The following is a 144,179-nucleotide window of genomic DNA, read 5'->3' on the forward strand; positions in this document are numbered from 1 at the left end:
AGTCTCATCTTGTAAGTATGTATGTTCCCGAAATACAGCCAAAACGGTACACGATAGCGCCACAATTGTCGGGGCGCCTTACTCACCATTCGCCTGAGGTGTGCCATAGAAAGATTTGTTCGATTTTACAAAGCATTTCCCTTTATAAAGTTTAGTTTATAGCATGAACGGCACTGCGCTCCCACTCGCCGGGCCCATCAGCCGCACCTGCGCAGTTGGGGGAGGGTTGCCGGGCCTGCCACCATTTTCACTGGCGTTACAACGGGGACCCAACAGGTCCATGGGTCGTCTAGTATATATATATATATATGCATGGACCCCACTACCAACATCATCCAGAACGGTGAGACTAAGCGGAGGTTGGGCGATCGTTTCGCCGAACACCTCCGCTCGGTCCGCAAGAACCTAACTGACCTCCCGGTGGCTCAGCACTTCAACTCCCCCTCCCATTCCCCGTCCGACCTCTCTGTCCTGGGTCTCTTCCATGGCCAGAGTGAGCAACACCGGAAATTGGAGGAACAGCACCTCGTATTCCGCTTGGGGAGTCTGCATCCTGCGGGCATGAACATTGAATTCTCCCAATTTTGTTAGCCCTTGCTGTCTCCTCCCCTCCCCTTCCTCCACTCCTCCTCCTCCTTTTTCCTTTCTTCTCCCCGCCACCCCCCATCAGTCTGAAGAAGGGTTTCGGCCCGAAACATTGCCTGTTTCCTTCGCTCCATAGATGCTGCTGCACCCGCTACGTTTCTCCAGCATTTTGGTGTACCTTCATCCAGAACAATCACAGGCAGTTGGCTACAACTGACAGGCAACACTGACCATCTGCCATCATCATAAGAGTTAATTACAAAGGCATTGCTTTAGGCAAATTAGATTTGGACCGCGATAGATTGTTCAATAAGCATTGCACCTTTGTAAGCTGCTACATTTGTTGATATAATAATAATAAAGTAGGTTTCTCTCCACACTATATACAGGACCATATACGATTAATTGGCCAGGTTGTGCAGATGAATCCTCCTTAATGAATGTGCGTGATTCACTTGGACTAAATGAGTTTGACATTTAAACTGGAATAAAACATGCTGTGACCATCTGAATGGGCAAACATCTCTGAGCCTTGACTTGGAGAGCTAGACTGGTGAATGTTCCAAGTTTTAGACGAGTTTAGTTTATTGTCACGCGTACCGATGTACAGTGAAAAGTTTTCGTTGCGTGCTAGCCAGACAGCGGAAAGACTACACATGATTACAATCCAGCCATTTTGCGGTGTGTAGATGCAGACACAAAAAGCTGGAGTAACTCAGCGGGACGGGCAACATCTCTGGAGAGAAGGATGGGCGACGTTTCGGGTCGAGACCCTTCTTCAGACTGGAAGTCACGGGACAAGGGAAACGAGAGATATAGATGATGATGTAGTGAGATAAAGAACAACGAATGAAAGATATGCAAAAAAAGTGACGAAGATAAAGCCATTGTTAGTTTTTGTTTGTTGCAAACGAGAAGCTGGTGTGACTTGGGTGGGGGAGGGATGGAGAGAGAGGGAATGCTTGAAGTTAGAAAAATATGTATTCATACCACTGGGCTGTAAGCTGCCCAAGCGAAATAAAGTTTAGTGCAAGGAAAAGCCAGTAAAATCCGATCAAAGAGAGTGCGAGAGTGACCAAAGAGGTAGATAGTAGATAGTAGTTCTGCACTGCTCTCTGGTTGTGGTAGGATGGGTCAGTTGCCTGATATCAGCCGGGAAGAAACTGTCCGTGAATCTTCACCACTCAATCAGAGTCCTCATCAAAGGTGCAGCCATGTGTTTCAATGTGATAAACTGTTGTTACTATCTACATACTAACTGTCACTGTATGTCATGTTGTTACTTGTGGGTGGAGCACCAAGGCAAATTCCTTGTATGTGAATACTTGGCCAATAAACTTACTTACTTTATTTTTGCAGATCTTTCAGTGAAAACCACCTTATAATCACGGTGGCGCAGCGGTAGAGTTGCTGCCTCACAGCGCCAGAGACCCGGGTTTGATCCTGACTACGGGTGCTGTCTAAACAGAGTTTGTATGTTCTCCCTGTGACCACGTGGGTTTTCCCCGGGTGCTCCAGTTTCCTCCCACTTTCCGAAATCGTACAGGTTTGTAGATTAATTTGGCTTCGGTTAAAATTAAATTGTAAATTGTAAATTGTAAATTACCATTCATCCCTGAAAGTGGGCAAAAGCTAAAATGTCACCTTTATGTTGAGGAGACTGTACCTGAAATGCCAATGCTACATGGAGTGTTTAGTTTAGTTTTAGTTTAGAGATACAGCGCGGAAACAGGCCCTTCAGCCCACCTAGCCCGCGCCGACCAGCGATCCCCGCACATTAACACTATCCCACACACACACACACACTAGGGACAATTTACAATTTTACCAAGCCAGTTAGCCCACAGACCCGCTCATCTTTAGAGTGTGGGAGGAAACCAGAGCACCCGGAGAAACCCTACGCGGTGATGGGGAGAACGTGCAAACTCCAGACAGAAAGTAACGGTAGTAAGGATCGAACCCGGATCTCTGGCACTGTAGGGCAACAACTCTACTGCTGTGCCCGATGACAATGAATGAAGCCATATGAAACATAGAAACATAGAAATTAGGTACAGGAGGAGGCCATTCGGCCCTTCGAGCCTGCACCGCCATTCAATATGATCATGGCTGATCATCCAACTCAGTATCCCGTACCTGCCTTCTCTCCATACCCCCTGATCCCTTTAGCCACAAGGGCCACATCTAACTCCCTCTTAAATATAGCCAATGAACTGGGGACAATAAACTACCTAATACAGTTACTATGTTATATTATTACCTTATTTATTGCTTTTTTTATGTAACCATATAACCGTATAACAATTACAGCACGGAAACAGGCCATCTCGGCCCTACAAGTCCGTGCCGAACAACTTTTTTCCCTGAGTCCCACCTGCCTGCACTCATACCATAACCCTCCATTCCCTTCTCATCCATATGCCTATCCAATTTATTTTTAAATGATACCAACGAACCTGCCTCCACCACTTCCACTGGAAGCTCATTCCACACAGCTACCACTCTCTGAGTAAAGAAGTTCCCCCTCATGTTACCCCTAAACTTCTGTCCCTTAATTCTGAAGTCATGTCCTCTTGTTTGAATCTTCCCTTTTCTCAAAGGGAAAAGCTTGATCACATCAACTCTGTCTATCCCTCTCATCATTTTAAAGACCTCTATCATGTCCCCCCTTAACCTTCTGCGCTCCAGAGAATAAAGACCTAACTTATTCAACCTTTCTCGTTTATTGTGAAAATGACATACTGTTTTAAAATATCAATAATAGAAAAAAATAGAAAAAAAAATTGTTCATATTTGAATTTGGCAAACACACGCATAATTGGGAATTCTGTCTACAGGGGAATTCTAAAATGAAAGCAGATACTAAATACACCGCTTCCATGGAAGGGGCAAAGAGTTGATACTTTAGATTGTGTAGGAAGGAACGCCAGATGCTGGTTTATACTGAAGATAGACATAAAATGTTGGAGTAGCTCAGCGGGTGAGGCAGCATCTGTGGAGAAAAGGAATAGGTGGCGTTTCGGGTTGGAATCGTTCTTCAGACTGAAGTTAGAGGCTGAAGAATGGTTCTGACCTGAAACGTCACCTATTTCTTTTATCCACAGATGCTGCCTGGCCCAGCCGAGTTACTCCTGCATTTTGTGTCTGTCTTAATATTCTAGATTGATGGCTCTTCATCAGAAAGTCCTGCTCACAACACCAGAGACCCTGGATTGTTTCTGACCTCGGGTGCTGAATGTGTGGAGTTTGCACGTTCTTCCTGTGACACTGTAGGAGGTGTATGAGAATATGAGATATCATAGAACTAGTGTGAATGGGTAATCGATTGTCAGTGTGTTCGTTAGTTAGAAGATTGAGGGGGGATCTTATAGAAACTTACAAAATTCTTAAGGGGTTGGACAGGCTAGATGCAGGAAGATTGTTCCCGATGTTGGGGAAGTCCAGGACAAGGGGTCACAGTTTAAGGATAAGGGGGAAATCTTTTAGGACCGAGATGAGAAAAACATTTTTCACACAGAGAGTGGTGAATCTCTGGAATTCTCTGCCACAGAAGGTAGTTGAGGCCAGTTCATTGGCTATATTTAAGAGGGAGTGGCCCTTGTGGAGAGAAGGCAGGTACAGGATACTGAGTTGATCAGCCATGATCATATTGAATGGCGGTGCAGGCTCGAAGGGCCGAATGGCCTACTCCTGCACTTATTTTCTATGTTTCTATGTTTCTATGTGTTCATAAGTTAATAAGATTTAGGAGCAGAATTAGACCATTCGGCCAATCGAGGCTTCTCAACCATTCATTCATGGCTGATCTATCTTTCCCTCTCAACCCCATTTTCCTGCCTTCTCCCCATAACCCCTGACACGGTGGCGCAGCGGTTGAGTTGTTGCCTTACAGCGCCAGAGACCCGGGTTCGATCCCGACCACGGGTGCTGTCTGTATGGAGTTTGCACGTTCTCCCTGCGTGGGTTTCCTCCGAGATCTTCGGTTTCCTCCCACACTCCAAAGACGTACAGGTTTGTAGGTTAACTGGCTTGGTATATATGTAAATCGGCCTTCATGTGTGTAGGGTAGTGTTAATGTGTGGGGATTGCTGGTCCGAGTGGACTCGGTGGGCTGAAGGGCCTGTTTCCGTGCTGTATCTCTAAACAAAAACTAAACTCAACTAAAAATGCTAAAATTTAACCGCATAAGCATTTCTAACAGAAAAATGTGTGCAAGCAAATTTTTGTCTCTGAAAAATGCATTAGCAGTCAATATATCCAAAATAATAATCAGTCTTCCCCATCGGGAGATGTGCGGGCTCAGTATTTTTACTCGGAGGGTGGTGAGTGTCTGGAACATGCTGCCAGGGTGGTGGCTGAGGCAGATACAATAGTGGCATTCAAGAGGTTTTGGACAGTCACAAAGATACGCAGGGAATGGAGGGATATGGATTATCTACAGGTAGATAAGAGTTGGTCTTGGCATCATGTTTAGAACAGACATTGTTCAGTTTATTGTCACGTGTAACGAGGTACAGTGAAAAACTATTTTTGCAGCCCTTTGCCCTGCCTCTCCTCACTCCCAGTTTTCTTCCTCCCTCCCCCACAATAACCATATAACCATATAAAAATTACAGCACGGAAACAGGCCATCTCGGCCCTACAAGTCCGTGCCGAACAACTTTTTTCCCTTAGTCCCACCTGCCTGCACTCATACCATAACCCTCCATTCCCTTCTCATCCATATGCCTATCCAATTTATTTTTAAATGATACCAACGAACCTGCCGCCACCACTTCCACTGGAAGCTCATTCCACACCGCTACCACTCTCTGAGTAAAGAAGTTCCCCCTCATGTTACCCCTAAACTTCTGTCCCTTAATTCTGAAGTCATGTCCTCTTGTTTGAATCTTCCCTATTCTCAAAGGGAAAAGCTTGATCACGTCAACTCTGTCTATCCCTCTCATCATTTTAAAGACCTCTATCAAGTCCCCCCTTAACCTTCTGCGCTCCAGAGAATAAAGACCTAACTTATTCAACCTATCTCTGTAACTCTGTAACAATCAGTCTGAAGAAAGGGTCCTGACCTGAAAAGTCGCCTTCTCCAAGATGCTGGCTGACCCACTGAGTTAGGCATTTTGTGTCTATCTTTGGAGATTAGTATAGCTTTGACATCAGGTTTGGCACAAACATTGTGGGCCAAAGGGTCTGTTCCTGTTCTGTACTGTTCGATGTTCTATGGATGAGCTAAACAAACCTGCTTGGGTTGTGTTTGATCTCTAATCCTTTGTAATATTTAGTTAATTATCTCTATAAATGTGTACCATTGTATCACCACACAGATAATCCTGTATGTATTGATGGCATCCTAGCTCCTTATTATCTGGTTTAGCAACAGAAACATGCTTTACCTACTTCACAGACATAAATAGGACTATGAACGGGAATGACTCAGTGCCCATAATTGTCAGAGATTTTATATTTTGTCTTAAACATTAAAAATGAACGTCATTGCAATTAAGGACAAGGAGAATTGTCATGAGAGGGAATAGATGGGTGGATGCACAGAGTCTCTTGCCTAGAGTAGGTGAATCGAGTGCCAGAGAACATGGGTTTAAGATGAAGGGGAAAAGATTTAATAGGAATCTGAGGGGTAACGTCTTCACACAAAGGGTGGCGGGTGTATGGAACCAGCTGCCAGAGGAGGCAGTCGAGGCTGGGACTATCCCACCATTTAAGAAACTGTTAGACAGGTACATGGATAGGACAGGTTTGGAGGGATATGGGCCAAACACTGGCAGGTGGGATTAGTGTAGCTGGGACATGTTGGCTGGTGGGGGCATGTTGGGCCGAAGTCCACATTGTATCACTCTATGACTCTATAAGTCCAAGGGAAGGAGACGTCGTGCTGCATCTATTCTGTGAGGGCGTCAGACATGGGGAGTACAAAGAGATTAAGGTGCCCAGAGAGTAATTCAGGTCAAAGTTCAGATTCTTGCTTGAGGGGAGGTTTTGAAGACTTTGAACCTTGGACACAAGCGAGGTGGGGGGTTGATCAGCAGATGTTTGGAACAAGGGCCAGAGGTTATAACAGAAGGTGTGAGACAAAAGGATGGTATGCTCTGGTGCTTTATTTGTCACCTGTACCGAGGTACAGTGGAATTCAGCTTTTGTATATATTTCAGTACAAGTACCACTATACATACGCAAGTCAAGTCAAGTTTATTTGTCACATACACATACGAGATGTGCAGTGAAATGAAAAGTGGCAATGCTCGCGGACTTTGTGCAAAAAGACAAACCAAACAAACAAACAGAATGCAACAGAATCACATATTCACATATTAGTATCTAGTTAAATGTAGTTGTTTGTGTTTTTTAATAGTGTTTTTAACTGTGTATATGTGGGGGGCAGGGGGGAAGGGGGAAGCTTTTTAAAATCTCTTCCCTGTACGGGAGACCCGACCTTTTCCTTGTCGGGTCTCCGTTGTCATTGGGGCCTAGCACCGTGGAGCGGCCTCCAGCCTGAACGACCCGGGGGCTCCAGTCACGGAGCCTGTGGAGCTGCGGACTTACCATCGTGGGGCTGGCCGGCCTCGGAGCGTGGGGAGCGGAGGTGACTCGCTGCTGCGGCCCGACCACGTAGCTCGGAGGCTCCAGCTGCAGCCGCGGGTCCGGTGGACTGGGACATCGGAAGCTCGCGGGTGGAGAGACCGTTTTCCGGAGCTCCTGCAACACGACTTCTCCAGCCCGTGTCGCGGGGTTGGAACGACCCGGAGCGGGGCCGTACATCGCCCGGCGCGGCTTCATGGCCGTGGGACATTACAGTGCCCGCCGGGGGCTCCAACTTTGTGACATTTAGACCGGGAGCGGGGCCGTAAATCGTCCCGCGCGGCCTAAAATGGCCGTGGGACTTATCATCGCCCGCCTGGGGCTTGGACATCGGGAGAGAAGTGGAAAACAGGGGAGAGAAAAGACTTTGCCTTCCATCACAGTGGGTTCACTGTGATGGATGTTTTTGTAAATGGAATTGTGTGTATGTCTGTAGGATATTGTCTTTGTTTGTATGGCCGTGGAAACGGAGTTTCGTTTGAGCCTCATTGACGTTCAAATGACATGTAATAAATATTGAATGACATAATTGTGGGAGGGAGGGAGAGAAGAAAAGAAAAAAACCCAGCAATTTTAAAAAGACACCACACAACAGTAAAGCACATAGATACATCTTAGATAAGCATCTCAGATACATTACATGTGTACAGCAGTAGTACACTGAGACTGTATACAGGGTCGCCAGTTTGGTGCCATATTCAAGTCCCAGTCGTTGTAAGTGCAGGGATCTTGACCTGACCATGAAGGCCCGTTGTCATGGCGATGTTGCAGGGTCGGCCTGGCCAAGCGTTGCCGCGGTGCCCCCCGCCGCTGCTCCACCGCTGTAGGCCGCGCGCGGTCCATGTGATTGAAGTTGTGAATTTTAAGCCAGAGCAAGGAATGAGTGCGGGCGGGAAGAGGGAGGGAAGAAATTGGTGCTGATCCATGTGGGGCAGAGGAGGGGGGGGAGGGGGGGGTGATGTGGGGAAAAACGTGGAGGGGGGATGTAGAGGGTATCTAAAATTGGAGGATTGAAAATTGAATGTCCATACCGCTGGGATGTAGGTTCACAAGTGGAATATGAGGAGCAGCTCCCTTAGTTTGCGTGTGGCCGCACTCTGGCAATGAAGGAAGCTCAGGACAGAGGGGCTAGTATGAGAATGGGATGGGGAATGGGAATGGGAATGGATATGAGTATAGGTATGGGACTGGCAGTGGGAGTGAGTGGATCTGGATGTGAATATGGATATTTATATGGAGGGTAGACACAAAATGCTGGAGTAATTCAGCGGGACAGGCAGCATCTCTGGAGAGAAGGAATGGGTGATGTTTCAGACTTCAGGAGTCTGAAGAATGGTCACGATCTGAAACGTTACCTTCTCTCTAGAGATGCTGCCTGTCCCGTTTCAGGTCGAGACTATGGATTTGGATCTGGATATGGATATGGATATGGGTATTTATATGGATATGCGGATGGGTCTGATATTAGTACGGATCTTGGAATGGGAATGGGTCTGTGTCTGGGAATGGATCTGGGGGTTGTTCTGGATCAATAGACAATAGGTGCAGGAGTAGGCCATTCGGCCCTTCGAGCCAGCACCGCTATTCAATGTGATCATGGCTGATCATCCCCAATCAGTACCCCGTTCCTGCCTTCTCCCCATATCCCCTGACTCCGCTATTTTTAAGAGTCCTATCTAGCTCTCTCTTAGAAACATAGAAACATAGAAAATAGGTGCAGGAGTAGGAGTCGGCCATTCGGCCTTTCGAGCCTGCACCGCCATTCGATATGATCATGGCTGATCATCCAACTCAGTATCCTGTACCTGCCTTCTCTCCATACCCCCTGATCCCTTTAGCCACAAGGGCCACATCTAACTCCCTCTTAAATATAGCCAATGAACTGGCCTCAACTACCTTCTGTGGCAGAGAATTCCACAGACTCACCACTCTCTGTGTGAAAAAGTGTTTCCTCGTCTCCGTTCTAAATGGCTTACTCCTTATTCTTAAACTGTGTGGCCCCTGGTTCTGGACTCCCCCCAACATCAGGACCATGTTTCCTGCCTCTAGTGTGTCCAAGCCCTTAACAATCTTATATGTTTCAATGAGGATGCCCTCTCATCCTTCTAAACTCCAGAGTGTACAAGCCCAGCTGCTCCATTCTCCCATCGTGTGGGAGTGGTCCATGGCCCATGGCCCATAACACAAGACCCCCACATCACATCACACAACACAACATGACCCTGTTAGACCCCGTCCCCTTTGCTCAGCCGCGGCCAATGGGAGCCGGGGGTGGGCGGGGCAGGGGGTGTTGCCACTGGCGATGTAACAAAGTAGCGGCGTGGAAAGATACAGTGGTCGCCGCTCCCTGCACAGCACCGCAGCGCTCTACGCTACAGTACGGTACAGCCCAGCATAGCCCAGCCCAGCATAGCATAGCATCCACAACCCGACCATGACCGAGAACAACGAGACAGAAGGCGAGCCGCCGAACACAGAGCTGCAGAGGTCGCCCGGGTCTGTGTGCAGTCAGCAAGAGACCAAGGTGAGACCGATAGCAAGGGTTTGCGAAATCCAGATTCCTTCTAAATAATGGGTGCAGGCTCTTCGGGCCGAATGGCCCTCCCGCTGCTGGAGTTTGAGGATATGTGTTTAACGGCGTGTCGGTGTGTAACATGACTTGTCTATCAGTCTGCATTGATTTTTCTTTAAAACTTTTTTTTTTTGCAACGAAGATGACCTGAAGCTGCGAGGTGACGCGGAGACCCTCTTCCTCAAATCCGAGCTCCTCTCGCTCTCATTCCGGGTCGGGGTGGGGGAGGGAGACTAGTAAGTAGTGTACAAGACACAGGCGTCAGTTTCATCTCCTCACTTATCTGGCATAGAAACCCAGCTGCAGAAATGAAATGCTCGCTCACACGTGAGATGAGCTCGTAACTCATGTACGAATTGTGGAAGTGGTGATGATATCAGGGCAAGTCGGACTTGCAACGGGCGCTACTGTTTATTTCCTTGATGTGCGGAAATATCCAACTCCAGCCCCTCGCCTTCACCTTTATGCGCCGCGAACTATGTCTGTGCCAGCCTTTCTCAGTGAAAGGCTTGCTGATATTTAAGGCAAGCCACAAAATGCTGGAGTAACTCAGCGGGACGGGCAGCATCTCTGGAGAGAAGGGACGGGTGGCGTTTTGGGTCGAGACCCTTCATCCAGACAGTCTGAAGAAGGGTTTCGGCCCGAAACGTCGCCTATTTCCTTCGCTCCATAGATGCTGCTGCACCCGCTGAGTTCCTCCAGCAATTTTGTGTACCTTCATCCAGATACGTTACTTGCAGAGTGTACCGTGTCCATTCCAGCCGTGTTAATGCACCCAGTTCTAAGTACTGCACACACTACGTTTCTTCCAGAGCCTTTACTCGCGCTTTGTGAGTGCGCAGCTCGAGGGGGTTGGCATCAGATGTACGGTTGGTTGGGCGACGGAATGAAAACGCTGCCTTCTCTGTGGGGCGACGGCTTCTGGATGATTCACGAGGATCGTATATTTAGACTAGTTGTTAACTCGAAGCCGACGATGATGCAAGCGCGCACACTTGCCTACTGAGACTTGAAATGTTTGCAGCTGAGCGTGGCTCCTGGAATGGAATCTAGAGCATTGGATGACAAGAAGAAGATTTAGGTGAAGGTTACGGGATGATTCAGGAGAATGGCAGTGTGTGCTTGGCTGGGGAACTAGGGGTTGGCATCTAACTAACTCTCCCAGAGCTATAGCTCTCAAGCCCGCCATAGTTGTTGTTGAACTGGGGTTTGAGCAAAGGTTCAGGTTTGGAAGTGTGGGGTTGTTGTAAAAGCTCTATTTGGTCCACTATGGTCCTTCGGGAATGAGATCAGCTATCCTTAGACTTTAGATACAGCGTGGAAACAAGCCCTTCGGCCCATCGAGTCACGAATTCATGTGATAGGATGCAGAATTAGGCCATTCGACCCATCATGTCTCTTCTGCCATTCAATCATGGCTGATCTGTCTCCCCCCCCCCCCCTTAACCCCATTCTCCTGCCTTCTCCCCATAGCCCCTGATACCTGGACTTTTCAAGAATCTATCTATCTCTGCCTTTAAAAAATATCCATTGACTTGGCCTCCACAGTCTTTTGTGGCAATGAATTCCACAGATTCAGCTCCACAGAGTCTGTGCTGGCCAGCAATCACCTGCCTATACTAGCACTATCTTCCACACTAGTGACAATTTACACGTTTTATCAAACGCAAGTAACCTGTGTAGAGAGGAACTGCAGATGCTGGTTTAAACCGAAGACAGGCACAAAAAGCTGGCAGCATCTCTGGAGAAAAGGAATAGGTGACGTTTCGGGTCAAGACCCTTCTTCAGACCATTCAACTAACAAATCTGTACACCTTTGGAATGTGGGCGGAAACCGGAGCACCCGGAGAAAATGTACACGGACACTGGGAGAACGTACAAACTCTGTACAGACAGCACCCGTAGGCAGGATCGAACCCGGGACTCTGGCGCTGTAAGGCAGCAACTCTACACCTGCGCCACCGTGCCGGCCCTTTTACACCAACTTGTCCTTGCCTCCTCTGGTCCATGTGACTCCTGTCCCATGATTCTGACCAACTCTCTCCCACCTTCTCGATTTGGGGGAAAATGTGGATGGACAGTAAATGCATAGTTTTCCAGCAAAGTGGATATCCCATGAATATCGACCGAGACACAAGGAACTGCAGATGCAAGAATCCTGAGCAAAAACGCAAAGCGCTGGACAAACTCGTCTGGCCAGGCAGCATCTGTGGAGGGAACGGTCGGATGACTTTTTGGATTGGGACATATCGGCCCTTATCATGTATCTGTGTACTATGAATGGCCCGAGTGTTGTCTTTCTGTTGATTGCTTAGCACGCAACAAAGACTCTTCACTGTACCTCGATACATGCGACAATAAACTTGACTGGGACCCTTCAGATGCTGCCAGATCTGCTGCGTTCTTCCAGCACTTTATGGTTTTTATCCAACGTTTGAATAAATAAATCAACTCACTTGAACTTGAACTTGAACTTGAAATAGTTACGTTGCCATTCAAATTGGTCATATCGGGTCGGTTTCAGTGTATCACATTCAGCAAATTATTTGATGCCCCTCTTGAAGATTTGCATCCGACCCCCACGTGTGCTCTACTTTATGAAGCTTTTTTGGCTTCTCTTAGTTTGTGATTGAAATCAGACTTTTAAAATACATACAGTGGTTTTCAAAATGCCATCAGCAAATCCATTAGCAGATACCGAGCCACCGTTGGTCTGATTTATGTGTAAAACAATTGCATATTTTAATTAAATAAGGAGATGGTGAGCTTTTAGTTAATAGATTCAGACCTACTTGAGATGTCCTGCAAGAATTAGTGTTCCCAAAGCTCTGCGACTGGCCTGTAGTCATCATGACTTGAACCATCTCCAAACTTCTTATTGCCAGCTAAGTGAAAGGGGAAAACCAATCGCAAGGCCATTCGATAATTGCTTCTTCTTCATCTTTGAGTGTTCTTTGCTTATTGATTGAGACTTGTTATGTTTGGCAGGGGAAACAAGATTACTCATCCAGCGTGTTAATGCCCATTATCACTGAAGGATCCCATCACTGAATCATCTCCTGTCCATTTCCCACCCACAGGCGCTACCTGAGCCGCTGAGTTTCTCCCAACATGTATCGTGTAAAATTGAATGTATTTACATTAACTGTTCTCCTTCAGTGAGCTTCGAAAACCATCAGATTTCCTCTCAAGTTCAGTTTAGTTCATCGTCACGTTGACAAGCTTATGTTGCGCGCTAACCAGTCAGCGGAAAGACAATATGTGATTCCGTCCACAGTGTGCAGATGCATGATAAAGGGAATAGCATTTGATGCAAGAAACAGCCGGTGCAGTCTGATCAATGATAGTTTGAGCTTCTCCACTGAGGTAGATAGTAGTTCAGGACTGCTCTCTAGTTGTGGCAGGATGGTCTGCCAAATGTGCATGGTCCATTTCCATTTCGGTCGAGATTTTCACACATTAGTTTAGGCATCAAGAGGGTAGCATGCAATTCAACTATCAGGAACTGTCATTATACGAGAGCCAAACTAGATCAGAATTTGATCAGAAATGATTTTTGTTTTACTTTTTCGACCTGGGATGCACTGAAGTCACTTGGAGAACCTAAAACAAAGTGATTGAGTGTGTCCTGGTGAGTTTTGTTGTCTGTAACTCATTTCCACTTAGCCCACGGCTAACAATGACCTGTTTCCTTTGTCAGCGTTAGTTTTTTTGCATATCTTTCAATCATTTGTTCGATGACTCTCCAAATCACCATCTCGTTTCCCTCTCTCCTGACTCGCGGCCTGAAGAAGGGTCTCGACCCGGAAACGTCACCTATTCCTTTTCTCCAGAGGTGCTGTCCGACCCGCTGAGTTACTCCAGCTGTTTGTGTCTGTCATCGGTTCAAACCAGCGTCTGCAGTTCCTTCCGACAGTAGATTCAGTGCTTGTTTACCAAGCCTTTGTGCTATTTTTAAATTGCAGTTTTACCATCTCGAGTGTTATCGTATCTTATCCCGTCTCAAGCATTGTCCTATCTGATCGTGTATCAGTGATTATGGAATTGCAACAGTTCCCCATTATCCTAAACAGGCGAAGGATAGATGCGAGTCAGCACCTCTGCTTTTCATTCTTAATTCCTTTCCGGGACAACTTTAGTGTCGACAGGCAATATTGTATAATCATACAGTGGGTACAGTTTACACCCAGAATTCTTTCATGGTACAATTGAGGGGGGGGGGAATGGATCGGAAGCATCTCTTTAATAGATGGCATTAAACACACAACACCTAAGGTCGTAGATGTTTGGGGGAGTTTAACTGGAGGGGAGTTAAAGGAAAAAAACAGTTTAAAAGTTTGACATCAGTAGAAGCTGTCAGTGTATTTAATAAATAGTGTTTACATAAGCCATAACGTCATACAGCGTGGAAACAGGCCCTTCAGCCCAACTTGTCCCATCTACACCAATCCCACCTGCCTGCATTTGGCCCATATGCCTCCAAACCTTTCCTATCCATGTACCGTGCAAATGTTTATTAAACATTGTGATAGTACCTGTCTCAGACACCTCCTCCGATAGCCCATTCCATATACCCGCTACCCATAGCAGTGTGTAAAAAAAAAAGATACCCTTCAGGTTCCTATTAAATCTTTCTCCCCTCACCTTGCAAAAAGCCTTGAGGAGATGCAAACCAACAAGGTTATGAATTGTGTAGGAAGGAACTGCAGATGATGGTTTACACTGAAGATGGGCGCACGATGCTGGAGTAACTCAGCGGGACAGGCAGCATCTCTGGAGAGAAGGAATGGGTGACGCTTCAGGTCGAGGCCGTTCTTTAAAGATTGACGGCTGGCGAATGGGTTTAAGGTAGATGAAAATGCTGCGGAAACTCAGCGGGTGAGGCAGCATCTATGGAGCGAAGGAAATGGGCAACGTTTCGGGTCGAGACACTTCTTCAAGGGTTTAAGGTGGATATCTCTGGTCTGGCATGGGCTGGTCTAGCGATGTGCAATTTTTACATGTGTTTTGTCTTGCTTCCTTTCTGCTTCAAACTGTGTGTAGTTCTGTGTTCAAAGTGAGAATATTCCAATCAGCACAAATTTGCATGTTTTTCTGCCTAATTTCTAATGGTGAAAGGCTTGGATAGAGTGGATGTGGAGAGGATGTTTCCACTAGAGGGAGAGTCTAGGACCAGAGGTCACAGCGTCAGAATAATAGGACGTTCCTTTAGAGAGGAGATAAGTAGGAATTTCTTTAGTCAGAGGGTGGTGAATCTGTGGAATTCATTGCCGCAGAAGGCTGTGGAGGCCAAGTCAACTGGTATTTTTAAGGCAGAGATGGACAGATTTGTGATTAGTACAGATGTCAGGGGCTATGGAGAGAAGGCAGGAGAATGGGGTTACATAGAAACATAGAAAACAGGTGCAGGAGTAGGCCATTCGGCCCTTCGAGCCTGCACCGCCATTCAATATGATCATGGCTGATCATCCAACTCAGTATCCTGTACCTGCCTTCTCTCCCATACCCCCTGATCCCTTTAGCCACATGGGCCACATCTAACTCCCTCTTAAATATAGCCAATGAACTGGCCTCAACTACCTTCTGTGGCAGAGAATTCCAGAGATTCACCACTCACTGTGTGAAAAATGTTTTTCTCATCTCAGTCCTAAAAGATTTCCCCTTTACCCTTAAACTGTGACCCCTAGTTCTGGACTTCCCCAACATCGGGAACAATCTTCCTGCATCTAGCCTGTCCAACCCCTTAAGAATTTTGTAAGTTTCTATAAGATCCCCCCCTCAATCTTCTAAATTCCAGCGAGTACAAGCCAAGTCTATCCAGTCTTTCTTCATATGAAAGTCCTGTCATCCCAGGAATCAGTCTGGTGAACCTTCTCTGTACTCCCTCTATGGCAAGAATGTCTTTCCTCAGATTAGGAGACCAAAACTGTACACAATACTCCAGGTGTGGTGTCACCAAGACCCTGTACAACTGCAGTAGAACCTCCCTGCTCATATATAGGTTGATAGGGAGAGTTAGATCAGCCATGATTGAATGACGGAGTTCACTTGATGGGCCGAATGGCCTAATTCTGCTGCTATCACTTACAAACATATAAAACTTATGCAAACTTCTCAGTGAAATAGTTACATGGTCTCTGTCAAATGGGACAGCTTTATTTCTTGAGCAATGTACCAGAATTTCGATGATTTATTTTCTCATTGTAACAATGCCTCCTAATCCCATTCTCTGCCTCCTAATCACATTCTCCTGCCTTCTCCCCAAAACCCTTGACATCCGTGCTAATCAAGAATTTGTCTCTCTCTGCCTTAAAAATGTCCACTGACTTGGCCTCCACAGCCCTCTGTGGCAATGAGTTCCACAGATTAACTACCCTCTGACTAAAGACGTTCCTTCTCACCTCCTTTCTAAAAGAGCGCCCTTTAATTCTGAGGCTGTGACCTCTGGCCCTGGACTCTCCCACCAGTGGAAACATCCTTCCCACGTCCACTCTGTCTATGCCTTTCATTATTATGCTGTACGTTTCAATGAGGTCCCCCCTCAACCTTCTAAACTCCAGCGAGTACAGGCCCAGTTCTGTCAAATGCTCATCATATGCTAACCCACTCATTCCTGGAATCATTCTTGTAAACCTCCTCTGGACCCTCTCCAGAGCCAGCACATCCTTCCTCAGACATGGTGCCCAAATTTGCTCACAATATTCCAAATGCGGCCTGACCAGCACCCTATAGAGTTCAGCATTACACATCTCTGTTTTTGTATTCCAGTCCTCTTAATATAAATGCTAGCATTGAACTTGCCTTCCTTACTACTGATTCGACCCGCAAATTAATGTTTTGGGAGTCCTGCAACAGCACTCCCAAGTCCCTTTGCACTTTTCATTTATTCGAAGTAACCATTTCTTGGTGCTACATAATGCTCCCTAAACTAGTGGCATTATGAAATTCTCATCCCAAGTCAAGAGTGCTTTATTGTTGTATGTCTCAAACAGATCAATGAAATTCTTACTTGTAGCGGCACGACATAATATGTAAACTTAAACCCCTGTCTCACGGTGCGAGTTGACCCACGAGGTACCCCTGAGTTTAAAACAAATTTAACTCGTAACTACGTACAATTAACGTAGCGGGAACGCCGGAACTCGTGGACGCAACTTAAGGAGTAAAATGTACTGCTAAAGTTAAAAATTGAAACATTTAAACTCGTTTTAAGAACGCAGTGGCCCGTGAGTCTACTACCGTGGGAACTCTTTAACTCAGCGGGCAGGCAGCATAATATATATTCTGCACGTTTATTGACCTTTTTAATTTCTCGGATGGTTTTCACAAGGTGTATTTAGTGGGGAGGAGATTGTTGCTATACCTGCTCTATCCCCCTCCCCATACACACACACACACACACACACACATCAACTTCAAATTAACACGAGCAGCTTTCCGCCGCTAAATTTAAACAGGCCGTGAGATGGCTCACTCTAACAGCAACGAAAACACCAAGAACAAACACATATTGCGAAGTCTGTACAGAAAGGGGACCGTTGTTTGCAGTTCGTGTCTCTTCCACTCTTCCCCCGAGGGGGTTGGGAGGATGGGATAGGGAGGAGGCGGGGGACAGGCTTGATTTAAGGAGGACGGGTCTGGAGTTTGTCAGCGGAGTCGCTTATCAGATTGCTGGCTATTTTTTTCGGCGTTCGAATAAGATCCCTTACTTCAAAAAGCGGAGCAGGGATTGTGTCAAAGGCTGAGAATTTAAAATCTCATGGTGGGATGCCTCCAGTAACAGCAAGCTCAGTCTGCAATGTTTCGACTCCAGTACTGATGCTGCACATTTATACTGCATTCATGCGGTGCCTGCCTTCCATCTACTGCTGAAGCTGATCACCTCGATTGAGGACTTGCTGAAATGCCACAAGGTCTCTTCGTGAGCCACCCTGTTGTTGCAATGTTGTATGGAGAGCAAAAGCCGTTTAAAATGCCACATGCCAAGCCTCGAAGAAGTGCTGGCTTTGTTTTAGACTCTAATAAAGCAGAGTGCTTGATGTTGACGCCTGGGTCTGTAGCGTCTACTGCCTTCTATCCTTGGTGTGTGTACAGGATGAGTTTGAAGTCTTAAAGCTCTGGTTGTCAAGAGTTTTTTATTGTCAAATGTGTAGGGAGGAACTGCAAAATCTGGAGATAGACACAAAATGCTGGAGTAACTCAGCGGAACAGGCAGCATCTCTGGAGAGGAATGGGTGACGTTTCGGATTGAGACCCTGCCTCAGCCCTTAATGTCATATGTCCCAAACAGAATAACAACATTCTTCTATATACATATATATACATACACACATACTAGTCCGGTACCAGGTCGTAGAGTGTAGAGAATTAAAGGAGTTTTATTGTAAAACAGCAGCCTGGAAGCAAGAGCCATTCTATAACATCTAGCGTCGCTGGACCAACGGGTGTTTTAAATTAGCGCTCCATTACATATTGAATTCACTATTCTTTCTTTAAATGTTGCACAGAAGAATAACACATTTTGTGGTTAGAAGGAGCGTCGGACACAGATGCGGGAGAGTTTAGCTGAGCGGGAGGTTCACTCCTCGGCTTCATGGAGCCCAGGTTCGGCTGCAGAGAGCAGGAATCTCGGCTGACCCAAATGGCAAAAGACAGACTCAAGTCTGCAGTTCCTTCCATCAGTAGTTTCCCAATTTGACGAGAAAGCAGAAGAGCCGAAACCCTGACTATTCCTCGTTCCCCATACGCTGCCTGACCTTCTGAATTCACCCCGTATGTCCTAGTTCGTAATACAATTATTAATACTTGTTCTACAATTCCGCTAATATGGGAGGAAGGCCGTACGAAACAATGAGTTTGGGTCCAAAGTGGGAACTTATTTGAAACAACTCGGGAGAGGAACTTGGTAACTCGGGAGTGGAACTTGACACATTGCGGAAATGAGAAGTAAACGAAAAACGTATACACACACACACGTGGGTACTCGGTTAAAATCTTGATCATACACTTGGAATCTCGTACACAACCACAAGTCTTTCACTCGGGGTACCTCGTGGGTCAGCTCGCACCGTGAGACGGGGCTCTTAGTACTCGGTAAACAGTACAATAAATGGAAAAAAGTTCAGTATACACATACGCACATGCACATACGCAAGCGCACACGTACTTATGCACACACAAACACACACAAATATATATATATACATATGCACCCATCAAACAAACAATAATAGTGCAAAAAGACAAAACAAATGTCTCCAAGTCTATGCAGTTCAGAGATTATTTGGAGGTTGCAGTGTTGAATAGCCTGATGTCTGGAGGGAAGAAGCTGTTCCTGAACCTGGACGTTACAGTTTTCAGGCTCCTGTATCTTCTTCCCGATGGCAGGAGTGAAATGAGAGCGTGGCCGGGGGTGGTGTGGGTCTCTGATGATGCTGGCTGCCTTTCCCTGCGATGGCCCAGATACCTGCCAATAAGGGTGTCCAGTTAGGCAACTATTCTGGAGCTCTTGTTTCATCTCCCCATGGAAGGTGAACGAAAGAAGTGCAAAAAAGTACTGATGATAAAGGAACCAGGCCATTGTTAGCTTTGTGCTAGGTGAGAATGAGTTACCGACAATGAGACTCAACACGATGACTTTGAAGCTGGTATGACTTGGGTGGGGGGTTCTAATCACCTGTTTTATTTCAATGTCCCTGTAATACCTTTCCCAAGCTAACCTTGATCAGATGCTACCTGAAATGATTCAGTTATCTCAGTTTTCACACTTTTGTTTCCCAGAGAACTTCAGAGGTTTCCATCTTTCATGTCGTAAAAAGTGCTTTGCAAATTGATGATGTGTCCAGTTTCTTCCTAGATACGAGTTGAATAGATTGTTAATGGAAAGAACTGGGTCGACGAGTTAAATGACCGTATTTTACGTCTTCTTGGCTTGTTGCTACACAGCAGCTGGAGGAGTGCCATCAATTTGTAGAAATCTCTGGAGATAATTCTAGCAAGTCTTTATAGTTATGCATCACTGTTCAGAATTTGTCAAACATTTCAGAGGAATTAAAATGGAATTAGAAGGAACTCAAAATGCTAAATCGCAAGCAAGGAAATCAGATTAGACGGAGCTCTAGTGTGGAACGACTGTTGACGGCTGCGTGATGAGCAGCGAATCTTCGCTGAAACTCTTATGATTCTGTGGAGAGAAATGAAGTTAAAAAATATTTGTATTTTGGACTCCAGTGTGAGAGAGCATATTTAATCAATCCGAAAGGCATCATTGTGCTAATCACAACCAAAGATTATAGAGCAGAGCAAGATGCGCCACTCTGTGAAAAAAGCGTAGTATGACATGGGTATGACATGACGCCATTTTACTGAGCATAATTTTACAATAATATTAACTAAATATGTGAAGTGATGGATGCTTCTATAAAACACTGTTCCCGATCAACACTGATTACACCAAAGATGATTGTGCGGATCAATCTTTGGAACGCAGACTTGGTTGGTAGTCTTTCTGCGGAGTTTAATGTTATAATAGAGCGATTGTCCTTACTTTCTTTTTCTTTCTTTTCTAGGGTCTACTTTCTTACTTTACTTCCTTCTCTAACTTCTTTTCTAAGGGGCTTTCTTTTCCCAACACTCTCTTGCACTTCACGACTCTTGCGCACCTTCTTTACTTTCCTTACTTCTATCTTTTTCTTAAAGCTTAAAAAAAAAATGAAGCGGTACAAAAAATGTATTAAGATATATGTGTTGTGTGTTATTGTAATTTACCGTACTTCTAATAAAAATAATTTAAAAAAAAAAAAAAAAAAAAAAAAAAAAAATCTTTGGAACGGATTACACCAAAGATACTAGAGGAGCATTGCCCGCTGCCTGGGGAGCACCGACCACGGGCAGACGCTTGAGGCTCTCCCGCCGGCCGCCTTCATCTGGTATCGGGGGGGCCGAGAATCAGTCCTGGATCAACTCAGGAGTGGAGGAAACGTTCTCTTCCCCAAAAGATACTAGAGGAGCCTCTAGTATCTTAGCTCTTCCCTGCAACCTGATGTAAGAGCAGATTGTATAACTGTGGAGTCCGTCCCTGTCCCCGCTACCAAAGATGTGGCGTTTGGCATAAACAAATGGCGGCCATGACGTTCCGTCACGTACTACACGTCAGCCCATTGGATTTGGGAGGAGTGGTCTATCTTGCTCTCTCTATAATCTTTGGTCGCAACCATGTAGTCCAGTCCAGGGTTTGTAAGTTTGTGTTGAATTGTAACCGAGTGCTGTAGGTGGTGATATGTGCTAACCCAAATGTTCAATGGGGTTCCACTACTGATTGTCCGGCACCCTTGGTTCCAGAGCCTTCCTGGATGATCAGAGGTCACAGCCCGAGATATACAGGAGCACAGCGTGGGCTGTGGGAACGGATCTGCCGGCCCCGTCCAGCCCAGTGTTCCAGAGCCCTGGCTCCAGGGGGGCAAATTCCACCCCTCGATTGGTCACGGAAGTCCCAATGAGGTTGAGATTGGTCACCTCGCCCGAGCTAGGTGGCACATATTCCGGGGGATTTCTGGGGTGGGGATTTTGTCTGGGGGAGGGGGGAGGAGAGGGGTGGGACCACTAGTTGCTGGAAAAGCCGTGGTAGATCTATATCTCTAAACCCAAGGGGGGTTGTTTTGCCCCAATAGAAGGGGCAGAAGGTGGAATCTCTTCTTCTTCATCTTGCGTATGGCATGCACAGCCTAAAGTTGTGGGACAACTTGTTCTACTTGATCTTATTTGATTGTGCACGCCAGGTTGATTGCATTCGTCGAAACAGGGCGGACCACGTGAAGGTTGCAAGGGGGGAGTCTCAATCAGAGAGCAATGCTGATCCTCGGACTATATCTTGCCCGGACTTTGCTGGCTTTACCATGCACTAAACAAACATGCAGCATCCCTTATCATGTATCTATACTCTGTAAACGGGTTGATTGTAATCATGTATTGTCTTTCCGCTGACTGGTTAGCACGCAACAAAAGCTTTTCACTGTACCCCAGTACACGTGACAATAAACTAGACTGATCTTTCAAGAACTACACCCGAACATCCTGAAACAAATTCCTCTGAGGCTCTACTGCAATCTGCTTTGGCTATGCTAATGTTGCATGCAATATATTTGTCACAATTCAAGCATAACGGAAGTAAATGTCACATTTTCATCATTTTAATGTGTGTACTTGCAGTGACAGGATTAGTGTGTTGGTCACATCGTAATCAGTCGTGTGTTACTTTGGGACACTGTTCCTTGTAAGATTCCAGGGTGGCATTTCTTCCTGTTTAATGAGTGTGATTTTCACAGTACTTTGTGTTTTAGAAGTAAAAGTGCTGGACTTTTATTTTTCAAAAAGTCTCTTTTTATTCTGGAACCAAGGGTGATTTTTTTTTTTAAGTGCTCAGTGGAATTAAGAAATAATATTTATCCAATTTTGGGCTCAGTGCATAGACATAATGTGTAGGGAGGAACTATTTATGCTGGTTTAAACCAAAGACCGTTACAAAAAGCCAGAGTAATTCAGCGTGCCAGGCAGCATCTCGACCCAAAACGTCACCTGTTCATTTCCTCCAGAGATGATGTCTGACCCACTGAGTTGCTCCAGCTTTTGGTGCATGGGCATAATATACTTTCAGATCATAGATTCCATCCTTTAAGAATCAGGAGTAAGCCATTTAGAACGGAGACGAGGAAACACTTTTTCTCACAGAGAATGGTGAGTCTGTGGAATACTCTGCCTCAGAGGGCGGTGGAGGCAGGTTCTCTGGATGCTTTCAAGAGAGAGCTAGATAGGGCTCTTGAAAATAGCGGAGTCGGGGATATGGGGAGAAGGCAGGAACGGGGTACTGATTGGGGATGATCAGCCATGATCACATTGAATGGCGCTGCTGGCTCGAAGGGCTGAATGGCCTACTCCTGCACCTGTTGTCTATTGTCATCCGGTCTATTCCACCCAAGCAACCCAAAATGACATCCTTTCCCATCTCCTATGATTGTTGTATTCTTGGTCTTGAGTCAGATTCCACAATAAAAATAAAAATTATATTACTGGCTTGGATTATGGAAGTGCCTATCAAAGCTCATTTCGTGGAAACCAGGCAATCAGTAAGAGACGTTTCGGGCCGAAATCCTTCTTCAGACGTTGCCTATTTCCTTCGCTCCATAGATGCTGCTGCACCCGCTGAGTTTCTCCAGCATTTTTGTGTACCTTCGATTTTCCAGCATCTGCAGTTCCTTGTTAAACAGTCAGTAAGAGACGTTCCACATGCATGGCAATCTGAGCTCCAGAGATCAAGAAGTCAGCTTCAAACTTATGAAGAAGGGTTTCGGCCCGAAACGTCGCCTATTTCCTTCGCTCCATAGATGCTGCTGCACCCGCTGAGTTTCCCCAGCAATTTTGTGTACCCAGCTTCAAACTTAGTTTGGTTTAGAGATCCAGAGCGGAAACAAGCCCTTCGGCCCACCGGGTCCACGTCGAACAGTGTAGCACTGTCCTACACACTAGGGACAACTTACAGTTTTTGTACCAGCAAACCTGTACTTCTTTGGAATGTGGAAGGAAACCAGAGCACCCGGGGAAAACCCACACAGTCGCAGGGAGAACGTGCAGACAACAGCCGTAGTCGGAATTGAACCCAGGTCTCTGGCGTTGTAAGGCAGCAACTCTACCGCTGTGCAGGCGTGCCACCCCCTCATATAGTCAAACGTATTTGACTATAACACTTAAGGTAATCACTTTTCTTGTCATGGCCACTTTCAGTACAGTTGCCAACAGCATAGGCTGATGTAACAGTCAAGATGTGAAAGCCAAGAAATATCCTTTCATCATTTTCCTGCCCCTTGCCTTCCCATCACTGAACTCTTTCAGATCCCAAGGAAAGTAGAATGAAGTGAAGTGCTTCTACTTTACCTTCCCCAGTGAATATTTTTACCTTGTATTTTTAATTTTCCATTTGGCCCATTGAGTCCACGGCAACCATCGATCGCCGGGGCTCAAGTTCTCCGTTATCGCGCTTTCATAACCACTCTCTACGCACCAACAAGACCCGGGAACAGTCTCTTCCCCTCTGTCATTGGACTATTGGACAGTCATTCCATCAGCAGGATCCATGCTATCCTGCGTTCCCATCTTACACACTCGGACCAATTTACAGAAGCCAATTAAACTACAAACCCGCACGTCTCTGGACGGTGGGAGGGAACTGGAGCACCCGGAGAAAACCCACGCGGTCGCAGGGAGAGCGTGCAGACTCTGCGCAGACGGCACCCGAGGTCAGGATCGAACCAGGTCTCGGGTGCTGTTAGGCAGCAGCCCAACCACTTTGCCACCGTGCTGCCCAGTAGCCACGAAATGGTCCGACACAAGGCATGGAGCTTGGTAGGTTAATTGAATAGTGGTTGAATCTGGGGAAAGTTGATGGGAATGTGGGGAGAATAAGATGGGCTTAAAGTAGATATGTCTTCGATTGCTGTAGACCTGATGTACCAAAGGGCCGGTTTCTCTGTGTTTCAGAGTGCTTTCAATAAGTTGAGGATAAGGTGCAGGAAGATGCAGGAAGATTGTTCCCGATGTTGGGGAAATCTAGAACAAGGGGTCACAGTTTAAGGATAAGGGGGAAATCTTTTAGGACCGAGATGAGGAAAACATTTTTCACACAGAGAGTGGTGAATCTCTGGAACTCTCTGCTACAGAAGGTAGTTGAGGCCACAGTTCATTGGCTATATTTAAGAGGGAGTTAGATGTGGCCCTTGTGGCTAAAGGGATCAGGGGGTATGGAGAGAAGACAGGTACGGGATACTGAGTTGGATGGTCAGCCATGAATGGCGGTGCAGGCTCGAAGGGCCGAATGGCCTACTCCTGCACCTAATTTCTATGTTTCTATGTTTCTATGAATCTGGGGAAAGTTGATGGGAATGTGGGGAGAATAAGATGGGCTTAAAGTAGATATGTCTTCGATTGCTGTGGACCTGATGTACCAAAGGGCCTGTTTCTCAGTGTTTCAGAGTGCTTTCAATAAGTTGCAGATAACCAATATGAATATGTAATTCCAACATTTGCCCTGGCAGATTCATCAGAGTTCCTTTAATCGTGGTTTGATGCTTTGTTCCCAGTATTTATTTGATACTGATGCAGCCTAATTATTAGTAAACAAACGTCAGACTCTGCAGGGAAGGCCCCACCCGCACACCCACAGCCTTCCGCGTAACATCTCCAAACATATGTGCTTCTTTTAATCATTTGAGGCAAATTGCTTCTCAAACCAAGCATCTTTGTTAGAAGTAAAAGCACACAGTGCTGGAGCAATTCCGAGTGTGTAGGAAGAAACTGCAGATGCTAGTTTACACCAAAGATGGAGACAAAATGCTGGAGTAACTCGGCGGGTCAGGCAGCATCTCTGGAGAAAAGGAATGGGTGACGTTTCGGGTTGAGGCCCTTCTTCGGGGGAGAGGGAGCCTAGAGGTATGGAAAGTTACACGTCAAATCAGAGCCGGCACACGACCACTCGAGAAAGGTTGAGCCCACAATGCTTCCTTGTTGGCAGTGGAAGAAATGATAATGGAGGGACACAAACAGTGAAAGGAGCAAGACGACGAGGGTGGGGGAGGGAGGGAGGGACGAACGCAGAGGCAGGGAATGCAAGGACTACTTAAAATTAGGGAAATCAATATTCATACCACTGGGTTGTCAGCTGCAACATTTGCGAGGGTCAGACAGCATCTGTGGATGGAACGTATTTGGCCGAGACCTTTCTTCAGATATTTTGTTATGGACACCTTTGCTGAAGGTTAAGATGAGGTACAATAAACTTCCTCACCACACAACAAAATCCCAAACCAGCCAATGGTTAGTTTAGAGGTACAGCATGGAAACAGGCCCTTCAGCCCACCATGCCCGTGCCAACCAGCGATCCCTGCGCACTGACACTACCCTACACACACTAGGGACAATTTACACTTATACCAAGCCAATTAACCTGCAAACCTGTGTGAGAAAGAACTGCAGATGCTGGATACACAAAATGCTGGAGTAACTCAGCGGGTGAGGCAGCATCCATGGAGAGAAGGAATGGGCGACGTGTCGGGTTCGAGACCCTTCTTCGGACAAACTTACAAACCTGCACGTCTTTGGAGTGTGGGAGGAAACTGGAGTCCTGTAGAAAACCCACGCAGGTCACGGGGAGAACGTACAAACTCCGTACAGACAGCGCCCGTAGTCAGGATGGAACCGGGGTCTCTGGCGCTGTGAGGCAGCAACTCTACCAATGTGTCACCGTGCCGCCCCTGTTTCATAGCTGCAGGCAATGAACACCTGTGACTTGCTCATATCAACACAACGTGTGATTAAACTCCGCAACATCAGAGCAAGAATGTGATGAACTATTTATTTGGAGATGAAACCAAGCCAGGGCAATTATATAGCTAATAATTTAAAAATAGCTACTTTTGCATATGTTTCCTGTTTGTCTTGTCACATTTTTCTGGCACGTTTAATAATAGACACATTTCTTGCAGCCGATTTGATTTGTATATTTCTACAGCTTTTAAAAGGAACTAGTCATTAATTGCCCACGTACAGATAAATGTACAGACTCCACATCGACACTTGATGCTGACTGGGAAAGGCAGCCAGAATAGTCATGAACCAGTCACTTCATCTTCTCCCCTCTCCCATCAGGTAAGTCAAGTCAAGTCAAGTTTATTTGTCACATACACATACGAGATGTGCAGTGAAATGAAAAGTGGCAATGCTCCCGGACTTTGTGCAAAAAGACAAACAAACAAACAACCAAACAAACTACAACAGAATGGAACAGAATCACATTTTCTTTTTCATATTAAATATTGTGGGCGGAAGGAAAAAGGGAAAAAAACATCAATTAAAAAAAAAAAAGCAGTAGAATGGTTCAGTAAAGTTAGTCCCTGGTGAGATAGGAGTTTACAGTCCGAATGGCCTCTGGGAAGAAACTCCTTCTCATCCTCTCCGTTCTCACCGCATGGCAACGGAGGCGTTTGCCTGACCGTAGCAGCTGGAACAGTCCGTTGCAGGGGTGGAAGGGGTCCCCCATGATCTTGTTGGCTCTGGAGTTGCACCTCCTGATGTATAGTTCCTGCAGGGGGGCGAGTGAAGTTCCCATAGTGCGTTCGGCCGAACGCACTACTCTCTGCAGAGCCTTCTTGTCCTGGGCAGAGAAATTCCCAAACCAGATTGTAATATTTCCGGTCAAGATGCTTTCCACCGCCGCTGAGTAGAAGCACTGGAGGATCCTCGGAGACACTCTGAATTTCCTCAATTGCCTGAGGTGGTAAAGGCGCTGCCTTGCCTTGCCTTACTCACGAGTGCTGCGGCGTGTGATGTCCATGTCATATCCACAGAGATGTGGACTCCCAGGTATTTAAAGCAGCTCACCTTCAAGTTCAAGTGAGTTTATTGTCATGTGTCCCTGATAGGACAATGAAATTCTTGCTTTGCTTCAGCACACAGAACATAGTAGGCATTGACTACAGAACAGATCAGTGTGTCCATATACCGTAATATAAATATATACACACATGAATAAATAAACTGATGAAGTGCAAATACCAGTTAATGGGTTATTAATAATCAGAGTTTTGTCCGAGCCAGGTTTAATAGCCTGATGGCTGTGGGGAAGTAGCTATTCCTGAACCTGGTTGTTGCAGTCTTCAGGCTCCTGTACCTTCTACCTGAAGGTAGCAGGGAGATGAGTGTGTGGCCAGGATGGTGTGGGTCTTGGATGATACTGCCAGCCTTTTTGAGGCAGCGACTGCGATAAATCCCCTAGATGGAAGGAAGGTCAGAGCCGATGATGGACTGGGCAGTGTTTACTATTTTTTGTAGTCTTTTCCTCTCCAGGGCGCTCAAGTTGTCGAACCAAGCCACGATGCAACCGGTCAGCATGCTCTCGACTGTGCACCTGTAGAAGTTAGAGAGCGTCTTCCTTGACAATCCGACTCTCCGTAATCTTCTCAGGAAGTAGAGGCGCTGATGTGCTTTTTTGATGATTGCGTTAGTGTTCTCGGACCAGGAAAGATCTTCAGAGATGTGCACGCCCAGGAATTTGAAGCTCTTGACCCTTTCAACCATCGATCCGTTGATATAAATGGGGCTGTGGGTCCCCCTCCTACTCCTTCCAAAGTCCACAATCAGTTCCTTGGTTTTGCTGGTGTTGAGGGCCAGGTTATTGCGCTGGCACCATATGGACAGTTGCTCGATCTCTCTTCTATACTCTGACTGATCCCCATCAGTGATACGTCCCACAACAGTGGTGTCATCAGCGAACTTGATGATGGAGTTTGCACTGTGACCGGCTACGCAGTCATGAGTATGGAGTGAGTACAGCAGGGGGCTGAGCACGTAGCCTTGAGGTGCTCCCGTGCTGATTGTTATCGAGGCTGACACATTTCCACCAATACGAACAGACTGTGGTCTGTGAATGAGGAAGTCGAGGATCCAATTGCAGAGGGATGAGCAGAGACCCAGTTCTGCGAGTTTGGTAACCAGTTTGGAGGGGATGATTGTGTTGAATGCCGAGCTGTAATCGATGAATAACAGCCTGACATGAGTTTTTGTTGTCCAAGTGGTCCAGAGTGGAGTGGAGGGCCAGCGAGATCGCATCCACCGTTGATCTGTTGTGGCGGTAAGCGAACTGCAGTGGGTCCAGGTTTTTGTCGAGGTAGGAGTTAATTTGCTCCATGATCACAGGATCCCCATTTATCCTCAATGGAGTGTACGTCCTCGGATGATGTGCCCTCCTAAAGTCCATGATCAACTCCTTATTTATTTTTTTGATGTTCAAGAGGAGGCTGTTGTCCTGACACCAGAGTGCTAGACCAGCCACCTCCTCCCGGTAGGCCTTCTCATCGTTGTCTTAGATCAGGCCCACCACCACAGTGTCATCAGCAAACTTGATTATTGAGTTGGTGCTGAACCTAGCCACACAGTCATGTGTGTACAGGGAGTACAGTAGGGGGCTGAGGACGCAACCCTGGGGCGATCCTGTGCTTAGGGTGAGGGACTTCGATGTACTGTATTCCCTCCCATCTTGACTACCTGGGGCCTGGAGGTGAGAAAGTCCAGGGCCCAGGCACACAGGGGGGTAAGAGGTACAAAGTTTGAAATCGCACACTTCCAGATTCAATCTGAAGAAGGGTCTCGACCCAAATTGTCATCCAATCCTCTCTCCAGAGATGCTGCCTGTCCCGCTGAGTTACTCCAGCTTTTTGTGTCTATCTCTAGATTCAGGGACAGTTTCTTCCCAGCTGTTAATGAATTATCCTCTCATCAGCTAGAGTGCGGTCCTGACCTCCCATCGACCTCATTGGAGTCCTTTGAACTATCTTTAATCCAATTTCATTGGACTTCAGAATTAAATCTTTGCACTAAATGTCACACTCTTTATTCTTTATCTGTGTACTGTGGACGGCTTGATTGTATTTATGTAGTCTTTTCTTTAACTGGTCAGCAGCAAACAAAAGCCTTTCACTGTACCCTGGTACATGTGACTATAATGCACTAAAGAATCTTCTCGTCGATGGACAAATAGCTTGAAACGGGCACAATATTTCTGATTATTTAAGAAGGAACTGCAGATGCTGGAAAATCGAAGGTAGACAAAAGTGCTGGAGAAACTCAGCGGGTGCAGCAGCATCTATGGAGCGAAGGAAATAGGCAACGTTTCGGGGCCCGAAACGTTGCCTATTTCCTTCGCTCCATAGATGCTGCTGCACCCGCTGAGTTTCTCCAGCACTTTTGTCTACCTACAATATTTCTGATTCCTGATTTAAAATTATTTTTAAATATCCATTGGAATTAAGTTTACAATTGTACCCTTAGGTGCAAATAAATTCTGATTATCCAACGTCTGTTGTGCTCACACTAAACAATTAAACTCGTGATGGATTCAATGTTGTCTGTAAATCAAAGGTTGTCTAAACGGAAGAATAGACATGTTCAACAAAGCCCCATCTGACCGCAGTTTCAGTGTGGGATAATGTGCAGGAAGGAACTGCAGATGCTGGTTTACCGAAGAGAGACGCAAAAATGCTGGAGCAACCAAGACCTCAACGGTGGAACAAGCGGAGGACGATGGCTGACCTTAGTGGAGCGTCACAACGGCTGGGAAGGCGGATGAAGGCCGCAACAGAAAAGGGTCTCCGGTCGTCTTGGACTCCATGCCACCAGATCCTGACCCAGATCTGTCGAGGACCGTGGGGTGGCTGTCTGTGGAGGCACCAGTCTCCCCACGTTAAACAAAGTCACGCACAGGCGTCCTCCAACCCTGGGGACACCCATGGTCAGCCATGACCGAAGGGGGCCTCAGAAGAACTCAGCGGGACAGGCAGCATCTCTGTAAGAAGAAGGGTCTCGACCCGAAACGTCACCCATTCCTTCTCTCCAGAGATGCTGACTGTCCCACTGAGTTACTCCAGCGTTTTGTGCCTATCTACAATGTAGGGACCATCCTTTGCATGGTATGTTGACCTTGTCTGTGGTGGGTGGCAATACCATGGGCAGCAAGAATGGAAATGATGAACGCAATCAGACACCACGGCCTCACTGGTATAAGTGGCTGAGATTGGTACTGAGAGAGGCAAAGTTTAAAAGAGATGTGCAGGTCAACTTTATTTTTACACAAAGTGGTAGCTGTCAAGAATGTTGGTGGAGGCAGGTACAATTAAAAGGGTTTTGGATCATAGAAACATAGAAACATAGACAATAGGTGCAGGAGTAGGCCATTCGGCCCTTCGAGCCTGCACCGCCATTCAATATGATCATGGCTGATCATCCAACTCAGTATCCTGTACCTGCCTTCTCTCCATACCCTCTGATCCCTTTAGCCACAAGGGCCACATCTAACTCCCTCTTAAATATAGCCAATGAACTGGCCTCAACTACCTTCTGTGGCAGAGAATTCCAGAGATTCACCACTCACTGTGTAAAAAATGATTTTCTCATCTCGGTCCTAAAAGATTTCCCTCTTATCCTTAAACTGTGACCCCTTGTTCTGGACTTCCCCAACATCGGGAACATTCTTCCTGCATCTAGCCTGTCCAACCCCTTAAGAATTTTGTAAGTTTCTATAAGATCCCCCCTCAATCTTCTAAATTCTAGCGAGTACAAGCTGAGTCTATCCAGTCTTTCTTCATATGAAAGTCCTGACATCCCAGGAATCAGTCTGGTGAACCTTCTCTGTACTCCCTCTATGGCAAGAATGTCTTTCCTCAGATCGGTGTGAGGACGTGCGGGGAATGGAGGGATATGGACCACGTGCAGGCAGAGGAGATTAGTTTAATTTAGCATCATGTCTGGTGCAGCATTGGGGGCTAAAGGGGGTGATCCTGTGTATGATTGAGTCACAGATTCGTACAGCACAGAAAGGCCATTCAGCCCATCTTGTCCATGCCGACCAAGATGCCCGTCAACACTAGGGTCAGCTGCCCACATCTTTCCTATCCATTTACCCGTCCTAACGTCATTCAAACATTATTTTATCAAGTCAAGTCAAGAGAGTTTATTGTCATGTGTCCCAGATATGACATTGAAATTCTTGCTTGCTGCAGCACAATAGAATATTGTAGGCATAAATACAGAACAGTTCTGTGTGTCTATATAGCATAGACAACACATATACACATAAACACACATACACAAAGAACAAATGTATCATAAATCATAGGACAAATAGTCTATTTGTTTTAATGCAAAATTTGCAGTACTCTCCTCCCTTTCCTGCATTCGTTTGGATAAATGGTTAACAATAGAAATTGAGGAAGTGGAGAAACTATTCAGGAGACAGAAATTGAATTGAATCGAATTGAATCCTTTATTTGTCATTCAGACCTTTTGGTCTGAACGAAATGTCGTTGCCTGCAGCCATACATGTAATAATAAACAACACACAATAAACACAAATTAACATCCACCACAGTGAGTTCACCAGGCACCTCCTCACTGTGATGGAGGCAAAAGTCTTAGAGTTACTGTCTCTTCCCTCCTCTTCTCCCTCTGCACTGAGGCGATATGTTGTTCCCCCACCGGGCGATGGTAAGTCAGTCCCGCGGTTCGAGCCCCGCGGCCCGGGGGTGGTCGAAGCTGCCGCCCTCCAGTCCAGCGGACGCAGCTGTTGCCACGGGAGCTCCGGAAAACAGGCATCAACCTGTGACCTGCGAGCTCCCGACGATGTCGTCCACTGGCCCGCGGCCGAGCCCCGGATTCAGGTCGCCGCCGCCATAACGCCGCCTCAGCCACCGGAGCACCGTCTCCGCCCCGCACCGGGCCGCCCACACGGGAGCACCTTCCAGCCGGTAGCCGGGCCGCCCACACAGGAGTGTCTCAGCCCCGCGCCGCCCGCCCTCACCGGAGCGCCGAGTCGTGCCGCTGCCCGAACGTTGCCGCAGCTCGAAGACGGCCAGCCTCGCGTTGGTAAGTCCTGGCTGGCTCTACCTCCGGAGCCTCGAGGTCGGTCGCAGGTTGGAGGCCGCCAGCTCCGCCATTAGGCCTCAGCTCAGGCGGGGGAAGAGAAGGGGGATACGACAAGAAAGTCGCATTCCCCCGAAGGGAGAGACAGAAAGCCCTGTTTCAGCCCCCCCACACACATAACACCACCTAATAACCAAACGTTTAACTGAACTAGACAAAAAAAACAACACAAAAAAAGTAAAAACAGACAGACTGCAGGCGAGCCGCAGCCGTTTCACAGCGCCGCCACTTCCGGAAATGACCGGAGTGTGGACAATGTTTCCCCCTCTACCCTCAAGCTCTGTGCCGAACAACTGGCACTGGCCTACGCAGACATTTTCAACCAGTCCCTGCAAACCTGCACTGTCCCTACCTGCTTCAAAGTCTCCACTATTGTCCCAGTACCCAAAAAGCCAAGGATTACTGGTCTTAATGACAACAGGTCTGTCGCACTGACCTCTGTAGTCATGAAGACCCTCTGCAGTTTACATATCGGGCCAATAGATCTGTGGATGACGCAGTCAACCTAGGCCTGCACTTCATCCTCCAGCACCTAGACCACCAGGGGACCTATTCAAGGATTTTGTTTGTGGATTTTAACTCTGCATTCAACACCAATGTGCCAGAACTACTACATTCCAAACACTCCCAGTTGATTGTGCCTGAACCCCTCTGTCAGTGGATCACCAACTTCCTGACAGACAGGAAGCAGCATGTGAGGCTGGGAAAGCACATCTCGGACCCACAAACGCTCAGCATATGAGCACCGCAAGGCTGCGTCCTCTCTCCTCTCCTCTACCCTCTCTACACCAACGACTGCACCTCCACTGACTCCTCTGTCAAGCTTCTCAAATTTGCGGACGACACAACCCTGATTGGACTGATCCAGGACGCTGAGGAATCTGCCTACAGACAGGAAGTGACACAGCTGGCGTCCTGGTGTCATCGCAACAACCTGGAGGTCAATGCTTTTAAGACAGTGGAATTGATTGTAGACTTTTAAGAGAGCTCCCCCTCCCCTCCCCCTACTCACCATCAACAATACCACAGTCACATCTGTGGAATCATTTAAGTCCCTTGGAACCATCATCTCCAGGGACCTTAAATGGGAGGTCACCATCGACTCCACAGTCAAAAAGACCCAACAGAGGATGTACCTCCTGCGGCAGCTGAGGAAACACAATCTGCCACAGGCAATGATGGTCCAATTCTACACGGCCATCGTAGAGTCTGTCCTCACCTTCTCCATCATGGTCTGGTTTGGCTCGGCCACCAAGCACGACACCTGGAATCTGCAGCGCATCGTTCGATCAGCAGAGAAGGTTATTGGCTGCAACCATCCCCCCCATCGATGAACTGTACACTGCAAGGGCCAGGAAGAGAGCGGGTAAGAACATCTCTGACCCCTCTCGCCCTGGCCACAAACTCTTTGAATCACTTCCCTCTGGAAGGCGACTCCGGACTGTCAAAGCCACCACAGCCAGACATAAAAACAGATTTTTTTCCACGAGCAGTAGCTCTACTCAACAGCCAAAAGTCTGTAGCCTCCTTTTGTTCTGGAATTTTATTTAATTCTTCACATGTTTAAATTATAATGTTTTATTCTTAATTGTCTACTGTATATCATGTTGTTACTTGCGAGCAAAGCACCAAGGCAAATTCCTTGTATGTATACATAACATTTATTCAATTCAATTCATTTTTTCTGAGAAAAGTAGGTGTCCTTTGGTTCCTCTGCTCTTTAAATTGTTCTGAAGAAGGGTCTCGACCTGAAACGTCACCCATTCCTTCTCTCCAGAGATGCTGCCCGTCCCACTGAGTTACTCCAGCTTTTTGTGTCTGTCTTCCCGCGTAGATTGGCTTTGCTTCTTGGTGGTTCCTCTTGGCATTAATTGGCTTGTCTTGCATATATTGGAGGCTAACACAGTGTTACTCATGGGTGCTCTCTCTAAACTTCATGCAGTTCACCAAAGACTGTGTGGTCAATGCATCCGAAGTAATGCATCCAGCAATAAAGATCTCAAGATCTTTCATTTAGATCTTTAATCAAGATTTTTTCGATAAAAAGATCTTTGGCCCACCGAGTCTACACTGATCCTCAACTAGCCATTTATACTAATTCTACACTAGTTCAGTTTAGAGATACAGCGCGGAAACAGGCCCTTTGGCCCACCGAGTCGGCACCGACCAGCGATCCCTGCACACTAACACTACCCTACACACACTAGGGACAATTTTACATTTTATACCAAGCCAATAAATCTATAAACCCCTACGCCTTTGGAGTGTGGGAGGAAACAGAAGATCTCGGAGAAAATCTATGCAGGTCACGGGGGGAAAGTACTAACCCCTTATGGACAAGCACCCGTAGTCGGGATTGAACCCTGGTCTCTGGCGCTGTGAGGCAGCAGCTCTACCACTGCGCCACCGTTGAAGGCCGGAATGGAATTTTTAAAGAAAGAATGAAACTGACTTTCAATTGAGGTTTTGAGCATGGCGGATGCGGACATGTGGTGGGGAAAGACCTGGACTGATGGACGTGGACTGCTGCGCGAATGAGCTGATGTTTGCGGGCAAGGGAGGCATTGAACAGCCCGGGCCTGATGGTGGCAAAGATGCGAGCGGAACTTTTAATGAAAGAGCGGATGAGGTAATGGAGGGTGATGTTAGTGATGGAAACCAGAGTACACGGGATGTGAAGCTGAACGCTCCGGTTTGCACCTGAGGTGTGAATGAGCTGGAGGTTATGCAACAAGTCTAATAATTTTGCAATAATTATAGTTTTAGCTCTTGGTGAGAAACACATTTAAACATAATGTCCCTTCTCAAAGAGCAAAATGATTTTGCACAAAGTGCTGAAGTAACTCAGCCGGTCAGGCAACATAAGTTCATAAGTGATAGGAGCAGAATTAGGCCATTCGGTCCATCAAGTCTATTCTGCCATTCAATCATGGCCCTTCTTTAAGGATAAGGGGGAAATCTTTTAGGACCGAGATGAGAAAAACATTTTTCACACAGAGAGTAGTGAATCTCTGGAATTCTCTGCCACAAAAGTTAGTTGAGGCCAGTTCATTGGCTATATTTAAGAGGGAGTTAGATGTGGCCCTTGTGGCTAAAGGGATCAGGGGGTATGGAGAGAAGGCAGGTACAGGATACTGAGTTGGATGATCAGCCATGATCATATTGAATGGCGGTGCAGGCTCGAAGGGCCGAATGGCCTACTCCTGCACCTATTTTCTATGTTTCTATGTTTCTTCTTGCATATGGCGTGCACAGCCTAAAGTTGCAGGACAACTTGTTCTATTTGATTGTGCACGCCAGGTTGATTGTATTCGTTGAAACAGGGCGGACCACGTGAAGGTTGCAATCTCCCACCCCAATCATGGGTGACCTATCTTTTCTTCTCAATCCCATTCTCCTGCCTTCTCCCCATAAACCCTGACACCCAATCAAGAATCTGTCTATCTCTGCCTTAAAAATATCCATTGACTTGGCCTCCACAGCCATTTGTGGCAATGAATTCCACAGATTCACCACCAACGTCTCTGGGAGATATACAAGGTCGAAGGGTCCCAACCTGAAACATAGCCCCCGTATTTTTTTTTTCTCCTGAGATGCTGCCAGACTCGCTGAGTTACCCCAGCACTTTGTAGCTATCCCTGGAGAACAGGGACAGGTGACGTTTTCGGGTCGGGACCCTTCTTCAGACTGATTGGCTTCCTCACTCGAAACGCCCACCTATCCATGTTCTCCAGGGAGGTTGCTTGACCCGCTGAGTTACTCCAGCACTTTATGTCTTTTTTTTCGGTAAACTGTGAAATCTGTGAAATAATATTACAAACATCTTGATCATCTGCGTCAGAGCTGCAGCAACAGCAATGCCAAGAAAAGCACGCTCGGAACGGGACGTTGGAATAGTTTTTGTCCAAATATTTGGATGCATATTGAGTTAATGTTTTCAGTCGCTGAATATGATCCAACCAGACAGCCCTGGTCTAATTATTCCCTGTTTCCAATCACAAATGTATGCTTTGATGTGCAGTTATTTGCTGCTGTCCCAGATCCAATTTAAAAGGTCCTTTTCTCCCCCAAAAATGAATGAACAGGTCCCAGTGTTTGCAAATCCATGGTGCATTGGCTCACGATAGCAGTAATTGGCATTTAATGTTTAATTACTGATCTCAAATAATCAGAGCTCAGCCCAACGCAAATTGGAGGAACAGCACCTCATATTTCACTTGGGCAGCTTACACCCCAGCGGTATGAACATTGACTTCTCTAATGTCGAGTAACCCTTGTTTTCCCTCTCTCTCCGTCATTCCCCCACCCTAGTCGTCGTACTAGTCTGCACCTCTTAAGGATCTGGTGGCTTCAATGTAACATCGTAAATGTGATACTACACATAGACGTGGATCCGTAGGAAATGCTGAGAAAACCAACTTGCATCCTGTGACTCCAGGTCTACTCTGTTTGAGCAAATCATAGACATAGAATGTAATGGCATCTGCTGCTATTTTCATCCTGTCTATTTGTAGTTTCTGCAATGTCTGCACTCTCTGTGCTGAAACCAGTGCCACGAGCATGACTACCTTCATGGTAACTTTGGCCAAGGACAGAGCTGCAATGGGAGTCCATTGACGAAGGAGCATCAGCACATCTCTTACATTCCAGATTACTGTATACCTGGGTCTAGGAGGCTTGGAATTAAAAATTCCCTTCATAAACCTACTGACCAAAGGGTGTGACCCTACTGGATTTTGTTCTGATTCCCTCCATAGATATGCAGTATTGATCGCACTATAGCTTAACTGCAAATCAAAATAAAGAGTTGACAGAAACTCTAACACGTCTGGGATGTCTGCAGTGTGATATGTAATATTCTGCTTTAAACAAAACACCTCCCATTTCCTTATGTAAGAAATGTACTGCTTCTGGGTACTATCCCTCCAGGCTGCCGCAATAACATCCACTGTACAATCTGATAGTCCTCTTCCGAGATATGGCCTCCTTAGAATCTGCAAATCAACAAACCAATACGATCATGTAAAGGATGCGAATCACCAGTTACAGGGTGTACAAGTAGGTTTTCCTGTTTAGGAATAATCATAAGGGGCTTTGTGATCATTTTTAACACCAGAGGGTACCATGGTTGTGTAGGCTAGTCTGATACCACCAATACTCCTGAAGTGGAGTCCTGTTTGATCTTCTGTATACACCAACTAATGAGGCAAAATGGAGGAAATGCATACAAAAACATTCTACCCCAATGCAGCGAGAAAGCATCCACCGCTACTGCCCCAGGATCAGGTTCCCACAACACATATTTAGGTAATTGGTGGTTAAGTCTGAATGCAAACAAGTCAATCTCTGGCATCCCGAACCGTGCAACAATTTTATTAAATTTGTCACGATCCAACATCCATTCTATATTGTCATTGAATTTACGTAACCTTGTGTCTGCACCTATGTTGAATCTACCTGGTAGGTAGATTGCCGAAAGCCAAATGTTTCTGATAATACACCAGCTCCAGATCAGGTTTGCCAATCTATCACAAGATTCTGACTTGATGCCACCCATATGATTACCATACGCTACTGCAGTAGTGTTGTCAATCTGTACCTGAACATGCAAGCTATGCATATTAGAGCAATAAGCTTTAAGCACATAAAATGTTCCTAAAAGCTCAGGCTCGAAGGGCCGAATAGCCTACTCCTGCACCTATTTTCTATGTAATTGATCCCTTGTTCTTGGAGCAAAGGTACTTCCTCCACATTCCATCTACCTCCACAGCTGGAGCACTTACATCAGTCTGTAGAATAATGGATGGTGTTTCAACCAGAATTTCTCTGGAAGCATTTGAGACACTCCTGATCCACCATTGTATTTCAGTAATAGCTGCAACTGGCAATTGCATGGGCCTGTCAAAATGCCCTGAATGTATCCTCAATGCTTGTACCTTTGCTCGCTGTAATTGCTGATAATGCAGTGGTCCAAACTGTACAGCCGGAAATGAAGCATTTAGTTTTCTAAGCAAGCTTGCCACCTGCCTAATTAAGGGTTGGTGCTGTGTAATGAGCTTGATACAACCTTCAATTAACTGCAGCCTTTTATCCTTGGGCAGAGTCACTGTAATGTGTTCTGAATTAATAGTGAAACCCAAGTAATCAATTACTGTGCTTGGTAATAATTTGGACTTATCTGGATGGATAATAAATCCCAGCCTCTCGAAAGTGAGCTTGATTCTTGACACTGATGCTTCTGCTGTAGCCCGATTGTCTCCCAGAATCAGAATATCATCCAAATAGGCCATTACCAAATGGCCCTGAGCTCTTAGTATTGCTAAGATTGGCTTTAACAATTTGGTAAATAGTCTAGGAGCTAAGGTTAAACCATTAGGCAATGCTTTAAATTGCCATTATTGACTCATCCAGCTAAATTTTAAGTATATTCGATCATCACCATGCACAGCCACAGAGTAATATGCATCTTGAAGATCTATGCTAGCCATATAGCATTTTCTTGAAATTAGCTGTATAGCATTGGCAAATGTCTCCATTTTAAAATGTTTATACTGTACAAAAGGGTTAAGACTCGTCAGGTCTAGAATAATTCTGCATCCACCATCATTTTTTGCTCTAGGAAAAATACTTGACACAAATTGGTGGTGTTGGTGAACTGACTTCTCAATTACCCCTTTTTTACACAATATTTCAAGTTCTGCCTGAATCTCCATATTCTCTTCTATTGAGAAAATACGTGTCCGGCTTGAAAAATGCTGAGTAGGAGGATCAAAATATGGGTAGAATTCAATTCTAAACCCCACAATACTGCACAGTATAAATGCATCAGATGTTATTTCTTGCCATTCTTTTAGGAAGAACTGTAATCTTCCTCCAACTTTTAAGTGTCAAACACTTAATATGTATTTTACAGGACCAGACCCACCTACCTCGGGGTTTGCCGATGGTAATTGTTGTCCCCTGCTCTTAGTGGGAACATTGTAACCTCCACGTGCCCCAGGAGCAGTGCGCCAATAACGCGTATATGTGAACGACCGACACGTTCCTTCACCGGCCCCAGTCACCGCACGTCGGAAGGGAAACTGCCTTCGAACTGATCTGCCGAGCACCGGTGGTTTCATCATCCCCATGGTTTTTGCTTCTTCATCAGGTCTCTTACCCTTTTGGCTAGATTCTCTCCAAAAATCAGATTAGGCAATTGAATATTAGATGGTTTACAGAGCCCCGCAAACTTAGGGTGTATGTTAGGTCTTATAGGTTATTCTTGACCACCCTTCACCCGATCCTGAAACAGTTAATTTCTACGGTTACAGTATGTTGCATCATATGCTTGTAAGAAGTCGATAAATGGAGACCAAATCATTAAGAATTGGTTTGCTTTGTCTGTTGGGAGGATTCGCATTTCTTCAAGATGTGAGGTTTCCGACATGTTTGAAATCCACATTTTCAACGTTGGTATGGATGTATTTTTCCAAAATTTAAGTATACGTTTTTTTGCCGTCATTAAACCATAATTAAGGAAAGATTTTTCAAACATATTCAGTTTATTCCCATCTTCCATTGATCCGAATATAATCATTTCAAGTTAGGGTCAATTTTTATCTTAAATAATTTTGAAAAAATTTCAAAGATTTCGCTTCCAAATTTATGAAGTTTTATGCATGACAAAAGAGTGTGTTATAGTGGCGTTTTGAGATAAGCATTTGTCACAGATGGGGGAAGTATTTGGATAGAATTTATTCAATCTAGTTTTCGAGTAATATAATCTATGTAGAATTTTAAATTGAATTAAGTTAGGTCTTGCGTTAATCGAACATTTATGTATATATATCAAATGTTTTTCCCATATTCTCTCGGGATTTTTATCAGTAGTTCTCGTTCCCAATCTTCTCTAAGTGCCTCTGTCGATGGTAATTCTATATTTTAAAATGCTTTTATATAAATATGATATTAATTTCCTTGAGTCAGCCTTAATGTTGATTGCTTCTTCCAATGAATCTAGAGTTAAAGTTTGGTATCCTTGTATATATTTTTTCAGGAAGTCACGGATCTGAAGGTATTTAAAATATTGGTTATTCTTCAGCTTGTATTTTAATTGTAATTGTTGAAATGATAACAGATTTCCCATTTCATACATATCTCCGATCCTTTTAATTCCCATTCTTTCCCAATGGCTGTATGTTTTGTCAGTGGTAGATGGTTTAAATGAGGGGTTATTAACTATCGGAGTTAAAAGTGATAGGTTTCTTAATTTTAAAGTTAATTTTATTTGTTTCCAAATTCGTATTGTATTATGGATAATTGGATTCTTCTTATATTGTGTTGTTCAATTTTATCGGGGAGAAGAGGATCGCTCCTATATCACACGGAGAACAGTCCTCTTTCTCCATTCTTATCCATTCTGTCTGTTGGGCAGAACTGTCGAACCAGTAGATTATATTTTTAATATGCACGGCCCAGTAGTAGATGCTGGTTTAAACCGAAGATAGACACAAAATGCTGGAGTAACTCAGCGGGACAGGCAGCATCTCTGGAGAGAAGGAATTGGTGACGTTTTGGGTCGAGACCCTTCTTCAGACTGAGTGTCAGGGGAGATGGAGACACAGAGATATGGGAGGGTAAAGTGTGAAAACAAGACATCAAAAGGGAAGAAGGCCAAGGAAAATGACATTTCATTTCTCGTTTTCACACTTTACAGTTCCATATCTCCGGGAGCTTCTTTCTGTGACCTGCGTGGGTTTCCTACCACACTCCAAAGGTTTGTAGGTTAATTGGCTTTGGTAAAATAACGTTTAGTGCAAGAAAGAATCCCGTAAAGTTTGATTAAAGATGGTCCAAGTGGCAAACGGTGCAGCCTTTAAATACTGAAGCAAATATTAATTTACACTAGTCCCACCAGCCTGTGTTTGGCCCACATCCCTCTAAACTTGTCCTACCCATGCACCTGTCCAAATGTTGGGATAGTCCCTGCCTCAACTACCTCCTCCGGCAGCTCGTTCCATACACCCGCCGCCCTTTGTGTGGGAAAAGTGATAGGTGGATACAGGTGAGCCGGGGTTGATTGGCAGATGGGTGGAGTGACAAAGGCTAGGGTCGGAAAGGAGACAAAAGTCTGTCGGATAAGGAGAGTAGAGGAGTGAAATGTAAGCCATCGTTCCTCCCTGCCTTCATTAGATTCTGGCTCTCTAGCAAGTACTTGTTTAACAAGCAGTCATCTCCAAGTGCTGGCATGCATCAACGGTGTTACGCTGGAAAGAGTGCAGAGAAGATTTACGAGGGCGTTGCCAGGACTCGAGGCTCTGAGCAGCAGGGAGAGGTTGAGCAGGCTAGGACTTAATTCCTTGGATCACATGAGGCCCGAGGGGTGATCTTATCGAGCTGTATAAAAGCAGGAGGGGAATAGATAAGTTCAAAGCACAGAGTCTTTTACCAAGAGTAGGCCAATCGAGCACCAGAGGACATAGGTTTAAGGTCTTCATCTTTCGTGTCCATCTTCCATGTTTCAAATGTTGACCTCGCTGTCATGGTCCGCCCTGAACAGGACACAAGCTTCCGGTGACAATCAGTGGGAGCCATTACTTGTTGCAATAGATGATGGTGGTAGCAGAATTAGCTCAGGATACTTCCAGTTCCCAGCCCCTGCCACGTGGACGCTTCTGCTATGGGGCCGGGTTTAAGGTGAAGGGGGGAGGGAAGATTTAACAGGAACCTGAAGGGCAACATTTTTGGACACAAAGGGTGGTGGATGTATGGAACGAGCTGGTAGAGGAGGTAGTTGAGGCAGGGACTATCACAATGTTTCATAATATTTGAGCAAGTACATGGATAGGATAGGATTAGAAAGATATGGGCCAAACACAGGCAAGTGGGCCTCGTGTAGATGGGGCATGTTGGTAGGCATGGGTACGCTGGGCCGAAGGGTCTGTTTCGATGCTGTATGACATAGCTGGGTGGACTGATTGGTATTTTGTGTCATCATACTATAAACATATTTGAAAAATTGATTGCTGGAAGTGTTCAATACTCTGCTAAGATTAAATAAAGAGTCAAAGATCCATATTGACACATTGATAGAGTTATAGTCATGGAGAATGAGAGGTCAGTGTAGAATTAGGCCATTCGGCCCATCAAGTCTACTCCGCCATTCAATCATGGCTGATCTATCTCTCCCTCCTGACCCCATTCTCCTGCCTTCTCCACATAACCTCTGACACCCGTACTAATCATAGATGGGTATAGAAACATAGAAAATAGGTGCAGGAGAAGGCCATTCGGCCCTTCGAGCCTGCACCGCCATTCAATATGATCACGGCTGATCATCCAACTCAGTATCCTGTACCTGCCTTCTCTCCATAACCCCTGATCCCTCTAGCCACAAGGGCCACATCTAACTCCCTCTTAAATATAGCCAATGAACTGGCCTCAACTACCTTCTGTGGCAGAGAGTTCCACAGATTCACCACTCTCTGTGTGAAAAAAGTTGGTGGTATAATAGGTATGGATTGATATAGTTGGTACAGTAATGGTGAATGTTCCTGCATCCAGAAACTTGATTTGTTGATGTGTCTCCTGTATGTGTGCTTGACATTGAGAGGCCAGGCCTCAACCTGGATATTTGCAGGCGCTTGAAGTGAACTGCAGCGATGAGCATGAAGGGTGGGTTGTGGCGGATTAGCTTTCTGCTTTTTAAGCACTTGTATTTAAACGCAGAGAGGAATTACGAGATGGAGACACAGTGTTCCGCTGGTGTGCAGATTCCTTCCTTCACTGCATTAATCAGCAGAGCATGATAACATTTATTGTTTCGTAGAGGATTCTATTAAATCGCTGTGTGGGCTTCCATAGAGGGGGTTTAGCAGGCAAGAGAAATGGTGCAGTTCCTCGGGAGCAGGCAGTTTACTTGGTGTTAACGGTACTGTTGGGGTTATGACTTGGATCAAATTATTACTGCAATAAAAACAAAATGCTGGAAAGATGCAGCAGTTTTTTAGTTTAGAAATACAATAGACAATAGGTGCAGGAGTAGGCCATTCAGCCCTTCGAGCCAGCATCGCCATTCAATGTGATCATGGCTGATCATCCCCAATCAGTACCCCGTTCCTGCCTTCTCCCCATATCCCCTGACTCCACTATCTTTAAGAGCCCTATCTAGCTCTCTCTTTAAAGTATCCAGAGAACCGGCCTCCACCGCCCACTGAGGCAGAGAATTCCAGAGACTCACAAATCTCTGTGTGAAAAAGTATTTCCTCATCTCCATTCTTATTCTTAATCTGTGGCCCCTGGTTCTGGACTCCCCCAACATCGGGAACATGTTTCCTGCCTCTAGCGTGTCCAAACCCTTAATAATCTTATATGTTTCAATAAGATAGCCTCTCATCCTTCTAAATTCCAGAGTGCACAAGCCCAGCCGCTCCATTCTATTTCCAGTGTGGGAGGAAACCGGAGCACCCGGAGAAAACCCATACGGTCCCGGGGAGAAGGTACAAACTCTGTACAGGCAGCACCAGCAGTCAGAGTTGGACCCGGGTTGTTAAGGCAGCAACTCTACCGCTGCACCACCGTGCTGCTTTGGTGGATTGAAGGTCCCTGATTTTGTTCTTTCTGTCATTTGTATCTTTATTCCAAAGCCCAAATCGTTCTGGAATTGTTCGATTCAGGTCGGAGGGGATGCACCTTCAGAGGCTGAGGAAGGGTCCAGACCCGAAACGTCCCCTATCCATTCCTTCCACACAGATGCTGCCTGACTTGCTGAGTTACTCCAGTACTTTGTGCTTTGCCCAAGATTCCAGCACCTGCGGTTCCCTGTGCCTCTGGAATTCCTTCCCCGTATCTTTATCTGTCCTCGGTTCCCGTTCCATGCTTTAAAGAGCTCATTAAAGCAAAACAAAAGGTGGAATTCCTGGTCACCTTTTCCACAGATGCAGAATTTGGTATGTGTTCTTCCAGCTACTGCAGCATAAACCTTGGTCAGTTCAGTTTAGTTTATTGTCACGTGTACCGAGGTACAGTGGAAAGCTTTTGTTGCGTGCTAACCAGTCGGCAGAAAGACAATCCGTGATTACAATCGAGCCATTTACAGTGTATAGATATATGAGGGAATAACGTTTAGTGCAAGGTAAAGCCAGCAAAGTCCAATCAAGGATACTGTATATATCTGCATAGAATCCTCAAAATCCTTCTGTTCAACGTTTGCATTCCCCTGGTCTGTATTCCTCCTTATGTAAACATTTATTTTAATTTTAGTTTATAGATACAGCATGGAAACAGGCCCTTCGGCCCACCGGGTCCGTACCGTCCAACGATCACCCCGTACACTTATCTCTTATAGAAACTTACAAAATGCTCAAGGGGTTGGACAGGCTAGATGCAGGAAGATTGTTCCCGATGTTGGGGAAGTCCAGGACAAGGGGTCACAGTTTAAGGATAAGGGGGGAAATCTTTTAGGACCGAGATGAGAATTTTTTTTTCACACAGTGAGTGGTGAATCTCTGGAATTCTCTGCCACAGAAGGTAGTTGAGGCCACAGTTCATTGGCTATATTTAAGAGGGAGTTAGATGTAGCCCTTGTGGCTAAAGGGATCAGGGGGTATGGAGAGAAGGCAGGTACAGGATACTGAGTTGGATGATCAGCCATGATCATATCGAATGGTGGTGCAGGCTCGAAGGGCCGAATGGCCTACTCCTGCATCTATGTTTCTATGTTACACTACTTCTATGTCATCCCAGTTTTGCATCCAACACACTAGGGGCAATTTACAAGCCAATCGATCCTCAAACCTGCATATTTTTGGAATGTGGGAGGAAACTGGAGCACCCGGAGAAAACCCGCGCGTTCTCAGGGAGAACGTGCAAACTCCGGTAATCAAGATCGAACCCGGGTCTCTGGCGCTGTAGGTCAGGAAACTTACCGTTCTAGACTCCCCTGCTCCAGGATAAAGATTCCATCCGATCCATCCCCCACTGAAGATCGATAAAATCAAGCCACAACCTCTCGTGAGGGTAAACACAGCCTATCCAATCTAATTTGTGATGATCTGCCATGGAGCCATTTCTAAGAAAGCAACTACAGTCTCCAAACGCTGGTAAATTACTATTTCTCTGGAGAATTCCACACCCTGTGGGGTTGAGTTTAGTCTGAAGATGCAGCATGCAAACAGCCATTCGGCCCACTGTGCCCATGCTGGCCATCAATCATCGTTCACATTAGTTCCATGTTATTCCACTTTCTCATCCATTCCCTACACACTAGGAGCAATTTACAGAGATCAATTAACCAACTCCAAGGTTGTATCGCAACCTTGTCATGGTCGGGGAGCGTGTGTGTCTCAGTCACCCCTAGAGCTACGCCAGCGGGAGATTCGTCTCCTGTTAGGGTCTCCCATGCTGGACAGGTGGCAGGGTAGAGGCGAGACGAAGAGCGATCAGCTGGTCCTCCAGGTTGGGGGTTGAGCACAGGGCTAACAACCCAGTCTCGTAAAACACATATGTTACGGAAACAGCAACTGAAGGAATTGCTGCCCTACATGCCAGGAAGCATAATAGGCAGTAAGTAAGTAAGTTATGCCCCTGTCCCACTTAGGAAACCTGAACGGAAACCTCTGGAGACTTTGCGTTCCACCCAAGGGTGCGGTTCCTGGAGGTTTTTATCAGTCTCCCTACCTGCTTCCACTACCTGCAACCTCCAGCAACCACCTGCAACCTCCGGGAACTGCACGGAAACCTTGGGTGGGGCGCAAAGTCTCCAGAGGTTTCCGTTCAGGTTTCCTAAGTGGGACAGGGGCATAAGTCAGTAACCTCCAAACCCACAGGTCTATATTCTAACATGTAGAGACAAAACATCTGATATGCAATTCATTTGGAAAACAAAAGCAGTGCTGGAGTAACTGAGTGAGCCGGGCAACACCTCTGGAGAGCATGGATAGATGACATTTCAGAACGGGACCCATCTTTGTTTGTCTAGTCCTATACCCCTCAATCAGTAAAGTTCTTTCTGTGATTCATTGCCAGATCATTCAATACTTTTTGAGAATCGTGCGTGGTACTTAAATCTCTGTGTCTGACTATTTTTGGATTGTTATAGGTTTATTATTGTCACCGATGCTGATATACTGTGAAAAGATTTGTTTGCTTCCTATCCAAACAAATAGTACCAGACAAAAGATAATGAGCCAGGGCTGTGCATGCAAGAAAAAGTAACAGAATGCATAGAAACATAGCAAATAGGTGCAGGAGTAGGCCATTCAGCCCTTCGAGCCTGCACTGCCATTTGATATGATCATGGCTGATCATCCAAAATCAGTATCTTGTTCCTGCATTCTCCCCATATCCCTTGATTCCATTAGCCCTAAGAGCTAAATCTAACTCTTTCTTGAAAACATCCAGTGAATTGGCCTCCGCTGCCTTCTGTGGCAGAGAATTCCACAGATTCACAACTCTGAAAAGGTTTTTCCTCATCTCAGTCCTAAATGGCCCCTATTCTGTAATTGTGACCCTGGTTCTGGCCTCCCCCAACATGGGGAACATTTTTGGCATCTAGCCTGTCCAATGTAGAATCTGGTGTTTACAGCTACTGAGAAAATGTAGGGGCTACAATGAGATATAATGGGGAAAATTGGAATCAAATAACCCTGTGTAGCATTTGCAGATTGCAGACAATTTTTTTGCAAGCTTTGCTTGGAAAAGGAAGCATCTGATGCTCATGCTAAGGCAATATCTCCCTTGTGTAACATAAAGATCATCTTCGATATTCCAGCATCTGCAGTTCCCTTTTGAACATAAAGATCATCTTAGCCAGCCCTTAGCTACAGCTAACACTCAATTTCCATGTCATGCCACCATTCATATACCAGTGGATGGTGATTATCTTAAGTGAAGCTTTTATGCCAAGCTGGTCGCTAGCTCTGGAGAATCCAAAGTTAGTTTTGATAAACTGTGACAAAATGCAGTAAAATAAAGTCGAATGAGCTGTAGATGCTGGAAATCCCAAAGAATTGAAGATTCAATTCAATTCAATTCTATTAAGAATTGAAAAGACCACAGATATGCTGCCTTGCTGCGCCGGAGACCCGGGTTCCATCCTGACTATGGATGCGGTCCAAATGGAGTTTGTACATTCTCCCCGTGATCGTGTGGGTTGGTCGGCGTGGACTCGGAATGGTCTGTTTCCACGCTGTATCTCTAAAATCTAAAGTGTGAAACATATTTAAATAACATCAGTTTGAAGAAGGATCCAGAACTGTGACGTCACCTATCCATGTCCTCCACAGATGCTGCCCGACTTGCTGAGTTACTCCAGCACATTGCGTTTTTTTTATTCTGTAAACCAGCATCTACTGTTCCAAAGACGTGCATGTTTGAGGGTTAATTGTCTCCCCATAACTTGCCCCTAGTGTATATAATGCAAAACTGGCAATGCATAGAGCTAGTAACTGGGCGATCGTTGGTTGGCGCGGACCAGGTGGATCGAAGGGCCCGTTTCCACACTGTGTCTCCAAATAAACTAAAGGGAACCAATGCTCATCGTGTGATGACCCAACATTGACCCGAATGGAATGGAGTGTGGGAGGAAATCGGAGATCCCGGAGAAAACCCACGGGGCGAACATACAAACTCTGTACGAACAGCACCCGTTGTCAGCATCGAACCCGGGTCTCTGGCGCTGTAAGGCAGTAACTCTACCGCTGCTCCACCGTGGCGCCGAAGAACTGAAACGAAACCATCTGTTGACTACTCAAAACACGATGAAAGCAGATCGACATGAATCTACCTCATTGGGGTCCCTCGGGCTATTGTTGACCGGACTTTGCTGGCTTTGCCTTGCACTAAACGTTATCCACTTGTGAATCTACGCGCTGTAAATGGCTTGGTTGTAATAATGTATTGTCTTCCCGCTGAATGGTTCAAACGCAACAAAAGCTTTTCACTGCACCTCGCTACGGGTGACAATAAACTAAACTGCACATGGACTCTCTCTCTCTCTGCATGAATGCTACCTGACCTCCAGAGTCATAGAGTGATACAGTGTGGAAACAGGCCTTTCGGCCCAACTTGCCCACACTGGCCAACATGGGCAGCTACACTAGTCCCACTTGCCTGCGCTTGGTCCATATCCCTCCAAACCTGTCTTATCCACGTACCTGCTGGGAGACCGCTTTTCGGGGCTTCCGCAATGGTGACTTCTCCCGCCCGAGTTGCGGGGTTGAAAAGTACCTGGAGCGGGGCCTACATCATCGCCCGGCGCGGCTTTAAAGGCCGTGGGACTTGCTAGCGCCCGCCGGGGGCTCCAACACCAAGACCCGGAGCGCGGCCTTGCATCACCCGGCGCGGTTTTAATGGCCGCGGGACACTTCCCATCGCCCGCCGGGAGCTTTGACTCTGACATCGGGAGGAGAATGGGGAGAGCAGGGGAGAGATAAGACTTTGCCTTCCATCACAGTGAGGAGGAGATTCACTGTGATGGATGTTCGTGTAAATTGGGTTGTGTCTTGGTTCTTCTTCTTGTTGTATGTCTGCAGAAACCAAATGAGGTTCAAATGACAACAAATAAATGGTATTATATTGTATTGTATTGTATTGTACCTATCTAACTGTTTTTTAAACGTTGGGATAGTCCCAGCCTCAACTACCTCCTTTGGCATCTCGTTCCATACACCCACCAACCTTGGTGTGAAAATGTTACCCCTCAGATTCCTATTAGATCTTTTCCCCCTTCACCTTGAACCTATGTCCTCTGGTCCTCGATCCCCCTACTCTGAGATCGAGACTCTGTGCATCTACCCGATCTATTCCTCTCATGATTTTATACAACTCAATAAGATCACCCCTCATTTTCTGGCGCTCCAAGGAATAGAGTCCCAGCCTGTTCAACCTCTGCTTACAGCTCGAATCCTCTAGACCTGGCAAGAGTTGTTCCAACATTTTTGTTTTGTCCTCTGAAATGTTACTGCTGTTCTATTTTTTCTATATATAAAAATGAAGTAACGATGCACTTGCAATTTTTAAAATAATTTGCCTCATAATTTTAGTGTTGCTGACGTGTGGAAATTGGAATAAGCGTATTGTGCTTACAATATACTGACAAGTAAGTGCTTCATTAATGCTGTACCTGCATTTCCTTGTCGCATTCCTGGAAAAACTGAGGATGAAAGAACAATTCTGAACAATGCTTGCACAGCGTGCGTCAGTGGTTCAACTTTCCCCGTGATATTTTTGGCACTTGTCGGGAGATTTTTGTTGCTGAGAAATGGAATAGTAATTTCAGCCTCTGACGCTGAGTGCTAGCGAGCTGGGTATGCGGAAGGCCAGACGCCACTCTCTGTGTGGGAGAGGGCACGGCACGGTGTAGTGGTCAGGTTGCTGGACTTGCAGGTCTGCCAGAGATCCAGACTGGTGTCTCAGAGATGCCAGTTCAAATCCCACCCTGGGAGCTTCAAGTAAAACATAGAAAATACTGGCGTAACTCAGTATCTCTGGAGTGTAAGGTGACGTTTCGGGTGGAGACCATTCTTCAGACTCCTGATGTCTGAAACGTCACCCATTCCTTTTCCCCAGAGATGCTGCCTGTCCCGCTGAGTTACTCCAGCATTTTGTGACTATCTTCGATTTAAACCAGCATCTGCAGTTCTTTCCTACACATGGAAAATTGGTGCAGGAGTAGGCCATTCGGCCCTTTGAGCCAGCACCGCCATTCAATGTGATCATGGCTGATCATCTAAAATCAATATGCCAATCCAGCTTTTTCCCCCATATCCCTTGATTCCTTTAGCCCTGAGACAGATCAGCCATGATTGAATGGCAGATTGAATAGACTTGATGGGCTGAATGGCCTAATTCTACTCCTATCCCTTATGACCCAGAGAATAATTACACAGACAATAAAGTACGACAGTGGGGATGAATACTTCGTAGTCGGCTGGTGAATGCATTCAGATGACAACACCTTAATATAGTCATGGAAAGATCTCTTTAAGAATCAGCACCGTTGCCAAGTAAAACCTACTGTGTAAACATGGATCTTGATTTTAAATGGTGTTGGCTAAACATCCGAACCTTCGAATCCTCATCCCCGTTGGCTTTGAGTGTGTCTTCAATGAGTGACCTGACAATTGGTGGCACGGTACGAGGCGCAGCGGTAGAGTTGCTGCTTCACAGCGCCGGAGACCCTGGTTCGATCCTGACTACGGGTGCTGTCTGTATCGGGTTTGTTACCTTCTCCCCGTGACCGCGTGGGCTTCCTCCGGGTTTCCAATGCGTACAGGTTTGTAGGTTGATTGGCTTTGGTAAAATGGTCAATTGTCCCTGGTGTGTGGGATAGTGCCAGTGTGTGGGGATAGCAGGTCAGCGCAGACTAGGTGGGCCGAAGGGCCTGTTTCCATGCCGGTATCCCTGAAGTCTAAAATGGTGGCTATTTTATGCAAAGAAACCAACTGCTGCAGGGAGTAAAATATAGAAACAAAGAACTGCAGATGCTGTTTTACACAAAAAAGACAAAATGCTGGAGTAACTCAACAGGTCGAGCAGCATCTCTGGAGGACATGGACAGGGTGATGTTTTGGGTCAGGACCCTTCTAGTCAGGAGTCTGAAGAAAGGTCCCAACTCACAATGTCACCTATCACATGTCCCTCAGAGATGCTATCTGACCTACTTAGTTACTCCAGCACTTTGGATCAGTTTAGCTTAAAGCTACAGTGCCCTTCGGATCAACGGGTCTGCGCTGACCAGCGATCCCCGCACGCGAGCACAATTCTACACACTAGGGTCATGTTTTTTTTCCCAATGATACCACGCAAATTAACATACAAACCCGCACGTCTTTGGAGTGTGAGAGAAAACTGGAGCACCCGGAGAAAACCCACGTGGTCATGGGGAGAACGTAGAAACTCCTTACAGACAGCACCCGCAGTCAGGATCGAACCCGTGACTCTGGCATTCTGTGGCAGCGGTATCTTTAAAGCCAGAAGAACCTGGTCGTCAAGCAGCATCTAATTGCTGCCAAAATGGGGTATTTCACATATTCTGTGGCAGACGGTCTATTTCATGTTGCTTGCCAAAGTGTTGGCCTCGGAGATGTAATGTTCGGGCTCCCTGTAATAAACCGCATCGGGTCACTTTATACACAGGCCAAGAGTCTCTGCTTCAAACACAGTAAGCTGTGTGATGTGCGTTCTCTAGCTCTGCACTATGCTTGGTCGACTGTACATGTGGGAGTTTGTTATGACAGCTCTGGCTTTCATGATGAAATTGGAGCTTTCTGTGAAATACACAAAGAATGGTGGCAGATATTAGCTTTTTGTCCTATGGGCTGGTTTAGAATTTATTAAATGTAATTGTTGTGCATTGTGAATTCTTCCTGTAACAAAGGATGGTACAATATTTACTTTGCTGTTGATGTGAGCATGTGTATTCTGCCTCGGGAATCTGAATGACAGCAGCATTTTATCCCCTTTTATTTTCTCCTTATTTTCATCTAATTGATTGAAAGATCCAGCATGGAAACAGGCCCATTGGCCCACCGAGTCCATGCCAGTGATCGACCACCCATTCACTAGTTCTATGTTGGAATGCTTTATCACCCAACACACCAGGGGCAATTTAGTGAGGCCAATTAATCTACAAACCCACCTGTCTGTGGCATGTGGGGGGCAACTGGAGCAAACCCATATGGTCACAGGGAGAACGAGCAAACTTCACACAGACAGACGGACACAGATAAACACACAGATACGTACACACACAAATACGCACACACAGATACGCACGCGCACACACACACAAATACGCACACACAGATACGCACACACACACACACACATATACACACGTACAGAGACCGAGACACACATACAGAGAGACACACGCACACACACACACACACACACACAGATACACACACGTACAGAGACTGAGACACACACACACACACACACACACACACACACACATATACACACACATACAGAGACGGAGACACACATACAGAGAGACACATGTACACACACACACACACACACACACACACACACACACACACACACACACACACACACACACACACACACACACACACTGTACTACCAGGATAGAACCCTGCCCATACCTCTGCTGTCCAACCCCTTACTAGTTCCAGGCATCTTCCAGGTTAATTTATCAATGTGTTGACAATGTGTTAAACGTCAGCCCTAGTCTTTGCCGTTAACTCATTGATCTTTGTTATGTGGATAATCTAACACTGTGGCAATTTACACTGTGCACATGTTCATTACAATAACATTTAACGCCAGGCAAATGCTTACTGTCAGCCCAATATTTCATGCAGATATTTTATTTCATAAAGGCTTTGGAGTTTGAAGTGCCGATGACTTTATGTCCTTCACCGTGTACGTACTTTATCACCAGAAGGCTGGTAGTGAGTGTCGGAAGGACTGCAGCTGCTGGTTTATAGTGAAGACAGGCACAACATGCCGGAGTAACTCAGTGGGGCAGGCAGCATCTCTGGAGAGAAGGAATGGGTGACGTTTTGGGTTTAGATCCTTCTTCAGACTGAGAGACCAGGGAGAGGGAAACACAGAAATATGGAATGGTAAGGTGTGAAAACAAGACATCACACAGACACGCATGCACGCAGATGAACGCACGCAGATAGGCACACGCGCGCGCACATACATACACACACACACACTCACACTGGCACACGCACACACTGACAGACACACACGCACACACACACACCTACACACACACACACACTGATGCACACAGACACACACACACACACACACACACACACACACACACACTGATGCACACACGCACACACACACACACACTGATGCACACAGACACACACACACACACACTGGCACACACACACACACACTGATGCACACACGCACACACACACACACTGATGCACACACACACACACATACACAGACACACACACACACACACTGGCACACACACACACACACACACTGGCACACACACACACACACACACACACACACACACACACACACACACACACTGGCACACACACACACACACACACACACACACTGATGCACACACGCACACACACACACACACACACACACACACACACACACACACACACACACACACACACACACACACACACACACCCACATCCCTGCTTTCCAACCCCTTAATATTCCCACGCATCTTCCAAGTTATTCTGTCAATGTGTTGACTGTGTAGTTCACAAGGAGAAACGGGGAAATCAAATTTCATTCTCCTTGATGTCTCCCTCTCCCGACTCTCAGCCTGAAGAAGGGTCTCGACCCGAAAGGTCGCCCATTCCTTCTCTCCAGAGACGCTGCCTGTCCCGCTGGGCTACTGGAAGGGAGTGCATGATTACACTGTCGGCAACGTAAGCTGTGCTAAAGGAACGTAGTGTGCCGCCGATTCCTCTTGCCTTTGGCACCAGGGCGCTTGAGACTCTGCGCTTTCACTTGAAGGCTTGCTGTCTCCTTGTATCATGTTAAAGGTCATGTGGTTTGACAACTGGGCCATCAGAAACAACAGTGCTGAGGGAGCTCTCGACTGCATTCGAGTGTGTTCAAATCTAGCCCAGCAGATTCATAGATACATAGACAATAGGTGCAGGAGGAGGCCATTCGGCCCTTCGAGCCAGCATCGCCATTCAATGTGATCATGGCTGATCATCCCCAATCAGTATCCCGTTCCTGCCTTCTCCCCGTATCCCTTGATACTGTTAGGCCTAAGAGCTCTATCTAACTCTCTTTTGAATGCATCCAGTGAATTGGCCTCCACTGCCTTCTGTGGCAGAGAATTCCACAGACTCACAACTCTCTGGGTGAAAAAGTTGTTCCTCATCTCAGTTCTAAATGGTCTGCCCCTTATTCTTAAACTTAAACTGGCCCCTGGTTCTGGACTCCCCCAACATCGGGGACACGTTTCCTGCATCTAGCGTGTCCAATCCCTTAATAATTGAAGTGTTCAAAAGGGAACTGCAGATGCTGGAATATCGAAGGTACACAAAATTGCTGGGGAAACTCAGCGGGTGCAGCAGCATCTATGGAGCGAAGAAGGGTTTCGGCCCGAAACGTCGCCTATTTCCTTCGCTCCATAGATGCTGCTGCACCCGCTGAGTTTCCCCAGCAATTTTGTGTACCTTAATAATTGAATATGTTTCTATAACCTATCATCCTTCTAAATTCCAGTGAATACAAGCCCAGTCGCTCCATTCTTTCATCAAATGATTCAGCCGAGCTTCAGCATGGAGTGACAATGCTCTCTGGAATTTATAAATCCATCTCAATCCGATGCATGTCGTAAACGTGGCCAACACACTATTTTGCTGGTGATAGCAACAAAAAAGCTGGAGTAACTCAGCAGGAGAGACAGCATCTCTGGAGAAAAGGAATAGGTGACGTTTTGGGTCGAGACCCTTCTTCAGACCCGAAACGTCTGTCCCGCTGAGTTACTCCAGCTTCTTGTGTCACTCTTTGGTTTAAACCAGCATCTGCACTTCCTTACAACACAGTGTTTTGCTTATATGCACAACTATAACATCTGCAGGTTCTTACTTAAGCATCCACAGCCAGTGTAAAAAAAAGTATGTTAGGGATAGGATAACGGTAGAGTTGCTGCCTTACAGCACCAGAGACCCGGGTTCGATCCCGACTACGGGTGCTGCCTGTACGGAGTTTGTACGTTCTCCCCGTGACCTGCGTGGGTTTTCTCTGGGAGCTCCGGTTTCCGCCCACACACTCCAAAGACGTACATGTTTGTAGGTTAATTGGCTTCGGTAACATTGTAAATTCTCCCCAGTGTGTACGATAGCATTGGTGTACGGTGATCGCTGGCCGGCGTGGACTAGGTGGGCCAAAGGGCCCTGTTTCTGCGCTGTATCTCTAAACTAAGCTAAATACATACAAAGTGCTGGAATAACTCAGTGGGGTCAGGCAGCATCTCCAGAGGCGAAGAATTATTGGTCAAGCCTTTAAGGGGCCTGTCACACTTGGCCGATTTATTTCGGCGACACTTGCGTCAATACGTCTTCACGCCGCGACTTTTTTCGGTGGCCTCATTCATCAGCCAATTATGCCGACAGTCACCGAAAAAATCGCCAGGTGGGACAGGCCCTCTCGAATAATTAACCTACTAGTGTGATTGTGCGAGTGGTTGACAGAATGCTGCTTGGATTAGTTGGGGATTGGCTAACAAGGGAAGGTCGGACAAATTCTGAATGTTTTCTCCAGAGCGCTGAAGATTGGGGAGGGTGGTGGGGGGGGGGCAGGCCTGATTGAAGTGTTCGGAATTGCGGGGCTGAGAAAGAGTTGCTGGCAGAAGCTTTCTCCCAGAGTGGCCACGGCAAGGATTAGTGGTTATAGCTTGAAGGTAAAAATGGCGATTTCTTTCCCTCAGAGGGTGGCAGGTGCCTCGAGTGGGCTTCCAGCGGTGGTCGTGAAGGCCGATACAATGGTGGCGTTTGAGAAAATTTGCGATAGGCATAAACAGATGATGGGCCTGTTCATGCGCTGTCATTTTCTGTGTTTTTTCTGTTCTCCATTAAATTCCTTGTCACATATTGTGTTGAGATGAATTTCTGGAATGTATCCTGGTTAGGAATAGACAATAGGTGCAGGAGTAGGCCATTCGGCCCTTCGAGCCTGCACCGCCATTCAATGTGATCATGGCCGATCATCCCCAATCAGTACCCCGTTCCTGCCTTCTCCCCATATCCCCTGACTCCGCTGTTTTTAAGAGCCCTATCTAGCTCTCTCTTGAAAGTATCCAGAGAACCGGCCTCCACTGCCCTCGGCAGAGAATTCCACAGACTCACAACTCTCTGTGTGGAAAAAGTGTTTCCTCGTCTCCGTTCTAAATGGCTTACCCCTTATTCTTAATCTGTGCCCCCCGGTTCTGGACTCCCCCAACATCGGGAACATGTTTCCTGCCTCTAGCGTGTCCAAACCCTTAATAATCTGAAATAATCTATGTACAAGTACATTGTAAGATTACAGGGCATTAATGGTTAAAAGATTATCTTGATTTGATCACAATGATATCCAGGAGTCATGGATTTACGAACCTCTTTGCCTAATAATTAACGATACCACTAATTCTTTCTGTCACTAAATATTTGAGAGCAAACCTAAACATCTCATAAATATTCTAGCACAGTCATCCGTATTCGCAGTAAATGGTTATTACAAATGCACCATTAGAACTGTGGTCGCATATCTTGTGATCGAGCTGTGTTCTGCTCATTCTCTCATTATCTCGCATGACATCAGATTTCCTCCTTTAAGTTGCTTTCCATAATTTAAGAAAATGAGTTGGAAATAAAGAACACACAGGGATTCAGAAGGATGAGAGGGCATCTTATAAAAACATACAAAATTCTTAAGGAATTGGACATGCCAGATGCAGGGAAAATGTTCCTCTTGTTGGGGGAGTCCAGAACCAGGGGTCACAGCTTAAGAATAAGGGGTCGGCCAATTAGGACTGGGATGAGGAAAAACTTTTTCAGCCAGAGAGTTGTGAATCTGGGGAATTCTCTGCCACAGAAGGCAGTGGAGGCCAATTCCCTGGATGTTTTCAAGAGAGAGTTAGATACAGCTCTTCTGGCTAATGGAATCAAGGGATTTGGGGAGAAAGCAGGAACAGGGTACTGATTCTGGATGATCAGCCATAGAGAACTGGCTGGCAGACAGGAAGCAAAGAGTAGGAGTAAACAGGTCCTTTTCACATTGGCAGGCAGTAACTAATGGGGCACCGCAAGGCTCAGTGCTGGGACCCCAGCTATTTACAATATACTGTATATTAATGATTTGGACGAGGGAATTGAATGCAACATCTCCAAGTTTGCGGATGACACGAAGCTGGGGGGCAGTGTTAGCTGTGAGGAGGATGCTAGGAGGCTGCAAGGTGACTTGGATAGGCTGGGTGAGTGGGCAAATGCATGGCAGGTGCAGTATAATGTGGATAAATGTGAGGTTATCCACTTTGGTGGCAAAAACAGGAAAGTAGATTATTATCTGAATGGTGGCCGATTAGGAAAAGGGGAGATGCAACGAGGCCTGGGTGTCATGGTACACCAGTCATTGAAAGTAGGCATGCAGGTGCAGCAGGCAGTGAAGAAAGCGAATGGTATGTTAGCATTCATAGCAAAAGGATTTGAGTATAGGAGCAGGGAGGTCCTACTGCAGTTGTACAGGGTCTTGGTGAGACCACACCTGGAGTATTGCGTACAGTTTTGGTCTCCTAATCAGAGGAAAGACATTCTTGCCATAGAGGGAGTACAGAGAAGGTTCACCAGACTGATTCCTGGGATGGCAGGACTTTCATATGAAGAAAGACTGGATAGACTTGGCTTGTACACGCTAGAATTTAGAAGATTGAGGGGGGAAGGGGTTGGACAGGCTAGATGCAGGAAGATTATTCCCGATGTTGGGGAAGTCCAGAACAAGGGGTCACAGTTTAAGGATAAGAGGGAAGTCTTTTAGGACCAAGATGAGAAAAACATTTTTCACACAGAGAGTGGTGAATCTCTGGAACTCTCTGCCACAGAAGGTAGTTGAGGCCAGTTCATTGGCTATATTTAAGAGGGAGTTAGATGTGGCCCTTGTGGCTAAAGGGATCAGGGGGTATGGAGAGAAGGCAGGGATGGGATACTGAGTTGGATGATCAGCCATGATCATATTGAATGGCGGTGCAGGCCCGAAGGACCGAATGGCCTACTCCTGCACCTATTTTCTATGTTTCTATGAGATGAGGAAAAACTTTTTCAGCCCGAGAGTTGTGAATCTGGGGAATTCTCTGCCACAGGCCAATTCACTGGATGTATTCAAGAGAGAGTTACATAGAGCTCCTCGGGCTAATGGAATCAAGGGATTTGGGGAGAAAGCAGGAACAAGGTACTGATTCTGGATGATCAGCCATGTTCATATTGCATGGTGGTGCTGGCTTGAAGGGCTGAATGGCCTACTCCACCTATTTTCATAAATTCCAAACTTTTTTCTCCACAAGGATGTCTCCACTAGTGGGAGAGTCTCGGACCAGAGGTCAAAGCCTCAGAATTAAAGGACGTTCCTTTAGGAAGGAGATGAGGAGGAATTTCTTTAGTCAGAGGGTGGTGAATCAGTGGAAATCATTGCCACAGAAAGCCCTGGAGGCCAGGTCAATGGATATTTTTAAGGCTGAGATAGATAGATAGATAGATTCTAGTTTTGTACAGGTGTCAGGGGTTATGGGGAGAAGGCAGGAGAATGGGGTTCGGAGGGAGAGATAGATCGGCCTTGATTGAATGGTGGAGTAGACTTGATGGGCCAAACGGCCTAAGTTTGCTCCTATCACTTGTGAATTTATGAACTAATCGACAGTTTTATCCTAAGCTTTGATTTTATTTTTTAAAAGAAAAAGTCTCATCATAAATGGTGCAAGTACTCTGTGCTTGGAATATCACCTCTAGTGCAATCAAGTAATCCAGCTAGCCTGGAGTTTGATCTTTGTAACTTGAAGTGACATCTCCCGGGAATGTGTGCAGCTTCCTGAGGGCAGTTTACAATCCTCGTGCTTCCTTCTCTTTGGGGATTGGGTCCAGAAGGGCACCCATGATTTCTCGGGGGAAGAATTTCACATCGTTTCATTCTCGCCCTTTAATTTTTTTGGCCTACGCGCCTCTTTCTGATCTGCCCGCCACAGCTCCTGGCTGCCCGGGTCATCGGGCTTCAGAGTCACTGCTTTACCTTCACCTCGGGGAACACAGAAAGCCATCGAAGGACACAAAGAGCTGGAATAACTCAGCAGGGCAGGCAGCATCTCTGGATCGGAATAGGAACACTTTATGTCCAAATGTGACAAGGCACAGTGAAATACTTACCTTGGAACTGGCAGTGCTGGCTCGAAGGGTTGAATGGCCTAACTCCTGCACCTATGTTTAAGAAAGAACTGCAGATGCTGGAAAAATCGAAGATAGACAAAAATGCTGGAGAAACTCAGCGGGTGAGGCAGCATCTATGGAGCGAAGGAATAGGTGACGTTTCGGGTCGAGACCCTTCTTCAGACTGATGCAGGGCCTCGACCCGAACGTCATCTATTCCTTCGCTCCATAGATGCTGCCTCACCCCTGCGCCTATTGTCTATAGTCTATTGCATATCCAAGGTATCTGGAGGTGTGCGCTTTCACACATCTATACCGTTTGCCTGATGGGAGAGGGGAGAAGAGGGAGTGGCCACGGTCTCAGACTCTACAGAAGGGTCCCAACCCTAAATGTGCATCTGAAGAGGGAAATAGCGTTCTTAAGCAGGGTCACCAAAGGTGAACTCACTACTCCATGAGTAGTAAGGAACTGCAGATCCTGGTTTATACCGAAGATATCTGAAGAAAGGTCTCGACCCGAAATGTCACCTATTCCTTTTCTCCAGAGATGCTGCCTGACCCGCTGAGTTAGTCCAACTTTTTGCGTGTATCTATGGTTTAAACCAGCATCTGCAGTTCCTCCCTACACATGGATACAAAGTGCTGGAGTAACTCAGCGGGACGAGCAGTATCTCTGAAGAAAAAGGATGGGTGACATCTGAACCTTTCTTCAGACACTCCATGTGCAGGCTTGCCCACGTCTTATGCCATGCCAGTGTAACATCCCGACTCTAATAACCTTAATGAAGACGGTCAGCATGGCAAAGACAGCCTTCGCCACCCCCCCCCCCCACCTGTGATGCCACATTCAGGGACCTACTACTAGGACCCTCTGTTAGAAACATAGAAACATAGACAATAGGTGCAGGAGTAGGCCATTCGGCCCTTCGAGCCTGCACCGCCATTCAATATGATCATGGCTGATCATCCAACTCAGTATCCCGTACCTGCCTTCTCTCCATACCCCCTGATCCCTTTAGCCACAAGGGCCACATCTAACTCCCTCTTAAATATAGCCAATGAACTGGCCTCAACTACCTTCTGCGGCAGAGAATTCCACAGATTCACCACTCTCTGTATGAAAAAAGTTTTCCTCATCTCGGTCCTAAAAGATTTCCCCCCTTATCCTTAAACTGTGACCCCTTGTCCTGGACTTCCCCAACATCGGGAACAATCTTCCTGCATCTAGCCTGTCCAACCCCTTAAGAATGTTCTACAATACTCCCCAGAGCTCTGCTCAATGCTGTAAAAATCCTTCCTTGGTTTGACTTGCAAAATGTAACCCTTTACACTTATCTGAATTAAACTGCATCTGCAATTCCTCGGCACACGTACACAGCTGACCATTCCTATCAAGGACGTGGAGGACATTATTTAAACCATGTTAGGGGCGGCACTCCATTGCACACACCATGACAATACCATGTTCTAGTAGTTTGGTTTGGAGATACAGCTTGGAAACAGGCCCTTCAGCCCACCTAGACTGTGCCGACCAGCGATCCCCGCACGCTACGCTACGCTACCCTACGCACACGAGGGACAACTTACAATTTTACCAAAGCCAATTAACGGTGGCGCAGCAGTAGATTCGCTGCCTTACAGCGCCAGAGGCCCGGGTTTGATCCTGGCTACGGGTGCTGTCTGTACACAGTTTGTACGTTCTCCCCGTGACCCGCGTGGGTTTTCTCCGAGAACTCTGGTTTCTTCCCACACTCCAAAGACGTGCAGGTTTGTAGGATCATTGGCTTGGTACCAATGGAAGAAATTGTCCCCTGCGCAGGATAGTGTTAACGTGCGGGGATCGCTGGTCGGTGCGGACTCGGTGTTCCCGCACTGCATCTCCAAACTGAACTACAAACCTGTACATCTTTGCAGTGAATGAGGAAACTGGAGGTCGTACAAACTCCATAAAGACAGCACCCGTAGTCAGGATCGAACCTGGGTCTCTGGGGCTGTAAGGCAGCAACTGTACTGCTGTGCCACCATTGGTGTTTCAGATTGAGTCTCTCAACCTCGGATTATCCAACTCTGCTATGCACATTTTTGGTTAAAACCTGCTGTAATTTACAAAGGTTCCAGTGAGCTGGATTTATTACTGGAACTAACAACGCTATAATCTGAGCTTAAATACCTGTTTGTCCACTTGAACTTGGTTTAATGAATTTTGGAGATAAAAACCTGCTCATGTTTAAAATTAAATGAACCTGTCGAATTCCCAAAAGCTCAAATATTTCACACAAGTCCCTATTTGTAATTCCAGAAAACTCACCACCCTTAACTGAGTCTGGGCCATATGTGAATCTGATAGGTTGTAGGTGCCGAATTAGGCCATTTGGCCCATCAAGTCTACTCCACGATTCAATCATGGATGATCTATCTTCCTCTCTCAACCCCATCATCCTCCCTTCCCATCACCCCTGCCACCTGCACTAATTAAGAATCTATCTATCTCCATCTTAGAATTATCCAATGACTTGGACTCAGACGTCTGTGGCAATGAATTCCACAGATTCACCACTCTCTGACTAAAGAAATTCCTCCCCATCTCCTTCCTAAAAAATTCCTCTTCAACTCCTTTTTAAATATACGTCCTTTTATTTTGAGGCTATTTTGAGGCTGGTCCTAGACTCTCCCACTAGTGGAAACATCCTCTCCACATCCACTCTATCCAAGCCTTCACTGTTCGGTACGTTTCAATGGGATGCCCCCTCATTCTTCTAAACTCCAGCGAGTACAGGCCCAGTGCCGTCAAACGCTCATAATATGTTAACCCACTCATTCCTGGGATCATTCTCGTCAGTGCGAAGTTAATAGATTATGAGAGTTTAGGGATAACGCCCGGAAACAGGCCCTTCGGCCCATCTAGACGGCGCCGACCAGCAACCGCCTTAAACTAGCACTATCCTACACACTAGGGACAATTTACCATCTTTATCAAAGCCAATTAACCAACTAACCTGCACGTCTTTGGAGTGAGGGAGGAAACTGGAACTCCCGGAAAAATCCCACGCAGGTCACGGGGAGAACGCACAAACTCCGTACAGACAGCACCCGTAGTCAGGATCGAACCTGGGACTCTGGCTCTGTGAGGCAGCAACTCTACCGCTGCGCCACCGTGCCGCCCGAGAGCTCCCGGGTGACTGAGGCACGGAAAGAAAAGTTTGTCAGAACATTTTTTTCCTCAACCTTTTAAACAGAATTCACTTTGAAAATAAAGCAAGGCTGTCAGACTCCCATCTTAATAATTCATTCCCGCAGCCAACAAAGTCAACCAAGAACATAAAGGGAATATCATCAATGTTTGAAACTAAAATATATATTTTTTTAAATGACTGCAGATGCTGGATTTCAAAACTAGAAATAGAAAATTGCTGCAAATGCTCAACAGGCCAGGCCACATCTGGAGAGGTGAATCTGAGTCAGCATTTTGGAACAGAACGCTCATGTCTGTACTCTAGAGACTGAAGAGTAAAGAAGCTATAGGTAGAGATTACAGTTGACAAAAATGCTGGAGAATCTCAGCGGGTGAGGCAGCGATTTTTCCAGCATCTGCAGTTCCTTCTTAAACATCGGAGGAGTTTAGTTTAGTTTATTGTCACGTGTACCGAGGTACAGCGAAAGGCTTTTGTTGCCTGCTATCCAGTCAGCCGAAAGACAATACATGTTAACAAATGAGTCATATAGTGTACAGATAATTGTTGAAGGAATTAAGGCTTAGTGCAAGGTAAAGCCAGTAAAGTCTGAGCCTGGGTCTCCAGTGAGGTCGATAGTAGTTCAGTTCTGCTCTCTAGTTATTGTTATGCCCCTGTCCCACTTAGGAAACTTGAACGGAAACCTCTGGAGACTTTGCGCCCCACCCAAGGTTTCCGTGCGGTTCCCGGAGGTTGCAGGTGGTTGCCGGAGGTTGCAGGTGGTTGCCGGAGGTTGCAGGTGGTTGCCGGAGGTTGCAGGTAGTGGAAGCAGGTAGGGAGACTGACAAAAACCTCCGGGGACCGCACGGAAACCTTGGGCAGGGCTCAAAGTCTCCAGAGGATTCCGTTCAGGTTTCCTAAGTGGGACAGGGGGCATAATTAGGATGGTTCAGTTGCCTGATAGCAGCTGGGAAGAAACTGTCTCTGAATCTGAAGGCATGTCACACTTTTTTACCCTTTGCTCGATGGGAGAGGGGAGAAGAGGGAGTGTCCAGGGTGCGACTCGTCCTTGACTATGCTGTTGGCCTTGCCGAGGCAGCGTGAGGTATAAATGGAGTCGACGGACGTCCTTTTTAACAAGTTTGTGTTCACAAAATGAATTTTGGTTGTCGGGTGGCTGCAGCCCAATTGTTTGCCTTGGCTTGGCTTTTAATATTGTTGCAACAGTTGGATGCCTGCCCAAGCATCCATACGGCCCACAATGTCTATACTAGCCGTCTGGAAACCAGTACCTTCAGCCCGCAACACCCATACTAGCGCAGCAGACAGCCCCCCCCCACTGGAGAGCAGTATTGGAATTGGTGGAGAGGTGGAATATTGCGTTGGTGACCAGCCCTCCCGTGTGATGCGGGGACCCAACGGGTCCTACTTAGTCTAGTAGTAAATAATAATTGTAACAAAGTAATGACAAAGGGCGGCACGGTAGAGTCGCAGCGGTAGAGTTGCTGCCTCACAGCGCCAGAGACCCGGGGTTCGATCCCGACTGAGGGCGCTGTCTGTACGGAGTTTATACGTTCTCCCCGTGACCCACATGGGTTTTCGCCAGGTGCTCTGGTTTCCTCCCCACACTCCAAAGAAGGGCAGGTTTGTTGGTTAATTGGCTTTGGTATAAATTGTGAAATTGTCACTCGTGTGTGTGTGTGTTCGCGTGTATGGACCGCTGGTCGGCTGGCACGGGCTCGGTGTGGGGCCGAAGGGCCTGTTCCCGCGCCGTATCCCTGAACAAAATCTAAAATGCAAGTAAGAGAAAATTAGCATTTTTGGCATTTTTCCACATTCTTTTCAAAACAAACCGTTGTGCTTTATTGCCAGTGAAGCAATTTTGAACTCTGCCCACTGCTGAGATCCAAGAGGTAGCAGGGGGCAAACCTGGAGCCAGTGGACCCCAACATGCAACACTGCAATAATGGCTGGGTTGGCAACTTTCATGGTGTTGATTGAAGAGCACATATTGGCCGGGGAGGGGGCAAGCGGCTGCAGAGGGGGCAAGCGGCTGCAGTTTAGTTTAGTTTATTGTCACATGCACCGAGGTACACTGAAAGAATAAGGGGTAAGCCATTTAGAACGGAGACGAAGAAACACTTTTTCTCGCAGAGTTGTGAGTCTGTGGAATTCTCTGCCTCAGAGGGCGGTGGGAGGCCGGTTCTCTGGTTACTTTCAAGAGAGAGCTAGATAGGGCTCTTAAATTCAATTCAATTCAATTTTATTGTCATTGCACAGATACAAGTATGGGTACAAGGAAATGCAGTTTAGCGTCTGTCCGTAGTAATAGTGCAATATAGAAATAAAAATACAGAATAAGCAAACAATGTGGACGGAGAGACTGGAGAAATCTATCGGCGGGATTCCGAGTTCAGCAATGTGATAGTGTTGTTGAAGAAGCTGTTCCTCATCCTACTAGTACGAGACCTGAGGCTCCTGTACCGCCTCCCTGATGGGAGGAGGGCAAACAGTCCTTGGTTGGGGTGGGAGGGGTCTTAAATATAGCGGAGTCAGGAGATATGGGGAGAAGGCAGGAACGGGGTACTGATTGGGGATAATCAGCCATGATAATATTGAATGGCTGTGCAGGCTCGAAGGGCAGAAAGGGCTACTCCTGCACCTATTTTCTATGTTTCTATGGTCACGGCATCTTGGTGCTCCGAAATGACTGAGACACTTCCTCCCAAAACAAGTTCAACTTTCGGTTGAGATTTGGGTATGTCGACGAATACTCTCTTGAACTACTTCTGCTTGTGTGTGGTAGAGGGCGGACTGGCTTGTTGCACCCCAGCCTGGTTCGGTAACTCAACTGTCCAGGAACGAAGGAGGATGCAAAAAGTGGTGGTCATTGCCCAGCCCATCATGGGTGCCGACCCCCTCCCCCCCCCCCCACCACCATCGAAGGGATCTACAGGAGTCGCTGCCTCAAAAAGGCAGCCAGCATGGTCCGAGACCCACACCACCCTGGCCACACACTCAGATTCAGTAACAGCATCCTCCCAATGACAACCAAGCTACTGGTCACCACAAACATCAATGAAACTACTAAATGTCTGGCTGCACTCGGGACTTTGAGCTTTTATTTTGTTTTGCATGAATATTTGATTATTTATTGAATGTTCACACTACCTCGGCAAGGTCACTAGTACACTCAAGGACCTGTCTCACCCCAGACATCCCTCTTCTCCCCTGTTCCATTTTGAAAACGCACACCTCCAGATTCAGAGCCAATTTCTTCCCCGCTGTTTTCAGACAACTGAACTGCCCCCTCACCAACTTGAGAGTGGTCCCGACTTCCCATCTACCTCAGTGGAGACCTTCGGACTCTCATTAATTTAGTTTAGTTTCGAGTGAAACAGGCCCTTTGGCCCACCAGTGATCCCCGCACACTAACACTATCCCACACACACACACACACACACACACTAGGGACAATTTTTACAAAACCAATTAACTGTCGTCTTTGGAGTGTGGGAGGCAACCAGAGATCTCAAAGAAAACCCACGCAGGTCACGGGGAGAACGTACAAACTCCATACAGACAAGCACCCGTAGTCAGGATCGAACCTGGGTCTCTGGTGCTGTAAGGCAGCAACTCTGCCGTTGCCCCATCGTGCCGCCCTTTAATTTGACCTTGTAGGACTTTATCTTGCTCTAAACATTATATCCTCTATCTGTACACTGGATGGCTTGATTGTAACCATGTGTTGTCTTTCCATTGACTGGACCGACTGCAACAAAAGGCTTTTCCCTGTATCTGGCTACACGTGACAAAAATAAACTAATCTAAACTACATAGACCAATGATACACTCTTGGGTAGACACAAAATGCTGAAGTAACTCAGCGGGGCAGGCAGCATCTCTGGAGAGAAGGAATGGGTGACGTTTCGGGTCGAGACCCTTCTTCAGACTGACGTCAGGGAGATACATATCCAGTTGATCATTCATTCTGTAATCCAATTGAATGGTGCAAAAGGGTATAGGATCTGTATGATGTGTTTTTGGTAGTGATGTTTACATTGGGTAATGCGTGGCAAACTCCCAGGGACTTGGACGGTGTTCTCTGAGTTTGGGCACTTCCCCAGTTCCAACTCAGCTGCAGCATTCCCTAACAAAGGCACAAAACGCTGGAGTAACTCAGCGGGACAGGCAGCATCTCTGGAGAGAAGGAATGGGTGTCTTTACAGGTCGAGACCCTTCTTCAGTCTGAACACTTCTTAACAAACTACTGCACTAGATTGGAATCCTTTTTGGGTCATTGTAAAAGGGAGAGGGCAAATCCTTACGAGTCTTTATAGACGTGATAACTCTAGCAGTAGAATGGTCTGGGCTGTCCCCTCTGCAGAGGTGAATACTCCAGCTTGGGGAAATGGGTTGCACGTGGATGGGAAGAGAGAGTAACTTTAACTGTAAATTAACCATGTATAATTACAGCTCGAAGGCATCTATTTATAATTTAACAGAATGCAATCTCCATTTTATTTTCCATTCCACAATTTTAGTTTTTGACAGCACACAGGGAGATATTTAAAGCAACAGCATCATCTTGGTGAAATATTAATCATATTGAAGCTTGTACTATTTTCTTCGAGTGAATATTTAAAGCAAGCAAGTTTAGCATCCAGAGGATTAAAAGGTGTCTTTGAATAACACTAAGATCGACACAAAATGCTGGAGTAACTCAGCGGGACAGGCAGCATCGCTGGAGAGAAGGAATGGGTGACGTTTCGGGTCGAGACCCCGCTTCAGACTGAGATGTCAGGGGAGTGGGCGGCACATAGATAAGGAAGTGTATAGATAAGGATCGTAAGGTGTGAAAACAGGACCAAGGGGATGGGGATCAGGGGAAATGTAGAATGGATCATTGTTAGTTGGGAGAAGGTTACAACAAAGCAAACAGAGATAAAATGTAGTCGGAGACACAGTGTAAAATCGAATTTGAATAACACATATTCAGAATGTCAGAATGTACCAATGTGAAGAATGTCATCGATCCTTGTTCTCATAAGCTGCCATCTGGCCCGCTGAGTTACTCCAGCAATCTGTGTCTTCTCTTTTAAACCAGCATCTGCAGTTCCTTGTTTCTATGATCCAGATTGTTTTGCAGCTACTGAAGTGTATTCAGTCACTGAAGGGACTGAGGCCAGCAATATCTCCACCACGTCAACCCACAAGTCAAGAGTTAAGAGTGTTTTATTGTCACATGTCCCAGACCGAACAATACAATTCTTACTTGCAGCAGCACAACACAATATGTAAACATAGTACACTGTAAACAATATAATAAACAAGAAAAAAAGTTCAGTGTGTATATATATGCACCCATACACACATGTGTATATATATATATGTGTGTATGCGTATATATACACACGCACATGTGGGTATGTGTGCATGTATGTACACACGCTCACGCACACCCACATCAACGCTTCCTAAAATGGATTACCTGAGCAAATCAAATCAAACCAAAACACAGTCTGAAGAAGGGTCTCAACCCGAAACGTCATCCATTCCTTCTCTCCAAAGATGCTGCCTGTCCCGCTGAGTTACTCCAGTATTTTGTGTCAGCAATGAAATTCTGTTTTGAGTGCAATGAATTACAGCAGCACAACAGGACTGCAAACGTAAAACACATTGATAATATATAATAAAGTAAAAAAATCAATGAATTAATAGCCACAACGAGGGAAAAATAAAAACGAAGCCTTTCGTGCAACACAGGCAGGAAAATGTTTCCCATGTTGGGGGAGTCCAGAACCAGGGGTCACAGTTTAAGAATAAGGGGTCGGCCATTTAGGACTGAGATGAGGAAAAACCTTTTCACCCAGAGAGTTGTGAATCTGTGGAATTCTCTGCCACAGAAGGCAGTGGAGGCCAATTCACTGGATGTTTTCGAGAGAGAGTTAGATTTTTCTCTGAGGGCTAACGGAATCAAGGGATATGGGGAGAAAGCAGGAACGGGGTACTGATTCTGGATGATCAGCCATGATCATATTGAATGGCGGTGCTGGCTCGAAGGGCAGAATGGCCTACTCCTGCACCTATTTTCTATGTTTCTATGTTTCTAACAAAGACGGTCTATATGCAACGGTTCCTAAAACTAATTAGGCTGTCCCGTCTGTTGGTGAATCAGACAATTTGGCATTTAACCCAATTTGGAATTATCAAAGGAGAATACATAATAATTTCTCTAATGAAGCTGTAGCATTCTGTGTCTAAGTATTTAAGTATTTCTGTGTGTGCAGAGTCATTAATCTCTCATGAAAACATCTTGCCTTTTGTACATCCCTGTCATTCCCGTCTCTCTTGGCCCATGGGGATAGCAGATGGAGCAACCTGATAGTGATACATCATAGAAACAGCCTCTTCAACCCAACTGAATTGAACTCAACTGAAAGAGTCTGAAGAAGGGTCTCGTCCTGAAAAGTCACCCATCCCTTCTCTCCAGAGATGCTGCCTGTCCCGCTGAGTTAAGCCCCTGTCCCACTTAGGAAACCTGAACGGAAACCTCTGGAGACTTTGCGCCCCACCGAAGGTTTCCGTGCGGTTCCCGGAGGTTTTTGTCAGTCTCCCTACCTGCTTCCACTACCTGCAACCTCCGGCAACCACCTGCAACCTCCGGGAACCGCACGGAAACCTTGGGTGGGGCGCAAAGTCTCCAGAGGTTTCCGTTCAGGTTTCCTAAGTGGACAGGGGCATTACTCCAGCTTTTTGTGTCTTTCTTCAACCCAACTCATCCATTCTGACCGAGATGCTGGATCTAAACTTGTCCCATTTGCCCATATCCCTCTAAACCTTTCCTATCCATGTACCTGTCCAGGTGTCTTTTAATTGTTGTCATTGTACCCGCCTCAACTACCACTCCCCTAGTTGCCCCTCGGGTTCGCTTCTTACCTTGAAGCTATGTCCTCTGGTTCTTGATTCTCCAAACCTTTGTAAAAACCTCTGTGCATTCTCCCTATCAATTCTCCTCGTGATTCTACAAGATCAGCCCTCAGCCTTCTGCTCTCCAAGGAATGAAGTCCGAACTTCCCCAGTCTCTTGCTCCAGCTCAAGTCCTGGCAGCACAAATCGTCTCTGTACGATTTATCCAGCTTGGCAACATCCATTCTATGTAAAGAGGAACTGCAGATGCTAATTTAAACCGAAGGTAGACTCAAAAAGCTGGAGTAACTCAGCGGGACAGGCAGCATCTCTGGAGAGAAGGAATGGGTGATGTTTCGGGTCGAGACCCAGTCCGAAGAAGGGTCTCGACCCGAAACGTCACCCATTCCTTCTCCCCATAGATGCTGCCTGTCCCGCTGAGTTACTCCAGCATTTTGAGTCCAACATCCATTCTATACCAGGTTACCAAGACTGAACACAACACTCCAAATGTGGCCTCACCGATGCCTTGTACAACTGTTACATAACATCTCAACTTATATACTCCATACCTTGACCGATGAAGATCAACATTCCTCTTTACCACCATATCTATGATTCGCACCATTTTCAGTAAACAGTGCCTGTGTTCCTAGATCCATCTGCTCTCCGACACTCCCCGGAGACCTGCCATTCACTGTGAAGGTCCTACCCTGGTTTGACTTCAACATCTTACACTTATCTGGATTAAACTCCATTAGTCGTTCCTCACTCACTTGCCCAGGGTCACTAGAAGAGTCCCAACCTGAAACATCACCTGTCACTTTTCTCCAGAGATAATAATAATAATGGATGGGATTTATATAGCGCCTTTCTAATACTCAAGGCGCTTTACATCGCATTATTCATTCACTCCTCAGTCACACTCGGTGGTGGTAAGCTACTTCTGTAGCCACAGCTGCCCTGGGGCAGACTGACGGAAGCGTGGCTGCCAATCTGCGCCTACGGCCCCTCCGACCACCACCAACCACTCACACACATTCACACACATTCACACACAGGCAAAGGTGGGTGAAGTGTCTTGCCCAAGGACACAATGACAGTATGCACTACAAGCGGGATTCGAACCGGCTACCTTCCGGTTGCCAGCCGAACACTTAGCCCATTGTGCCATCTGTCGTCCCAGGCAGAGATGCTGCCTGACCCGCAGAGTTACACCAGCACTTTGTGTCAGTCTATGGAACAATAGATAGACACATGCATAACAGGCCAGTAAACACAATGCACACAGATAATATGTAATACAAATAATTCTACTGCAAAAAACACTGACGCCTTAAAGGGCCTGTCCCACTTACGTGCTTTTTTCGGCAACTTGCCGGCACCCGTCATAGTCGCAGCAGGTCTACGAAAATGTTCAACATGTTGAAAATCCAGCGGTGACCAGAAAAAAGGTACGACTTTTGGGCGACTACTCACGACCATACAGGCGTCACCCGTGACATGTTGTTGATAGAAACATAGAAATATAGAAAATAGGTGCAGGAGTAGGCCATTCGGCCCTTCGAGCCTGCACCGCCATTCAATATGATCATGGCTGATCATCCAACTCAGTATCCTGTACCTGCCTTCTCTCCATACCCCCTGATCCCTTTAGCCACAAGGGCCACATCTAACTCCCTCTTAAATATAGCCAATGAACTGTGGCCTCAACTACCTTCTGTGGCAGAGAATTCCACAGATTCACCACTCTCTGTGTGAAGAATGTTTTTCTCATCTCGGTCCTAAAAGACTTCCCCCTTATCCTTAAACTGTGATAGGATGGTTCAGTTGTCGGATAACAACTGGGAAGAAACTGCCCCTGAATCTGGGCGTGCATTTTGCACTCCTGTACCTCTTGCCCGATGGGAGAGGTGAGAGGAAAGAGTCGTCCTTGATTACGCGGCTGGCCTTTGCCGAGGCAGCGTGACGTGTCAATGGGAGGGAGGTGGGGTTTTGGGTGGATGGTCGGGACTGCGCCCACAATTTCCTGCCGTCTTGGACGGAGCTGTTTGCAAACCATGTTGTGATGCATCCACTGGACAATCCATGGACGACCTGGATGCCACCTGGAGGGACAGTCGCTAGCTTGGGGCACCTCTTGTGCTCATCCTTATTAATGATCGCTGCTGTGCCACTGAATTGTGTGGGGTCGATGTACACTGCGACATGGTGACTGAAGTACAAGCTCAGCGAGCCTTGAAGCAAAGTACTAACTTTTTATTCCAGCACTTTCCTCAGAGCTGATACATTGCAGCATCAGATGCACTTAAGCCGTAAGAAGCCTTGCTGGTTTTGGATTGAGTCCATCTCTCCGACAGGGTTCTGCTCAGAAGCAGGCTCGTGGTATGAGCGCGCGCTGGCTTCCATCTGTGTTGCTTCAGGTTGTGGTGTTCTGCTCTGCCATCCCCACCCCCACCCCCACCCCCACCCCCACCCCCACCCCCACCCCCACCCCCACCCCCACCCCCACCCCCACTCCCACCATCCGTCCCTTCCGTCCAACCGAAGATCTGACTTTGCTCAAAGCACACGTTGTCTCGGGGAAGGCAGGTGTTTAAGGTCACATCTAAGAGCATGCCTTTCATTGCGACCTGTATCGCCATTGGGTGGCACGGTGGCGCAGAGGTGGACTTGTGGCCCTGCAACGCCAGAGACCCGGGTTCGATCCTGACTACGGGCGCTGTCTGTACGGAGTTTGCACGATCTCCCCGTGACCGCATCGGTTTTCTCCGGGATCTTCGGTTTCCTCCCACACTTCACGTACAGGTTATGTAGGTTAATTGGCTTGGTGTAAATGTAAATTGTCCCTAGTGTGTGTAGGGTAGTGTTAGGGTGCGGGGATCACTTGGTCGGTGGGCTGAAGGGCCATCTCCACTGTATCTCTAATGTCTAAAGTAGAGTCTAAAGTTTCTTCCTAACAACCATCACAATAGGGCGCAGCGTTAGAGTTGCTGCTTCACAGCGCCAGAGACCTGGGTTTGATCCTGTCTACGGGTGCTGTCTGTACGGAGTTTGTATGTGGTCCTTGGGTTTACTCTGGGTGCTCTGGTTTCCTCCCGCACTCCAAAGACGTGCGGGTTTGTATGAGTTACCCCAGGCATTTTGTGTCTTTCCTTAGTAAACCAGTATCTGCGTTGTGTTTAGGAAGGAACTGCAGATGCTGGAAAAATCGAAGGTAGACAAAAATGCTGGAGAAACTCAGCGGGTGAGGAGGCAGCATCTGTGGAGCGAAGGAAATAGATGGCGTTCGGGGTCGAGAGCTGTTACTGTATGATGCATTTGTGCGGATTCTCAAGAACGCCATCAACCAGTCTCCAGGCCTTTGAGAATTTGTGGGTTGGTCTGCACTCAACACTTGTAGTAATTCATTTAGTGAAGTACTGCAAGACTTTCAGCTAGATGGAATATGATATGATTGCGTATGAGGTGTTATTTTAGTGCTTTGATTCTATTCCCATATAGTGCGTGCTGTTTGGAGCGCCAGGGGCAAGGGATATTGGTTTACGATCCTTCCATCTTCTCTGCGCAACCCGTCTGAAACCTCTGCTCTCTTTCTCTCTCTGGGGTTTCCAGCAGTCTATTGATAACGTTTGCAAACTCTAAGTTTAGACTTTTAGAGAAACAGCGCAGAAACTGGCCCTTCGGCCCAACCAGTCTACGCCAGCCAGCGATCACCCCTTACACCAACACTATCCCACACACACTAGGGACGATGTTACCCATGCCAATTATTCTACAAACGTCTCTGGAGTGTGGGAGACAATAGACAATTGTCTAGCAGGAGTAGGCCATTCGGCCCTTCCAGCCAGCACCACCATTCAATGTGATCATGACTGATCATCCCCCATCAGTGCCCCGTTCCTGCCTTCTCCCCATATCCCCTGACTCCGCTACAGACAGGAGACCAGAGCCCACGCGATCACAGGGAGAACTTACAGATGGGCAGCCGTAGTTAAGATCGAGCCCTGGTCTCTGGCGCTGCAAGGCAGCTACTCTACCGCTGCGCCATCATGCTATGCTTGAGGGTTTTGAATCTCCTAACATCTCATTCACCAATCCCAGTCTATTAAACAACGGCACGGTGGGGCAGTGGTACGCTTGCCGCCTTACAGCGCTTGTAGCGCCAGAGACCCGAGTTCGATCCCGACTACGGGCGCTGTCTGTACGGAGTTTGTACGTTCTCCCCGTGACCTGCGTGGGTTTTCTCCGAGATCTTCAGTTTCCTCCCACACTCCAAAGACGTGCAAGTACAGGTTTGTAGGTTAATTGGCTTGGTGTAAATGTAAGAATTGTCCCTAATGGGTGTAGGATCGCTGGTCGGCACAGACTCTGTGGGCCGAAGGGCCTGTTTCCGTGCTGTATCTGTAAACTAAACTAAACTGAAAAAATGTACAGGTTTGTAGGTTAATTGGCTTGATATAGGTGTAAAATTGTCTGTAATGTGTGTAGGATAGTGTTAATGTGCAGGGATCGCTGGTCGGCACAGACTCAGTGGGCCGAAGGGCCTGTTTTCGCGCTGTATCTCTAAACTAAACTAAACTGAACAAGTGTGTGACTGGGTAAGGGGACTTATTCTCTCTCTCTCCCTCTCCCTCTCCCCCTCCCCCTCCCTCTCTCTCTCTTCCCTCTGAATAGGTTAATTCTTTCTAGTGGCAGGAGGGTGGCTAATCAGAGGATGTGGGTTTAAGGAATCTGGTGAAGGAACTAGAGAAGAGGCAAGGCCTTTCTGTTTCACATTGCAGCCTTTCAATCATTTATACAGTTCAGTTCTCACTTTCAAACACAAAAGAGGTGGAAGTCACGTGTAGGAAAGAACTGCAGATGCCGGTAAAATCGAAGGTAGACACAAAATGCTGGAGTAACTCAGCGGGTGAGGCAGCATCTATGGAGAGAAGGCGAGGTGGAAGTCAAGTACAAGACCATACAGCTGGGAAAGGGGTTAATGGGGACTAATGACCCCCCTCCCCTGATGAGTTAGCATGTTTTAAATTATATATAATACAATATACAATACAATACAATAACACAATACAAGACCATTTATTTGTCATTTGAACCTCACATGAGGTTCAAACGAAATTTGGTTTCTGCAGCCGTACAAGAAAAGAACCAAGACACACACCAGCACAATCCACACAAACATCCATCACAGTGAATCCCCACCTCACTGTGATGGAAGGCAAAGTCTTGTCTCTCCTCTGCTCTCCATTCTTCTCCCGATGTCAAAGTCAAAATTATCGAGATGCATAAAATCGTGAGGGGTGTAGATTAGTGTGGTCTTCTCCCCAGAGATGGGGAATCAGGACCTGTAGGGCACAGACTGATGATGAGAGCAGAAATATTTAATTGGACCCTGGGGAGCGATTCTTTCGCACAGAGGGTGTACGTATGTGGAATGAGCTGAGAGAGGAAGTGGTTGGGGCAGATGTAATAACAACATTGAAAAGACATTAGGGCAACAAGATGGATAGGAACGTTTCAGAGGGCTATGGGGCCAACGTGGGCAAATGGAACGTTGGGTTGGGCATCTTGTAGAGACATCTTGTCGGGGCATCTTGAAGGGCATAGATGAATTGGGTGTTGAAGGGCATGTTTCTGGGTTGTCTCTCTGACTCCTGCTCTCTGACCCCTGCTCTCTGACCCCTGCTCTCTGACCCCCTCTCTCTCTCTGACCCCCCTCTCTCTGACCCCCTCTCTCTGCTCCCTCTCTCTCTGACCCACCTCTCTCTGACCCCTGCTCTCTGACCCCTCTCTCTGACCCCCCCCCCCTCCCCCCTTTGCTCTGACATTTTTAGGCGACTGCCGGTGTCTAGGCTGTTGCCACATGGTCACCGGGGTGCCGCCTGTACGGTCATGAGTCGCCTCCTCAGTCCCCCAAAGAATCTTAGCGTTTTTCTGTTCGCCGCTGGATTTTGAAATGTCCAATACATTTCAGCGACCGTGGGCTTGTCGTGTGTTCTCCTGGCGTAGGTGCTGTCGTAGGTTGTCGCCAGAATGGTGTAGGTAGTCACCGGTGCTGTCTTCGGTGAATTCCATTGTCGGCAACCGCCTAAAAACATCGCCCAAGTGGAACAGGCCCTTAACTCAGATTGGGAAGAAAGGTTCCGACCCGAAACGTGGCCTATCCATTCCCTCCAGAGACGCTAGCTGACCTCGGTGGCACGGCGGTGCCGCGGTAGAGTTGCTGCGTTACAGCGCTTACAGCGTCGGAGACCCAGGTTCAATCCCGACTACGGGGGAGTGCTGTAGGGGCATGGAATTTTACCTTCTCCCTGCCACCACTTGGGATTTCTCCGGGCGCTGCAGTTCCCTCCCACATTCCAAAGACATACAGGTTTGTAGGTTAACTGGCTTGGTGTAAAAATGTAAATCATCACTAATGTGTAAATCATCAAAATTGTAAATCATCACTAGACTGGATAGACTCGGCTTGTACTCGCTAGAATTTAGAAGATTGAGGGGGGATCTTATAGAAATTTACAACATTCTTAAGGGGTTGGACAGGCTAGATGCAGGAAGATTGTTCCCGATGTTGGGGAAGTCCAGGACAAGGGGTCACAGTTCAAGGATAGAGGGGAAATCCTTTAGGACCGAGATGAGAAAATCATTTTTCACACAGAGAGTGGTGAATCTGTGGAATTCTCTGCCACAGAAGGTAGTTGAGGCCACAGTTCATTGGCTATATTTAAGAGGGAGTTAAATGTGGCCCTTGTGGCTAAAGGGATCAGGGGGTATGGAGAGAAGGCAGGTACAGGATACTGAGTTGGATGATCAGCCATGATCATATTGAATGGCGGTGCAGGCTCGAAGGGCCGAATGGCCTACTTCTGCACCTATTTTCTATGTTTCTATGTGAGGATCGTGTTAATGTGTGGGGATCTCTGGTCAGTGTGGACTTGGTGGGCCGAAGGGCCTGTGTCCGCTCTCTATCTCTCAAACTAAAACTACTGAGTTACTCCAGCACTTTGCTTTAATACGGTCCCTTGATACAGAGGGAAGCCATCTCAATAATGGCACTTTGTTCTCGAGTGTGTCGGTGGTCTTCATGGTTCTTCCTTTTCTCTCTCCGTAGCTTCAACGGCTGAAGAGATCCTTGTCCTTCAAGACCATCCTCAGGAGCAAGAGCGTCGAAAACTTTTTCCAGCGGACCAACAGCGATGCGAAATTCCCTCTAGAGATCCTGCCTCCCCCGCCCACACCCCCACCGACCCCCCCTAGTGCAGTCCTGCCCGTGGACCCGACAGCCAACGAGCAGCCAGCAAGGAAATCCCACCCGGTGGCCATCCCCCTCAAACCAGTAAGGACACACAGCTTTCAAGAATTTGTCTTCAAAAAGCCCACATTTTGTGACATCTGCCATCACATGATTGTAGGTATGTTTCATGTTACAGACTCAACCATCAGCACCATTGGTGCGGCACTAAGCAATAGCCAGGCATTCCTGGTTGCATGGTACACAAAATTGCTGGGGAAACTCAGCGGGTGCAGCAGCATCTATGGAGCGAAGGAAATAGGCAACGTTTCGGGCCGAAACCCTTCTTCAGACTGATGGGGGGTGGGGAAAGAAAGAAGGAAAAGGGGAGGAGGAGGAGGAGCCCGAGGGCGGGCGGATGGGAGGGTGGGAGGAGACAGCTAGAGGGTTAAGGAAGGGGAGGAGACAGCACGGGCTAGCCAAATTGGGAGAATTCAATGTTAATGCCATAAGGACGCAAGGTCCCCAGACGGAATATGAGGTGCTGTTCCTCCAATTTCCGCTGTTGCTCACTCTGGCAATGGAGGAGACCCAGGACAGAGAGGTCGGATTGGGAATGGGAGGGGGAATTGAAGTGCTGAGCCACCGGGAGGTCAGGTAGGTTATTGCGAACTGAGCGGAGGTGTTCGGCGAAACGATCGCCCAACCTACGCTTGGTCTCACCGATGTAAATCAGCTGACATCTAGAGCAGCGGATGCAGTAGATGAGGTTGGAGGAGATACAGGTGAACCTTTGTCGCACCTGGAACGACTGCTTGGGACCTTGAATGGAGTCGAGGGGGGAGGTGAAGGGACAGGTGTTGCATTTCTTGCGGTTGCAACGGAAAGTGCCCGGGGAGGGGGTGGTGCGGGAGGGAAGGGAAGAATTGACGAGGGAGTTGCGGAGGGAGCGGTCTTTGCGGAAGGCAGACATGAGGGGAGATGGGAAGATGTGGCGAGTGGTGGGGTCACGTTGGAGGTGGCGGAAATGGCGGAGGATTATGTGTTGTATTTGCCGGCTGGTGGGGTGAAAGGTGAGGACCAGAGGGACTCTGCCCTTGTTGCGTGTGCGGGGATGGGGAGAGAGAGCAGTGTTACAGGGTATGGATGAGACCCTGGTGTGAGCCTCATCTATGGTGGCGGAGGGGAATCCCCGTTCCCTGAAGAACGAGGACATTTCCGATGCCCTGGTATGAAATGTCTCATCCTGGGAACAGATGCGGCGTAGGCGGAGGAATTGGGAGTAGAGGATGGAGTCTTTACAGGGGGCAGGGTGGGAAGACGTGTAGTCCAGATAGCCATGTGAGTCAGTGGGTTTGTAATGTATGTCGGTCAGGAGTCTGTCCCCTGCGATGGAGATGGTGAGGTCAAGGAATGGTAGGGAAGTGTCGGAAATCGTCCAGGTGTATTGGAGTGCCGGATGGAAGTTGGTGGTGAAGTGGATGAAGTCAGTCAGTTGTGTGTGGGTGCAGGAGGTGGCACCAAAGCAGTCGTCAATGTAACAGAGGTAGAGGTCGTCACAAAATTGCTGGGGAAACTCAGCGGGTGCAGCAGCTTCTATGGAGCGAAGGAAATAGGCGACGTTTTGGGCCGAAATCACAAAATTGCTGGGGAAACTCAGCGGGTGCAGCAGCAATGCAACTTTGTTAGTCTGCATAGAATGCATCTGCAGTTCATCATTAATCTCAGTGGCTAACCAACAATTATTTACTAGTTAGACCATATTGGACTCTTCTACACTAGTCGTTATCACAAACTTTCATTCACCCTCGACTAAATTTTCTTATGTTTTTTGGTAATTTTCGCCTCATTCTCCCTTGTGTATAAATTTATATATAATTTACTAGAATGTTGCCTGGGTTTCAGCAACTAAGTTACAGAGAAAGGTTGAACAAGTTAGGTCTTTATTCTTTGGAGTGCAGAAGGTTAAGGGGGGACTTGATAGAGGTCTTTAAAATGATGAGAGGGATAGACAGAGTTGACGTGGATAAGCTTTTCCCATTGAGAGTAGGGAAGATTCAAACAAGAGGACATGACTTGAGAATTAAGGGACAGAAGTTTAGGGGTAACATGAGGGGAAACTTCTTTACTCAGAGAGTGGTGGCTGTGTGGAATGAGCTTCCAGGGAAGGTGGTGGAGGCAGGTTCGTTTTTATCATTTAAAAATAAATTGGATAGTTATATGGACGGGAAAGGAATGGAGGGTTATGGTCTGAGCGCAGGTATATGGGACTAGGGGAGAATACGTGTTCGGCACGGACTAGAAGGGTCGAGATGGCCTGTTTCCGTGCTGTAATTGTTATATGGTTATATGGTTACATGAGGAAAAAACATAAATTAACTCATTCACCCTTGGGTGAACCATTCAGCAGTTTAAGAAGCTCTGGTCTACATCATTGTGACCATCATTCTAGTGTTAGATGGTTGTACATGGTTCTGGATGGCTGTGGATGCTTGGAGACGGTTGGCGGTAAGTAAGTAAGTAAGTAAGGAAGTTTATTGGCCAAGTATTCACATACAAGGAATTTGCCTTGGTGCTCCGCCCACAAGTAACAACATGACATACAGTGACAGTTACGAATGACTCAGAAAACACTAAACATCGCGGAGCTGGCCGACTTCGGAACGGGGAGAGCTGTGGTGGCGCGCGGCTGCGAACCGACTTCGGAGCTTCGGAGGCTCCGGCTGCAGGCCCGGTGGACAGGAACATCGAGAGCTCGCAGGTCCCTGGTGGGAGACCGCTTTTCGGAGCTGCTCCCGCAACGGCAACTTCTCCCGCTGGAATCGCGGGGTTGAAATGACTCGGAGCGGGGCCTAACATCGCCCCCGCGCGGCTTAAAAAGCCACAGGACTTACCATCGCCCGCCGGGGGCTTTAACATCGTGAGCCCCAGTTCACCTCGACGCTACAGTTGGAATGCTGGACCGCGGGAGAAGAACAAGGGAAGAGATAAGACTTTGCCTTCCATCACAGTGAGGAGGTGTTGGAGACTCACTGTGATGGATGTTTGTGCAAATTGTGTTGTAAGACTGTAGAAAATGCAATTTTGTTCAAACCAAGTTGTTTGAATGACAATAAAAGGCGTACTTGGCCAATAAAGTATTATTGTGATTGTGATTGTGAGTTACTACGGGCAGCCCGGAGGCGCAGCGGTAGAGTTGCTGCCTGGCACCGCTTTCAGCGCCGGAGACCCGGGTTCCATCCCGTCTGTACGGAGTTTGTACCTTCTCCCCGTGACCTCGTGGGTTTTTCCGAGATCTTCGGTTTCCTCCCACACGCCAAAGACGTGTAGGTTTGTAGGTTAATTGGCTTGGTGTATGTGTAAATTGTCCCTTGTGTGTGTGTGTGTGTGTGTGTGTGTGTGTGTAGGATAGTGTTAATGTGCGGGGATCGCTGGTGGGTTCGGACTCGGTGGGTCGAAGGGCCTGTTTCTTCGCTGTATCTCTAAAACTAAACTAAACTAAAATGGAAGGTAGACAAAAAATGCTGGAGAAACTCAGCGGGTGAGGCAGCATCATAGATACTGCCTCACCCGCTGAGTTTCTCCAGCATTTTTGTCTACCTTCGATTTTTTCCAGCATCCGCAGTTCTTTCTTAAGCTGAAATGGAAGCATCTTCTGTCTATCCTCTTGATCTCCAGCCCACTTAACCTTGAACACATTCCGTGGCTCATCTGCCAGCCTTCTGTTTACTCCAAGCCATCCGTGATAAAGGTTTGAATTGCCAGGTAGTTATGTTCACTGATGGCATCAAGGCAGGGCTTTGTGTGGACACGGCAGCTAAGAGATCTTACAAGGCACTTGAGATAATCAATAGCATCTGACCTTCAGCTGAAATAATGCAGGCTGCTGAAACCGGTGGCATCTAGAATGTGATGAGCAGGACATTAAAAGAGATACGAAGACTGATTTACAATTCCTATAAATTAAAAAAAACAAGTCCAGATTACAACACTACATCCTATTCCACCACTGACTATCTCATGGCTGATGTGTGTTGACCTTGCTTCCACTTTGTGACTTGTTCCCTGAAGTTGTACTCCACTGTGGTCCATAGATCGCAGTCTTGAATGTATTCAACGATTCTGCTTCCACAGCTCTCGTGAGCAAGAGACGTTTTAAAAAGGTTCATCACTCTCTTAGAGAAGGGGAGGCGCGGTGGCGCAGCGGTAGAGTTGCTGCCTTGCAACGTCAGGGACCCGGGTTCGATCCTGACTACGGGCGCTGTCTGTACGGAGTTTGTACGTTCTCCCCGCGACCTGCGTGGATTTTCTCCGTGATCTCCGGTTTCCTCCCGCACGTACAGGTTTTTGGGTTAATTGGCTCGGTATAAATGCAAATTGTCCCTAGTGTGGGATAGTATTAGTGTGGCGCGGGCTCGGTGGGCTGAAGGGCCTGTTTCCGTACAGTATCACTAAACTAAACTAAAGTATTCTTCCTCATCCTCATCTTTATTGGCTGACCCTTTATTCTGAATCTGCGCCCCTGCAATCCTCCCTAAAAGTGAAACATCGAGCAGCACGGTGGCGCAGCGGTAGAGTTGCTGCCTTGCAGCGTCAGAGACCCGGGTTCCATCCCGACTACGGGCGCTGTCTGAACGGAGTTTGCACGCTCTCCCCGTGACCTCGTGGGTTTTTTCCGAGATCTTCGGTTTCCTCCCACACTCCAAAGACGTGTAGGTTTGTAGGTTAATTGACTTGGTGTATGAGTATATTGTCCCTAGTGTGTGTGTGTGTGTGTGTGTAGGATAGTGTTAATGTCGGGCAGATCAGGCAGCATACGTGATGGTTGAGGTTGAAGGCCCTTGGTCAAAAGATAGGCTGATGGGCTTGGATAGAGTGGATGTGGAGAGCATGTTTCCACTAGTGGGAGAGTCTAGGACTAGAGGTCATAGCCTCAGAATTAAAGGGCATTCTTTTAGGAAGGAGATGAGGAGAAAACTATTTAGTCAGACGGTGGTGAATCTGTGGAATTCTTTGCCACAGGAGGCTGCAGTGGCCAAGTCAGTGGATATTTTTAAGGCAGAGATAGATGGATTTTTGATCAGTGCGGGTGTTGGGGGTTAAGGGGAGAAGGCAGGAGAATGGGGATAGGAGGGAGAGATAGATCAGCTATGATTGAATGGCTGTGTAGAACTGGATGGGCCGAATGGCCTAATTCTACTCCAATCACTTATGACCTTATGATGTTTTTTTTTTTTAATTCTAAACGTGATTGGGGGGGTGGGGGGGGGGGGGGGGTGGGTGGGGGGGTGGGGGGGGGGGGTGGGGGTGGGGTGGGGGGAAAGAAACGGTGTACTCCCATTCTGCAGCCTATTTGCTATATCACTGTAACTTGTTTGCATACCTTTCCTTCGTTGTTCTTTATCTCTCTACATCATCGTCTATATCTCTCGTCTCCCTTTTCCCTGACCTGTCTGAAGAAGGGTCTCGACCCGAAACGTCGCCCATTCCTTCTCCCCAGAGATGCTGCCTGTCCCGCATTTTGTGTCTATCTTCGGTTTAAACCAGCATCTGCAATTCCTTCCCTGCACAGGTGATAGGTGGATACAGGTGAGGGGGAGAGGTTGAATGGCAGCCAGGCTGAGTAAGTGGCAAAGGCTAGCGATGAAAAAGAGACCAAATGGGAGAGAAGATGAGTGAAATGCATAGCAACGACGAGGTCTTTAGTTTCGTGATACAGTGAGTTGGATGAGGATGTACTAGGCATGACGCTACAAATTTCATCCTTTCAGATGGCTTGGAGTATTATTTATTTTGTTGTTTAAGGAAAAAGAACTCAGTTGGCCAGGCAGCATCTGCAGAGGTATATGGACAATGTTTTGGGCCAGCACCCTTCATCACACTAGAGATGGCTATTGATCGGGTATAGACGGCATGGTGGCGCAGCGGTAGAGTTGCTGCCCTACAGCGAATGCAGCGCCGGAGACCCGGGTTCGATCCCGACTACGGGTACTGACTGTACCGAGTTTGTACGTTCTCCCCGTGACCTGCGTGGGTTTTCTCCGAGGTCTTCGGTTTCCTCCCACACTCCAAAGACGTGCAGGTTTGTAGGTTAATTGGCTTGGTATAAATGTAAAAATTGTCCCTAGTTTGCGGGGATGGCTGGTCGGCGCGGACCCGGTGGGCCGAAGGGCCTGTTTGCGCGCTGTATCGCTAAACTAAACTATCTGAAAAGTCACTTTCCATTCCCTTACGGAACAGGTAGGACGACCATGGTGGGGGATTTGGGGATGCGGAAGGGAGGGGAGGGGAGAGGAGGGGAGTGAATGCAGGAGTTAGATGAAATTGGAGAAGTCAATGCTCACACTGCTGGGTTGGAAGCTGTGTCTTTTGTCTCCATTTCTTTTGATGTTTTGTGCTTGCAGGGTATTCGAAGCGCGGTTGGCGATGTAAACTGTGCAAGATCAACGCCCACCCCCAGTGTGGAGAGGATGCTTGCCGGCAACAGTGTGTGGGGAAGCTGGTGAGTGGTGTGTAGAGCTGGGGGTACACTCGCACCCGACACCGGCGTGAGACACAGGGACGATCGCTGCACACCGCGGAGCAGCGGGTGGAGCTGCTGCCTCGACCCTGACCCCGGGTGCTGTTCCGTGCAGTGTTCACACATTCTCACCGTGACCGCGTTACTTTTCTCCGCTTTCCTCCCACACTCCAAAGACTTTTTTTGTCTTTTTTGTCAAGAGGTATAACGCGGAAACAGGCCCTTCGGCCCACCGAGTGCGCGCCGACCGGCGATCGCCCCGTACACTAGCACTATCCTACACACACGAGGGGGAAACTTACAGGTGGGACAATATATAACATATAAGCCAGCACCTCTCCGGAAATATGTGAGGAAACCGGAGCACAAACCTGTACGTGTTTGGAGAGTGGGAGGAATCCGGAGCACCCGGAGAAACCCCACGCAGGTCACGGGGAGAACATTACAAACTCCATTACAAACTCCGAGGTCGGAATCGAACCCGGGTCTCCGGCGCTGTGAGGCAGCAACTCAACCGCAGAGGAACTGTGCTGCCCAAGGCATTCAAGAAGGAACTGCAGATGCTGGAAAATCGAAGGTACCTTCCTGCCCAAGGCATGTGGGTTTGTAGGTTAATTAGCATCTGAAAGTGGGATAACAGAACGAGTGTGCTGGTGATTGATGGCCGGCGTGGACCCGGTGAGCCGCAGGGCCTATTTCCGCCGCTGTATCTCTACACTAAACTAGTTTAACATGTGCCAACAATGAGGCACTGACATTCTAACGCAGCAGCCCATTTATGCTTCATGACGCAAGCAACGAAGAACTGGCCTCGTTACAAAGAATGACATTGGTTTTTATTTTCCATTGTAATATCTGGAGGGAGGTACATCTAATTTATATAAACATATACACTAGCATAGAGCGCCTATGTAATAAATAATGGGCAGGCACAGTTTTTTTTTAGTTTTTTTTTAAATCAAAAATATTTATTCAAATATTAAAATAGTATTTACAATACAATAAAACAAAACACCACCATAATACAAGACGAACAAATATGCTAAGCAACTGTTAAACAACTATATTGCAATCCTTGTCCAGGATACATTCAAGCCCCCTCAGTGCTCAGCGGTCGCGGAACTCCCTCAGGGTGCCCGTAGACAGGGCGTATTCCCATTCTATCCGCGCCCGGGCACGGACGTATCCCCGGGAAAGGGGGAGGCAGCCGGCTCGGGTAGAGCCCTCCACCGTATGCCGCCTTGACTCGCGGATGGCCACCTTGGCCATGGGCGGCACGGTGGCGCAGCGGTAGAGTTGCTACCTTGCAGCGCCGGAGACCCAGGTTCCATCCTGACCACGGGTGCTGTCTGTACGGAGTTTGCACGTTCTCCCCGTGACCTGCGTGGGTTTTCTCCGAGATCTTCGGTTTCCTCCCACACTCCAAAGCCCGTACAGGATTGTAGGTTAATTGGGTTGGGTTGGTACACTTGGTATAAGTGTCAATTGTCCCTAGTGTGCGGGTATCGCTGGTCGGTGCTGACCCGGTGGGCCGAAGGGCCTGTGCCTGCACTGTATCTCTAAACTAAAACAAAATAAATGGTAAATAGGAAATTGGAGACCGTTTTATAGAAGAAGCACAGAGTGACCGAAGTTAAAACTATTCTCTGCCTGGTCGATGCGATGGATAAATCTGGCCATGTCTGATCATTGTATAATCCCATTAAACTTGTCCTCATTGCCCATCCCTGCTCCACACTTTGATGACCTGTTGTTGGGTCCTGTGCCCTCAGGGATTTATGTGCCAAGTGTAAAGGAGTTACTACCTGACACGCTCGTTTAAGGGCAACAAAATGTATACGTCTGACAGCAGAGTTTCCAGCCAGGGGCATGGGAAATAGAAACACTCTTCACCAGCAACTCTGGGCAATGAAAGGAAACATGGGGCTCCAACAGTCCGAGTTAGCGTGTCAGAAGGAACCGCAGATGCAAGTTTACACCGAAGTAAGACACAAGATGCTGGAGTAACTCAGTGGGACAGGCAGCATCTCTGGAGACGTTTCGGGTCGAGACCCTTCTTCAGACTGAGGTCAGGGGAGATACAGAGATAAGGATGTGTAAGGTGTGAAAATGAGACAAAGGGGATGGAGATCAAGGAAAATGTAGAAAAGATGATTATTAGCTGGGAGAAGGTAACAACAAAGCAAACAGATAAAATGTTTAAGGAGGAACTACAGATGCTGGAAAAATGGAAGGTAGATCAAAATGCTGGAGAAACTCAGCGGGTGGGGCAACATCGATAGAGCGAAGGAAAAGGTGACGTTTTGGGTCGACTTCAGACTCAAATAAAATGTAGTCGGAGACATGTCGAAGGGTCTCGACCCGAAACCGCACCCATTCCTTCTATCCAGAGATGCTGCCTGTCCCGCTGAGTTACTGCTTCCATCTTCGGCTTAAACCAGCATCTGCAGTTCCCTCCTATACATGATTAATGAACAAATCTTCCTAAAAAAAAGCGGATGACACGAAGCTGGGGGGCAGTGTTAGCTGTGAGGAGGATGCTAGGAGGCTGCAAGGTGACTTGGATAGGCTGGGTGAGTGGGCAAATGCATGGCAGATGCAGTATAATGTGGATAAATGTGAGGTTATCCACTTTGGTGGCAGACTATTATCTGAATGGTGGCCGATTAGGAAAAGGGGAGATGCAGCGAGACCTGGCTGTCATGGTACACCAGTCATTGAAAGTAGGCATGCAGGTGCAGCAGGCAGTGAAGAAAGCGAATGGTATGTTAGCATTCATAGCAAAAGGATTTGAGTATAGGAGCAGGGAGGTTCTACTGCAGTTGTACAGGGTCTTGGTGAGACCACACCTGGAGTATTGCGTACAGTTTTGGTCTCCAAATCTGAGGAAAGACATTCTTGCCATAGAGGGAGTACAGAGAAGGTTCACCAGACTGATTCCTGGGATGTCAGGACTTTCATATGAAGAAAGACTGGATAGACTCGGCTTGTACACGTTAGAATTTAGAAGATTGAGGGGGGATCTTATAGAAACTTACAAAATCCTTAAGGGGTTGGACAGGCTAGATGCAGGAAGAATGTTCCCGATGTTGGGGAAGTCCAGAACAACGGGTCACAGTTTAAGGATAAGAGGGAAATCTTCTAGGACGGAAATGATAGAGGGAGTTAGATGTGGTCCTTGTGGCTAAAGGGATCAGGGAGTATGGAGAGAAGGCAGGTACGGGATACTGAGTTGGATGATCAGCCATGATCATATTGAATGGCGGTGCAGGCTCGAAGGGCTGAATGGCCTACTCCTGCACCTATTTTCTATGTTTCTAAATGTGTCATCTTATCGTAAAACAAAATACCGATGTTTAACTGTATATAGTGTAGCCCATACACGGCACTGGCAAGTATCCATGTGTCCAATGTATAGATTTGCTAAACTTAATTGGATCTCATGAGGTTAGGGTCCTTTAGTTCTCAATCTAGAGAAATGGGCCCAATGTTATAACCAGCTGCCTTTCCTAATTAGTGTTTATCCATCGTATAGATGGTCAACTAAATATGTAAAGACACCAGGGATAAATGATAAAAATGGTCTTCCAGGCAGTTAAGTGAGCGCATGTTCAGGGATTTGAGAAAAGTGACGATTCAGAATATTATTTATATTTTCACTCATTAATGGAATGATTGAATAACCTCTGTCAAAACTCAAAAATGTTTAAACACTCTCCTTTCTGAGTTCACTGTTTGAGTGGAGCCAGGAGGGAGCTGCAAAGTGTAACTGTTAACTTTAATGTAATGTCCTGGGATGTCAGGACTTTCATATGAAGAAAGACTGGATAGACCCGGCTTGTACTCGCTAGAATTTAGAAGATTGAGGGGGGATCTTATAGAAACTTACAAAATTCTTAAGGGGTTGGACAGGCTCGATGCAGGAAGATTGTTCCCGATGTTGGGGAAGTCCAGAACAAGGGGTCACAGTTTAAGGATAAGGGGGAAATCTTTTAGGACCGAGATGAGAAAAACATTTTTCACACAGAGAGTGGTGAATCTCTGGAATTCTCTGCCACAGAAGGTAGTTGAGGCCACAGTTCATTGGCTATATTTAAGAGGGAGTTAGATGTGGCCCTTGTGGCTAAAGGGATCAGGGGGTATGGAGAGAAGGCAGGTACAGGATACTGAGTTGGATGATCAGCCATGATCATATTGGATGGCGGTGCAGGCTCGAAGGGCCGAATGGCCTACTCCTGCACCTATTTTCTATGTTTCTATGTCTATGTTTCTAAAAAGAACTGCAGATGCTGGTTTATTCCAAAGATAGATGGACACAAAATGATGGAGTAACTCAGCAGGTCAGGCAGCGTCACCAGAGAACATGGATAAAGGTGACGTTTCAGGTTAGGACCCTTCTTCAGACTAACTTTAGGGTATGTCCTTTTAGCACACAAATCCCGCTTTTTGTCCCCAAAACACCGCCATCCCCTTTCACCGACACCCCTCCCAGTGGCTTTACATTTCACTCACTCCCCTTATCTCCGGACGTGACTTCCTTTCGTCTCCCCAGTTCATTTAACACCACCCATCTTGCCGATCATTTAACCCTCCCACACCCGTGTCCACCTATCACTCACCTGGCTTCGCCCGCCCCCCCCCCCCCCCCCACCCTTCCCCACCCCTCTCCTCCCCACCTTTCTCCTCCCCACTACATCAATCTGAAGAAGCGCCCCACCTCGAAACGTCCCCCATCCACCTCCTCCACGGATGCTGCCTGACCCGCTGAGCTGCCCCAACAGATAGGGGCAAAAAAGCTGGAGAAACCCAGCGGGACAGGCAGCATCTCTGGAGAGGTGGGGACGAGAGGGGTCTATGGCCCCGACCACTGGTGAACAATGGAGGAGGACTGGCTGGACCACAGTGAAGAATGCTGATGTGGATGTTTGTGTTAAATTTCATTCCGTATTGTGTGTTCTTTTTAGAAACATAGAAACATAGAAAATAGGTGCAGGAGTAGGCCATTCGGCCCTTCGAGCCTGCACCACCATTCAATATGATCATGGCTGATCATCCAACTCAGTATCCTGTACCTGCCTTCTCTCCATACCCCCTGATCCCTTTAGCCACAAGGGCCACATCTAACTCCCTCTTAAATATAGCCAATGAACTGTGGCCTCAACTACCTTCTGTGGCAGAGAATTCCAGAGATTCACCACACTCCCTGTGTGTGAAAAATGTTTTTCTCATCTCAGTCCTAAGTGTATCGCTGCTGGCAAATTCATTTCACTGCACCTTCGACTTTGACTTTGAGAAGGAAAGGGTGACGTTTCAGGTCGAGACCCTTCTTCAGATACTCCAGCACTTTGTGACTTTGCTCAAGACTCCAACATGTTGCAGTTTATTTGGCCTCTGTAAATTGTCTCTCGTGGGGAGGTGAGTGGTCGAGTCTGCGGGAATTGGTAGCAATATGAAGGGAATTAAATTGGATTAGATTAGTGGCGGATTCGAGTAAATGGGTGGCTGATATTCAGTGTGGAAGTCAAGGGGCCGAAGGGCCTGCTTCCATGCTGTACATCTATCTATTAAACGCTGGAACTGATAGAATTACTGATTACCTGAATGCTTGATTTCAATGTGTTAGAAGGAACTGCAGATGCTAGTTTATGCTGAAGACAGGCACAAAATGCTGGAGTAACTCATCCGGTCAGGCAGCATCTGTGGAGAAAGAGAGATGATCACCTGACCTAGGCACCACACTTTCAGGGGGTGTTCAGTGAGGGGGGGGAGAAGGGGATTTTAAGCACGCTCTCATCATTTTGTCTTGATTAAAGGAGGTGCCGGTCCAACCGGTCCCGGAAAACCTGTAGTTGAGAAAGATCTCGACATTCGCTGAGCTGCAAGTGGTCGAGAGGCAATGACCACTTTCCAAGCTAACCCTGCGATCTCTTTCCTTGTTGCATGTTGCGACGAGAAGCCGATGGGATTCCGACGGAACTTCAGCTCGCCTCTCCTCATCCACGAACAGTACGGGGTCGTGAAGGAGGCCATGCCAATGGGTGAGATAAACCTCTCAGTTTGCCGCAACTCAAGCCGTCTTATTCCGCATGAGATGTGCCGGTGGGGGGGTTGGGGGGATATCGCTGGTCGACTCGGACTTTGTCTTTTCCCAGCTGTGTCTCTGTGAACTAAACTAAACTAAAAACACCGAAGGCTGATCTGTCGATAATGAATATGACTGCAGTGTCGGGGATAAGGGAGATCAGACAACACTGGGATTGAGAACTGATTATTCACTGGGTTGACAACTCATCAAATATGAAAGAAGAGTTAGATCGTACAGAGCTTGGAAGCTTTTATCAGAGTGTCATCAGATGTAATATCGGGGGCTGGATTTCCCCAGGGCCCACGCTCGATGGAAATAAATAACCCAGCTATTTTTATAAAAGCCAGGGTTTCATTTTACCAGCTCTGTTGGGTATTGTTCATTATTGTGGCATTAAAAGAGAAGTTCAGCAGTTTTACAACCTCCTGTCTCCCCTGATAGTCAAGTCAGAAACTAATAGACAGATTCGGGGAGTATGGAACGAGCTGCCGGAGGAGGTAGTTGAGGCAGGTGCTATCGCAACGTTTAAGAAACATTTAGACAGGTACATGGATAAGACAGGTTTAGAGGGTTATGGGCCAAATGCAAGCAGGTGGGACTAGTGTAGATGGGAGATGCAGGCCCGGCGTTGGGACAATGGGCCTGTTTCCACGCTGTAAGACTCCATGACTGTGAGTAGGGGAATTGAGAACCAGGGAACATAGGTTTAAGGTGAGGGGAGGGTGGGGGCGAAGATTTGATGGGAACCTGAGGGGTAAACTTTTTACACAAAGGGTGGTGGGCGTATGGAACGATTCGCCGGAGGAGGTAGTTGAGGCAGGGACTATCGCAACGTTTAAGAAACATTTAGACAGGTACATGGATAGAGGGACATGGGCCAAACGCAAGCAGGTGGGACTAGTGTAGATGGGACATGCTGGGCAAGTTGGGCCGAAGGGCCTGTTTCCATGCCCCATGACTCTATGATTCCATGACTCTGTTCATGATAGTTAACGCAGGAATCAGAGTTGAAACATACATAGAAACATAGAAATTAGGTGCAGGAGTAGGCCATTCGGCCCTTCGAGCCTGCACCGCCATTCAATATGATCATGGCTGACAGTAAGTTTAGTTTAGTTTAGTTTAGAGATACAGCGCAGAAACAGGCCCTTCAGCCCACCGGGTCCACGCCCGACCAGCCATCCCCGCACACTAACACTATCCTACACACATGAGGGACAGTTTTTACATTTACCAAGCCAATTTACCTGCATACCTGTACGCCTTTGGAGTGTGGGAGGAAACTGAAGATCTCGGAGAAAATCCACGCAGTCAAGGGGAGAACGTGCAAACTCCGTACTGACAGCACCCGTAGTCGCGATGGAACCCGGGTCCCCGGCGCTGTAAGGCAGCAACTCTATCGCTGCACCCCCCCCCGCCACCATCTCTGTGTGAACTAGTGTAAGAATGAGTGAGAGATAGAGAGAGGTCCCCCTGATTCACACATTATAGGTTTGTAGTTGAATTGGCTTCTGGAATTTGTTCCTAGTGTGTGTAGGATAGCACTAGTGTGCGGGTGGGCCGAAGGGCCTGTTTCCATGCTCCATCTCCAAACTACACTAAACTAATGTCAACATATCACCCTCTCCCTCTCCCTCTCCCCCTCTCCCTCTCCCCCTCTCCCCCTCCCCCTCTCCCTCTCCCCCCTCTCCCTCTCCCTCTCTCTCCCTCTCCCTCTCCCTCTCCTCTCCCTCTCCCTCTCTCTCTCCCTCTCTCTCCCTCCCTCACTCCCTCTTTCCCTCTCTCCCCCTCGCCCACCCCCACTCCCCCCCTCTCCCTCCCTCTCCCTCTCTCTCTCCCTCCCTCTCCCTCTCTCCCTCCCTCTCCCTCTCTCCCTCCCTCTCTCTCCCCTCTCCCCTCCCCTCCCCCTCCCCCTCTCCCTCGTCCCTCCCCTCTCCCTCTGCCCCCCCCCTTCCCTCGTCCCCGCCCCTCTCCCCCTCTCCCTCTCGCCCTCTCCTTCCCCCTCACCCCTCCCCCTCCTCCTCTCTCCCCTCCCCCTCTCCCCCTCTCCCTCTCCCCCCCCTCTCGCCTCTCTCTCCCTCTCCCCTCCCGCCGAGCTCTCCGGCTCTCTCCGCCTCGCCCTCTCTCCCTCTGCCGCCCTCTCACGCCCTCTCCCTCTCCCCCTCTCCCTCGCCTCTCCCTCTCCTTCTCTCTCCTCTCCCTCCTGTGCCCGTCCCCCCCCATCTCTCCCCCTCATCGCCCCTCGTCTGCCCTTCTCATCCCTCGTCGCCCTTCTCCCTCATCTGTCTCCTCTCCCCTCCCTCTCCCCCTCTCCCCCTCTCCCCCTCTCTCCATCTCCCCCTCCCTCTCTCTCCCTCTCTCTCTCCCCCGTGTGAAGCCACAAGCAGCAGGGTGGACCCAGTGTATGAAGCTCTCCGATTCGGGACATCTCTTGCTCAGATGAGCAGATCGAGCTTTGGGAGCTTCTCGGAATCTCCAACGAAGCATTTGGTGAGTGTGAAGTCTCGGAGTGCATCACCTGCACGTTCCAAAATCGATTGATAAGGGCCCTGCTCCAGGTATTCCCCTGTGGGATATTCCCCATTAGTCTGCAGAAGGGTCTCGACCCAAAACGTCACCCTTTCCTTCTCTCATAGAAACATAGAAACATAGAAAATAGGTGCAGGAGGAGGCCATTCGGCCCTTCGAGCCAGCACCGCCATTCATTGTGATCATGGCTGATCGTCCCCAATCAATAACCCGTGCCTGCCTTCTCCCCATATCCCTTGACTCCACTAGCCCCTAGCATCCAGTGACTTGGCCTCTCCAGAGATGCTGCCTGTCCCACTGAGTTCCTCCAGCATTTTATGTCTATCCGCAGTGTTGCCTGTCCCGCACAGCTTGGTCGGGCCAGCAGAGGCTCAACCACCCCTGGGTCAAATGCGGGAAGGTGGGACTAGTGTAGCTGGGACATTTTAGGCCAGTATGAGCAAGTTGGATCGAAGGGCCTGTTTCCACGCTGTGTTTCCACTAGTGACCTTGTGGGTTTCATCCTGGTGTTCTGGGTTCCTCCCACACCTCAAAATCGTGCATTTGGAGGTTAGAAACATAGAAACATAGACAATAGGTGCAGGAGTAGGCCATTCGGCCCTTCGAGCCTGCACCGCCATTCAATATGATCATGGCTGATCATCCAACTCAGTATCCCGTACCTGCCTTCTCTCCATACCCTCTGATCCCCTTAGCCACAAGGGCCACATCTAACTCCCTCTTAAATATAGCCAATGAACTGGCCTCGACTACCCTCTGTGGCAGAGAGTTCCAGAGATTCACCACTCTCTGTGTGAAAAAAGTTCTTCTCATCTCGGTTTTAAAGGATTTCCCCTCTATCCTTAAGCTGTGACCCCTTGTTCTGGACTTCCCCAACATGGGGAACAATCTTCCTGCATCTAGCCTGTCCAACCCCTTAAGAATTTTGTAAGTTTCTATAAGATCCCCCCTCAATCTCCTAAATTCTAGCGAGTACAAGCCGAGTCTATCCAGTCTTTCTTCATAAGACAGTCCTGACATCCCAGGAATCAGTCTGGTGAACCTTCTCTGTACTCCCTCTATGGCAATAATGTCCTTCCTCAGATTAGGAGACCAAAACTGTACGCAATACTCCAGGTGTGGTCTCACCAAGACTCTGTACAACTGCAGTAGAACCTCCCTGCTCCTATACTCAAATCCTTTTGCTATGAAAGCTAACACACCATTCGCTTTCTTCACTGCAGAGGTTAATTGGCCTCTGTAAATTGCCCCTTGAGTGGATGAGAAAATAGTGTAACATGGAACTGGTGTGAACGGGTGATCGATGGTCAGTGTGGACTCAATGGGCCGAAGGGCCTGTTTCCATGTTATATCTCTAAACTAAACCTCAGTGGTTCAGTTGGGTTTATTGTCCCGTGGACCGAGGTACAGTGAGAAGCTTTTGTTGCGTGCTATCCAGTCAGTGGAAAGACAATACATGATTACAATCGAGCCGTTCACAGTGTAGAGATGTATAATGTACAGTGGGTGCAGCAGCATCTATGGAGCGAAGGAAATAGGCAATGTTGCCTATTTCCTTCGCTCCATGCAAAGAGTTGAACAATCTCCACTAGAGGAAATAGGCAACGTTTCGGGCCGAAACCCTTTGGGTTTCGGCCCGAAACGTCGCCTATTTCCTTCGCTCCATAGATGCTGCCGCACCCGCTGAGTTTCTCCAGCACTTTTGTCTACCTTGGTGGGTATGGTGTTGGCAGACGAGCTAGTCTGAAGAAGGGTTTCGGCCCGAAAAACGTTGCCTTTTTCCTTCGCTCCATAGATGCTGCTGCACCCGCTGAGTTTCTCCAGCATTTTTGTCTACCTTCGATTTTCCAGCATCTGCAGTTCCTACTTAAACACAACATATAATCTACAGTGGCCTCAGTGATTGAGAACAGTCAAGACCAAGAGGGATTTATGACCTAGTGAAGATTAAAGGGCCCGTCCCACTTACGCGGGTTTTTTTTCGGCAACTTGCCGGCACCCGTCATAGTCGCAGCATGTCGCGCTGTTTGGTGATGGCTGTTTGGCCGCGAGGAGTCGCCCATAGAGTCGTACCTTTTTCTGGTCGCCTCTGGTTTTTCAAACATTTATCAAAAATTTTCGGCGACCTGATCGCGTAAAAATCACGTAAGTGGGACAGCCCCTTGAGGCTTATGAGTTAGGGTGGGAGGCAGCCGCGACCTCCTTGGATGTCCTTGGATGTGACCTCCTGGAGAGGCCAGCACCTGTTCCCGGGGCCGACGTGACTACACCAATGACATCCCCTTCTTGTTCAATGCAGGGCGACAACGGAGACATTGAAGAGGAGCCGGACCTTGGGACGAGTAGCTCTGCGGAGTGTGAGGCTCAGACAGATACCGGTGAGCTACCAAAGCCCTGGGTTAAACCATTAACGCACCAAAAATACCAGACAGTACCATCAAACTTTATTCATCCCAGGAGGGAAATTGATCTGCCAACGGTCTTAATAACACAAATTACGCAAAGATTGGGGGAGGGGGTGGGGAGTCAGTCTCAGTCAGTCATCTCAGTCTACCCCACGATAGAAGGGGGAGGGGTTGTACAGTTTGATAGCCACAGGGAAGAAGGATCTCCTGTGGCGTTCTGTGCTGCATCTTGGTGGAACCAGTCTGTTGCTGAAGGTGCTCCTCAGGTTGACCAGCGTGTGATGGAGGGGGTGAGCTGTATAGTCCAGGATGCTCCGCAGTTTGAGGAACATCCTCCCCTCCGTGGGCTCGACCCGAAACATCACCCATTCCCTCTCTCCAGAGATGCTGCCTGTCCCGCTGAGTCACTCCAGCTTTTCGCGTCCATCTTTGGTTTAAACCAGCGTCGGCAGTTCATCGGCGTAGAAAACATAGAAAATAGGGTGCAGGAGTAGAGGCCATTCGGCCCTTCGAGCCAGCACCGCCATTCAACATGATCATGGCTGATCATCCAAAATCAGTACCCCGTTCGTTTTTTTTGCCCATATCCCTTGATTCCCTTAACTCGAAGAGCTAAATCTAACTCTTAACTAAGTTCCTTCCCACACACGCAGTGGGAGGCAACTGGCCCAGCGAGATAGTCCTCACTTCCAACTGGACAAAATGAGAGGAGAATGTGAAGATCTCGGAGAACCTATTACTGTGAACTGAGGTGTAAATGTTGGGGGTATTGGGGTGCAGTCCAAAACGAATGTACAAAATTATATTAGACATTATGGTCTGATACGATGGTGGTATTTTAGTTATGATAATAACAGCTCCACCTACATCAACCGACTCCAACTGGTCCAGAACGCAGCCGCCCGACTCATCACCCATACCAAATCCTGGCATCACATCACTCCAGTCCTCAAACAACTTCACTGGCTTCCCATCTCCCACCGGATCACCTAGAAAATCCTGATCCTCACCTACAAAGCCCTCCACCATCTGGCCCCCCCATGTCTCACTGACCTCCTCTCCCCCTACCGACCCTCACGGTCCCTCAGATCCACATCAGCCGCTCTCCTCTCCATCCACAAGTCCAACCTCCGCAGTTTTGGGGACAGAGCCTTCTCCAGGGCAGCTCCCAGGCTCTGGAACTCCCTCCCCCAACTGATCCGCAATTCCGTGTCCCTCACCATCTTCCAGTCCCGCCTCAAGACCCATCTCTTCACCTCTGCCTATCCTTAGCCCCACGTCCCCCTCCCTTTTCATCTGTGCATTAATTGCCTCATATTGTGTTTTGAATTGTATTCTGTCTTTACTTTGTGTACTAGTCATGTCTCTACTATTTATTTCATTCCCCTTACATGTTTTTCCTCTACCTGCTAAATTTTTGTAAGGTGTCCTTGAGTCTCTTGAAAGGCGCCCATAAATAAAATGTATTATTATTATTATTATTATTTATTGATAAGTTAAGGCCATAAGTGATAGGAGCAGAATTAGTGCCATTCGGCCCATCAAGTCTATTCAATCATGGCTGATCTATCTCTCCCTCCTCACCCCATTCTCCTGCCTTCTCCCCGTAACCCCTGACACCCGTACGCATCAAGAATCTATCTCTGCCTTAAAAATATCCCCTGACTTGGCCTCCACAGCCTTCTGTGTCAAATAAATCCACAGATTCACCACCCTCTGACTAACGTAATTCCTCCTCATCTCCTTCCTAAAGGAAGATTGTAGCATTTATTGGAATGATAGTGACATTTTAGATAAGTTAATGGCATTTATTGATACGATGGTAGCTTTTAAGAGGCTTTTAGAGCCGCACATGGATATAGATACGATGGTAGCTTTTAAGAGGCTTTTAGAGCCGCACATGGATATAGATATGGGTTGGAGGGATGTGGAATATGTGTCGGCAGAGATTAGTTCAATTTAACATCATGTTCAGCATAGACATTAGGGGTAGAAGGGCCTGTTCCAGTGATGTGCTGTTCTGTTATATGGCTGTCTTAACGACAATGCATACAGATATAGTCTGACATGGCAGTGGCATTTTAGATGTCAATGGTTATGGGGAGAAGGCAGGAGAATGGGGTTAGCAAGGAGATATAGATCGGTCCTGATTGAATGGGAGTAAGTAGACTCCAGCATTTTGTGTACAGATACATCCCCTAATAAATGTAATGGAATGCTTTGATCTGAAGTTCTTTGTCCACTCAATCCCAGTGAATGTTATTGATTTTTTTTTTAATCTCCCTAAAGCGCCTTTGGAGAATGGAACAGTAGAAACAGAAGACAAAGGAGAGAGTTCTGTGCCCGTTCAGGTAAATCCAACTAACGTTTGCCCATATGCCAGGTGTCGCCTCCAAACATCAACCATCACTTTGCCTTCACAGATGCTACTTGACCTACTCAGTTCCTGCAGCCGTTTGGGTTTTTTTCTACTGTAAAACAGGGCGGAAAAGTGGTAAATTTGCTGCCTTGCAGCGCCAGAGACTTGGGTTCGATCCCGACGACGGGTGCTGTCTGTAAGGAGTTAGCATGTTCTCCCTCTGACCGCGTGGGTTTTCTCCGGGTGCTCCGGTTTCCTCCCACACACCCCAAAGATGCGCGGGTTTGCAGGTTAATTGGCTTCTGTAAATTGCCCCACGTGTGCGGAGGATGCAAGACTGGGATAACATGGAAGTGTGGGGTGGGCTGAAGGGCCTGTTTCCACACATTATCTCTGAACTGAGCTAGAGATGCGGAAGGGTACAAAGAGAATGTAAGGTGTGAAAAGGACAGATCAAAGCAGAAGATGCTCAAGGAAATGTACAATTTGTTTCGTTTTCCAGATACAGCGCGGAGACAGGCCCTTCGGCTCACCGGGTCCATACCGACCAGCGATCCCCGCACATTAACACTATCCTACACCCACTAGGGAAGATTTTTACATTTACCGAGCCAATTAACCTGCAAACCTGTACGTCCTTAGAGTGTGGGAGGAAACCGAAGATCTCGGAGAAACCCCACGTAGGTCACGGGGAGAGCGTACAAACCCCGTACAGACAGCACCCGTACAGACCCGGGTCTCTGGCGCTGCATTCGCTGTAAGGCAGCAACTCTACCGCTGCGCCATAGTGATCGTCCAATGGCTCATTGTTGGCTGAGGGGAAGGTGACCACGAAGCATACAAACAGTAGCATTAATCAGGAGGACAGTGGAGAGCTAGTAGGAGAACAAGGGTGGGGGGATGGACAGAGGGAGAGGGGAAAGCAAGGGTTACTTGAAGATAGAGGAATCAAAAAATATCCCACTTGGGTGTAAGCTGCACAAGCAAAAGATGAGGTGCTGTTCTGTCCCTCCAATGCACAACACGATACGATAGAACTTTATTCATCGACCGGAGGGAAATTGGTCTGCCAACAGTCGCAACACACGACAAGGTCCACAAAAACTTGAAATTAAAATTAAATTAAAAGTGAACAAAAAAAGTTAAAGACAAGCGACTGTTGGCTGGCTGCCGTGTGCACGGCGCCTAAACCACAACGAACAAACAAACAAACAAACAAACGCAGGCTTATCCCCTGGGCAGAGGATTCTAAAACTAGTCCCCCCCCATTTGTTCTCCCACCGTCCCTCACGGTGGTCCCCCCCTCGCCGGGTCCTCTATTGTTCTTCACGGTGGTCCCCATTGTCTTCCCCTCCCCCCCCCCCCCCCCCCCCCCCCACGCTCATCGACCACCACTGCCGAGGCTCCCGTTGCTGCCGAGGCTCCCGTTGCTGCCGAGGCTCCTGTCGCCGCCAAGGCTTCTGTTGCAGCCGAGGCTCCCGTTGCAGCCGAGGCTCCCGTTGCTGCCGAGGCTCCCGTCGCCGCCAAGGCTCCCGTTGCAGCCGAGGCTCCCGTTGCAGCCGAGGCTCCCGTTGCAGCCGAGGCTCCCGTTGCAGCCGAGGCTCCCGTTGCAGCCGAGGCTCCCGTTGCAGCCGAGGCTCCCGTTGCAGCCGAGGCTCCCGTTGCAGCCGAGGCTCCCGTTGCAGCCGAGGCTTCTGTTGCCGCCGGGGCCCCACCGCCGCCGGAGAGTAGTCAGTAGGCATGGTTGCAATGCTCCTCAATGGTAACCGTAACGCATGGTTGCTCTGCTTCTTAATGGCCGCCTGCACAGAACCGCAATGCACAAAGCTTCGTCACGCTACGGCGATCCTAAGGGGTCGTGACCAGCCTTGTATAATGGGACCAACCCTGACAGTTTCCAACAAATGTTCTCACCACCAGTAAATTCACAAATGAGTTCATTAGCTGCTTACTGCCGAGCACCTCAGTAATATCCTTTCATCTTCTTCCCAATTAAAGGAACACTCTGCTAACAGAGTGGACAGATGTGATTTGTCCATGGGACAACTTGCTTGCAACCAGAGTAATAGCCAATACATTCTTCCTTGAGCTTGTTTACAAAGCTCCAGGATTACGTGCGCAGAGGAGAGACATAGGTTTAGGTCTATTACTGTTACGTGTAGCGAGATGCAGTGACAAGCTGTGCTTTGTCTGCCATCCCAACAGATCAGATCTACCGTACATAATACAAGTCAAACTCAAGTACAATTGATGGATCAAAGGGGAAGAGACAGAGCGCAGAATATAGTTATAGCATCATACAGCTTGGAAACAGGCCCTTCGGCCCAACTAGCCCATGCTGACCAACATGTCCCATCTACACTATTCCCACCTGCCTGCGTTCCTTCCAAACCTCCCCTCCCCATGTACCTGTCCAAATGTCATTTCAGTGTTGTTATACTGTTTGTGTAACGACAAAGTGCTGTCTGTACGGAGTTTGCACGCTCTCCCTGTGACCGCGTGGGTTTTCTCCGGGTGCTCCGGTTTCCTCCCACATTCCAAAGCCCCGCATGTTTGCCAGTTAATCGGCTTCTGTTGATTGTGAATTGTCCCTAGTGTGTGTCGGCTAGCGCTAGTGTACGGGGTGATCGCTGGTCGGCACGGACTCGGTGGGGCCGAAGGGCCTGGTTTCCAGGCAGTATGTGTGAGCCAATAGTCTACAAATTTACAAAAGTAATCACATTTCACGAACAGCACCGTCACGAGCAAGAGTGGGGGAAATTATAATTGTATCTACACAAGCATGACTAAGACATTGATTTGATAGTGAAAATCATCGCTGCTTTCTCTAGCAGTAGAATTATAGCAGAGTGATATTGAGAACCATTATTAATAGACAAATCAATGCAGCAGAAAATCAAAGTGTAGGAAGGAACTGCAGATGCCGGTTTAAACCGAAGATAGACACAAGATGCTGGAGTAACTCAGCGGGACAGGCAGCATCTCTGGAGAGAAGAAATAGGTGATGTCGCAGGTCGAGACCCTTCTTCAGACCTTTCTTCAGAAAACTAACAAAACTAACTTGCAGCAATGGTGAAAGTGAGATTTACCCGTAAATTGTCCAATTTCTTATGCCTGAGGATTCATAGATTCATAGAAAATAGGTGCAGGAGTAGGCCATTCGGCCCTTCGAGCCTGCACCGCCATTCGATATGATCATGGCTGATCATCCAACTCAGTATCCCGTACCTGCCTTCTCTCCATACCCCCCTGATCCCTTTAGCCACAAGGGCCACATCTAACTCCCTCTTAAATATAGCCAATGAACTGTGGCCTCAACTACCTTCTGTGGCAGAGAGTTCCAGAGATTCACCACTCTCTGTGTGAAAAATGCTTTTCTCATCTCGTTCCCAAAGGATTTCTCCCTTATCCTTAATAAATATCAAAATAAAAACAGGAAGAGCTGGAAGCATTAGGACTGGTGAACAAGAATATAGTCAAAGAGGCGGGATTATGGACCATCTTAAAGGAGGGGTTGATAAGATTGGGGTGGAAAGGGTATCTTCAACGGGAGCGTTGCTGCCTTACAGCGCTTGCAGCTGGGTTCGATCCTGACCATGGGTGCTGTCTGTACGGAGTTTGCACGTTCTCCCCGTGACCTGCGTGGGTTTTCGCCGAGATCTTCGGTTTCCTCCCACACTCCAAAGTGTTAATGTGCGGGGATCGCTGGTCGGCATGGACTCGGTGGGCCGAAGGGCCTGTTTTCGCGCTGTATCTCTAAACATAACTAAACTAGATTTGGGGGGCAGGCAGTTAGATGGAGTTTTGTCACAAATCAGTTTGTGTTTGAAGTTTGATGTTGTTTTCAATTTCATACTTTTCGACAGTGCTGATGGTGTGGTAATGGGCTGAGCAGCAGTGGGTGCGGCACTGTGGCGCAGCGGGTAGAGCTGCTGCCTCACAGCGCCAGAGACCGCTGGCTCTAACCTGGCAGCGGTTCGATCCTGACTTCGGGTGCTGTCTTTGTGGCGCTTGCACGTTCTCCCTATGACCTGGTGGGTCTCCCTGTGACCGGGGTTTGACCCCGACTAGAGGCGCTGGCTGTACGGAGTTTGTATATTCTCCCCGTGACCACGTGGGTTTCCTCCGGGTGCCCGGGTTTCCCCCCTGTACCTCCTTGGAGCGCGGGAGGAAACCGAAGATCCTGGAGAAAACCCACGCAGGTCACGGGGAGAGCGTACAAACTCTGTGCAGACAAGCTCCCGTAGTTGGGATCGAACCCGGGACTCTGGCGCTGTGAGGCAGCAACTCTACCGCTGCGCCACCGTGCCCGCCCTGGAGAGGGAGTTGAGGACGTTTCTTCACCTGACTGAAAGCTCGTGTTCTGTCGGCCCTACAGGTCAGGAAACCTTCGCTCCGCAAAGACATGTTGCAGATGCACACCTACGTAGCACTCTACAAGTTTGTACCACAGGAACAGAACGACCTGGGTCTGCAGTAAGTATGCCTTTTGGGGTCATTGACATAATAATAATAATAATAATAATAATGGATGGGATTTATATAGCGCCTTTCTAATACTCAAGGCGCTTTACATCGCATTATTCATTCACTCCTCAGTCACACTCGGTGGTGGTAAGCTACTTCTGTAGCCACAGCTGCCCTGGGGCAGACTGACGGAAGCGTGGCTGCCAATCTGCGCCTACGGCCCCTCCGACCACCACCAATCACTCGCACACATTCACACACAGGCAAAGGTGGGTGAACCATTGGGTGAACCATTCTTTCAGCTGGGAGCAGGTCTGAAAATACCCATCCGAAGTCCTCACTATTTGTGTTTAAGAAGGAGCTGCAGATGCGGGAAAATCGAAGGTACACAAAAATGCTGGAGGAACTCAGCGGCAATACAATACAATACAATCTATTTGTTGTCATTTGAACCCAGAGGTTCAAACGAAATTTGGTTTCTGCAGTCATACAAACAAGAAGAAGAACCAAGACACAACACAATTTACACGAACATCCATCACAGTGAATCTCCTCCTCACAGTGAATCACAGGCAAAGTCTTATCTCTGGAGATAATCTAATTTCACGAAGCATCTATGGAGCGAAGGAAATAGGCTACGTTTCGGGCCGAAACCCTCTGGGTTTCGGCCCGAAACGTTGCCTGTTTCCTGTAGTGGAGATTCTTCAACTCCTTGCATGGAGCGAAGGAAATAGGCAACGTTGCCTATTTCCTTTGCTCCACAGATGCTGCCGCACCCGCTGAGTTTCTCCAGCAATGTCCTCACCACCCTGGCTCTGACCAAGGCCGCCTCAGTGGCGCAGCCGCGCTGCGCCACTAGACCCAGGTTCAATCCTGACCTCGGCCGCTGTCTGCGTGGAGTTTCAACGCTTTTCACCGCACCTGCGACTCAAGTGATAACATCTGAATTCAGGCCGGTCACGGTGGCGCAGCGACTGAGTCGCTGCCTTACAGGGAATGCAGCGCCGGACACCCGGGTTCGATCCCGACCACGGGCGCTGTCTGTACGGAGTTTGCACGTTCTCCCCGTGACCTCCGTGGGTTTTCTCCGAGATCTTCGGTTTCCCCCCCACACCCCAAAGACGTACAGGTCTGTAGGTTAATAACCATATAACAATTACAGCATGGAAACAGGCCAACTCGCCCCTTCTAATTGGCTTGGTAAATGTATAAAAATTGTCCCTAGTGGGTGTAGGGTAGTGTTAATGTGCGGGGATCGCTGGTCGGCGCGGACCCGGTGGGCCAGAGGGCCTGTTTCCGCGCTGTGTCTCTAAAACTAAAACTAAAACCCATCTTTGTGTCTGTGGATTGGAGGGAGGCGGATAGTCTTAATTTGTTTTCTTTGGAACAGCAGGCGTGGAGGGGAGACATGGTAGAAGTAGATAAAATGTGCGAGGCACAGATAGGGTAGACAGTCAGAACCTTCATCCCAGGGAGGAAACGTCCGTCACTAGAGCGCATTGCTGCTACCGGTGAGAGGGGGAAGGTTTAGCGGAGATGTACCGGGCAAGTTCTTTACACAGAGTTTGATGGAGGGCCTGGAACGCCTTGCTTAGGGGGTGGTGGTGGAGGCAGATGCTATAGTTGCATTTAAGAGGCTTTTAGATAGACACATGGAAGTGCAGGGGATGGAGGGATATGGATCATGTACCTGTAGGCAGATGAGATTCATGACTGTCAGAGATTATGGGGAGAAGGCAGGAGAATGGGGCTAGCAGGGAGAGATAGATTAGCCATGATTGAATGGCAGAGTAGACTTGATGGGCCGAATGGCCTAATTCTACTCCTATCCCTTATGCCCTTATGATCAGTTTAACCAGGCATCATATTCGTCAATAAATTAATGAGGAGTAACTCAGCGGGTCAGGCAACATCTCTGGAGGACAAGGATAGATGATGTTTTGGGTCAGCACCCTTCCTCAAGACTGAAGAAGTGTCTAGACCCAAAACATCGCTTATCCGTGTCCCCCGGAGATGCTGCCTGACCCGCTGAGGTACGCCAGCATTTTGTGTTCCAAGTAAAATTCAGCACCTGCTCCGACTCTGCCCACGTATCCCTTGATCTCTTTGGATGTCTTTCAGGCGGAGATGGACAGATTCTTGATTAGTACGGGTGTCAGAGGTTATGGGGAGAAGGCAGGAGAATGGGGTTAGGAGGGAGAGATAGTTCAGCCATGATTGAATGGCGGAGTAGACTTGATGGGCCGAATGGCCTAATTCTGCTCCTATCACTTATGATCGTGAACTTTTTATATGCAACTCGTCTTATTTATTGAATGACGGCCTCAACCGCCTTCCGTGGTACAAAATTCCACAGATCCTTATGGATCAACAAGGTCTTCTCTATGCTGGGACCATAGATACATAGATGCATAGAAAATAGGTGCAGGAGTAGGCCATTCGGCCCTTCGAGCCTGCACCGCCATTCAATATGATCATGGCTGATCATCCAACTCAGTATCCTGTACCTGCCTTCTCTCCATACCCCCTGATCCCTTTAGCCACAAGGGTCACATCTAACTCCCTCTTAAATATAGCCAATGAACTGTGGCCTCAACTACCTTCTGTGGCAGAGAGTTCCAGAGATTCACCACTCTCTGTGTGAAAAATGTTTTTCTCATCTCGGTCTTAAAAGATTTCCCCCTTATCCTTAAACTGTGACCCCTTGTCCTGGACTTCCCCAACATCGGGAATAATCTTCCTGCATCTAGCCTGTCCAACCCCTGAAGAATTTTGTAAGTTTCTATGTCCACAGGAATGTTAAATGAAATCTTCTCGTCCGTATTTACTGAGGAAGAGGTCATAGAAGCAAAGGAATTGAGATCTAATGACGTGTTGGGATGTATTTCAAGCGGAGATGCTAGCAGCCATAAAGAACCTTGAAGTGAATAAATCCAAATCGATCTTCGTCCACTGGGGGAGGCACTGTTTAGTTTAGAGATACAGCGTGGATAGAGGCCCTTCGGCCCACCGAGCCTGTGCTGACCAGCGATCACCCTGTACACTAGTTCCATCCTACACACACTAGGGACAATTTTACTGAAGCCAATTAACCTGCAACCCTGCACGTCTTTGGAATGTGGGAGGAAACCGGAGCAGCCGGATGAAACCCGCGCGGTCACAGGGAGAGCGTACAAACTCCGTACAGACAGCAGCAGTGGTCGAGGTTGAACCTGGGTCTCTGTCTACTGTGAAGCAGCAGCTTTATCGCTGGCTCGCCATTCACACCAGTATATTACGCTAATCTCCTTGTATGCTCAGAGGTCATTAAAACCTACAAAATAGTGAAAGGCGATCGTGGGGAGGATGTCTCCACTAGTGGGAGAGTCTAGGACCAGAGGCCGCAGCCTCAGAATTAAAGGGCACACCTTTAGAAAGAGGATGAGGAGGAATTTATTTCGTCAGAGGGTGGTGAATCTGTGGAATTCTTTGCCACAGGCGGCTGTGGAGGCCAAGTCAATGGATATTTTTAAGGCTGAGGTCGACAGATTCTTGATTAGTGCAGGTGTCAGGGGTCATGGGGAGAAGGCTTCTCCTTCCGTCGTGTGTCTTTTAGACCTGCAGCTCCGTTGAGGCGAGCCAGGCTAACGTGTCATCGTCCAGGTCCATCAGACCTCGTTCACTATTCGGTGGCCAACCGGTGTTTGGGGCAACTGGTGACCATGTGCTCCACTGTCTGTGTTGGGTCCCCACACTCGCAGGAGGCGGGCGCTGGTCCACGAGGTCCCACCTCCGCATCGCTGCTCCATAGCGTCCGACGCCTGTCCTCAAGCGGTTGAGGGTTGTCCACTGCTTTCGGGGAAGGTCCTGGCCAGGGACGTCCATGGGGTCATTGATGTACTGGTGTAGCCTCTGACTTCCACTGGTCTCTCCATCTCATCTTGACCCAGGCAGCCTTAGAAGCGTCAGCCGGTCTTGTGCAGAGCAGCTCTTGGGCTTGGGAGAAGGCAGGAGAATGGGGTTGAGAGGGATAGATAGATCAGCCGTGATTGAATGGCGGAGTAGACTTGATGGGCCGGGTGGCCTCGTTCTGCCCATCTATGTGGGATTTAGCAAAATCGTTCTGAAAATCCAAATCCAAAATGAAAATCTATTTATGGGTTTCCCCTCTCATCCACAAATGCCTCCAATGCACTAACCAAACATCAGCTAATGAAAGGAAAATCAATTTCCTTTGAGATAAGTCCATGTTGACAATATTCAGTCATTTTATTGCCTTTCCAAGCATCTTGATAACACTTCCCTTATTATAGTTTACACCTTTTGTTCTGACCACTGAAGTCAGGTTAACAACTCAATAGTTCTTGGTTCTTGGTTTCTTGGTCCTCCAAAATATTCCAACTGGAATTTAAACTGGAGGTGGTGAAGGTAGGGCTTAAGCCAGAAAGGGTTATTGGGAAGAAAGAGCTACTTTAAATGTAGTTGCATCTGGTTGGGTAACTATAGTTCAGTGGAGATTATTCCATGCTTTAATTGTGCGGGGGAAGAACGAATTGCTGTACACATCTGTCTTTGTAGCTGGGATCACAAATTGGATCGAATGCCCTCGTCTGCTCCTAATTGGTTTGTCTTCTCTCTTTCTCTCTCCTTCCCATTTCTTTCATCGGTGGAATCGTATTCTGAAACTGCAAGGACTAGAGTACTTTGGAAGTTGCCAACATAAGCATTCACTATTTTCACAGCCGTATTCTACAAGCCTCTGGAGTATGGATCATAGGTTCTTGGCATAGACACAAAACGCAGGAGTAACTCAGCCGGGACATGCAGTATCTCTGGAGAGAAGGAATCGGGTGACGTTTTCGCATCTGGACCCTTCAGATTGAAGCAGGGTCTCGACTCGAAACGTCACCCATTCCTTCTCTCCAGAGACGCTGCCTGTCCCGCTGAGTTACTCCAGCATTTTGTGTCTATCATCGATTTGAACCAGCATCTGCAGTTCCTTCCTACACATAGGTTCTTGGGACCTCAAGGTAACGCAAGGTCATAAGGTCATAAGTGATAGGAGTAGAATTAGGCCATTTGGCCCATCAAGTCTACTCTGTCATTCAAGCATGGCTGATCAATCTCTCCCTCCTAACCCCATTTTCCTGCCTTCTACCCATAACCTCTGATGCCCGTACTAATCAAGAATCTATCTATCTCTGCCTTAAAAACATCCACTGACTTGGCCTCCACAACCTTCTGTGGCAAAGAATTCCACAGATTCACCACCCTCTGCCGAAATAAATTTCTCCTCATCTCCTTCCTAAAAGAACGCCCTTTAATTCTGAGGCTGCGACCTCTGGTCCTAGACTCTCCCACATCCATGGAACATCCTCTCCACATCCACCAACGTTCAAACTCCACACAGACAGCACCCAAGGTCTGCATTGAAACTGGGACTCTTATCTCTGTGAGGCAGCAGCTCATTCTGCTGCACCATTGTGTCACCCATAGTTAGTATTTGTTTGATCAGATCGCATAGCATGCAAAAACTGTCACTGTACCTCAGTGCAAGGGACAATATTAAAACTAAACTATAATCAAACCCTGTGCATCTACATTCACATAGACACCGAACGGTTCCTAGAAATACCAGAGAACCAAGGGTCCAGTACGTGGGAAGAAATAAAGTAATTCACTGTTTAAAGAAAGCCTTTTGTTGGCCACTGGGCCTGGACTCGCTGGAGTTTAGAAGAATGAGGGAGGACCTCATTGAAACATACAGAACAGTGCAAGGTTTGGGCAGAGTGGATGTGGAGAGGATGTTTCCACCAGTGGGAGAGTCTAGGACTAGAGGTCACAGCCTTAGAATTAAAGGACATTCTTTTAGGAAGGAGATGGGGAGACATTTCTTTAGTCAGGGGGTGGTGAATCTGTGGAATTATTTGCCACAGAAGGCTGCGGAGGCCACGTCAGTGGATATTTTTAAAGCAGAGATAGATAGATTTTTGATTAGTGCGGGTGTCAGGGGTTATGGGGAGAAGGCAGGAGAATGGGGTTAGGAGGGAGAGATAGATCAGCCATGATTGGACGGTGGCCTTATGTTCTCCCTGTGACCGCGTGGGTTTCCTCCGGTTGCTCCAGTTTCCTCCCACATTCCAGGTCTGTAGGTTACTGGTGGCTTCTGTAAATTGCCCCTAGTGTGTAGGGAGTGGGTGTGGGATAACATAGAACTAGTGTGAATTGGTGGCCGGTGGCTGGTAGGCTCAATTAGTTGACTGGAGTTGTACAGCATGGGAATAGGCTCCTTCGCCTAAGGTCTCGACCCTAATCCTTCTCTCCAGAGATGCTGTCTGACCTGCTGTGTTACTCCAGCATTTTGTGTCTATCTTCGGTTTAAACCAGCATCTGCAGTTCCTTCCTACACATAACATCCCAACTTCTATACTCAATATCCTGACAAGATTGAGTCCAATGTTCAAATGGCTTTCTTCACCACCCTATCTACCTGCGGCACCACTTTTTGGGGTGCTCTGTACCTGCACCCCTAGATCCCTCTGCTCTCGATCACTCCCCATGCCCGTAACATTCACTGTGAAGTACCTGCCCTGGTTTTGACTTCTCTAAATACAACACCGCGCCGTTATCTTCCTCCCCCCCCCCCCCCCCCCCCCCCCCCCCCCTGTGATTATCAGTGAGCAAAATCTCATGGTGCGGGGGAATGGGCACTTGCCAGTCTCTGGGGAAACTGGTGCTTGTTGCATGAGAAGCCGACCAACAAAAAATCCTTCAAAGCGGATTCCATAAGCAGACAGATACACACACACACACACACACACACACACACACACACACACACACACACACACACACACACGCACACACACACACACACACACACACACACACACACACACACACACACACACACACTCACACACACACACACACACACACACACACACACACACACACACACACACACTCACACACACACACACACACACACACGCACACACACACACACACACACACACACACAGTGAAAATGGACTGTGAGTGACATGAACTCTCCACTAATGGGCGAACAATCTCTGTGTTGGGAGGAACTGCAGAAGCTGGTTTTAACGGACGATAGACACAAAATGCTGGAGTAACTCAGCGGGACGGGCAGCATCTCTGGAGAGAAGGAATGGGTGGCGTTTCGGGCCGAGACCCTTCTTCAGACTGGTTCGGGATAAGGGAAACGTGAGATATAGACGGTGGTGTAGAGAGATAAAGAACAATGAATGGACGATAGATGCAATAAAGTAACGATGATGAAGGAACCTGACCACTGTTAGCTGTTTGTTGGGTGAAAATGTGAAGCTGGTGCGACTTGGGTGGGGGAGGGGATAGAGAGAGAGGGAATGCCGGGGCCACCTGAAGTTAGAGAAATCAATATTCATACCACTGGGCTGTAAGCTGCCCAAGCGAAATATGAGATGCTGTTCCTCCAATTTGCGTTTAGCCTCACTCTGACAATGGAGGAGACCCAGGACAGAGTCAAGAGTGTTTTATTGTCATTGTGTCCCAGATAGGACAATGACATTCTTGCTTGCTGCAGCACAACAGAATATGTAAACACAGTACATAATGGGTGAAAAAAAGTTCAGTGTGTGTATATGTACACATGCACACATACTCAATAAATGCAATAATAATAATAGTCTGTAGTAGTTCAGAGCGTATTTGGTGTCATGTTTAATAGCCTGACGACTGAAGGGAAGAAGCTGTTCCTGAACCTGGACGTTACAGTTTTCAGGCTCCTGTACCTTCTTCCCGATGGCAGTGGTGAGATGAGTGTGTGGCCAGGATGGTGTGGGTCTCTGACGATGTTGGCTGCCTTTTTGAGGCAGCGACTGCGATAGATCCCTTCGATGGTGGGGAGGTCAGAGCATGTGATGGACTGGGCAGTGTTCTGTCTAAGAATGGGAAGGAGGATTAAAGTGTCCGGCAAACCAGGAGATCAGGTTGGCGGTTGTCAAAGACCAAGTAGGGTGATAGCCCCGAGTTAAATGACTGGATTACACACCCAAACGCCCAGGCTAACAATCCAGAAACTGATTCGATCATGGCTGATCCATCTTAGAAACATAGAAAATAGGTGCAGGAGTAGGCCATTCGGCCCTTCGAGCCTGCACCACCATTCAATATGATCATGGCTGATCATCCAACTCAGTATCCTGTACCTGCCTTCTCTCCATACCCCCTCATCCCTTTAGCCACAAGGGCCACATCTAACTCCCTCTTAAATATAGCCAATGAACTGGCCTCAACTACCTTCTGTGGCAGAGAATTCCACAGATTCACCACTCTCTGTGTGAAATCTTGCCCTCTTAACCCCAATATCCTGCCTTCTCCACGTAACCCCTTGACACCCGTACCAATCACATTCATAAGTTATAGGAGCCGAATTAGGCCATTCGGTCCATCAAGTCTACTCCGCCATTCTATCATTGCTGGTCCATCTTTCCCCCACAACCCCATTCTTCTGCCTTCTCCTCGGAACCCTCGTCACCTGTACCAATCAAGAATTTGTCCATCTCCCCCTTAAAAGCATCCATTGACTTGGTGTCCACAGCTGTCCGTGGAAGTGAATTCCACAGATTCACCACCCTCTGATTAAATAAATTCCTCCTCATCACCTTTCTAACGGTGCATTGTTTAATTCTGAGGCTGTGCCCTCTAGTCCTAGTCTCTCCCACTGGTGGAATCATCCTCTCCACATCCACTCTATCCAGGCCTTTCACTATTCGCTAAGTTTCAATGAGGTCCCCCCTCATCCTTCTAAACTCCAGCGAGTGCAGGCCCAGTGTTGTCAAACACTCATCATAGGTCAACCCACACATTCCCGGGATCATTCCCAATCCATCATATATCTGTCAATCTCCACCATAAAATGTTGTTGGTTCACCTGCTTGATCAATGGTGTTTTATCATTAATGTTTTATTATTATTAATGTTTAGTGTTTTCTGAGTCATTCGTAACTGTCACGGTCACTGTATGTCATGTTGTTTTACTTGTGGGCGGAGCACCAAGGCAAATTCCTTGTATGTGAATACTTGGCCAATAAACTTACTTACTTACTATAAAAACTATCCAAGCTCGGGAGAAGTGGCAACGATAAACCTGAACATAAACGGAAATACTTTTAATACAGAGTGTGGTAAGAATCTGGAGACCGTTGCCTTTTGGGTTGGTGATGGAAATGGGAGCAACCACTGCCCTCAAATGGGAATGGGAATGGGATAGCATTTGGAGCAAGGATGATGGGCAGAAGGGAGGAAGAACGGGACTGGCAGGATTGTGGCATTAGATGCGGGCATAGATTCTGTCAATATTTTATTTCCTCGTGGTGGGCTCGCTAAGATGTCCGCTTCTCCAAAGCACAAACGCACTCACGCTGAATCTTTGGCGTGGCGAGCCAACAGCCCAATTACTTTAATAGCCTGGCAGAGTGAATCATTCCTGGAAGATATGAAGTGAACATGAAGCCACACAGCTTGAGGCGTCTCTTAATAATCTCGTTATTATTTTATCAGGCAAGGAGACAGGATTGTGGTCACGGACGACTCCAACGAAGACTGGTGGAAGGTAAATATCAGACGGCTTATTGGGACCCAGACTGCCAGTCTCTGCGGTAAATATTCAGGAGCTCACGCTGAAGCTCGGCAGCAAATGAAGCAAATAGAGGAAGTGGGAGGAGACTGTTAACCTTGTGGAATTATAACAGCCATTTTATTGCCAGCTGACTATCTTAATATGACCTATTCAAAGAGAGAATAGCTGCTTCTTAAAGCTTAAGAATATTTAAGAAGGAACTGCAGATGCTGGAAAATCGAAGGTAGACAAAAATGCTGGAGAAACTCTGCGGGTGAGGCAGCATCTACGGAGCGAAGGAAATTGGCGACGTTTCAGGTCGAGACCCTTCAAGGATCCATAGATGCTGCCTCACCCGCTGAGTTTCTCCAGCATTTTTGTCTACCTTCCTTTTTAAAGCCTTATCTGTTAAAGATCTGCGAACGTTGAACGCAGGTGTAATGTTGGGCCCTACGCCATTGGAGGCATGGATGTCATTGATAGGGCCAACATTTAGTCATAGAGTGATACAGCATGGAAACAGGCCCTTCGGCCCAACTTGCTAGCAGCTACACTAGCCCCACCTGTCAGCGTGTGGCCCATATCCCTCTAAATCTGTCCTATCCATGTACATGTCAAAATGTCTCTTAAACAGTGCGATTGTACCTGCCCCAACTATCTCCTCCGGCAGCTCGTTCCATACACCCACCACCCTTTGTATAAAAATGATATTACCCCTCAGCATCCTATTAAACTTTTCCCACTTCAAACCTATGTCCTCTGGTCCATGATTGTCCTACTCCGGGCGAGAGTCTCTGTGCATCTACCTGATGTGTTCTTCTCATGATTTCATACACCTCTATAAGATCACCCCTCATCCTCCTGCGCTCCAGGGAATAGAGTCCCAGCCTGCTCAACCTCTCCCTGTAGCTCAGGCCCTCAAGTCCTTCACGTTCCACAGTCCTGGTCATCCCAAGATGGTTCTCGTCAGATCTTCTCCTGATTGCTTAAACTCTGCCAAGGCTGGATCGGGGAAAAAAAAACCGCTGTCATTCTCCAAAAACCACTGTCAAGAAATAACAGGGAGAAAAATGTTTTCACATCTCTCTTCAGTTGGTCCCAGTTTTCATCACAGGCATTGAAGCCAATTTTAGTGAAACACTAAATCAAGGACGTTGGTATGGGAACGTAGTCACGTGAAGCTTTGAGTAAGTTTTCCTAGTCAAAGATACTAGTCGGCAGTGAACCACAACGTGCTGGAGGACTGGGCAGGCAAGGTGGCGCAGTGGTAGAGTTGCTGCTTTACAGCGCCAGAGACCAGGGTTCAATCCTGACTATGGGTGCGTGTCTGTACAGAGTTCTCCATGCATGGGTTTTCTCCGCGTGCTCTGGTTTCCTCTCACACTCCAAAGACGTGCAGGTTTGTAGATGAATTGGCTTTTGTCAATCATAAATTGGCCCTAGTCTGCAGGACAGTGCCAGTGTTAGCTGGTCTGTGCGGGCTCCGTGGGGCAAAGGGACCCGCTGAGTTACTCCAGCATTTTGGGCCTACCTTCGATTTAAACCAGCATCTGCAGTTCTTTCTCACACACTGTTGATTGTAATGGTGTGTTGTCTTTCCGCTGACTGGTTAGCACGCAACAAAAAGCTTTTCACTGTACCTCAGTACACGTGACAATAAACTCAACTGAAACTGTTAGTTTTCCCTTTTGATGGAAGGCCAAGTCTGGACATTTTAGGAGATCGATTGCTGACGAGAGCAGAAGCTTAAAGAAACGACGAGACTTATATGAACATAGTCATTCAGAGTTGACGACCATGGGCCCTGCTGCTTCCCTCCGCCACTTTAAAATCGGGACCTTACCTTGTAACTTATTAAAATTCCAGGATGTTATTAGGTGGACTGGAACTTGCGCTGAGCCCGCTAACAGGTATTTTGAATCTAATCACTCCTGAGGGAGCCGTGATGGGCCTGTCATTTATTTTAAATTATTAGCAGAGGGAGGTAGACGGCAGGATTGAGGCAAACAGAATGAATAAAATGGACTGATTTACATTGAGACCGTTAATTTGGACAATAGGAGACACAGATGGGGTTATTATTTTCCACTTGTGTTTTGCCGATCAAATTTATGTTACTTCAAAGTTTAAATTCGGCAACGCCATTCTAAACGACTCTGCGCGCAGAACGCTCATTGCCTGGTTATACGGTTTCTTATTAGCTTTGAGATACAGCGCGGAAACAGGCCCTTCGGCCCACCGAGCCCGCACCGACCAGCGACCACCCCATACACTAGTTCTCTCCTACACACACTAGGGACAATTTACAATTTCACCAGAGTTCATTAATCTACAAACCTGCATGTCTTTGGAGTGTGGGAGGGGACCTGGAGCTCCCGGAGAAAACCCCCCCCCACACAGGTCACGGGCAAACTCCGTACAGACAGCACCGAGCCGGCCACTCTTTCACAAAGAACGACTCGCACGGCTCTCTTCTGCTTTATTTCAGGGCAAGATCGGGGACCGAGTGGGATTTTTTCCCGCCAATTTTGTCCAGCGCATCCGACCTGGCGAGAGAGTGTGGCAGTGTAACAGAACGTATCAAGGCAGCAAAGAGCAGGGACAGTTACCCCTGAAAGAATTGCAGGTCAGTTCATGTCTCCAACGTTGCGAACACGATGGCATCAGAGCCAGGCGACTCTTTGCCTGCCAGTCCCAGACGTGGATCTGCCATCTTACATTGGAGGAGTACAAAATCATGGGAGGAATAGATCAAGTCTATTGCTATTTTCATAGGCCCCCCTTGGCCATGACTGACCATGGGTGATGCGTCCGTGTGCAGATGTGGGGCGCGGACGGACGAGAAGCCGAAGCAAAGAAGTCGAAGCCAAAGAACCGAAAGTTTTTGCGTACAGTTTTGGTCTCCTAATCTGAGGAAGGACATTCTTGCCATAGAGGGAGTACAGAGAAAGTTCACCAGACTGATTACTGGGATGGCAGGACTTTCATATGAAGAAATACTGGATAGACTCGGTTTGTATTCGCTAGAATTTAGAAGATTGAGGGGGGATCTTATAGAAACTTACAACATTTTAAGGGGTTGGACAGGCTAGATGCAGGAAGATTGTTTCTGATGTTGGGGAAGTCCAGAACAAGGGGTCACAGTTTAAGGATAAGGGGGAAGTCTTTTAGGACCGAGATGAGGAAAACATTTTTCACACAGAGAGTGGTGAATCTCTGGAATTCTCTGCCACAGAAGGTAGTTGAGGCCAGTTCATTGGCTATATTTAACATGGAGTTAGATGTGGCCCTTGTGGCTAAAGGGATCAGGGGGTATGGAGAGAAGGCAGGTACGGGATACTGAGTTGGATGATCAGCCATGATCATATTGAATGGCGGTGCAGGCTCGAAGGGCCGAATGGCCTACTCCTGCACCTAATTTCTATGTTTCTATGTTTCTATGTTTTGAGATGTCGGTTCAGGGCTCCTCTCCACCTCCCAGGACTCCACTTGCTATATATTGTCTATATTGACCCCAGAGGGGTCTCGACCCGAAACGTCACCCATTCCTTCTCTCCAGAGATCCTGCCTGTCCCGCTGAGTTACTCCAGCATTGTGGATAGCTTGATCGTAAATCAGACATAGTCTGTTCTGTGACTGGATAACACAACACCTCAGTACACACGACCAGAATAACCAACACAAGGTGACAACAGAGATGAACCACACTGAACAGAAACACCGTTCCAGAAACTCCTGCCCTGCCCCCCAAATAGAGGAACTCTCTGGGGAGATGCTGTTCACCTCTAGACTGTGGTCGGAAAAATGAACCAGAAATAACCAGAGTGCTGCCGCCTATTTGCTAGCGTTAAACGTTAGAGATACAGCGCGTTACCTGGTCCTTCTGCCCAGCGAACGCCCCGTCTCTAACACTATCCTACACACACTAGGGGTCATTTACAATTTTACCGAAGCTAATTGACCTACAAACCCGCACGTCTTAGGAGTGTAGGGGGAAACCGGAGAAAATCCACGCAGGTTGCGGGGAGAACGTACAAACTCCGCACAGACAGCACCCGTAGTCAGGATCGAACCAGGGTCTCTGACGCTGTGAGGCAGCAACTCTATCGCTGCGCCACCGTGTTTTGGGGGACCTTCTCACCTGTATCCACCTATCACTTGCCAGGTTCTGTCCTGCCCCCACCTCTCTTCCAGCTTTCCCTCCCCCCTTCTCCCCTCAGCCTAAAGAAGGATCTCGTCCCGAGACGTCACTTATCCTTGTCCTCCAGAGATTTTGCCTGACCTGCTGCGTTACTCCAGCACTTTGTATTTTGTTTTTTGTAAACCCGCATAGAAACATAGAGACATAGAAAATAGGTGCAGGAGTAGGCCATTCGGCCCTTCGAGCCTGCACCGCCATTCAATATGATCATGGCTGATCATCCAACTCAGTATCCTGTACCTGCCTTCTCTCCATACCCCCTGATCCCTTTAGCCACAAGGGCCACATCAACTTAAATATAGCCAATGAACTGTGGCCTCAACTACCTTCTGTGGGAGAGAATTCCAGAGATTCACCACTCTCTGTGTGAAAAATGTTTTTCTCATCTCGGTCCTAAAAGACTTCCCCCTTATCCTTAAACTGAAACCCCTTGTTCTGGACTTCCCCAACATTGGGAACAATCTTCCTGAATCTAGCCTGTCCAACCCCTTAAGAATTTTGTAAGTTTCTATAAGATCCCCCCTCAGTCTTCTGAATTCCAACGTGTACAAGCCGAGTCTATCCAATCTTTCCTCATATGAAAGTCCTGCCATCCCAGGAATCAGTCTGGTGAACCTTCTCTGTACTCCCTCTATGGCAAGAATGTCCTTCCTCAGATTAGGAGACCAAAACTGTACGCAATACTCCAGGTGTGGTCTCACCAAGGCCCTGTACAACTGCAGTAGAACCTCCCTGCTCCTATACTCGGGTCTTCACCAGTAACCAAACTGGGATGGAGCCATATTGCCAGGTCAGGGCTAACGTTGTAATTTAAATGTTCGACTAGTCTCTCTGGGCAAGAAGATATCAGAAAGAAACCCTAGTGATTACAGGAAGAACGTGCAAACTCCACACAGACAGGGATTGAACCCAATTCTTCACAACGCCGACGGGGTCTTCTCCAACTGCTCATAGGTTTTAGGAGCAGAATTAGGCCGTTCAGCCCATCAAGTCTACTCCGCCATTCAATCGTGACTGATCTGTCTTCCCCTCTCAACCCCTTTCTCCTGCCTTCTCCCCATAACCCTTGACATATTTACTATTCAGGAAATATTCAATCTCCACCTTAAAAATGTCCATTGGCTTGGCCTCCACCGCCGTCTGTGGCAATGAATTCCACAGATTCACCACCCTCTGACTAAAGAAATCCCTCCTCATCTCCTTTCGAAAGGTGTGTCCTATAATTCTGAGGCTATGGCCCGTGGTCCTAGACTCCCTCACCAGTGGAAACGTCCTCTCCACATCCACTCTATCCAGGCCTTTCACCATTCGGAAAGGTTCAATGAGGTCGTTCCCCCACCCCTCCCTTCCAAACTCCAGCGAGTTCAGACCCAGTGCCGACAATCATGTCCTTGAATCTGGAGGGCTGACATTTAGCTGCAGGCTTGGGCGAGATCATAGGCGGGTGGACAAGGCAGTGTATTGAATGAAGGAATGAAGGAATGGTACTTTATTGTCATTAGTAAATATTCTTTGTTCTGCTCACCCAAGGTATGCGAATGGCCACCACATAAAGGGTGTCAACAAAGTTACAGAGTATCCCCACGCCGGGCCCTGCTATGTTCCCCCCCCCCCCCCCCACAGTGGTTCCCCCCCCACACAGCGGTCCCCCCCCCCACACAGTGATCCCCCCCCACCCACACAGTGGTCCCCCCACGCAGCGCCCCCCCCCCCCCTCACAGTGGTCCCCCCACGCAGCGCCCCCCCCCCCTCACAGTGGTCCCCCCATGCAGCGCCCCCCCCCCCCTCACAGTGGTCCCCCCACGCAGCGCCCCCCCCCCCCTCACAGTGGTCCCCCCACGCCGGGCCCTTGTGTCTGCTTAATTTATTATCAATGTTTTATGTGTCATCCCTAACTGTCGCTGTATGTCACGTTGTCACTTGCGGGCGGAGCACCAAGGCAAATTCCTTGTATGTGAATACTTGGCCAATAAACGTACCCATTCATACATTCATTCATTCATTCATTCATTCGTTGTTCTCCCCCGATTGTGTGAGTTGTGACCGGGCCCGGCTTTGAAGCTGACTCTTCACCGTGCCCGCGGTGCTTCTCCAAGCCGGAGGTGTTGAGTAAAGCCTTGTTGCGTTTTACAGATTTGCGTGGGCCGCGGGGAGGAGACCAGCGGCTTCGTCAAGGTGTGCAGCGGGAAGAAGCGAGGGGTGGTGCCCGCGGACATTCTGAGTGAGATCTGACTGTTTCTCGCCTGGGGGGGGGGCTTCAGCGGGGTCCTCTGGACAGAGTATATGCAGGAGATGATTTACCCGACATTCAGCTTGTACGTCGCATCCGCCCCCTCGTCTCCACCGTTTCACATCAGAACGCAGGAGATCGGCGCGGCCTGGATAAGGCAAAGTGCGATCCCGGAACCCGTAACACCACCCACCATCTCACTCATCTCCTTCGCAAACTGATGGGATGAGACTCTCTCTCCCTCTGAGTTGAACCACATTCAAGCATTGGTGAGGAGATGATTTGCACCAGCTTTCGCCCTGTTGTCTGCTCTGCCCTTCTCTGGAGCATCTAAGGAGCGCCCGAACAGTCCCCTGATGTCAACCGCTATCTGTCCACTGTGGAAGCTGCAGAGAATGGACCCGTCTCGTCACAAGAACCCCCAAAAGGGCCACCCATCCACGTCCTCCAGAGATGCTGCCCGGCATGCAGCGTTGCTCCAGCACTTTGTGTTTTCTACGCAAGATTCCAGCGTCTGCAGTTCCCCGCGTCTTCACAGCAAGCAGCACTCTGTCGCCATTGTTGATCATTTCTTTGCAAATTTCTTTCAGTTTCCTAACATGTCCAAGTCTGATGGTGTAAGCTGGGTGTAAAACAGGCGATGAACATCAACTTGCACAAACATTATCCCTGTTCAGTGTTTAAGAAGGAACTGCAGATGCTGGAAAATCGAAGGTGGACAAAAGTGCTGGAGAAACTCAACGGGTGAAGGAAATTGGCAACGTTTCGGGCCGAAACCCAAAAGGGTTTCGGCCCGAAACGTTGCCTATTTCCTTCGCTCCATAGATGCTGCTGCACCCGCTGAGTTTCTCCAGCACTTTTGTCTACCTTATCCCCGTTCAAGTGTTTGGACTTTGAGGTCCGTTTGTATCCAGACCAAATTTCGCCCATGGGGTAACAGGAGGGGAGCAGAGGGAGGAGAGGTGTGTGCGGGAATGTCACTTATAGAGAGTTCAAGCAATAAAATCACTTAAGGCTCAGTTCAGTCCAGTTGAGTTCATTGCCACGTGTACCGAGGTACAGTGAAAAGCTTTTGTTGCGCGCTAAACCAGTCAGCAGAAAGACAATACATAGAAACATAGAAAATAGGTGCAGGAGTAGAGGCCATTCGGTCCTTCGAGCCTGCACCGCCATTCAATATGATCATGGCTGATCATCCAACTCAGTACCCTTCCATCGAGATTACAATCGAGCTGTTCACAGTGTACAGATACATGATAAAGGAATAACTCTAAGGTCATAGAGTGATGCAGTCGGGAAACAGTCCCTTCGGCCCAACTTGTCCATGCTAACCAAGATGTCCCATCGAAGCAAGTCCCATTTGGCCCATATGGCACTAAACCTTTCCTATCCGCGTACCTAACCAATTGACTTTTAAAAGTTGTTATTGTACCTGCTTCAACTACCTCCTCGAGCAGCTCATTCTGTGTACTCTAGTCCCAGCTGGGTGTGTAAGAAAGAACTGCAGATGCTGGTTTAAATCAAAGGTAGACACAAAAACGCTGGAGTAATTCAGCGGGTGAGGCAGCATCTCTGGAGAGAAGGTCGAGACTCTTCTTTACTCTGAATGAAGGGTCTTAGAAACATAGAAACATAGGAACATAGAAAATAGGTGCAGGAGTAGGCCATTCACCCCTTCGAGCCTGCACCGCCATTCAATATGATCATGGCTGATCATCCAACTCAGTATCCTGTACCTGCCTTCTCTCCATACCCCCTGACCCCTTTAGCCACAAGGGCCACATCTAACTCCCTCTTAAATATAGCCAATGAACTGTGGCCTCAACTACCTTCTATGGCAGAGAATTCCAGAGATTCACCACTCTCTGTGTGAAAAATGTTTTCCTCATCTCGGTCCTAAAAGATTTCCCCCCTTATCCTTAAACTGTGACCTCTTGTTCTGGACTTCCCCAACATGGGGAACAATCTTCCTGCATCTAGCCTGTCTTAAGAATTTTGTAAGTTTCTATAAGATGCCCCCTCAATCTTCTAAATTCTAGCGAGTACAAGCTGAGTCTATCCAGTCTTTCTTCATATGAAAGTCCTGACATCCCAGGAATCAGTCTGGTGAACCTTCTCTGTACTCCCTCTATGGCAAGAATGTCTTTCCTCAGATTAGGAGACCAAAACTGTACGCAATACTCCAGGTGTGGTCTCACCAAGACCCTGTACAACTGCAGTAGAACCTCCCTGCTCCTATACTCAAATCCTTTTGCTATGAATGCTAACATACCATTCGCCTTCTTGACCCGAAGCGTTGACCATCCCAGCTGGGTGTGTTTGACCCATATCCTTCTAAACCTATTCTATCCATGTATCTGTCCAAATATCTTTTAAACATTGTCATAGTAGTTACCTCAACTACTACCTCCGGCAGCTCATTTCATGAACCCACCACCCTCTGAGTGGAAACGTTGCCCTCAGGTTCCTATCAAATCTTTTCCCTCACACCTGATACCTACTGTATGTCCCCAGATCCTTGATTCCCTTACTCTGGGTAAAAGGCATTCACCCTATCTATTCTCTTCATAGAGTCACACAGTGTGGATACAGGCCCTTCCTCCCAACTTGCCCACGCCGACCAATATACCCCATCTACGCTAGTCCCACCTGCCTGCGTTTAGCCCATATCCCTCTAAAACGGTCCTGTCCATGTTCCTGTCGGAATGTTCCTTATGGTAGACACAAAATGCTGGAGTAACTCAGCAGGACAGGCAGCATCTCTGGAGAGAAGGAATGGGCGATGTTTCTCAACCTGCATTTGCCCACATGATGGCCAAATCCTTCCATTCCTTCCCGATCCAAATGTATTTTAAGCTTCGTCATAGTATCCTCCTCCTCCAGATATCGCCACCCTCTGTGCGGTAAAACCTTCCCCCCATCAGGTCCGAAATGTTTCACCTCTCACCTTCAACCTGCGCCCTCTAGTTCCAGGAGTTGAGCGGAGCGGAGGTTCAGTAAGATTTTTACGAGCTTTTTAAAGCAGTGACAGATAGATTATTGGTTAGTACGGGTGTCAGGGGACAAGACAGGAGATTGGGGTGAAGATGGAAAGATAGATCAGCCACGCTATTGAATGGCGAAGTAGATGGGCCGAATGGCCTAATTCTGCTCCTATCACTTATGAATGTGTAAATCATTCATGCTGCCAGCCCACCCAAAGTCCATCAATAATGCATGGACAAAGTTGACCCATCGCGGCAGGTAGAGTTACCAACTCACAGCACCATGTTCGATCCTGACTACGGGTGCTGTCTGTACAGAGTTTGTACGTTCTCCCCGTGACCTGCGTGGGTTTTCTCTGGGAGCTCGGGTCTACTCCCACACTCCAACGACGTGCAGGTTTGTCGGCTAATTGGCTTGGGAAAATTGTAAATTGTCCCTGTCGTGTGGAGGGCAGCGTTAATGCGCGGGGATCGCTGGCCGGCGCGGACTCGGTGGGCCGAAGGGCCTGTTTCCGCGCTGTATCTCTAAACTAAAACTAAACTAAACCCCATCATTGGGAATTGTCCCCAATGAAGGGCTGGGCGGAAGGCTCCTCATCTCTGCTGGTTTAAGTGTTTTCCAGTGAGGGCAATACTTGCGAGTGGCAGCAGCAGCTAAGTACTAAGTCTGAACCGCACGGAAAGTACATTCAACGACTTGGGAGCTATTTTTAATAAACTGGTTGGATGATGTAGTCCTCAATGAATGATACGTTGTTGTCACATGCACTGAGGTACAGTGAGATGCTGTGTTTTACATGCAACCCGGTAAAATCACACAGCAGGCCTCGCCCGGGCCGTAGACCAGAGTCGCCGCGATTCCGGTACCGGCATAGTCGATTGATCGATTGATTGGTTCTTTGTTATCACCTGGGAGATGTCTCAGTGAAATTCTTTATCTTGCACAACATGCACAAGGTATGCAAAGAGTAGCCACCTAAAGGGCACTGACAACATTACCAAGTGTTCAATGTGGTCCGCTCCTCTCCTTATTTTAGGTGTTCCCCAACTCTGAGGCCATTCCTCCTCATTCTAGATAACCCCCATTGGGGAAACGGCCTCACCATCCACCCATCACCCTCCCATCAAGAGCTTTCCTCTTTTGAGATCTTCTGAACTCAATCTCCCCCTATAGCCCCTTTTAGTTTAGTTTCGAGATACAGCGTGGAAGCAGGCCCTTCAGCCCATCGAGTCTGTGCCGACCAGCGATCCCCACACACCTACACTATCCTACACACACACTAGGGACAATTTACACTTGCACCAAGCCAATTAACCTACAAACCTGCACGTCTTTGGAGTTTGGGAGGAAACCGGAGCTCCCGGAGGAAACCCACGCAGGTCACGGGGAGAAGGTACAAACTCCGTACAGACAGCGCCCGTAGTCAGGATCGAACCCGGGTCTCTGGCGCTGTGCGGCAGCAAATCTACTGCTGTGCCACCGTGCCGCCCGTCCTTGATAAAGACTTCCAATGCTAAAGACATCCCTCCAAAAATAAACCTCCCTGTGCAGAAACATCAAAGTAGGGCAGTTAGATGCGGACACAAGAAACTAAAGGGTGCTTCATCAAAGTCATTATAGCCCTGGAGGACTTTAAAGTCTACTGTAAAAATATTTGTGTTATAACTGAGTCATTAGTTGACTCAACATATCTGTCCTTGAGTTCACACAAGAATGTTTGATCAAAATAGTCCTGGTTTTGAAAATGTCGATTCTCAAAAGGCGACGATAGATTTTTTATTCTGCATACATTGGACCAAGTAAAGGTTCGCTCTGATTTGGACGGCATTCCACAGTCCCTCGATGTTAAACCCTGGGACCCCCAAGGAACATTTGCCACACACTCATCTCTCCACTTCCGCTGACAGGTACTGACCCAGTTCGAGTCGCTCCTTGTTTGAAACACAGAAGGTAGCGCAAGCTGATTTTTCACCGTCTCGTTGAGTGCCAATGTCACAGGAGTGACATTTTAAGGTGATTTAAGGAAACGACTTAATAGGAATCTGAGGGGAAACTTGTTTGCACAAAGGGGCGGTGGGTGTATGGAACGAGCTGCTGGAGGAGGTGGTTGGGGCAGGGGCTATCCCAACGTTTAAGTTGGACAGGTGCATGGATAGAACAGGTTTGGAGGGATATGGACCAAACACGGGCAGGTGGGACCAGTGTAGTTGGGGGCATGTTTGCTGGCATGGACGAGTTGGGCCGAAGGGCCTGTTTCCGTGCTGTAACACTCGATGAGTGCTCATACTCAGTTCCCACCTTGTGCTGCCTGACTTGATGGGGAGAGAATTGTCACTGAAAAATGAGTCAGCATTTCATGCCCATTGTAAAGATGCTACTTATTCTAAAACCTAAGCACTTCCTCATTTAGTTTAGATTAGAGATTCAGCGCGGTAACAGGCCCCTTGGCCCACCGAATCCGCACCGACCAGCGACCCCCACACACCTACACTACCCTACGCATACCAGGGACAATTTACAAATTTACAGAAGCCAGTTAGCCGACAAACCCATACGTCTTTGGAGTGTGGGAGGAAACCGGAGCGCCCGGAGAAAACCCACGCGGTCACCGAGAGAACGTGCAAACTCTGTGCAGCTGGCACCCGTGGTCAGGATCGAACTTTGTGCTTTGTTCAAGAGTCCAGCATCTGCAGTTCTTTGTGACTCCAAGATTGTGACGGTGCTTCTCATTGTGGGAGGGGCGGGAGGAGTTCAAGTTCATGTTCAAGTGAGTTTATTGTCATGTGTCCCTGTATAGGACAATGAAATTCTTGCTTTGCTTCAGCACACAGAACATAGTAGGCATTTACTACAAAACAGATCAGTGTGTCCATATACCATGATATAAATATATACACACATGGATAAATAAACTGATAAAGTGCAAATAACAGAAAATGGGTTATTAATAATCAGAGTTTGGTCCGAGCCAGGTTTAATAGCCTGATGGCTGTGGGGAAGTAGCTATTCCTGAACCTGGTTGTTGCAGAGAACGGAGATGGAGAGGGGAATCGTCTCGGGATATGATGGCGGAGAGAAGATGTTTCGTCTCTTGGTGAATGGTGAGGTTACACAGGTCCCTGCACCAGGGACAATTGAGGCAGAGTCATTGAAGTAACGCAAGCTGAGATAGAATTTTATCTTTAGGGCACTCAAAATCTCAGGGATTAGGAAAGAAAATGGAGCTAAAACCAAGATCAGATCAACCATGATCTTATTAAAAGGGAAAGGGGAGTCTGTTTGGTCAGCGCCTGGTTCTGTTTCGAATGTTTCTTCAGCCTGGGCATTGACAAACAACAGGTACACAAAAAAGCTGGAGAAACTCAGCGGGTGCAGCAGCATCTATGGAGAGAAGGAAATAGGCAACGTTTCAGGCCGAAACCCTGAAGGAAATAGGCAACGTTTCAGGCCGAAACCCTGAAGGAAATAGGCAACGTTTCGGGACGAAACCCGGAAGGGTTTCGGCCCGAAACGTTGCCTATTTCCTTCGCTCCATAGATGCTGCTGCACCCGCTGAGTTTCCCCAGCACTTTTGTCTACCGGGTTTGTAGGTTAATTGGCTTCTGTATACTGTTTAAGAAGGAACTGCAGATGCTGGAAAATCGAAGGTAGACAAAAGTGCTGGAGAAACTCAGCGAGTGCAGCAGCATCTATGGAGCGAAGGAAAAAGGCAACGTTTCGGCCCGAAACCCTTCTTCAGACTGATCGGGGGTGGGGGGGGGGGGGAGAAGAAAGGAAAAAGGAGGAGCCCGAGGGCTGGGGGATGGGAGGAGACAGCAAGGACTAACAAAATTGGGAGAATTCATGTTCAAGACTCCCCAAGCGGAATATGAGTTGCTGTTCCTCCAATTTCCGGTGTTGCCCGCTCTGGCCATGGAGGAGACCCAGGACAGAGAGGTCGGATACGGAGTGGGAGGGGGAGTTGAAGTGCTGAGCCACCGGGAGGTCAGGTTGGTTATTGCGGACCGAGCGGAGGTGTTCGGCGAAACGATCGCCCAAAAAAAGAAAAAAAACCAACATGGATAGATTGTGCTGGTGAGAAATAATGGTTTGAGATCGTGCACAAAATAAACCAACTTGTTTTATCCAAGCCACACACACCGCTGCTAACTACCCCTAAATAAGGTGTTAGATATATTTGTAACTTGTAATCATTGCATCAATAGACTAAAACAATACCAGTTGCAGTGAACCTCATCACAGCCCCACGTAGCATGTCCAATTTAATACAGCATTTCCAAAGTGGGATATGCAGTACTTTGGATCTTTGTCAAGGATGTGGGCGGATGTCATGTTGCAACTGTACAAATTCGATATCTGGGAGATTTCAAAAATGCATCGTTGATTTGCAAATTTCAGTCCTAGAATGAAGATGGTCCTGGGACTTGTGCTCAATATCAATATTTATTACATGTCATTTAAACCTCAATGAGGCTTAAACGAAACTCAGTTTCCACAGCCATACAAACAAAGACAATATCCTACAGACATACACACAATTCAATTTACAAAAACATCCATCACAGTGGACCCACTGTGATGGAAGGCAAAGTCTTTTCTCTCCCCTGTTTTCCATTTCTCTCCCGATGTCCAAGCCCCAGGCGGGCGCTGATAAGTCCCACGGCCATTTTAGGCCGTGCCGGGCGATTTACGGCCCCGCTCCCGGTCTAAATGTCACAAAGTTGGAGCCCCCGGCGGGCGCTGGAATGTCCCACGGCCATGAAGCCGCGCCGGGCGATGTACGGCCCCACTCCGGGTCGTTCCAATCCCGCGACACGGGCTGGAGAAGTCGCGTTGCGGGAGCTCCGGAAAGCGGTCTCTCCACCCGCGAGCTCCCGATGTCCCGACAGTCCACGGACCTGCGGCTGCGTTGCTGGAGCCTCCGAGCTACGCGGTCGGGCCGCAGCAGCGAGTCACCACCGCTCCCCACGCTCCAATGCCGGCCAGCCCCACGATGGTAAGTCCGCAGCTCCGCAGGCTCCATGACTGGAGCCCCCGGGTCGTTCAGGCTGGAGGCCGCTCCACGGTGCTAGGCTCCAACGACAAAGGAAACCCAACAGGAAAAAGGTTGGGTCTCCCGTACAGGGAAGAGATTTTAAAAAGTTTCCCCCTCCCCCCCCCCCCGCCCCCCACATATACACAGTTAAAAAAAACTTTAAAAAAACACAAACAACTACATTTAACGAGACAAAAAATAAAAAAAGACAGATAGGCTGTAGGGGCTGCTGCAACAGTGAGTCCCACCGCCTATCAGGGATAAGAGTATTGAAAGCTCAAGTATTGCTTCTAATAATGACATTCAAATAAATGTTGCAATTGCACCTCACATTTCCTTCAGATTTAGTCTAGTTTAGTTTAGAGATACGGCGTGGGCACAGGCCCTTCGGCCCACCAAGTCCGCGCCGACCAGCGATCCCCGCACTTTAACACCATCCTACACGCACGAGGGACAATTTACAATTATACCGAGCCAATTAACCTACAAACCTGTACCTCTTTGGAGTGTGGGAGGAAACCGAAGATCTCGGAGAAAACCCACGCAGGTCAAGAGCTAGAGGGAGCTAAGCATTGGGCAGGGTCGTTATGGATGACACGGAGGTGGAGATTAGAGGAGTGCAGAGAAGATTTACGAGGATGTGGCCAGGGCTCAAGGGCCTGAGCTACAGGGAGAGGTTGGGGAGTAGGAGTGCAGTAGGAGAGGGCTATCTCAAAGAGGTGTATACAATCATGAGTGGAAATAGACAGGGTGAATATTTTACCCAGATTAGGGGAATCATAAATCAGAGGACATAGGTGTAAGGTGAGAGGGGAAAGATTTACTAGGGGCATGAGCAGCAGCCTTTTCACACAGAGGGTGCTGGGAATATGGACCACGTTGCCGGAGGAGGTAGTTGAGGCAGGTACGATCACGGCATTTAAGAGACATTTGGACAGGTACACGGATAGGACAGTATTCGAGGGATATGGGCCAAATGCAGGCAGGTGGGACTAGCATAGATGAGACATCTTGGTCAGCATGGGCAAGTTGGGCCGAAGGGCCTGTTTCCACACCGTTGGTCACACTATTCTCCACCATTACGTCTCCACCGCACTCCAATTCCCAAATCAGCACCATCCCCAACAGCTGGGGACCTTTGCACCCTTTGACACTGAGCATGGTGTACATTAAGAAATGTTATACAGAGTTTTATTGCTCTCCCATTGAGTGAGAGAGGAGCGATGCTTCATGGCTCCCCACCACCGATTTGGCAGTGAAATAAATTTGCCTCATGCAGTTTGCAAGTGGTGCTTGGTAGAAAGTCATTAAGTCGGCTTGTTGTTTCATTTTAGGTTTCGAGCGCCTAATGCACTCCATCTCCCTGAATAGATTCTTGATTAGTACGGGTGTCGGGGGTTATGGGGAGAAGGCAGGAGAATGGGCTTGTACACTCTGGAGTTTAGAAGGATGAGAGGGATTCTCATTGAAACATATAAGATTGTTAAGGGCTTGGACACGCTAGAGGCAGGAAACATGGTTCCCGATGTTGGGGGAGTCCAGAACCAGGGGCCACCGTTTAAGAATAAGGGGTAAGCCATTTAGAACGGAGACGAGGAAACACTTTTTCCCACAGAGAGTGGCGAGTCTGTGGAATTCTCTGCCACAGAGGGCGGTGGAGGCAGGTTCTCTGGATGCTTTCAAGAGAGAGCTAGATAGGGCTCTTAAAAATAGCGGAGCCAGGGGATATGGGGAGAAGGCAGGAACGGGGTACTGATTGGGGATGATCAGCCATGATCACATTGAATGGCGGTGCTGGATCGAAGGGCCGAATGGCCTACTCCTGCACCTATTGTCTATTGTCTATTGTCTATAATGGGGTTGAGAGGGAAAGATAGATCAGCCATGGTGGAGTAGACTGGATGGGCCGAATGGCCTAATTCTGCTCCTATGGCTTATGAACATGAACTAGGAAGAGTGTGAATGGGTATTGGATAGGCAGCATAGACTGGGTGGCCAGAGGGCCTGAGTCTATGCTGTATACTCTGTGATTCTACAATGACTACATTGTGCATAAATAATTTTTTCCTCTGTAGCTATTTTAACATTCTGACATAAGCAAGAACGTCAATGTTGTAAATAGACACGTCAAGCCTCATTGTATGGAATATTTCAGCATATCTTTATTTCATGAAACCATACTCCTGTATTAAAGTGTTATCTAAATATTGATGCATAACACGATGGAAACCATATTGAACACACAACCCATGTTTATGTGGTAAACAAAACTCTGAAACAGGGGTTCAGACCCAAAACATCACCTGTCCTTTTTCGCCAGAGATGCTGCCTGACCCGCTGAGTTACTCCAGCACTCTGTGACTATCTACGGTGTAAACCTTCCTTCCTGCACTCTGGGTAGCGTAAGGTGATTTGCAGGTTTGATCCTGACCTTGGATGCTGTCTGTGTGGAGTTTGCACGTTCTCCCTGATGACGGCGTGGGTATCCTTCGGGTAGCTCCGGTTTCCTCCCGCATGGCGCGGGTACATCGCCCCCTAGTGTTCAGGGAGTGCATGAGGAAGTGGGGCAACATAGAACTCGTGTGAACCAGTGATCGATGGTCAGCGTGGGCTCGGACCGGATTCCCTGCTGTATCCTTCAATCAATCAATCAATCAATCAAATCACCATCTCCTGGTCTATCTTGAGAAGGATATGAGGAGGGGAGGGGAGGGATTACTGAATATTGGGATTGTGAGAAGCTCGGGATCACACTCTGAAGAATGGTCCAACCTGATACATCATAGAAACATAGAAATATAGAAAATAGGTGCAGGAGTAGGCCATTCGGCCCTTCGAGCCTGCACCGCCATTCGATATGATCATGGCTGATCATCCAACTTAGTATCCCATCCCTGCCTTCTCTCCATACCCCCTGATCCCTTTAGCCACAAGGGCCACATCTAACTCCCTCTTAAATATAGCCAATGAACTGTGGCCTCAACTACATTCTGTGGCAGAGAGTTCCACAGATTCACCACTCTCTGTGTAAAAAATGTTTTCCTCATCTCGGTCCTAAAAGATTTCCCCCTTATCCTTAAACTGTGACCCCTTGTCCTGGACTTCCCCAACATGGGGAACAATCTTCCTGCATCTAGCCTGTCCAACCCCTTAAGAATGTTGTAAGTTTCTATATCATCTGTCCATTCCTTCCACAGACCTGCTGCCTGACCTGCAGAGTTCCTCCAGCACTTTGGGTCTTGCTGAAGAGAACTGCAGATTCTTATGCCTCCTTTAACTTACCCCTTTCTTGCTAACCTCGAGGCTGCACTGTGTAATGTTATGTCACAAGTGACATCAAGCCAATATATTGAGCCGAAGAACATAGAACAGAACAGCACAGGAACAGGCCCTTCGGCCCTTCAATGTCTGTGCCGAACATGATGCCGAGCTGAACTGACCTGATCTGCCTGCCAGTGATCCAGGCCCCTCTATTCCCTGCATATCCATGCACCTATCTAAATGCTTCTTAAACACCACTATCATATCTGCCTCCACCACCACTCCTGGCAGCAAGTTCCTGGCCCCCCAACACCCTCTGTGTAAAAGAACACACATCTGCCCCACACATCTGCGTTATATTTCCCCCCTCTCACCTCACAGCTATGTCCAATGCCTATGAATTGCAATTCAGCTTTCAATCCTCATCAGATAACTTCATAAGTTGTACGAGTAAAATTAGGCCATTCGGCCCATCAGGTCTACTCCGCCATTCAATCATGGCTGGTCTATCTTTCCCTCTCAACCCTGTTCTCCTGCTTCTCCCCATAACCCCAGAGGATTCGATCTGCTTTCAGACCATAATGTTAGCGTGCATTCCTGACTTGCCCTTTCATCATCTTTCCTGGAAAGAACTCTGCCTCATGAACCTGTGGGACTCATTGCCACAGACGGCTGTGGAGGCCTAGTCAGTGGATATTTTCAAGGCAGCGATAGATAGATTCTTCATTAGTGCAGGCGTCAGAGGTTATGGGGAGAAGGCAGTAGAATGGGGTTGGGATGGAGGGATAGATCAGCCATGATTGAATGGACCTGATGGGCTGAATGGCCTAATTTTACTCCTATCACTTATGGTCTTAAGAATCAGGAATAGATGATTCGCTGTCAGCAGAAGATATCCACAAAAAGCTGGATTAACTCAGCGGGTCAGGCAGCGCCTCTGGAGAGAAGGAATGGGTGACATTTCGGGTCGAGACCCTTCTTCAGACTGAGTGTGAGGGGAGAGGGAAACGAGAGATACTGAAGGTAAGGTGTGAAAACGAGAGATCAAAGGGGACAAAGCTCAAGGAGAGTGTGGAATAGATCATTGTTAGTTGAGGGAAGGTGACTGTCGGCCATCTGTATAGTTTATTTGTGGTCGGTGTGGGCTCTGCCTAACTATCTGGCCAGATCTTCACAGGGTATACACGTTAGAGTCATAGAGTGATACAGTGTGGAAACAGGCCCTTTGGCCCAACTTGCCCACACTGGCCAACAATGTCTCAGCTACACTAGTCCCACCTGCCTGCGCTTGGTCCATATCCCTCCAAACCTGTCCTACCCATGCACCTGTCTAACTGTTTCTTAAACGTTGGGATAGTCCCTCCCTCAACTACCTCCTCTGGCAGCTCGTTCCATACAAGCTGGAGAGGGTCCAGAGGAGGTTTACAAGAATAATCCCAGGAATGAGTGGGTTAAACTGTGATGAGCGTTTGTCGGCACTGGGCCTGTACTCGCTGGAGTTTAGAAGGACGAGGGGGGAATGTCATTGAAACCTACAGAATAGTGAAAGGCACGGATAGAGTGGATGTGGAGAGGATGTTTCCACTGGTGGGAGAGTCTAGGACTAGAGGTCACAGCCTCAGAATTAAAGGACGTTATTTTAGGAAGGGGCTGGGTGTGAAAAAGATACCTTGAAGGGGAACGTCTGAAATATTCTCCCAGCTATTAACATAGACAAATTACATCAACATTGCTCACCCACAATTAACAAGTAGCATTTCACAGATGCATTAACATGGCCAGGACACTGTGCAGTTAGATCAGCAATTTATAATCTCTGCCAATGGTTTAAAATATGTTCTTGCTCATCCAGATCCTCCTAGCAAATTGTTAAATGTCAATGCTGCAAAGATGCATAAACAGAGCTATGACAAATAGCAACCCATAGTGGAAAATATGATGCCAGATAAACATAGACATGCAGGTGCAGGAGTAGGCCATTCGGCCCTTCTTGATTGGTAAGGGCGGCTCCAGTTTGAATTCCATTTGGAATATTTTGGAGGACCAAGAAACCAAGAACCAAGAGGGGGGAATGGAGGGAAGAATGGGGTTGAGAGGGGAAAAATAGATCAGTCATGATTGAACGGCAGAGGAGACTCGATGGGCCGAATGGCCTAATTTTTAGTTTATTTCCTTTTTTTAGAGATATGGCGGGAAACAGGCCCTTCGGCCCACCGGGTCTGCACTGACCAGTCACCCCGACACTATCCTACACACACTAGGAACCATTTACACACACACACCAAGCCAATGAACCTGCAAACCTGTACGTCTGTGGAGTGTGGGAGGAAACCGAAGATCACGGGGAGAACGTACAAACCCCGTCCAGACGGCACCTGTAGTCGGGATCGAACCCGGGTCTCCGGCTCTGCATGCGCTGGCAGGCAGCAACTCTACCGCTCTGGTCCTATCTCTTACCATTTAACACAATCGACTCTTCTTATAATAATAATAATAATAATGGATGGGATTTATATAGCGCCTTTCTAATACTCAAGGCGCTTTACATCGCTTTATTCATTCACTCCTCAGTCACACTCGGTGGTGGTAAGCTACTTCTGTAGCCACAGCTGCCCTGGGGCAGACTGACGGAAGCGTGGCTGCCAATCTGCGCCTACGGCCCCTCCGACCACCACCAATCACTCACACACATTCACACACATTCACACACAGGCAAAGGTGGGTGAAGTGTCTTGCCCAAGGACACAACGACAGTATGCACTCCAAGCGGGATTCGAACCGGCTACCTTCCGGTTGCCAACCGAACACTTAGCCCATTGTGCCATCTTATGCCCCTGTCCCACTTAGGAAACCTGAACGGAAACCTCTGGAGACTTTGCGCCCCACCCAAGGTTTCCGTGCGGTTCCCGGAGGTTCCCGGAGGTTTTTGTCAGTCTCCCTACCTGCTTCCACTACCTGCAACCTCCGGCAACCACCTGCAACCTCCGGGAACCGCACGGAAACCTTGGGTGGGGCGCAAAGTCTCCAGAGGTTTCCGTTCAGGTTTCCTAAGTGGGACAGGGTTAGTCAACACTGAAGGACATGGAATGAGGACAGATGTGGCACTGATGTGCAGCTGGACCGTGAGTGAGAGGTGAGCAGGGGTGGACAACTGTGTCATTCAGCTGGCATGTTTCACATTCCATTCCCACCGCGGGAGCTGGGAGCTGGAACTGATCCGACTGATTCTTTACTCTCATCAAACAGTAATGATTTTGAGCAAATTGCTTTGTGCAGATTCAGCCCCCTTGGCTTCTGCCGCAACGTGTGGCACCCTGCGGTTTTGCAACCGAGCTATTCAAACACAGCTGACAATGCAGGAGGAGAGCTTGGTAATCTCTGCACTCAGCAGAGAAGCAATCTCAATTAATTATCTTCCCTTACCGGCTAGAACGAGGCCGTTCGGCCCACCGAGTCCATGCCAGCTCTCACCAGAGTCAAGTGCCAAGCGTTTAATTGCCTTAAACTCGTACACTCATATAGTACTGACAACAGAACAATAACATTGTGTGGGAAGGAACTGCAGATGCTGGTTTAAACCGGAGATGGACACAAAACGCTGGAGTAACTCAACGGGTCAGAAAGCAAAGAAACGTAGAGAATAGGTGCAAGATGAGGCCCTTCGTGCCAGCACCGCCATTCATTGTGATCATGGCTGATCATCCACAATCAGTAACCCGTGCCTGCCTTCTCCCCCATATCCCAAGATTCCGCTAGCCCCTAGAGCTCTATCTAACTCTCTTTTAAATCCATCCAGTGAATTGGCCTCCACTGCCCTCTGTGGCAGGGAATTCCACAAATTCACAACTCTCTGGGTGAAAAGGGTTTTTCCGTTTGAAATGTTGATGCGCGAGGATCGCGGGTCGGTGAGGACTTGGTGGGCTGAAGGGCCTGTTTCCTCGCTGTATAAACTAAACCAAGGGTCTTGACCCGAATCGTCACCTATTCCTTTTCTCCAGCATGTCTGGCCCGCTGAGTTACTTGTGTCACATCAATGCACAGGAGAAGCCAGAAGTGAGAAAGGTCTGAGAGGAATGTGCTCTCCTCATTAGATGAGTGTGCAGTTAAAGGAGTTGAAATTCATCTGCATCATTATTCTGGCATTAAGACAGCATTAGCAATTTCCCTAATGTTGTTTCAAGATGTCCCGAAGAAGATAGCAACATTTATCATTGCTGGTGGTTCCCACACAGTTAATTGAGGGATCGATCTCTCCACATCGCTGCTTGGACCCCAGGAGGTGCCACCGTACGTGCCGCATCGTAAAACTACCAGCGCTCTTTCAATCATCCTTACCTTGGGCGCTGTCTGTGTGGAGTTTGCACGTTCTCCCGGTGACCGCGTGAGTTTCCTCTGGGATCTCCGGTTTCCTCCCACATCCCAAAGACGCGCAGATTTGTAGGTTAATTGGCCTCGGTGAAATTTGCCCCCTATTAAAGCACAGGGGTCGGATGCGAAGGTAGGATTACAGAAAACCAGTGTGGACAGGGGTCGGTGCGGACTCGATGGGCCGAAAGGTCCGTTTTCATGCGCTATCTCTAAACTAAGCTTTAAATTGCAGCTGCTGGAATCTTGAGCAAAAAAACACCACAAAAGTGCTGGAGGAACTCAGCGGGTCAGGCGGCAGAAGATTCCTGGCTCTAAACGTTTGTCGATTCCTTCCACAGATGTTGCCTGACCCGTTGAGTTCTTCCAGCGATTTATTTTGGCTCAGGATTGCGGCATCTGCAGCTTCTTGTGTCTCCAGCTCTGCTAAATCCTCCCACCATGCCGTTCTGTTGACCCGTGAAAAGCAACATGGTCCCAAGTCACGTCTCCGGAGACAGAGGTTGGACGGACCTTGAGCCAAGGTTTTGTAGAGCGGAGGTGATTTAGAGTTTGGCACTTGTGCTTGTTTGGTGGCTGGACAAAAACCTTCATCAGCAGAAATGAGTTGGAGCCGAGACACAGAATGCAGCACGAGCTTTCAGCCTCATGAAAGAACTGAAATGTTGCCAGCTGGGATCCAGACCAGTGGTTGACAGTCTTACCTTGAAGAAAGTTTGGTTGTTGACTAACAACTGGATTCTACGAAAGGAGAGGGAGTTAGATGTGGCCCTTGTGGCTAAAGGGATCAGGGGGTATGGAGAGAAGGCAGGTACAGGATACTGAGTTGGATGATCAGCCATGATCATATTGAATGGCGGTGCAGGCTCGAAGGACCGAATGGCCTATTCCTGCACCCATTTTCTATGTTTCTATGAGAGCTTGCGTACACAAAGATCAGGCTTTAGAGGGACATTGCGGACACACACAGGCCCTTCGGCCCACCGAGTCCGCGCTGACCAACGATCCCCGCACACTAGCATTATCCAACACACTGAAGACAATTTTACAACTTACCACGCGCCAATTAACCTGCAAACCTGCATGTCTTTGGAGTGTGGGAGGAAACCGGAGCACCCGGAGAAAACCCACGCGGCAAACGGGTAGACGTACAAACTCTGTGCAGACAGCAGCAGTAGTCAGGGTTGTAACCCGGGTCTCTGGCGCTGTGAGGCAGCAGCACTACCCGCTGCACCATCATGCCGCCCATTGCCTCTCAGGATTTCATACACTTCGATCAAGTTTTCACTCCCCCCCTCATTCTCTGATGTTCCAGAGATTCAATCTCCCATTATCACAGCAGTAGTTCCTTAAGGCACTGAAAGATGACAGGTTTTAAGGACATGGGGAGGAAGGGTCGGGTCGAGACCCTTCCCGCCCCGAAACATCACCTATTCCTTTTCTCCAGAGATGCTTTCCTGGCCCGATGAGTTACTCCAGCGTTTTGTGTCCATCTTCGAGTTAAACCAGCATCTGCAGTTCCTCCCCACACAAAGGAGTGTTGGAGTTTGCTCTTGAAGTACTCCATCATTCACAGCTGATCTGAAGCTGGATCAAAAACAGTCTGAGGAAGGGTCTCAACATGAAACGTCACCAATCCCTTCTCTCCAGAGATTCTGCCTGTTCCGCTGAGTTACTCCAGCATTCTGTGTCCATCTTCAATTCAAACTAGCATCTGCAGTTTTTTCCTACATACTTAGAAACATAGAAAATAGGTGCAGGAGTAGGCCATTCGGCCCTTCGAGCCTGCACCGCCATTCAATATGATCATGGCTGATCATCCAACTCAGTATCCTGTACCTGCCTTCTCTCCATACCTCCTGATCCCTTTAACCACAAGGGCCACATCTAACTCCCTCTTAAATATAGCCAATGAACTGGCCTCAACTACCTTCTGTGGCAGAGAATTCCAGAGATTCACCACTCTCTGTGTGAAAAATGTTTTTCTCATCTCGGTCCTAAAAGATTTCCCCCTTATCCTTAAACTGTGTGACCCCTAGTTCTGGACTTCCCCAACATGGGGAACAATCTTCATGCATCTAGCCTGTCCAACCCCTTTTTTGCCTAGATCCATTGACCCCCCTGTAGACCAAACCGTCTGTCTCAATCTTGTCCATAATCAGTAGACCCCCCTCCCTCCACCTTCAGAGAGAGGTTTCTTAGCTTCTTCATCTTTAATGGACTCAGTTGCTGGTTATTTAATTTAGTTTAGTTTAGAGATACAGCACGGAATCAGGCCCTTCGGCCCACCGGGTCCGCGCCGACCAGCGATCCCCGCACATTAACACTATCCTACACCCACTAGGGACAATTTTCACATTTACACCAAGCCAATTAACCTACAAACCTGCACGTCTTTGGAGTGCGGGAGGAAACAGAAGATCTTGGAGAAAACCCACGTGGGTCACGGGGAGAACATACAAACTCCGTACAGACAGCGCCCGTAGTCGGGATTGAACCGGGGTCTCCTGCGCTGCATTCGCTGTAAGGCAGCAACTCTACCAGCTGCGCCACCGTGACTATTGTGAAGTGTTACCCTGTCGTTTCAGATGCTGCCTCTGTGGGAATTATTCTCTCGACGTCTATCCTCTCTAGCCCCACCGAATCTGAGATGTTTCTGGAATCTGGGAGAGGTTAGGACCTGAGGTCAGAGGTTCAGAATTAAAGGACGTTCTTTTGGGAAGAAGATGAGGAGAAATTTATTTTCGTCAAGAGGGTGGTGAATCTTTGGAATTCTTTGCCACAGAAGGCTGTGGAGCCAAAGTCAATGGATATTTTTAAGGCAGAGATAGATAGATAGATATAATTTATTTGCCACACAACCAGGGTTGGTGGAAATTTGGGTAGTTAGCAGCAGTACAATAATAAAGAACACACAATAAAACTGTAACACAAACATCCACCACAGCATTCATCACTGTGGTGGAAGGCACAAAAATTTGGCCAGTCCTCCTCCATTTCCCCCCCGTGTACAGGACCAGAGTCCAGTCAGTCCAGGATCGGCTCTTCCTCACCGGAGATCGCGGCTTTAGATTGTTGTAGGCCGCAGGCCGGCGGTCAAGATTTAAAGTCCCCGCCGCAGCCAGAAGCACCGTAGACTGCAGGGCCGGCGGTCGAAGCTCCCCTCCAGGGGCGATGGTAAGTCCATGCCGCACCCACGGTAGAAGTTGGCCGCGGGCCGGCAGTGATGGCTTCTTCTTCCCCCGGGTCCCCCACGAGGGATCCCGGGCTGTAGACGCCGCACCAGCTGGAGCTCTGCAGACCGCGGCTTCAGGCTGCGACTTCAGGCTGCCGGCTGCCTCGGGCCAGCGAAACGGAGCGCTCCCCTCCAGCGAGCCCCAGCGAGGGTCGCCCGCTCCATGCCGAGAGTCCACGCTGCGCCCGCCGCTGAAGCCCCGGGCGCGTCTCCGGGAAAGGCCGCGTCGATCCTTGATGTTAGGCCTCAGGGGAGGCGACCTGGAAAAAGTCGCCTCTCCATGGAGGAGGCGACCGAAGCGGTTTCCCCCTCACCCCCCCACACCACCCCCCACATAAAACACACAAAGAAACACAAAATACACACTTTAAAACATACTAAAAAAAAAAAAAAAGCTGGAAAAACTGACGCGCTGCTGACATGGCTGCACACAGAGGAGCGCCCCCTGTGTTTCATAGATAGATAGATTCTTGATTAGTACGGGTGTCAGAGGTTATGGGGAAGAAGGCAGGAGAATGGGGTTAAGAGGGAGAGATAGATCAGCCATGATTGAATGGCGGAGTAGACTTGGTGTAGAATTCTACACCTATCACTTATGTTTCACTCAGCCCACCAATCAGTCTACTCCTGCAGTGTGTACAGACTCAACCCATCGACCTTACCTCAGTTGACAGCCCTTCAACACCAGATCGGTATTAATGGACAAAGCGTGTATGTCATGGCTGAATGGCCTGGTTTTATAATGTGTGACCCCATGATTCTGCATTCCCCAGTTACCACAGTGGGATTTGAAACATAGAAACATAGAAAATAGGTGCAGGAGTAGGCCATTCGGCCCTTCGAGCCTGCACCGCCATTCAATATGATCATGGCTGATCATCCAACTCAGTATCCTGTACCTGCCTTCTCTCCATACCCCCTGACCCCTTTAGCCACAAGGGCCACATCTAACTCCCTCTTAAATATAGCCAATGAACTGTGGCCTCAACTACCTTCTGTGGCAGAGAGTTCCAGAGATTCACCACTCTCTGTGTGAAAAATGTTTTTCTCATCTCGGTCCTAAAAGATTTTCCCCTTATCCCTAAACTGTGACCCCTTGTTCTGGACTTCCCCAACATCGGGAACAATCTTCCTGCATCTAGCCTGTCCAACCCCTTAAGAATTTTGTAAGTTTCTATAAGATCCCCCCTCAATCTTCTAAATTCTAGCGAGTGAACCAGCTATTGGCCAGGTCTCTACATATAAACCAGTACCTGCATTGGGCACAAAGTGCTGGAGCAACTCAGCGGGTCAGGCAGCACCCCTGGAGAGGTGACGTTTCATGCTGGGACCCTTCCTCAGACTTGGTCACTGCTAGGTCCTTCTCATGATGATAATCAATAAAAGACTGCAGATGCCAGGCATAGAAACAGAGAAACATCGAAACATGGACAATAGGTGGAGGAGGAGGCCATTCCACCCTTCGAGCCAGCAGCGCCATTCAATATGATCATGGTCGATCATCCATAATCTCCATATCCCATTGATTCCGTTTCTGAAAGATCTGAAATAAAACCCAAGGCCCCAACGCAAGTGGAAATGGAGACACAAGAGACTGCAGATGCTGGAGTGTTGGGCAAACAAACTAACTGCTGGAGGAACGCAGTGAGTCAGGCAACATCCGTCATCTTCAGTCCGATGATGGGTCCCTACCCAACACGTTGCCTGTCTATTCCCTTCCACAGATACTGCCTGGCTTTCTGAGTTCCTCCAGCAGTTTGATTTTTTCCACAAGTGTCTCCACCCACAGAGGTGGCGCAGCGGTAGAGTTGCTGCCTTACAGCGCCAGGGACCCGGGTTCAATCCTGACCACGGGTGCTGTCTGCACGGAGTTTGCACGATCTCCCCGTGACCCGCGTGGGTTTTCTCCGGGTGCTCCGGCTTCCTCCCACACTCCAAAGACACACAGGGTTGCAGGGTTAATTGGCTTCGGTAAAAATTGTAAATTGTCCCGAGAGTGTGTAGGATAGTGTCAGTCAATCAATCAATCAATCAATCAATCAATCAATCAATCAATCAATCAATCAATCAATCAATCAATCAATCAATCAATCAATCAATCAATCAATCGATCGATCGATCAATCAATCAATCAATCAATCAATCAACCTTTATTGTCATCTTGCAAAGCAACAGTTGTACAGTGCAAAATGAGAAGACGTTACCCAGTGAATACCGGAGCATCGCACATGAAACTTAAAACATTTCACACATAATAACAGTCAACACAATCCAGTCCCTGATGAAACTGTATAAATAGTTAAAAGCAGGTCAAACAGCAACATTAAAATACAGTAAAAACAGTCCTTAAAATGTCCAGGGCAGCTGATTTGAGTGGCCAGTGCCAGAGTTATTAAAATGTCAGTGCAAAGCCGCAGAATCAGGTGACTGTGAGTACAGAGTGACTGTTTAGCAGCCTCACAGCCTGTGGCAGGAAGCTGTTTAGCAGTCTTGTAGTCCGGGCTTTGATGCTACGGTATCTCTTGCCCGATGGCAGGAGATCCAGGTGTGTGTGGAGGGGGTGCAGTTTGTCCTTAGCTATTCTCACAGCTTTTTTTCAGACAGCGGCTCTGGAACAGTTCTTGTACCGAGGGTAGGGAGACGCCAATGATCCTCTCTGCTCCCCTCACTACCCTCTGCAGAGCCTTCCTGTCCGAGCAGTTACAGGTGCAGTACCACGTGTGCGGGGATCGCTGGTCGGCGCGGACTCGGTGGGCCGAAGGGCCTGTTTCCGTGCTGTATCTCCAAACTAAACTAAACTAATGGGGAAAATAAAACTTTCACTATAAATATGGTGGGAAAACTCATTAAAAAGTTTGCAATAAAGTTGCAATAAACGAGAGCTTCTGCCAAGTACTCCGTTTAGCTTGAAAGCTCTTGATCGTATTCCTTCTCTGCATTGCAGAGTATAATGGCAACAATAGGTGACGGGTTTGGCCATCAGTTTCCTGGAGACCAAGGTAACTTTGTTACACTGTTAAATTAAATAGACATGTAAAAGTTTAAAATGCCTCAAAGACTTAACTGATCCAGAAATAATTAGAAACATCAATTGTGTTTTATAAACCATTATAAATCAAACAAAGGGCTGGATTTGTTTCCGAATGAATAGAATTGAAAAGCAAAGAGAACTATGTTAATGGTCTTATCTCCAGACCACTTTTAGATGAGCATGTACAGTCCTGGTTTACAGAAGGTTTTGGAGGCAGTAAAATGCTTACTTATTAAACCCCTGTCCCACTTAGGAGACCTAAACAGCAACCTCTGGTGACCTCATGGAAACCTTGGGTGGCAGGCAAGGTCTCCAATATTTAAGAGGGAATTAGATATGACCCTTGTGGCTAAAGGGATCAGGGGGTATGGAGAATGGCGGTGCAGGCTCGAAGGGCCGAATGGCCTACTCCTGCACCTATTTTCTATGTTTCTATGTTGATCAATGTGATTATGGCTGATCATCCCCAATCAGTACCCCGTTCCTGCCTTCTCCCCATATCCCCTGACTCCGCTATTTTTAAGAGCCCGATCTAGCTCTCTCTTGAAAGCATCCAGAGAACCTGCCTCCACCGCCCTCTGAGGCAGAGAATTCCACACTCACCTCTCTCTGTGTGAAAAAGTGTTTCCTCGTCTCCGTTCTACATGACTAGATGGGCTGAATGGCCTGTGCCTCTATCGGTAGCATGCAAATTTACCCATGGTTTCAACCAAGGCCATTAACGTAACAAGAAATCAGGAACTGTCAATAGGTCAACTTTACAACTAATTGGTTTGAGGAAATAAATATATTCAGAAGAATTATACATAGCTGTATTGGACGTCTCGTTAAATGTCAAGCATTGCTGCAAATGTTAGGTGATTTCAAAAACTAATTAGGTGCTGGGAATATTATTATGAAATTATTAACATGTCATTAAGGCATGCCCGCCACGGAAGAGTTAATTTTACATTCAAATAGTGTTTATCAGTAATGAGATCAGCTCATCTCCATCTTTTTAGTTTCCAAAGATAACACGGCAAGTTGCTGTTTGACGCCGAGATAATTAGAATACATTTATATATATATATGCAGATGAGTTCAAACCACCACGGTACAAAATAAACTGCCCCCCTAAATTTGCTGCTAATTGGCAGTTTAAGGAGGTCGCAGGAAGGTTGATGTTAGAAATTGAAGCGTTGTTTCAAATGGTGCGATGAGAAAAAGTAGCATTCAGTCGAAGATAGGCACAAAATAGCTGGAGTAACTCAGCGGGACAGGCAGCATCTCTGGAGAGTAAAATGCTGGAGAAATTGGCTTGGTGTATGTGTAAATTGTCCCTAATGTTAATGTGCGAGGATCGCTGGTCGGTACAGACTCGGTGGGCTGAAGGGCCTGTTTCCTCAATATATCTCTACTCTAACATAACCTAACCTGTGGTAGACAAAAATGTTGGAGAAACTCAGTGGGTGAGGCAGCATCTATGGAGCGAAGGAATAGGTGACGTTTCGGGTGACCCGAAACGTCACCTATTCCTTCGCTCCATAGATGCTGCCTCACCCGCTGAGTTCCTCCAGCATTTCTGTCTACCTTCGATTTTTCCAGCATCTGCAGTTCTTTCTTAAACATCTCTGGAGAGGAGGGATGGGTGACATTTCGGGTCGAGACCCTTCTTCAGAAGGGCCCAAAACATCACCCATAGATGCTGCCTCTTCCGCTGAGTTACATAGAAACATAGAAAATAGGTGCAGGAGTAGGCCATTCGGCCCTTCGAGCCTGCACCGCCATTCAATATGATCATGGCTGATCATCCAACTCAGTATCCTGTACCTGCCTTCTCTCCATACCCCCTGATCCCTTTAGCCACAAGGGCCACATCTAATTCCCTCTTAAATATAGCCAATGAACTGTGGCCTCAACTACCTTCTGTGGCAGAGAATTCCAGAGATTCACCACTCTCTGTGTGAAAAATGTTTTTCTCATCTCGGTCCTAAAGGATTTCCCCTTTATCCTTAAACTGTGACCCCTTGTCCTGGACTTCCCCAACATCGGGAACAATCTACCTGCATCTAGCCTGTCCAACCACTTAAGCATTTTGTAAGTTTCTATAAGATCCCCCCTCAGTCTTCTAAATTCTAGCGAGTACAAGCCGAGTCTATCCAGCCTTTCTTCATATGAAAGTCCTGACATCCCAGGAATCAGTCTGGTGAACCTTCTCTGTACTCCCTCTTGACCTTTTACAATTTTATCCAATTTTGACACAAACCAGATAAAGAAAGTTAAACTTCCCTTAGTCCTTCTCTCCAGAGATGCTGCCTGGCCCGCTGAGTTACTCCAGCATTTTGTGTCCATCTTCGGTGTAAGCCAGCATCTGTAGTTGCTTCCTGCACAGTCCATCTTCCCATATTCCCCACCTCATGTTCCTTGCCCACATTTAGAGCTACAGCTATACTTAACGAAAAGACTAAGATTGAAAGCTGAACAGTGGCGGTTCAGACTGAGAAAGGGTCCTGACCCAAAACACCATCTATCCATGTTCTCTAATAATAATAATAATAATAATAAATTTTATTTATGGGCGCCTTTCAAGTCTCAAGGACACCTTACAATAATTTAGCAGGTAAAGGAAAAACATGTAAGGGGAATGAAATAAATAGTAGAGACATGACTAGTACACAAAGTAAAGACAGAATTCAATTCAAAACACAATATGAGGCAATTAATGCACAGATGAAAAGGGAGGGGGACGTGGGGCTAAGGATAGGCAGAGGTAAAGAGATGGGTCTTGAGGCGGGACTGGAAGATGGTGAGGGACACGGAATAGCGGATCAGTTGAGTTAATCCAGCACTCTGTGTATTCCTTTGGTAAACCAGCATCTGCAGTTGCTTGTTTCTCCAGGGTTTATCCGTATCTATTCCCATCGATTGTTCCTATTTCGAAGCTTACAGACAAATGAAAGATGACTATGTGTCTTCCCAAACATCTTAATTGAAAAACCCTGCCGTCATAAAGGCAACAAACACTGTCTCTCATCTTAACATCCCGAATCGGTCAATTAATGAGGATTTACAACAAGAAGCAGATGTATAATAACAAGTCAACACTTTCACAGATACATATTTACCTTGGAGACATGGGGAACTGCAGATGCTGGAGTCTGGAGCAAAACACAAAGTACTGGAGTAATTCAGATTGAAGAAAGGTCCCGACACAAAATGGCGCCTTTCCATTCACTACAGATGCTGCCTGACCCGTTGAGTTACTCCAGCACTTTGTGCTTTGTTGAATATTTACCATGTTAGTCACCAGGAAATATTTTTTGAGATGTTTTTTGGACTTTGTTTTAAACAAAAACTAAGTCAATAACTGTCACAGATATATATTTTCCACAGAGATAGAATGAACTGCAGAGAATCCATTCTCTCATGACTGTAGGGGAGCATAATGGGGCAGCGGTAGAGTTGCTGCCTTACAGCACCAAAGACCCAGGTTCGATCCTGACTACAGAGGTCATGGGGGGATGGCAGGAGAATGGGGTTGAGAAGGACAAGATAGATCAGCCACAATTGAATGGCGGAGTAGACTTGATGGGCCGAATGGCCTAATTCTGCTCCTATCACTTATGAACTGGGGCCGCAACTGTTTACCATATATATTAATGATTTGGAAGAGGGAATTAGGAGCAACACCAGCAAGTTTGCGGATGACACAAAGCCGGGTGGCAGTGTGAACTGTGAAGAGGATGTTAGGAGGTTGCAGGGTGACCTGGACAGGTTGAGTGAGTGGGCAGATGCGTGGCAGATGCAGTATAATATAGATAAATGTGAGGCTATCCACTTTGGCAGCAAAAACAAGGGGGCAGATAATAATCTCAATGGGGTTAGGTTAGGTAAGGGGGAGGTGCAGCGAGACCTGGGAGTCCTTGTACACCAGTCACTGAAAGTTGGCGTGCAGGTACAACAGGCAGTGAAGAAAGCGAATGGAATGTTGGCCTTCATAACAAGAGGATTTCAGTATAAGAGTAAAGAGGTTCTTCTGCAGTTGTATAGGGCCCTGGTGAGACCACATCTGGAGTATTGTGTACAGTTCTGGTCTCCTAATTTGAGGAAGGACATCCTTGTGATTGAGGCAGTGCAGCGTAGGTTCACGAGATTGATCCCTGGGATGGCGGGACTGTCATATGAGGAAAGATTGAAAAGACTAGGCTTGTATTCACTGGAGTTTAGAAGGATGAGAGGAATTTTATAGAAACATATAAAATTATAAAAAGACTGGACAAGCTAGATGCAGGAAAATTTTTTCCAATGTTGGGCAAGTCCAGAACCAGGGCCACAGTCTTAGAATAAAGGGGAGGTCATTTAAGACTGAGGTGAGAAAAACCGTTTTCACCCAGAGAGTTGTGAATTTGTGGAATTCCCTGCCACAGAGGGCAGTGGAGGCCAAATCACTGGATGGATTTAAGAGAGAGTTAGATAGAGCTCTAGGGGCTAGTGGAGTCAAGAGATATGGGGAGAAGGCAGGCACGGGTTATTGATAGGGGACGATCAGCCATGATCACAATGAATGGCGGTGCTGGCTCGAAGGGCCGAATGGCCTCCTCCTGCACCTATTTTCTATGTTTCTATGTTTCTACGTCGGACATAGACTGAGTCATGGGTCTTTTGTAAAGAGGTTGGAATGAATGGAGAGAATGGATTATTGGAAACAAAGAAAATCTTGAGGTTATTTATGAAGAGATATAATAAAGGAGATATCAGACACATGAAAGGAACACATGGTTTTTTTCCATGGCCTCGCTGCGTGGAAATGATAAGAGGCTTCCAACAACAACAAATTTATAAAACATCCACAAAATGTTCCTCAGTCTGCTCTCGGGTGTCTAATGGCGGTGCCTGCTGTTTTGACAGTTACGACTTCGCACCAATCTATTGTCCTCTTTCGCAGCTGGTGAAAGCCCGGTGCACTGTGTAGGAAGGAACTGCAGGTGCTGGTTTAAACCGAAGATAGACACAGAAATCTGGAGTAACTCAGCGGGACAGGCAGCATCTCTGGAGAGAAGGAATGGGTGACGTTTCGGGTTTAGACCCTTCTTCAGACTGGTTAGGGATAAAGAAAACGAGCGATATAGACTGATGTGGAGAGATGCGGAAAGAACAATGAATGAAAGATAGGCAGAAAAGTAACGATGATGAAGGAATCAGTTCAAGTTCAAGTCCAAGTTCAAGTGTCATGTGTCCCTGTATAGGACAATGAAATTCTTGCTTGGCTTCAGCACACAGAACATAGTAGGCATTGACTACAAAACAGATCAGTGTGTCCATATACCATAATATAAATATATACACACATGAATAAATAAACTGATAAAGTGCAAACCAGGCCATTGTTAGCTGTAGCTAGGTGAGAACAAGAAGCTGGTGCGACTTGGGTGGGGGAGG

At 47.7% G+C, this 144,179-nt stretch overlaps 1 protein-coding gene across 1 annotated transcript; it reads left to right on the forward strand.

The window, feature by feature from the left end:
• Positions 1-9,520: 9,520 nt before the first annotated feature.
• stac2 (SH3 and cysteine rich domain 2) lies at positions 9,521-117,032 on the forward strand. Its single transcript, XM_033034862.1, has 11 exons — positions 9,521-9,700; positions 76,330-76,630; positions 82,854-82,951; positions 88,926-89,007; positions 91,432-91,544; positions 93,883-93,961; positions 96,278-96,339; positions 100,726-100,823; positions 110,361-110,412; positions 112,907-113,044; positions 116,753-117,032. Exons 1-11 carry the CDS (start codon positions 9,611-9,613, stop codon positions 116,849-116,851), a joined length of 1,212 nt encoding a protein of 403 aa, XP_032890753.1. The 5' UTR covers positions 9,521-9,610; the 3' UTR covers positions 116,852-117,032.
• Positions 117,033-144,179: the final 27,147 nt, after the last annotated feature.

Source organism: Amblyraja radiata, chromosome 16 (genome assembly GCF_010909765.2).
Source record: "Amblyraja radiata isolate CabotCenter1 chromosome 16, sAmbRad1.1.pri, whole genome shotgun sequence".
Classification (NCBI taxonomy): Eukaryota; Metazoa; Chordata; class Chondrichthyes; order Rajiformes; family Rajidae; genus Amblyraja; species Amblyraja radiata.

Bases quoted from the DNA above. Each gene is read 5' to 3' on its own strand.
- stac2 (XM_033034862.1), top strand. From the start codon at position 9,611: ATGACCGAGAACAACGAGACAGAAGGCGAGCCGCCGAACACAGAGCTG. The intron at 91,545-93,882 runs GTGAGTGTGAAG...TGTTCAATGCAG, and splicing joins AATCTCCAACGAAGCATTTG to GGCGACAACGGAGACATTGA. The intron at 110,413-112,906 runs GTAAATATCAGA...GCTTTATTTCAG, and splicing joins CCAACGAAGACTGGTGGAAG to GGCAAGATCGGGGACCGAGT.